This window comes from Diplotaxodon limnothrissa, linkage group LG7 (assembly GCF_057381915.1).
Source record: "Diplotaxodon limnothrissa isolate DT_005_m linkage group LG7, D_limnothrissa_male_GT1.1, whole genome shotgun sequence".
NCBI lineage: Eukaryota > Metazoa > Chordata > Actinopteri > Cichliformes > Cichlidae > Diplotaxodon > Diplotaxodon limnothrissa.
Window position 1 is genome coordinate 11953944 of NC_140602.1, and position 144179 is coordinate 12098122.

General features: G+C 38.8%; 1 protein-coding gene across 3 annotated transcripts; it reads left to right on the top strand.

Moving 5' to 3' along the window:
- The first annotated feature begins 5740 nt into the window (after window positions 1-5740).
- lysmd4 (LysM, putative peptidoglycan-binding, domain containing 4) lies at window positions 5741-88901 on the top strand. Of its 3 annotated transcripts, XM_085357394.1 has the most exons (4): window positions 5741-5906; window positions 14832-14960; window positions 86467-86741; window positions 86832-88901. In XM_085357394.1, exons 1-4 carry the CDS (start codon window positions 5897-5899, stop codon window positions 87312-87314), a joined length of 897 nt encoding a protein of 298 aa, XP_085213520.1. In that variant the 5' UTR covers window positions 5741-5896; the 3' UTR covers window positions 87315-88901. The 3 variants fall into 3 exon arrangements, with proteins under 3 accessions (XP_085213520.1, XP_085213522.1, XP_085213521.1); XM_085357396.1 differs by lacking the exons at window positions 5741-5906; window positions 14832-14960 and adding an exon at window positions 84951-85004; XM_085357395.1 differs by lacking the exons at window positions 5741-5906; window positions 14832-14960 and adding an exon at window positions 84978-85023.
- The last annotated feature ends 55278 nt before the right edge of the window (window positions 88902-144179 follow it).

The window sequence follows — 144179 nt, forward strand, 5'->3', positions numbered from 1 at the left end:
GCAATTGGGTAAACCCCTACACCAGATAACAGACAATATAAAACAAATGTTAAAATCTAGATATACAGTGCTTAACCAATTTTCTAAACCAACCAACTGCATTTTTTTTATAGTGCCAAATCCCAACAACATTTGTATCAAGATGCTTTGTATTTTAAAGTAAAGACCATGCAATAAGACAGAGAAAACAGAGAAAACCCCAACAATTATATGACCACCTATGAACAAGTGTTTTGGCGACAGTGGGAAGGAAAATTCCCTTTTAACAGGAAGAAACCTCTGGCAGAACCAGGCTCGGGGAGGGGTAGCCATCTATCATTACCAGTTGGAGTGAGGGGGAAACTCAAACAACACTAATGTTTTAGAAACTGTAAAAAACTTAAAAATGGCTGTTTTCACTGAACTGAATTCACATTGTTAGACCCTATTTCAAGTATAATGACTAAAATGTGCTTGACCATCGTTTTCTGTTTTTTTGTAAAACAGTAATTTTGAAAATTCACGCATAACAAAAATGTTAGCATTAAAAATATTTTTGCAGTTAAAGAACTTGCACATACTCGTGGATAAACTACCGTATTAGAGAAACATAAAAAATGATTTTCGTAGCTACCAATACTGTTAATTTAGGGCAACTGTTGCATAAACCTTACAATAGGTGCTAAGCACTGTATGTCCATCAGTGACATTTTGAATTGTTAGTTGGTTTTTCACTGTACAAAAGTGAACTGACTGTTTTAGAAAACCATCAAACCAAACTGCACTCATGCTCATTCATGCCCCTTATCTGTTACTCGAAAAGGGTTGTAAAAGTTAATGGTGCTGGGATTAAATAAATGTATTCCTCCTGTAGTATTAGCTCTATTTTCATGTCCCAGTGAATCGAATGGCCTATTGGACTGGAGTGCTTCTTTTTGCTTCTGTAGTTAAAGGTGTGTATCTTACATTGTTTCAAATTAGGAAAGATTTGAACCGCAGTAGGATCATGGTGGTTTCAAAGGTCTGTTATTGTAAAAAAAAAAAAAAAGAAGAAGAAGAAGAAAAGAAAAGAAAAGACAGACAAAGGCAGTGGACAATCTACATAATTACAGGGCAATAATATTCTGCTGACCCTACAACACCATGACCTCTCTAGGTTAAGTCAATGTGTTAACTGATGATCTACAAACACTCTGGAATTCTTCAGTTGATTTTGAACAGCTGTGCAGAGGGCACTGACCAAACACACAGAGGAATATGTGTTAATGAACAAACAAAAATTATTTTTCAACAAAAAAATGGCAGAAAAGCTTAATAAGCTTTAGTGTGTCTTACTTTTTTTTTTTTTTTTTTTATCTTTGACACATTACTTTGCTAAATAAACAGTACTGACTAAGCAAGACCCCACAAGCTCTAAGAAACATTATACACCATTTACTTTATCTGTAAAAGTATTTCTTTTTTCTTTTTCTTTTTTTGGACTAAAAAGATTGCATCAAGGGGGAGACAGAGGACCAAATGGGAACAGTATCTCTTTTCTTTGAGAATTACATGAAGAGTGAGCTAAATATGAGGGAGGAAAGCATGCATGAGTGGTAGGCAGTGCCGGAGTGTGGTTGTTCATGAGGGTATGAGCTCCTAGCCCCCAAGGGTGCAAACCCTGTCAGAGAGATCATAATAAACTGTCATCTGTACCGCCAGGGGCTAAAGTTCTATGCTGGTGCTGAGACCACAGGAAGACTGAAATGCTAAGTGATGCCACACTTTAGAGGGCTTCTGTACTGTGAACACACGAGCCTGAAGATAAGAGTGAATTTATTTCCAAAAAATATCAGCGCCCAGAGATCAGATACTAGAAAGCTGTACACAGAGATCAGTATACTGAATAGCAAATCCGTTCCTATTATTTTGGCTCTCCTATTTATACAGTTAGGCCCGTAATTTGTTGTAGTTTCTGTAGTTTTGCCTGTGTACACCACCACAGTCAACTTTGCATCAAACAATCAATATGTGGACGAACAGCAGACTTTCAGCCTTCATTCAGTGGGTTTTACCAACAAAAAAACAACTGCTTATGAATTACAGTGGTATAGATAGTCCCCCATTTTCAGAGGCTTAAAATTAATTGGACAATTAGCTGGCAACCAATTTCATGACCACGTAAGGCTTCTTCTGTTCTGATTTCATAATACATGGACATAAAATCTGAAGTTCATTTCAAAGTTTTCCATTTATATTTAACAGCTTATCATTGTCATTTTAAACATGACGACCAAAGAGGTGTAGATACAACTGAGGAATGTCATGATTAGACTGAAAAACCAAAATACAACTAGATAGCAAAAGCTTTATGAATATCAGCAGTCAGGCACATGTTTGGAAAGAATGAATCCATTGGCCAGCTCAGCAAAGTTAAAAGACCACAGGAAACAACTAAAGTGCATGATGACAGAATTCTTTCCATGGTTTAGAAAAACAACTTTGCAGCATCTAACCACGTCAACAAAACTCTCAAGGAGATGGGCACATCATTGCCAAAGTCTACACTCAAGTGTTTACAAGAAGACCCAAAACACTGGTTACATTCAAGAACAGGAAGCCCAAATTAGACTTTGCCAGAAACTTTGCCAAAAATATCCAAAAGAGCCAGCACAACTCTGTTAAAAAAAATCTTCGGACAGAAGAAATCAAGATTCACTTGTACCAGAATGATAGGAGGAGGAATGTATATGGAAAAGGAGAGAAACAGGTCATGATCATGAACACTGGAGGTAATGTTATGGCATGGGCCTCTATGGCTCCCAGTGGAACCAGGTCACTAGTGTTTATTGATGATGTGACTGCTGATTGAAGCATCAGAATGAATTCTGAAATGTGCAGGGCCTGCTCTCTGCTCAGATGTAGTTTATTATACACAATGTATTATGTATGAACGTTAATGTATCCAGGCAGTGACAACACAACCTTGTATTGAACAAAATGCATATTTATAGGATTAATCTATTACTAAATACATTTTAGGGGAACTGAAATTGCTGTCTGGGATATCTTGCGACGATTGGAATGATTTTTTGTATTGCTTGTTATATTGTTATAGCATACTTAAGTTTTTGTGGCAGAACCAAGAGGTTGGTGGAGTTATCCTGCACAACAGGAGAGTGTGTGGGTAGGTTTAGGCAAGAAAAGCACTTTCATTTCTTGTGCTTGAAGGCATCTTTGAGTGTCTAAGCAAAACAAACCCCTTTTTCTAACCTTATAAGAATGATGTGAGGGCTTTGAAACAATAACAAACCTTAATTAATGTTTGAGTTGCCAGCACACTTTCACTCGATAACAAAAAGTACAAATGTCACTTGCTGGCCTGGGGAGGGGTGGTGGGGGTGGTGGTGGTCAAGTATACATGCTCATAGCCATGTGAGGAATTCTTCACATCCGCCTCTCAATTTCATGGCAAATTTCCTCCAGGACTACATATGTTTGGGGAATGTAAAGTAAAGCAGCAGGGGGCAGTTCTCCTGGATTAAGTCAGCTCATCAGTTTATCATTCATCAGACAGCAGGAGTTTGAGTACAGAAAAAAAAAGCAGGAGGAAAAATCCCTAATTTTCTACAGCCATACCTTCCTTTGTACTTCAGGATTAACGACAGGGCTGAGAGAACCTGATGAGTTTAAAGCTTCAGAGGAGAGCAGGGTGAAAGAAAGCCAGATCAGAACAGAGATACCATTAGAGAATCTCATAAATCAAGAGTGCTTATGGCGGGGGAATACGCTCTTAAAGACCATCTGGACTTTCCAACCCTAACATTTATTTTGAGCTTCCTCCACTGAGAATATGCTTTTAAGGACAGAATTTTCTTCGGTATTACTGCACTACAAGTGGCTCACTTTCTGTTGTCTCTGCTTTGTCCATTTTATGTCTGTGATTAATAAAAGAGGGTCATGCTTTAGAATAAAAAAAAATGTAAAAAGAAGCAAAGGCCAAGACACCGACCGGCACTGGACCACCACCCCCACATCCACACCCTTCCACTCAAAATTGCACCATTAAAAACAATGTGTCACCCGTTTTCCATGATCATCATGTTCGAGTCAAGCTGACACCCAGGCATCTCAGAAAGATAACCATAATTCTCTCTAAGGCCTTCACAGGCCTCCCAACTTCCTGCAGACACCTCTTCCTTTCTGCGCTTCCTGGTGTTATCATAATCCAGGACCCAGAGTGGACCTTTGTGGCTCATGGCCACGTCTTCCGCTAGCACACGTGTGCGTCACATTATCTGTTGAGAGGCCAGACTCCGCTTCCTGTCAGGTTGTGGAAGGGTTGTGCAGTAATGTCGGGAACAGGAAAAGGAAGTGGACATGACTGGTATAAGATGAGAGAATGGAAGGAACAGAATAGCTTACAATATCTATCCCCGCCTGCTTTCGTAATTTATAAACAACTGTCATATTTAAGTATGAAAGAAAAACCTTTTTGGCAGTATCACAATTTTAAAAACAGAACATCAAGCTAGAAACTAACCGACTTGGTGTAAACAGTTCGAGCATAAAAAAATATAACAGAAAGGACAAACAAAAAAAAGTCAAAAAAGTACGTTGCTGAAGCACCTTAGCTCTATTTCTTTATTTCTCTTTTTTATTTTAAATTTATTGCAGAACATCATTCTTCCAAAAGATGGTGCGTCATTTCATGCTATGTTAGTGGTAGAGAGTGCTGTAGGAAAACTATGGCGCAAAATCCACCATAGGTTTTAAATTAGGTTGAGATCTGGTAATTGTGACCACCATAGCGGAATGTCATCATCACATCATTTAATGGTCCCCACGCAGCATGGATGTGAATATTTTCAACCTCACGTAAACTTTATAAGCCGATCCTTGATTTCATTCTCTTTAAGCAGAATTTGTAGGCCGTGGGCCAGATTTTAGGTGCTGGAAGCGTTCTAGTTGTTGTTTGTAGTCGCTTTGCTTCAAGGGCTTTTGATCAGTTGTGTTTGTCTGTCTCTCTAGAAATCAAAAGGGGAATGGGAATGTCATGTATCTGTAATAACAGGATTTTTGCTTTTAAATGTATCTGCATTTGTAAACAATGACTGGCGACAGCTGCAAAATCTTGGGCCAGATACCTCCTGGCCGCAGAAAAGTCAGCAGGCTCGCTGATGGGTTCAAAGACCACTTGCATCAGGACATAAATGTTTTGTCACAGGATAAAGGTGATCACTCAAAGTAATTTCAAATTGATTTACAGTGACCCTTCCCTCTAAAGAAACAATTGGAGCCAAACAATAAGTGAAAATGCACCCAACAGTGAACCAGAACCACCAGACCTCTCACAGTGGGGTCATGGGTTCAGGTTTTTTCTTTAATTTTCCACCAATCTGTAGCCAGTGCAAAAAAACTGAGAGGTTAAAAAAATGGCAGGAAAAAAAATACAGTGTATGTGCTTGCACATCTACATATTATTGCCCCCCACTTGGCTGTAGCGTGAGTGAAAGTCAAGCCATGAGCTTGGTCTGGCTTTGCACACTTAACTGGGCTTGGAGCTCTTATTTCAATGGATGCCTAAGTAGAGTTTGACTTTGAAGGCTTTGATCCGGAGGCAATGCTATGGCATTTGACTCCTAGCTAAAAAAAAGCAATGTGTCAGACCTCTGGGGTCACTGGGATCACTTATCGCGGCTGAAAATAACCAGTGGCAAGCCACGATTTGGGGAATCTAAAAGAGGGCTGACATTAGCAGGTGCCCTGAGGTGGAATAGAGACAGCTACAGAGCAGGTCACTGACCTTGGACCACAGAGAACTTCTTTTTCTTTTTCAATCTTTTTTTTTTTTTAAACCCGAGGGCCTGGTTTCACTTAGCAGAAAGCTTCTTCAGCTGAAACTGGTGAACAACAAATACTTCGCCAAGTATATAAAATGCTGCAAAGTGAGTATCAATAAATGGAGTTCTACAATGAGGTCAGATTTTCTAAAACCATTGTTGTTGTGTTGAAGTATTCTTATGAATGCCATCATCTGAGGTGCGTTTTTGAAACTTGTATAGGAAAATGAAACCAACATAACATATTCTTGTATGACGTTAAACAGCATCAATTATTAAGTAAGTTGCTATATTAAAGATGTAAACATCTATGATGTACCAATCATCACAATATGCAAATATTGGAATTCCTCACAGTGATCTTTGCTAATAAGAAGAATACAGTTTGTTTAAATTAAACACTTTCCAACCTTTGTTTCAGAAGTGTTTTCTGACCTTTGTACAGGAGACTAACATTTCTGTGAAACAACAGGATGGAGATTACCTACTAAAAACGGCTTATTTAGTTTTTGTTTGTTAACAGTTTGAGAATAGTTTAAAAAGCACACATAAAGGTGATTTTCCTATTCAAGAAACTTTTAGGAAGCATTCAAAAAGTTCCTGCCTAGACACTTTTAAACACTGGAGTCACTGATATGTTTTGAACATTGCAGAATAACAGAGGCAGCTTGTGTTTCACTGTACAGAATGGCAACACTGGTGGTCTTTGTGATATATTATGTCACGAGGATCATATAGCATCACTAACGTCATTTTAAACAACTCAACACCAGTAATGTGCTGTTCCTTGTGTGACACTAGCAGGTGCTCTTTATTTTTGGTCCTTTGTGCTTAGTCTTCTGAGTAACTACGTAAGCTTTTTTTGTCATGTATCATAGCTGACAAATATTTAGTTACTGGATATTTAAAAACTGAATCCATATTATAAGCTTATTCCTAAGAGATATGATGGACAATGGAATTGTCTACACAGCTTTACTGGAGTGAGTGATCAGAACACCAAAATCACCCACTGAGTTTGAGTTCTCAAATCGCTACGAGAGTTCTTGTAGCACAATGCATTAACCTATAGTGCCTATGTTCAGAGATACAGTTTAGGGTGTATTGATAAAGAAAAAAGGCCGTCTCCAAAACAATCCAGTCATGAGCAAGTTCTCTCCTCTTTAGGCCTATAGCTTTACCAAATTTTACCAATACAAGGTAAAAATATGTAATTAATTTTTTTTGAAAAGATAATTTGGTAACTTCATCTTTAAAGCTATATCATTTTAAAGGTTTATGTTTGTCCAATCACATTTTTACATGACAACTGTCACATTGCAACTTTTTTTTTTCACTGTAAATATTGGAAACATTGACGTTCTTTGTGATATACTGCAAATACAGTGAAAAGCCATTGAATTGGACAATTGTTTAACTACATAATTATTTAATTGCCAGTGGCTGCTGAAACACATGTCAACATGTCGTTAGAATATCTCAGTCTAATGAATACTACATAAAAATTCTTTACCAGCATCAAAAATTAAAGGTAAAATCTCACAGAAATGTCCTTTATGTTCGTGGTTTCAAGAGGATTATTGTAACACAGATTTTTGGTGCGCTGTAAAAACATGAAAATGGTTGGAGGAAGACATTTCGAAGCTAATATATGCTCCCACGAGGACTAACCCATTTCACTTTAATGACCCGATGACCTTTTCTCTTTAACCAAGCTTAGTGCTAAGAACAGCAAAATTGTCAGTACGCTGTTCAGTCGCACACTTGTGTTTTGCAAGGTGTAATGAACACTGCAGGCTCCTAGAGCGGTTTTAGACTCATCATCATCTTGCTAATCCTTAAACCACACACTACTCCTGAGTCAGCTGCTGTTTGCCCAAAAAACAATGGATCCCAATAATGGCACTGGTTCAATAATATTCGATTAAAAAAAATCCAAAAGTTGATCATTTACTGTCAAAGCAACAAATCTTTACATTTGAAAAGCTGCAATCACCAATGTCTTCTTTATTTTTTTTTAACTATTCCTTGATAGTAGCTTTTTGTCAGTTTGAAAAGCATCTACTGACAAGCTTTATGGCACTATCACTTTGATGAAATAAAATATGCCTTATAACCAAATTACAACTATGTGGCTATTTTTATGGTTATAAAGGCCCCAGTCAAAAATCACATGTCAAAACATGTATATGTTGACACACTGTGTATAAAAATATCAATTTGCATAAATTATGCATGTTTTTATTTATTTAAAATTTTACAAACTATTCTACTATAAAATAATTAAATAAATAGAAAATAATTTCATTAATTAGGGAGGCTACTCTTTTAAAACACTGCCTACCAAGACGTTAAAACAATTCCACAGAACAAAAGCTGTCTAAATCTTCTTTGTGTCTTCCATGAACACAAAGGCATATTTGGAAGAAGACAAAGCTGATGACAAAGCTTTTCAGTGTAAAAACATATTAAAGTCTTAAAATATGAAAGGGTGTAAAAGACATGAAGGCGAGTCTGAGGTGGCATGTGAAGGAACAGAGTGCAGAAAAGAGACGGGGGAAGGAGAGACAGATCAATACGAGTCAGGAAATAAGGTAGAAAAGGTTATTTACTTGACATTGATCGGTTGTAGCAGCAGCGGAGCTTGGCCTGTTTCTCTTTTGTTAACCTTTAAGCCCGAGTATACTCACAAATGACGGGGGAGTTAACTAACAGGTGTAATTTATGGATCGAAGGAGGTCACAGTACCTCTGTCACTGACTGGTGATTATATTTTTGCAGCGATGAAGAAATAAGTAAGATCAACAAGCGTGATGAGGATGAGTCCACTCTGAAGACCGATTTTTAGAAAAGGCATGGTGAGATATGAACTATTTAGGTCTGAATATGAAATAGACACAAGTCCCTATTTAAATAGAAGCTGAATTTACTGCACAGTGTGGTATTAGCGTAGTCTACAACAGCAGTTGCCAATCGAATGTACAGTAATAAAAATGTTTAAAGGTTTACCATGAAAAAAAGCAGTTCTTGTATATAATCCTAGTTCTTCTAAGGTAGTCCAGCATCGACACTGAGTTCACGACTGAAACTGTTTCTGATTGTATCGTATTGCTTTTACACAGTAGTATTAAGGCTTGATAGCACGAGTTATTGAATTTTTTTTTAAGTAATCAGTTTTGTAAAATAGTAACTGACCCCGAGTAATTTTTCTGTAGATCCACAGAGAAGTATGGATAGTGAAAAAAAGCATCGTCATTCTTAATGGCATTAGGTCTCAAGATTATCTGTGTTTTATCTTTCTGTATACTAAACAGGATATTTTGAGATTGCAATAATAGCATACTATAAAATAAGTTTGAAATATTATTTTTCTGAAACAGATGCAACGAGTCATGATTTGATATTACATATAGACTTTGACTGTATCAACAAAAGGAACAAGAAGCTTCAATAGTGATATGTGCAAATGATTACCGTAGGCTGCTTTTAGAAGCTGATCTATGCGTGGCACTTCTAAAGTAGGGGAGACCGGGGATAGTTGTAACGTGGGTCAGTTGTAACACTTCCAATTTCTCCAATCAGGGCTAAGTTTCAAATGATGTGACTCATCCTGTGCATGCCCAACTCAGTTCTGCTATCACATGTGAAAAATCAGCACATTTTGTCAAACACAGACAATTTAACACGAAAAAAAGTAATTTGTGTGCCAAAAAGTAAGTTTTTCTACTTTATTTCAATTTCTAATAGCATTATTTGCTTTGCAGTTAAACTCATCAAACTTAAATTGTGTTATTTGTATGTCTATGGGGATATATTCTGTGTAGGTCTTTAGTGCTAATGTTTTAGGCGTTGGCTGTAATGTTAGCTAGTTCATGGCTATAGGAGTCTGGGTCAGTTGTAACAATAATGCAGATGTTACAACTTACCACACTATTACTTTAACTTATATTAAACAAGTTGGGGCAACGACATCAGCAGAGAGAGGTTCACTGGTCGCATTTGTATATGCGGTTAATGCCATTGGCAACACAATTCCTCCACTGTTTGTGTTCCCACACATACATTATGCAGACCACTGTGTCAGAGATGGACCAGTAGGAAGTACTGGTAGTGGAAATAAATCAGGATGGGTGCAAGAAACAGATTTCCTCATCTTTCTGAAGCACTTTGCAAACCACACCAAGGTAAGCCATGATAAAAAGTAATGGAATTGCGATGCTGGTGAACAACTACATTTTTTCAGCTTCATTGTTATGTTCAAAATTGGTGCAAGAGTTGTAGGTTATAATGCCCACTGATCCAATGGGACCAAACTCAAGGAAGACCAACCAAAATTAATGAAATATTCAGTTGCAGAAAATTCCATAATTTGTCTTTTTTGGGGGGTTGGTATATGTTCAAAAGTTAGATTTCTGCATTCTGTCACACTCACACACAGCTACATAAATGGATGTAAGTGCATTCATGTGTTGAATAAACAAAGATTACATGTTAATGTTTTGTTAGTACCCTTATTTCATTGTGTTACATTTCACCCCGGGATATGTTACAACTAACCCAGACTATGGGGTTAATTGTAACATTTCACTCTTTGTGTTTGAGGCCATACCATGCAATGGGTAATTGTGCTGCAGAGAAAATAGCTGCACTATTTAATAGCAGAGACATGTAAATACTTTGCATTACATTTTGAATCCACTACCTTAAAAGAGCTCCAAGTTACAGACAGAAATGTCAAAAATGTTACAACTATCCCCGGTCTCCCCTACACTGTTCGATTTAGTCATTAAAAAAAAAAATTATATTTATATAAGCCTGAATTAAGACATTTGCTTATCTATTAATATTTGCGGAAACCGTACGTAGGCAGTAAGCAGGTTTTGTTAGCTTTTACTACAGAGAAGGGTCATATTGTACTCTTGCCGCACATCAACATTACCTGGCCTCAGCCCAATGTGCACTGCTAGACATCCATCATGTCTCTTTTTTAGTCCATGAAGATGGCACAGACCTGATGCACTGAATGAGGAACTATTTGTTCTTCCATATGCCAGTACTTGTAATCGTTTTCTCGGGATCCTGCCAAATTTTGCCCTTTGCCAACAAGGGCCACATGTTTCCACAAAGGAAAGTCTGGCAAGTGGCAAAGATGATTTTGTAATTTGGCTTCAGTAGAAAAAAATCATAATACCACCCATGTTAGTGCAAGCATATCATTGTCCGACTTTATTTTTTCTTCTTTTTACCATTCAGTACATAAAGTTACATATTCCTATACCATTACAACACCATATACCAACCACATTTACAATAAAAAGCATTGTTCCTGATTTCAGAGATGTTTTACTTTCTCTCTGTAAGTTGGCGTGTATTAGATGCCCATCCACCTTAAGGCATTTGTGTGAACAACCTCACTCATCCTTCTGTTTAGCCTCTTTAAGGCTCTGTAACTTAAAGAAGTGGGATTTTTGTCATTGGCCACATTAACTTACTGAAACTTAGCCAGCCCCACTGAGTTGGCAGGGCTGCTAAATAAACATGGATTGGTTGCTCAGGTTCACAACCTCTTCACGAGGCACAACCGTGTGCTCTAATGGAAACATTCAATGCCGTGCCAAACGCTGTCTTTTTTTCCCTCTTTGTTACACTCCTGAATTGCATTTAGTGAGACAAAAATGGCTGCATACACAAAACACATGGAGGGAAACACTTATGCTAAACAATGAATGCTTGAGTAAATGCCTGCCCGGACTTGTCACAAGGGTTATGAAACACTATCAGAAAGTAAAGTGTAACAAAAAATACATACATACATATTTTAATGTCTTTACACAGGTGTATGGGCGTAAGCACTTCTCAGAAATCAGTCCATTGTGTATTCCGGTGACTCATTTTTAGAGAGGAAGTAGACCCATGGGGTGAGCTGACCCTAAAAGAGCTGGGAAATTTGTTTTTTCGCTCCTGAACTTGGCTATATCTCACTTTCCAGAGGTGCCTGTCCCACTCACTCACTCTCAAGGACCAAGCCAATCTCCCTTTGTAAATAGAACTATGTTTTATAATTCCACCTCTCTCTCAGATGACCATATCAATAATGCAGAGGAACCACATCTGTCCAGAACCATGAGATTATTTCTCTGATTTGGGCTGACAGTTATGGTAATAGTTTGGCAAACAATCTACTCCAGCAACAATGACCACAGATTACAGCTGTTTTCAGATCAAAGAGACTGCAGAGCGGCCCATGATTGATTGCTCACCAAGAGACAGAGTCAGGCAGTTCAGCCCCCCACATCTCACTTTAGCCTCTCTAGTCTGATAATGGAAACATTCCTTTATTTTTAATCTTCCTGGATTCTGTTATAATTTGGATACCAGAGGGTCCACTTAATACTTTGCTTTCTAGGCTTAGCTGCATTTCTTTCAAATAAACAGTTTGTTTATGAGTAATTTAATTGTATTGGAAAGAAGTGCTATGTAAGAGACACAAGATATAATACTTTGACAACAAACTGAGACACAATGTGAGCGCCTTACTCCCACCAGGGGCATCAACACTATGCATTCGCTGCACAGTATACATAAGATCAGCTGTACTGTCTGGATTTATTTTTATTTGTGGGGTGTAGAAAATGTATATTATGCACCAAAAGTTACGTAATGGTTACTTTTGACTAAATGTTAAATACAGTATAAATGCTTTTGATTATGCTGTGTCAATGAACAAGGTTAAGCTTAGTGCTTAGCCTTCATAAAACTTAAAACGTCCTCACACATGCACAGCATAAACCTTTAATGTAAAACTGACACAGTCGCTTGGCGCTCGTCACTGTAAAGAATTTGTGTATAAACACCTTAGCTATTCAACAAAGCAGCTCATTATTTATTAATGACACAAAAGCTGTAACACCATTTGACTAATATGAATTTGCATATTTATTAAAACAGGAGACATTTGTGATTAATGGGATCCAGCCATGTCACATGTGGATTGGGGGAAAAAAAATTGTACCTCTTGTATCGCTACCCAAACTACCAAGACTAGTGTGAATTACTGCTTAAGCTGTGTTATACACTCTTGGGACCCCTTGTGAAGCTTTACACAAAACAGATAAATAATATATTGTTTAATGACAACAGGATCAACTTTAATAACGTGCACAAGTTGTAGGTTGAGGAACACACTTTACAATACAACATACAACATTACCTGAGATTACGTTAATTACAACTTGGTTGACTTATTGAACTGTAAAATCTTGGGGGGGGGGTGCTGGCTTGTCTCGGCCTGATTCAAATGTAACCTATAAAAAATGGGGAAAAATTAAAAAGAGAATAAAAAATTGTCTTGACGACAAGGACATTGTCAGATAAGTGGAGAAGGGCAGCCAGAGAGCTATTTAGAGTGACGGTAAATGGCCTTTTTACCATTCCAGCTACCCCTGCACCCCCTTCCCCCGTTTAGGGATGGCATTAGAGACTGCAGACTGACATACATTTTTTATAGCTTCATAAAGTCGTCCAATGACCAGGTCACCCTTCTCATAACTAGGGAGCAGAACGCTTGAAAAAAGCCATTCATCACCATGAAAGGGCCTGCTTGTCCAAGCGCCTTCAAACATGCACACAGTCTGGCAAGAGACGCTCAGCACAAATGCTAACGTACTTCTGCCACTAATGCCAGATGACCTTCTCACATCTATTAGCGAGCTGGCTGACACAGAGGGTAGAGACGAGCCCTTCTTGTCTCCTGCAAAGATTTCAATGACAAGGAACAGAAAATATCATGCATGATAATGGCCGTTGCCTCCAACAAAGCAATCTTTCCCATTTTTTTAAACAATACAAGGTGATGTCAGGTGAATATGAAATAATCCATGATTAATTATACACACAAGAAATCTTTGTCTCCAAGTTTATTGCCCTGTAAATTAGTCGTTATTGTAGAGGTGCAGTTAGAGGTAATATAACAGAATAACATGACATGCTTTTTTAGATGTCCCCTTTGATTTGGCAAGTCACAAGGACCTCCGGTGTCGAACTGGAACGCCCCTCACAGACAAACCATCAGACCACCAAACCCCATTAGTGTGCAATTAGTGACAGCTGGTGGGTTGTCAGCTTGGTAATGGCCTCAAAAGGAGTACCCATGGAATACAAAAACCACCAGTGATGCAATGGATTAAACCTTGGCAATAACAGTCAAAACAGAGAGCTAGTTATACAGAGACTCATGGCCATAGATCTCCAATTCCAAAAGTATAACATGCACAACACAATGTTGTCTAATACCACCAATCTGTATTATTGCTGTTTTTTAATGCATGACATTAGAGCAACAATGACTGAATGCCGGGCCCTGTGAAAATGTAAATATATTCAGCTAATCTCATTTTAACCAAAGGTGTTCTATTTTGGTACTCTAACAGTTCCTCCTCTTGCTGGCCTTTCAATTCAAAAGCAAGGGCTAAGCTATGAGGCACAAGAGGTGGATGGCCTGAGAGGGAGAGGGAGGCAGGGAGAGGGGGGGTGAAGTAGTTTAATAATTTATTTAAGAGGGAAAGAAAGCAGCCAAGGGGAACAAATAGTGTTTCTCCCAGAACCAAGCCCCTCTGACCCCAGCCCTGCGTACCTGAAGCCCAAGCCCCATCGCATTAGTGAAATTCTTATTTGATGGCATTTTAATATTCTGCCTTGATGACTTTTTAGCAACATTTACTTTCGGAGGTCTTGAGTGCTTCCCCCAGAGGAAATGAAACATGTCAAAACCCATTACGAAAAAATCAAAATTTAAATACCTCAGCCGTGTTAGCGGTAATACACACAATCCCCACCGCTCAGAGGCAAGGCTCACAAACACTCATCTGCTTGCCGGCTCGTAATGAGTCTGTTTGATGGGTAAGCGATTTGTGGGTCACCGAGCATACGTTACAGATCCAATTTAACCCTTGATTGCTTGTACTCTGGAGGACCTGGGAAAACGTGTTATTGAAATTTAATACCAGATCATTTCTTCTTCCTCCCATGCAGGGACAAAGGTATGCTTACATGACTCCTTCGATGGCCCGCGCAGATGTGGGAGGCGGTGGGAAAAGCAGCCAAGGAGGGAAGGGAGAGACAAGACAACAGAGAAAAACAAAGACAGTTTTATGCATGAAGGTAATCCTTGCTTCATCTGCAGGTCTTGCTAAACACCAATCCAATTAGCCCCTGAGGGCGCTACACTAAGCACCACCATGGTTGAATATGTGCTTTCTATTGTGTGATACATCAATTTTACAATAACAGTTAGAGCAGTTTGCCATTGGTTGTTAATGTTGACACAGAAAAAAGATGATTTATAGTAATTGTGCCAAAACAAGAGAAAAAAACACTGGTATGTTTTGGGGCAGAATTAAAATGATGAAAATAGTCACTATGGAGTTTCTCATGAAAGAAAATAGCTAGCTCCCCCCCCCACCAACATCACCCAAAAAACATGCATTATGGGAAACTTCTATTCAGCCCACGTGCTTGTGTGTGCACATGAGCATTATTTTACTAAGCTAAATGTTTGTATTTTTTTTTTTTAACATTTTCTATGCTTGGTATGCATCACTCAGTGAAATGAGCGCCATCCATTACAAAAGCTAGTTTTTTGCCAAGCAACATCATTTAGTTTGGTGATAAAGACAATTACAATTTTGCCACTTTGTAATTTGAGAGAAATACGGTGCATCCTTGAACAAGACGCTGACATGTACCATGATGACTTATTAGTCATTGAATAACAGTGTCCAACAACACTTTAAAATATAAATGAAAGGTTTTAAACTGAAACCAAAATATTTTGGTTATAGGGGGAAATTGGGAAACTATTTTTAACAGGAGTACTTGAGATTATTTAAAGTAGTATTAAAAAGTTATTTGTTATCAGTGTTGTTTAAATAAGAGTTACCATCATTTAAAAAAACTCTGATTACTGCTGTAACTCCGAATAGACTGGTATATAAGACTGGGGAGCTAATTGAGAGCTCAAGTGAGCAGTCAGCTGGCTGGCATGGCTCATTCACAGTATTTGTCATTAGACCCGACTGCAGGGAGAATAGAGTGCACAGCACCATTCGTGTGTAACCAAGATTTATGCTAATGTCTCCCTACATATGCTTATTCTACATATCTATATTAAACTTAATAGACTGTTACATTGCTTCTTAACCTCAGCTTCCATACATGATTACCTTTTCTGATTTCTTTGCAAAATGGCATATAAACATGGGGCAAGGATTTTATCAGCGTGTCAGTGAGTTTGTTTCCAGTGGCAGCCCATGGCTCTCATAATCGTTTTGATACTTCAGGGACTCTATCAGAAATGCCTGCCTAAGAGGCAACAGTTAACATGTCACTCTGTAATTTCCCAGAAAGCTTAGTGTATGCCGGCATTTTCACTCACAGTAGTTGCGGTGAAGGATCAGAGATTCTATAAATTTACACAACTACATTTCTTTTACAAATAAGAAAAAATATTACTAAAGTCTATACTCCATGCAGCACATCTTACAATAGATTCAGGAGAACCATGTGTAACAGAAATATAATTATTTTCATTTATTTCTGTTCACACTATATACGTAATATATACATGTACACGATCAATCAAACGTTTAGGGTCACCAGGGCTTTTGATAAGAAGTGGTGTACATCAAATGCATTGCAGTGAATGTAGTCATGACACTATGAAGGTTAGAAATAATGATTTTTCACATGAAACAGGAATGCAATGGTAGCAGCCACGGTTGCCATCACTGACATTATATACGTTAATTATATATGTTAGTTTCATCCCGTGCTTTCTGAATAGGGTTTCTCTTGGGGGTGACTATGCATTGGATGACCAGATGTCAACAAACTAACTGTGGGACAAAGAGTATGTTTGTGTGGGACAACATGGGACATGATGCTAATGCCAAGAGGGGTTTAGCATTTGAACGATCAGTGTATTTCTATTTGAATGTGACATTCCCAACGTCCTGGCTACAAACTAATATTATCACTGATCAGTGGTCAGGAAGTGGCAGTGGTAAACAAAAGCATTTAACAATAAAAAATAACAAAAAAAAGCATGATGAAGGTGCATGGTGCATGGGAAGGAAACAGCCATACATTAAACATCCCAACTAAATAAAACACTTCACATACCTCCACATATTGTTCTGCTACCTATGGGGAGATGCCAAAGGGTGTGGAGTCTAATGCAGCTAAATAGCCCAAAGAGCTGGAAAGCCTGAGTCTGGACAGTAAAATTGAGATTAAATCCGGTCCAGTTACAGCCTTACTCTGAAGGGTAATTCTAAGATCCCATTAGAGCTTGCCTCACCATAGAGCACTCCGACCCAGTCAAAACAATGCAGTTTCTTCAGCACTAGTCTCATGTAAAATAGCTAATAGCTAATGCTAATATTTCATATTAGTTTATACAGAGAACACCATATATTTTATTTTCATGGTTTCATGTATGCATTTATTTTTAAAGTTGAATTAAAAAGGAAATAGTGCGAGCTCAATTTGAATGAAGTACAGGAATGGTACCTGGCTCATAAACTTACATCCACTGAAAGCAGATCTTCTTGCACAGACTTCAACACACTTTGCTGCCATGTTTCTATAATAACCCACAAAGCACAAATCAAACACTGGCTAAGCATTTTGTGATAACCAGTATTGTTTTTGTTTTTTGTTTGTTTGTTCCACAGCCATTGTTGGGTTTCTTGGTAAGGGAGATTGGGGTTTGGGGTATTCTAATACCTCAGTGTTAGCAGAGGTGGCTTTAGGCTCTTTAGATGGTGAAGTGTCAGATTTAAGGGGTAAATTTTCAGGAGGGTGTGCGGCAGAACTAATGTGCTGGTGAGCTAACTTTCCAGAAAATGCAAAGAGGAGGATTTATCACATGCCCATTTGTCATTTTAGTGATTTGCCCAAAGCTAAGAAGAGCCACAATTTGGGTCTGCCATTGACAATACAAAACTATTAATATTTAGCATTGTTTAAATCGTCAAATTAGACAAGCAAAGCAGAATTTTTAACAAAATGTAGAGTTTAGAAAAAGGGCTATAGTTTGCAAGGCAGACCATTGCCATTTAAAACTTACACGGAGTGATTTGCTTAGAGGTCTGTTTTCATAAAAGCATAAGTTACTGTTTTCTCAGCTTTGAAATTTTTAAACTTCGACCAAATCAGAACAAATCTTTCATTTACATACTTTTACCACTTAGTCTTTTTTTGGAACATGCATTCACACACTTCCAAGTTTTGTGGACTTAATAAACATTTTTAAAGCAACAGATTTTCAAATTAAATAAAAAAAATTCACTTGCCTTTCATTTGAAAACTTGCAAAATTTTATATTTTACCAGTGTATTAATTGTTATATCACAATAAGTGATATCTTTACTTAAAGCTACAAAAAGAGCTTCAACACAGTATTGATGCTTTGTACAAGAAGCTGCAACAAGCCATGCAATGCAGGCCAGAGATCCACTTGCCCTGAACAGACTCCAGGCTCTCACTTTACACTCCATGCACTTTCGACTCCCTTTTTCTCCCAGACTACCCACTTTGCCAGGCTCTTGACTTACAAATTGCTGCTTTAGACTTGGTTTCATTGTAATGGCTTTCTAAAAGAAACATCTGAAAAAAGCTCACTCGGGCGCTTATGCCCCCCATGCAAAACAGCAAAGCTGGTCTTTGGCTAACAGTCAACACACTGTTTCCGCTTGTCCCTCAAAGTAATAACCTCAGCACTGTCAATAACCTCTCTATCCATTCTTTAACCTTCCCATCTTTTCAATCTACTTGGACGACTTCCAAGAACCACGAAAAAAGTTAAAATGCCCTGGACATAAGCCCTCAATGGCTCAGCGTAATTCCCTCTTTAAATGTAAGACAAAAATATCAGGGCTCTTTAGCATGCCAATGAGACTGCACATAGAGAAGTGTTCCCAGTGGACGGGTGACAGGAAGAAGGGCAAGTCCCTTCTTTGCAAAAGGAGTCTCTGTGTGAAGAAGATTATTGAAAAAAGGAACCATTTGAGGTGACACACATGCACACAATTACCTACATATTAGGCCAATATGCATATATTGACACTTTAAAGACACACTTTTATTTGATACCTAATTTTAGAGTTAATTCTGCTATAAAATGTCCAGAATATGATAATATGCTTTATCATATAATATATCTCAGCAACAAGAGTCAAGGTCTCCTCTTGTAAGTGTTTTAATCGGCAGCAGAACATTTACCCTTTGGACCATAATAACACCAAGCTTTCAAAAGTGCAATCTGATTGAAAGCCGTGCAAACCCCTTTTTAGGCTAACTAAAGCCTAAAATACCACTCCACTCAATAGCCTTGTACATTCCATCACACTCACCAGGGCTAAGAATTAAAAGAGTAATCCAATGAAATATTAATTAATTCATTGTGGCATTTTCACTTAAGTGCACCATTTTCATAATTGTTCCATAAATTATATTTTCCACTACATTTGCCTTGGATGGATAATTAATTTCTGGCTTTACCCTTTTCAGTTTGATTATGTTTATGGAAACTGCAGAATGAAAATGTTTGTGTGTCTTTTTACACACAAATTTAGCAGAGCTTTTATGCGTGCCAAAATGTGATACTTATTTGCTCAACTGTGTGTATGACAATTTCACACCTAAGTTACAGAGTCATGAGGGTCACAGCCAAACACAGTCTTACTGTACAGTCCCTGAGAGCTGAAGCTACATGATTCAAGATGAACTATAAAACTAAACAAAATGTTACAGGGCTTCCATGAAAAGATCAAAAACACCATGTGATTTAAATCTCACCAGTCTCCCCTTCAAGGTCATCTTCTGCTGCTATTTTTAGATTGACCTTAATGACCACTCGCACTCTTATCATGCCCTTAGTTTTGTGCCTTGAAAATTAATTGCTGATGGGAATCCTTTGACACTGTAACAATAAAGCATCACATCAAGAAATCCCAACATCTTCAACATTAGAAAGAAATCTGTATAAATATATAAGAATAAATTTGTATATACCATATTTTCCGCACTATAGGGCGCCCTTAAAATCTTTTAATTTTCTCAAACGACAGTGCGCCTTATAATCCGGTGGGCCTTATGTATGAATTCTGGTTGTGCTTACTGACCTCGAACCAATTTTATGTGGTACACGGCTCTCAGAAATCTGTCAAAAATGTTTTAGTACGACTTTGGTAAGCTATGAAGCTGCACCGCATTACGGCTATGAGTCAGGAGCCTCGCAGAGTGGTCTGGGTCCAAAACTCTGTCCGCTTCAGGTCCCAAAGTCAAACGAACACTGTGGCATCACAGAGAGTTAAAAACTGTCTAAATTCTTTCATGTTTCATAAAATGATGAGTGTTGCTGCTTTACCAGGTGTAACAATTAAGTTTAACATCCAGGCATCCATGAAAACTGAATTTATTACATTTAACAGAGTTAGAAGTTAGCAGGAAGTTAGCTCGCTAATTTCCACCTAAACATGATATACCATTTTCTGAATGAGCAATTTCTGAAAAAATTAAAACGTACAGCTCTGCTATTACTTTGAACACAAATGAAGACAGAAAACTAAACAGCAGTGACGTTTGTAGGGTTACTGAAGTTTGGCTTGCTGGTATATAATGATGTGCTACGTGATCGTAGCGACACATCTATGTTAGCATAACATAAACAGTGAAGCTGGAGGAAAAATGCTAATGCTTGTTTCGCTTAATGCGCCTTATGTATGAAAACAGACCCGTTCATCAACAGTGCGCCTTATAATTAGGTACGCCTTATGGTCTGAAAAATATGGTAAAGGCTTTGCTGATGTCAGAAGTCAGAGGAAAATTAACAGACTGCTTCAATTCGATAGAAAGACAAAAGGAAATCAAATAACCACTCGTTATAACCAAGATATGCAAAAGAGCATCTCTGAATGAACCTTGAGTCAGATGGACTACAGCAGCAGAAGTCCACACCGGATGCTGCTCCTGACATCTAAGAACAGGAATCTTCAATGTGGGTACAATGTGTAAAAGAAAATTTATGCAAATGTTCCTTGGTCTGATGATACTTGATTCCTGATATGATAGTCGGATATGACAATTGATGCAAACAAGATAAAAACTCATGATGGGGTAATGGCGGAGATATTTGGCAGGGTCTTTATTATCAGATGAACATTCATGTCAATATGGAACGAAATCTCTCAGGATTGTTTCCAGCACCTTATTAAACACACACATACTTTAGTGTTTTGGTGTCGCTATCACTGCACTCTTGAGCGTTGTTTCCAGCTGAAGTAGGCAATTGTTTTCAGCAACACAGTTGCGATACAACCTATTAAATTCCACGTGACTACCAACAAGAAGAAACATCAGAAACAAAGTAGCCTTGAACATTTATGTTAATGGTCTAATGAAATGTTAATTGCACTAGATTAATCCAAAAGAACTCTCAAGAAACAAGTGTTTGCTTGGTAACATAAGGTGTTTCCACACATGTGCTAAAGCTGTGATTTTTCTTTATAACTGTTTCCATTCTTAGTATTTAAGAATAGAAATATCCTTATCAGTCTGAATCAGACATTACACCTTCTTTAACCTGCCAGCTCTCTCCAATCGAGCCTATGTGACGTCCACTTGCGCTTGCGTGAGAATAGAGAGGACATTATTGAGCAAGTGGGTGTCCCCATTTCCTGCTCTCTGCATGCTCTAGACACAGCCCTTTATCTAAAACATAAAGTAGTGAGAAGAGAAAATGTGTCTGATGCATTTCAGTTTGCAAGCTGCATCCACAGACTTTAATAAGGCAAGATCCACACAAACATAACTGTGTGTTGGCACATCTGTTAGTCAAAGCAGCCGTAACTTTAAATCTCGGCAAAACTGAACTAGTGTGCTTAAAAATAAGAGTCGGTTGTTCAGTTACAGTTTTTTTCCTCACCATACAGTAAGCCTACTATCATACTTATTAATGCTGTTTAGCTGGGCATTTTAACATGGAAGTCTATGATGACTGACTTGCCTTTGGATTCAATCTCAAGTGGCCACTCAAGAAACCAGTAAAACAACACACATCTAACACAAGGATACAAATATACTATATATAGACTACCACTTACACACATGTACAATAATCACATCCTCTATTTTTTCCATGTATATCTTCCTGAAAACTCATCGGCTTCAGAATCTTTTTGAGGCCACATTATCATTTCACAAGGCAAGACAGAAGGCAACACATGCCCAGAATTGTCCTTTGGTCGTTCCGACTCAGAGTACGCATCAAAAAGCTGTGCTCTCCCATGAGCTTACTGCCATATGCCACTGGAAAATGTCACCAGTGAAAGTCATTATTATTCACCGGTATCAGAAGTGCATTTCCTGTGATTGTTTAGAAATACAGGGAACCAGATTTTATACTTTAGAGTTATGTGTTAAATACTAAAGCCATAAAAACCTGAACAAAACTTGAGAATAATATCATTTGGCTTTTGATTAAAAGGAAAACAAAGTTAGCATCAAGGAATTATATTTGCTACTTAATAATTAATGAGTAATTATAAAAAAGGCATATTGTGTGCATACGAATGTAGAATTCCTTAAGTAAAGATAGTTTGTTATATAATATGAGGGTTATATTTATATATGTTATATATGGTTTTAATGGGATTAACATGGTTTCTTGTTGTTGTTGTTGTAAATAAATTATTCCATCCATCCATTAAAAGTTGATAATTGTTACATACAGGATTTGGTAACACCTATTTTCTCTTTACTAGAATTAGGGAGTTGACTAAAAATGCTTGGCTAATTGAGTTTAAGATTCAAATGCTTCACATTGTTATTAGGGACTTGCTTAGCAGAGAGATAAAACAAAACAGGATGTCATCTCTCTGCATGTTTGTTTATATTCACAGAAATACAGTATCACTTGTATCAATCCTCTGAGCTAACTTATATTGGGGAATATAAAAAAGACTGCTGATAACAAATTAAAATCAGAATTTCATGGTGTCCCTCTGAAGGTATTTGCTATGTTCTAAAGTGTCCTTGAAACCTCCTACGTAAATGCTTGACTAACACAAAAATTTAAACAAAAGTGACTTCCACAGTCAATTATTTTATAGCTGATTGTGAATACCAGAACATGGGTGCTTTGTGGCCAGTCTTCTCAGATAGCACTGGAATGCTTTTACGTTTGATAAGAGGGCTAGTTTCCACAATGGCCCACTGTGGAGCAAGATTCAGGTGGGTGAGGGATAATAGTCTATTTTAATTACAAACTCAGCAAACCAGACACATGGGGAAAGCAGTGTAGCATAAATGTTTAAGAGAGCTTTGTAACACAACATGTTACACTGCTAACTTATATCAGACATGATATTTAAGACACGTTACCTTTGATGTCGTTTTTTATTTAATCCCCAATTTGGAAAGTACTGTTATTATACATTGCTCTATAAAAGGCTTAAAAGGGAATTGTGGGGTTTCCAGAGAAGACTGCCAGCTAGCAGCTAGGAATAATGGATCTTTTTAATGGTTAAAATTGGTGTTGTCCTTATTCATGCAAGGACAGAGAGACAGACAGAGAGGTAACACTGTTCTGCGTGTTAGATGAGGGAGCTGTGCTGTTATCTGCTGATCCCAGAACTTCCCTTGGAGCACCGGAGTGGGTCTGTATCACGTAGTGCACCCTGCACTGGGACTCTGCTGCCTGCTGACAGGAAAGCTCGATTAGCGAGCCACAAAGAGGCCAATATAGAGGAGCACTTCCTCAGCCAAAGGGGGTTTGTCCGGAGAACACGCTCCAACCTTCTTTCCTGACAGGGGACAGTGGCAAACACATACACAGACACACACTTTCTGGCCCACCTTGGGGGAATACATGAATGATTGGGATTTGGGTTTTCCGACACACGTGCATGCATGAATCCAGACACACACCGCGACACATTTATAAAAAGCCTCGCAAAAAGAATAGACGGAGCCTTACTGACAGGCAAAGTGACTGTAATCTTTGTTCCAGTATTAAAACACAACTACTAAATTGATTTGGAAAGAAACAACGTTTATGTTTTTAAAGATTGCTGGCAGTCATCCAGAGAGAGAGATGCGTATGTTTGGACTGGCCAAAGCCCTGCGCGTGCTGCCTTCACTCGGACAATGGGATGTAGATGTGGAAGTGGGCCCGGGCCAGATGAGGAAAACGAGATAGCAAGGGTGGGATGAGGGGTGGAGGTGAGCTGAGCGTAGACTGGTGGCCTGTTATGGGACCCTGTGGCGGAAGGGCATTGTTCAGCAGAGGAAAAACACAACAACAATAAAAAACAACTCTTCCTGAATCTTTTTATATGATTATGTAGAGAACAATTGAGTGGGTGGGATCCGCTACTTTGAGGATATTGAAAGAAGTCTCTCCTTTGAGACTTGGAATGATCCTTTCACACCTTACCCTGGAACACAAGCAGGAAAATAAAACAATGTGAGCTGCTGAGCAAGAAGCCTATTGATCAAGAACAGTGTCTCCATTGAGAGAGATTACAATGGCCTTTGACCTATGACACATTAAGCAATGAACCAAAGGTTAATGAGGGGAAAACTGAATAATGATCAATCTATATTTTTTCAAAGTTACAGCACAATATGAATTATGCTTAGCATAATGCAAAGTCAATGAGCATTGAATCAAATTCAATTTAAACTCGTGAAGGAGTATTAGAAGGTAAAGCATAGGAAAAAAAGAAAAACTTCAAATATGTCAAGCTTACATAACACACAGAAAGGCGTAGATCTATACCTCTACCAGATAAAGGCAAACCTTGAGTTGATGAGATTGTACTGTAGGGCAGCGGTCCCCAACCTTTTTTGCGCCACGGACCGGTTTATGCCCGACAATATTTTCACGGACCGGCCTTTAATGTGTCGCGGATAAATACAACAAAATAAAACTAGTACCGGTACCGAAAAAAAGAAGATTTATTCATAACACACGTGATAAGACCCAGGAAAACCGAGTTAACGATAAAAACGATAACAAAATAACGCTGAAAACCGATAAAAACCCTGAAAACCATACATTTCACACCTGAGCCTCAACTCTTGCGGCCCGGTACCAAACGACTCACGGACCGGTACCGGTCCGAGGCCCGGGGGTTGGGAACCGCTGCTGTAGGTTACTGTATGAGTGAAAATAAGATGGAAAGCCTAGTAAGCTGAGTGTGGTGCATGTGCACACGTGTGGTAGGGATGCACCGGTTTACCTATCAGCTAATAAGATGACATTCACCAGCGGCAGTGGCCAGTGTTTGTCTGTTGTGTAACATTAATTTTGTAATCCTCATGTGGCCCATTTTTATATATTTTTATGATTGAGTTTGTGCTTATTCAGTGATAGTGTGATGAATGGCTAAAAGACTAAAACAGTTTCCTTGGTACCCCTGAATAAATAACAATACCCCCACTGCCCATCACACACACAGAAAATAAATCAATATCTAAATCAACTGTCAGCCAAACCTTAATTATTACTGGTATCAGCCATGATTTCACAATAGGTATATTCCTAATGTGTATACGAAGATGTTATGAGGCCACGTGATGTGTAGTTCAGTGTTTGCCTTTTTAAGCTGCTTCTGCTTGGTTGTAGATTTCACTAACCCTAAGGTCATGCACCTGATATACCTTTGAATCCTGCTGGTTGCTGGAGTGTAGAATCCTCTTAGGGAAAAGATGTGTCCAGAGATAAGAGTCTGGTGTGATGTTACGCATCATGGCCCTCAAGGCCTAGACATCGCTTTTCTCTTCATCTGGTTTTCACATTTTTGCTGCTTGCCATCGATTCAGTACTAGCTCAATTCATCTGTAGTTCAAGCATGTATTGCATATTGTCTGCTGTTCAGTTAAGGATACAAATATTTATAAAGTACATTTCTTGTCAGCATAGGTCAAACTAAGCATACTCAACGTGTTTGTTACACATTCCTGATTTCTAAGGGCTTCCATAAGAATGGTTTCAAAGTGCAAAGTCAGGTGTGATCACAAGAGTGATCACAAGATACACTAATAAACATGGTGAGATGGTAAAAGTTGGATCTGTGTGATTTCACTGGGATGTGGTTGTTTCGTAAATTAACCTCTGAGCTGAGCCACATATGCCTCAACATAGTCATGCATTATTTTTACGTATTATTGGTTACTGAGGATCTGCAGTTATTACAGTATTATATGGATTACATATATGTACCATACATTGCAACATTACATTTGCAGAGTTGGATATTAAGCAAATAGAAGGTCACTAGAAGGTATATTATAGGATATTTTTTTAAACCATAATCAAACTTTATTGCTTTTCCACAATATGTACAACAGTAATAGAATGTAATACGGTCACTGACTAACTGTTCAATAATCAGTGCACATCATGCTAAGAAGACAACGACGGATTTAGTCATCTTAAGGCTAACGCTCAGCATTAGTTAAACCAAATGAACAGATTTTTAAATCCACATAAAAAACAACCATTTCAGTTCTGTGTAAACAACAGTGAAGTTTTAAATGAGATGGAAAGTGAAAAAATAGGACCCAAGTGTGCCAAAAATCCTTAAAACATCTAACAAAAAGAATCCTGAACCTCCTTCCGAAAGGTAAACATTTATTACTTCAGGGGTGCCTGATGGGCAGGGAGGCAGTCACTTCACCAGGCTGTAAATGTCATCTTCTCTTTGACACATTAGAGGCAAATGTGTCAAGGCTCCAGTGGCAATAGAGCTTTGACCTTCTTTTTCCTGGTCCAGAAATCTAGCTGGCCAAAAGCACAAGTAGAGCTTTCAAAGAGTACTAATAGAAGTAAGTCGTCATTGGGGAAATGGCCAAACTAGTTATGTAAATATAAATGGAGGAAAGAACACAGCCACAGACTATATAAATATAGACACTGGAAACACAGATTTTACATTTTAAGGTCATGAATAAAAACAGCAATAAAAACAACATAAAGTGAATTTTAACCAAAAAACAATGCAAAATAAAAATTTGTATAAACTACTAGGTTTATTTTTCTTTAAAGGTTTTATGTCCTTATTCTGCTACATCAGTTGCCATTAAGCACAAGTATTGAAACTAACTTAAGCAGCTCCAACTCTAAAAAGAAAAAAAAGAGTACAATAATCTCTGAGGTGTTTTTTTTCTTTCTTTCTTTTTTTTCTGGTCTAACATTAGGCTGCCTTCTGGAAGTTCTGACCCGGGCCAGACACCAAGGCTTCAAAATTGGCAACTGTCTCTCCACACCATTAATCAGGCACAAGGGCTGTCTCCCATCCAGATGGGGAGCCTCTCTACAACCAGAGAAAAATAAGCAGGCTAATTAATTCTTATTGTTATAGACGGAGGGAGATTAGATGGAGAGAAATTGAGACGGGGACAAGACGTGAGAGTGGTGAATAAGTCACCTTTAACAAAGGCCTGGACTCACAATATATTCTTCCTACGTGGTCACTGTTGTTTCAGCAAAATATATGTATGATTTGAAAATGCTGTGTGACTGAAAGGGGAAGACAGAGAGACATCATAGCTAGAGGTTAATGAATGATAACGAGCTTGGAGCACTGTGGGACGCAGTGTGGCAGTGATTAGACAGGCCCAGTAGGGCACAATCAAACTTTGAGTTCACTTTACAAGCCTGAATAAGATAACACAGAATAATTTCCACAGGCTGTTTTAAAATATAACTAGACTGAGCACCTAGCTACACACTAACACCTAAAGATAAATGTGGCAGACACCTTGAGTTCATATTTGTATTTCTCTTCCTTCTCCTAGATTTGTTGACGTGATCACTGAGTAAACATCTCTAAATATCAACACATGCAACATTCCAACAAGACATTTTATGAAATAAGTCAGGAAATTTAACTGTAGCTTTAAGGAAAGTAGTGCTTACGAAGAAAACACTCCGATCTAATCTAGAACATTTAAAATGAACTCAGCATACATTTACCACCTACATTTTGTGACTATGCTCCACCCTTGCTCAGTATAATGTTGGCTTCATGTACCTTGTGGTACTGACGCGCTTCTTTGTGAAGAAAACGTCCAAAAATAGAAGTTGATTTGAGTAAAGTGAACTTTCAACTTTGCAGCGTGGAAACAGTTCAGCAGTTTAAACTGAAGCATGCTGGACACCTCATTCATTATTGAAAACTGCATTTAGAAAGCCATATTTGGAATCTGCAGTGCTTGGGCAAAACTCAGTGCAGGCTGATGCTAGCATCAGCTAATGTGAACTAATGTTAGTGAAGCTACCCATAGCAAACTAAACGCCTGTGCTCATTCTAATTCATGTAAGACTGTACACCTATTGTGTGAGCTCTACACACATACTGTAGATACACAGGCCACTGAACGTTGCTTCATGCTACCTACATTTACTTATTTATTTAGTTCATTTGAATAGGGACAATATGTATGAACCATTTCCACATACCCAAGCATTTATAGCCAAAAGCTTTTTTGCAGATCGGAGAAGGGCCTTTAAAATACATCAAACTAAACAAAAGAGACACAAGAAGCAGTAGAAAAGACAACAAAAACGCAAGTGACTTGTAGCTTTCATGATGCCTGCTGTGTGGATCTCAGCCTTGAGATTCTGGAAGTAAATCCCATTCATTCTCTATAGATTTAGTAATTATCAGTCGTAATGTTGTAACCAATCAAAGCAGACTTACTACAACCTACGATACTGTAAAATTATGATATGGACTCATGTAGAAGCAACAAGTCTGTTTGATAATTACCTTCCCAAAATCTCAGAAAATAACTATTCTTCCTTCAGTCCTGCGCTGAAATATTAAAGCCTCTGATTGGTGGAGGTTGCTTAAACAAAATCTACAAAATAATATACAAAAAAAACGTTAATAAATATACAAAAACGTATACAAAATATACAAAAAGTATAGAAAACTATTAATACATAACATTATTATTAATTACATAAACACTATAATAGGTTAAAGGATTAAATTCAAGAAGGTGGGAATTCATTCACTATTGACTCTAAGATTTGCAATTTGTTATGGGCTTCACTTTTCTTTCTTTTCTTTTGTCTTTTTGATCCCGATCAAATCATTTCATGGTCATGATTCACATCATGGCAGCTTGGCTTGGTTCAAAACTTGAAACAGAATAATAAAACCCTAAACAGTCTCAAGATCAAAACATTGCAGTGACTTGTCAGTACCTTGATAATGTTTTGAAGGGTCATGTTTTACAGCAGAGAAATGATTTTTGAACACAGTAAAAAAGGGGCTGTTTAGCGAATCAATATACAGGCTTCAGGTCATGTGACACAAGACAGCAACGGCTGTGCTTGGAGATGTGTTTTCTATGAGCAAGTTTCAGTGAATTTTTTTTCTCAGAGTCATGTTTGAAAATGTTGCGCATTTAGTACTTTAATCTTAAAGTACTAAACTGGTCAAAATGTTTTTGTAAGTAATGAATATGGTTTAATGGCAAGTTTTTCTAAAGGGTGAGTTAATCCTCTGTGCAACAGCTGCTTTTAATGTGTGAAGTAAACACACAGCAATGCCATAAAACTGCTCCATAAACATGGAGTAAAGCAAACTGTCCACAGCTTTTATGAGAATTCACTAGTAATGAGCAATATCACCATGCTGGTTTGCAGGATAGAAGGAGCGACACCCTGATTATGATAAACTGTGCTAAAAATATTTTTATTAGTTAGTTAGCTCACTTCTAATGATAACACTAACATTGAAAAACTGAATTGCTTAAAAGTCCATGCGTTGCAGAACAAAAACCACCTGTAGGACATGGTTTTTTTTTCTACTATTACTAACAATATTATATACAAGATCACTCTCAGGAGTGTTATAATCACTATACCAAAAAAAATAATCTGCAATTTCTGAAGATGTTAACATCAGTAATATTATTAGCACTAAAATAATCATCATTGCAATAATAATTAAAAAAAACTCACAACAACATATAGTTATACAACATATAACTCTATGATCACAAATTCATTTAAAAATTCTAGTGACAAATTAATGTATAATATGCTGTAACTTACGAGCCAACTGGTTGGTTAATTTGCTCTGACCAAATCGTGACACAATCCAAGTTGTCAAGTTGTCTGGTTGACTACAGCCCTACACCAAGCCCAGTCCAGATGTTTCCAGAAAATATCTCAAGTAAATTAAATGTTCAACCCTGACTAACAGAGTTAAAATTCTTCACAAGCACTGCCGGCCAAACTTGAGTACTGAAACACATCGATATTGCAATTTCTGAGTGTTGAACGATCCTGTCATATTTCAGCATTATTTAGTGAAAATGTTGTGAATTATCTTTACTTTCATGACTATCCTGTCTGAGAATGTTCATTACAATAGCACTAAGCTGCCTAAGAGCTATTTTACACATGCATTATGGAGTCTGGGCCACAGACACTTGCACTCTTTCTTGTGCAGACATTGTCCCTCGTGAACCTGTGAACATGCTCCACAACCTCATGTGAGGCTGTGAAGGAATCTATTATTTTTTTCAATCCTGAGGGAAGGAGAAAGGTCTCTGGCATCATTATTTTTCTTCAAAATGTAACTGACTTTACTGCACACCCTAATTTGCTTGCCGTAATTATGGGTCATGATCCCCTTTTGTAATTTATAAAACCTTTTGTTCTTATCAATAATGAATGGGCTTTAGCAAATCATGGTGCTATAATATTTTGATATTATGAAAATGCTAATGCGTCAGGGACCTTAAGCCTTATCGGCCAGGTCCGATGCTCTATTAAACAGCCGGCAGAAGAAGTTGGACGCAAATTGCTTATGTTAATGCCCCAGTTGTACCCAGACAGCATGAGGAGTCTGCAATTAATTTCATCCAGGCGGTGGATGGACAGGCAAATTTATTTCCCTTCCGCAGGATGGTGGCTCCCCCTCCTTTTTCGCAGGTCTTCATGCATAGAATTGGAAAGGTTGTGAGAACAAGAGATAGAGGGTAAAAGGGAAAGTGAGAGGGGAGCAGTAACTTAGGAGCAATCTGTGACCTAATTGAACAGCAGCAAAAAGGGAGGGCAGTAACAGGGAGACAAGAGGCGAAATCTTCATTCATTCCACTGACAAGTGTTTTCACAACTTAAACCTGTTTTATTAATTGTGTTTGACATTTCCCTAATTACTTTCATTTACATCACATCAGCTCCTAGCACATTATTAAACTGCATATCAATTCAGCGCCATATTGGAGAACAGAGTGAGGTGTGGATAGTGACTATGTTATAAGCCCTTATTTTATTACAAATAGTCTGGTGCAATAACATCAAACACAACTGCAGTTTACCTTGCAGCACTGGGATATCTGGTCTGTAAATGTAAATAAAGTTTAAGCATGTTGGACACTTGAGTAGATCTCAAGTGTGTGTATATATATCTATATATATCTATACATCTATATATATGTATATAGATATAGATATCTATCTATTAGGGGTGTAACAATACTTGTATTGATATTGAACCGTTCGATACAGTACTTTCGATTCGGTACGCATATGTATCGAACAATACAAATTTTTTTATTTATTTTATCAACTTTTCTTCTGACGATGCTGTCTGTGTTGAGCGCTCAGTGAATCTGCATTCGACTACTCCGCCTAGGCTGCACTGTTGAGTGCAGATCCACTGAGTGCAGCGCAAGCTAGCAAGACAGAAGCTAAGCTCGTTGCAACATGGCAACTGCCTCAACGCTACCCGAAATTGAACCTCCCCCACCCTCATTCAGATCTGGCCTTTGGAATCTACCTTGGTTTTCATGTGAAGCATGACCCTGATGGTAAGCGCGTCACGGACAAAAGTAAGACAGTATGTAGGATGTGACCTCAATGCTCAATTGGTGGGAACTAGTGCGTTAGCGCAGTTAGCTTGTTAACGTGTTGACGCCGTCCAGCCCCACGCACAGGGCAGAGATTTGCCGCGTTATGGCGTTAATGTCATTTTAACGGGATTAACGCTGACAGCACTAGTGGGAACACAACGAATATGACAACACATTTACGCTGACATCATCCTAGTGCAAAGACAAGTAGGAGCAGACAAAAACAACAAGCACGCATGCTGCAAACTTTACCTGAGTCATTTAGACAGCAGTTACCACATGATTCTCCTTATGGGGACCTGATATGTTTAATATGCTGCTGAGAATATAGCCCAGAAGAAGCGTATAGTATAGCTTTTATTTTGGAAAGAGCCATTTCTCTGTAATAAACTCTCTTTTCCAAAGATGAGTGATTTCTCGATCAGATAGATTGATCTTTTTAAATTATTTTGTTGTTTCAGCAACATTAAATTTAAAACTGTACTTTTGAGTTAAAATATATATTTATAATTTTAATAAATGACAAATTAAAAAGGCATGAACATTCGAAAAAATATCGAACCAAACCGTGAATTTTGTGTATTGTTGTACCCCTTCTATCTATCTATCTATCTATCTATCTATCTATCTATCTATCTATCTATATATATATATATATCTATATATATATATATATATATATATATATATATATATATAGAGAGAGAGAGAGAGAGAGAGAGAGAGAGAGAGAGATAGATATATATTTATGCACGTGTCCTGGGCATTTCTATGATTTAAACAGTCAGCTTTCATGTCTTCTTCAGCACACAGACTATAAAAAAACACTTGATTAATTGACGCCATAGTTTCTAGTTGCATGGACCTACCTTCAAAATACCGTAGCATGACAAAACCACACATAGTGCATGTTATTTTTATCCTTCTTTGAGATTCGTAAAAGATATCTTCTCAGAGGAATATGCAGAAGCAGAGAACCAAGGCATTGTAACTCTGGCCTCACTGTTCATCTTGTTAGAAACCCTCATTGGGGCCCTCACAGTCAACTGGAAACCCCACACCTTCCCCTTCACTGTCCTTTCATTTGTAATCGCACACTCCCTGGACAATTCCCACAGCTGTGATGAGAGCATTTTTAAAAGAGAGCCTTTCACAACAGACAGATCGGAAGGACAGGACATCGGCATGAATCCAAACAAAAGGCAAAAAAAATAGAAAAAAAATTGCTGTGGCGTGTGGACAAATAAAGTGTGGCAAGAGAAAGAAATGTGGGGTTAAATTAACTAATGCCAGTTATTCAGTTATTTCTTCAATTACTTGTTCAATCTATACAATCTAAAAAATGAAAATAAGCATCCATCATAACTTCCATGTAGAATGTGAGTTGTTTTCTTCAACCAGAGTTCAAACCACAAATATTCCAGTTACAAAAATAATCAAAAATATAAAAAGCCAAATTAGCAGAGAAAAAATTCTCCAATTGAATGACATTTTACGTTTAATTCGATGCATTCTCTGAAACATCGTCTTAAATAAACTAAGGATTCCTGAATGCACCTCTAACCTCCAATCTGTCTGGAGTGTAGGCTTGTCAGCTAAATCCAAATAACAGTGATTCTTTCATTTTTAAATACATAATGGAAATAGATGAGGATGACTCATAAAAATTTATACCTCAATTCTGTGTTTTAATTTATAGCCCACCCTCCAGGCACATATTATTCAAACATTAATATAAAAAAGAACTGTACATCAAAAAGTGTCAGCTTTCACTTTTACCTCCATTCACAGTCATGCATATTATATGTAGACTAGGCTTGACTGTTGCCCATCTTATAACAATTATACACTGAGTAACTAGCAGATTGATGGATTGATAATGTCCATATCCTACATTCAATATACTAAATTTTTAATGACCATTTCAACACCCTTACCTTTCACTTATATGTTTAGATAATACACTTTATGCAAATTGTAGAATTCTATAAATTTTAGATTTGTCTCTATTCATCTTTCTCTGTGTCTGTGAGAGATGCTCATTGTGAAATGTGATTAAAATCTTGTTCAAACCATTCATTTTCTTGGTGTGTATGGTCTTTGCCCTATCCACACATATACAAAACAAAGCTTATGTAGAAGAGAAAATAAATGTTTAGCTAGCCATCCATCCATCCAAATAAGTTATGTCAGGTTCAGCATAATACTTCCTTAGCTCTGTAATCAGTATCAATACTATTGGGATTGACCTCTGCTCAGGGATTAATTAGAAAATACATGCAGGCTAATCATCCTGTATAATGTATTGATGTGTATCTTGTTTCATTAACAATCATCAACAATCCGTTCATGTGATGTGATTCTAACAAACTGTTTGCCTTAGCTACAGGGGCTAGGTAAACACAGGCAATTCTTTTTTTTCCTTTCCCTTTTTTTCCTCACCAGATTCAGTCCCTTATGTTTGGTAATCGGCATTGCTAAGTCAGAAGACATCAGCTTGACTCTATAAATTACCACCTGATCCTTTCTTCCTGGATAATTAGGTACCCATTAGTTCTAATCAAGTAGTTACTTAATTATTGCAGTAATTAGTCTAATGGTCTAGCAAATTGAAGCTTTATCACTTTCAGATACTTAATGTTCTTGGCAGAGTACATCACAAGTGTCAAGGCATGGGCTTTAGCAATCAAGCATTAGAAAACAAAGTTTACACCATGTCATAAATAATATTACTCGGTTCGTGTTTTGGTGCATTTTTCCAAATTCCTTTGTCTACAATTCTAAATTCTGGTACTAACATGTTGTGGAGAAATCTGAAACGTCAACCAAAACATCACCAATGGTCCGGAGAAACAGCTCTGCATTGTGTTGTGTCAGGTTATGGTAGTACACTTGCACTTACATGCTTAAACCTGCAAATGCTCCTGAAAAAAAGAAAAAAATTTTCACAGTTGTTTTCTTTCTGTATTCGTTCAATTTGTCTGGTTTGTTTCAACATTCTGCTACAGATGTCAAATGCATAGGGGGTGAGTGAAGGCATTGCCACAACACTAGAACTTCACAACCACAGACGAGAAGCGAATAGGTTGTCTTCAAACCGCAATAAATTGCGGCTGGTTTGTCTGTCATCACCTTCAAATTAGCTGCAGTTTATTGAGTCTGCCGGAGATGCAGGACGTTGGCGGGCAAAGAGCGTTGCCTGAAAGATGCCTCGGTCCGTCTAGCACAATTAGACGGAGCTCACTTTTGACCCAAACATCCTCAATCACCTTGACCAACAGACCTCAAATGCAAAACAAACTATTTACATGTACAAAAAAACTAATGACTGTATTTAAGAAAAGAAAGGTCTACATAATATTTGAATAGAGAAATGTGGATCATTCCATAATATGGACCAAATATTAGAGCCAAACCAAAATGGGCTCACAGCTAGCTTGTGGTGTAGGCAGTATATTTTACTTTTGTTTGTTTTCTTGTTTTTTGACCATGAAAGTTTTACTGATCACTGATATGCTGAAGTTTTGAACACAAGGCTCTTTCAATATTTTATTTAAATATTCAGAGACAATGCGGAGTAGTGGATGATAACCATATATCGAAATATGTATATATGTACTGAAATTATATACTTAAAATATCATAAGCATGATAAAATACTAACCATTTTTATCTGACTAGAAGGGCCCTACTTCACATTGCGGTTTAATGAGCAGATGTATAATCAAATATAAGCTGAAAGGATTCCCTCTTTCACCTTCAAATTAAGACTGCGTACTTGCAAACAATGCAGTCTTCTTTATGTGACCTATTTGTTGGAAAAAGCAAAATGCCCAACGAGATGCCTTCATAGAAAAAAAAGTTAAAGGCAAAACTCTGCAGTGCTTCTTGCCATATGACAGGAGTGTGTGAAAACTGACACACAAGAGTTTTCAAATTGGGGCCCGGGGAGCCGAAGCATAAAATAACTTCAATCTCAGCAGCTCTCCAAGGAACAGAGCAGAAGTGTGACCAACAACAACACAACAACAGTGAGGCAGGAAGGGGTGAAGGTAGGAGTTATTAGAGGATAAAACATGCCTCTCCATCTCACTCCCTCTCTCTTAGGAACCCCAAGGATGATCAATGGATTTAGTCAGAGGGATATTCAAGCAGAAAATTGCTGCCTTTTTGCTTTTCTTTGAAGTATTTCCAGAATACATACCGAACCCCCTGTCCACCAAGGTTGAAAATAACAGCACAAGTGCAGAGTCTACCAGTAATCCTGGAAAAGGGAGAAAAAGGTGGGGGAGGGTGCTAGTGCGGGCACCAAATGTTAAAGGACGCAGGGAGGGCCTAGATTGAAACTTTGCAGGTATAAAATTGAAAGCACCCAGCTGAATAGACATAGTCAAACTATGGCTATTTTTCAAAATGGAACCTCAGTGACCAACATAGAAATAAAAAAAAAAAAAATTGTTAAAAAAAAAAAAGGAAGACGATGAAGAATAGAAACAGTGCAAGTGCTGAGACCATGCAGATATGGTTGCGTGACTTATTACATATAGTTCAAACCTATTTACTTTAAAGATGCAGTTAACTGAACTGTAAAAACATTTGCTAAACTAAATCTTATCTTTGAAGAAGAAACTGTTAAGAGCCAAGCTGTAATTCTCCATTTTGTAAAGATTATTGATTTTTCAAATAATATAAAACAGATTTTTAGGGTTAATGGTGAAGCTTGACAGGCTTAACCCAAGTGGTGGATAGTGAGGTCCTTCCCAGCCCTCGGGGGCCCCAGTGGCACTGTGCAGATGACAGCAGAGGCATGTGGCACACTCGTGGCATTATGAATAGGACACAGCGATGGGGGACCAGATTCCTCAGCTCCCTGCTGTGTGGTGTGATGGCCTCATCTGTTTTCCCATCGCTACTCTAATACATCTGCAGCATATTCCCTCCTAATTAAGATTCCACAGTTCTATTTGTCATAGGATGGAAAGGATATCACATAGGGTAGTTTAGCCATAGTTTTGGATTAATCGCTGGGCAATTCACCACACGCAAGAATGCTTAGCGAGACTGAGGAAGGACTAAGTCTGCTTTTTTCCTTCATCTGTTACGTTTATAGATAAGCCTCCATGGGAATTGGATCTGGGAACTATCTGTCACAGCCTATTCTCCTTGTACATTAATAGTAAGTAATGCTTAATAGTGTGTAGCCATTATAGTCATTGCTTAAAGGAAAGGTTCTTCAAATTGAGCTCTAATTTGTTGTCCACACAGAGATGTGTAATTTTGTTATACCAGAGATCACTTGCTGTATTTCAGTAACCTTGCTAATGTACTTTATGTTGTGTATGAGTCTTCCAAAAATGACTGAATTGTTCAAGTGAAATATACCACAACAGTGTGGTCTGTTTGATCATTCTGATGGTGTCAAAAACACAGTGAAAAGCATAAATAAAGACAATTACTTCACTGTCAGTAGAATATTATATCAGCTTATCTCATAAACTTACACAGGAATATACATATGATGCAATGCCTTTGATGTCACCGTATTATCGCCTCATTTAAGTAAACAAACTGTCTCACAAAACTCTCAGAATGTAAGAATAAGACTTTCAGCATAAAGATACGGCACCTATTACAACAACAACATATTCAGGTAGGTCACCATAATATGATGCGTTTTAGGATAGTTTATAAATGATCAGCTTCATGTAAGATGTAAGAGACACATCATTTAATGGCAATTCTGAGGTTTAGCAATGGCACGCCAGAGTGTCCGATCTTCACAACTACAGAGATTCAATTAAGGTGATTTTCTGTGCCCGTACTGCTCAAAGCTAAGGCACATCTCTTCCTGTTATGTCAAATTCAACCTTGTGAAGCTTGACATAATGCATGTGACTTACACTTGAAAAAGATGCAACTTAGCTGGCAGAACAAGTGATTTGATTTTTGAAAATTATTCATTAAATTGCCGTTTCTTTGGTGATCTTTAGATCTTTATTGAATACTTTAATGAGACATTTTTATAGTTCTGTGATTTTCTGTGCTATGAAATCATTTCAAAAAGTATTTATTTTTCTCAACAGCAAAAGTCTAAATGAGTTTCATGAATAAAAATATATTGCAATAGTTGCACTATAATATTGCACTATGATGTACATAGGCCAAAATACTACAGGTAAATCCCGAAGAGTAAAAGAAAATATCCCTCATTTTCAACATGGTTCCTATCATGTCAACAGGGAGGGATTTCTTTTTATGGTTTAATTCAACAATAGCATTTGCGATTGGGGTTTTGGGCATCTCAAGGGCATTCCTGGTGAAATTACTGAGACTCTGCACCATTTATCACAGCCTGACATGTGTCATGTTCCAGATTCTGGTGCAGAGAGGTTACAGCTGAAGACAGCTCTCTCTTTGTTGAGCAGCCATCAAAGACAACATCTCGTATTTATTAAAAAAAAGAAGAAGTAGAAGAAGGAAAGCCTGCAAAAGCATAGAAACAACAAAACGTGTTGTCATACATTCTTCTCTATTTATCTGGACTTCTCATAATGTATCCAAGCTTAACCCCAGAGAAACATGAGTTCATTGACATGTTGTGCTTTTAGATCAAATACATGAGAACATGTTTTTGCATTGCATTGTTTAGATGTTTTAAACACAATATAAACTAAAGGCAGTGTGAATTGCCCATTCTGGTTTGGATGTCTTTTATAAAGCAGCTAAAGCGTTACAACAAAACACACTGTCAAAAGTCACATATACTGTATATTTTTTAGTCTGCTTTTTTTAAATGAATATAGCTTTAGACAAATCCCTGTGACTTCCAAGCCAAGGTCTTTCATTTTATTTATTTTGTTTACTTTTTTGGAGTGCAAAAACATCTAAATAGGACCAAAAGAATGAAAAATGTTTTTCAGCTTGCTAGCAGTAACTGAATGCATATAATAAACTGTAAGTTCTTTCAGTTGTAGCCTAAATTGAAGATCGCTTTAAAAAATGGAAAACATGTCAGTGTTTACACAATGCTCACAACAGAACGGTGGAGTCACCATGGTAATGTAAGGTGTTACCGTTTCCTTGGAGTATCTCATATCGGTGAGCTTCACAAGTCATACACACTTGAATACTGACAATCACGACAATAAATACAAACAGAGGAAAGATGATTCATTAATGGTGAAATTGTTTTCAAAGTCAAGCGTATTTATACGTGATGGGAGCGCTTAACTTTACAATTAAACTACATGATATTAAGGAGAAAGACAGAGAACATTTTCTGACATCATAAATTCAAAGACAGTTGAAGCATTTTTTTCCATGCAAGTGATTTGCAACTGTGTTTAAAAAATTTTTTGACTGGTCTTGGACATGTTAGCTACTTGTTAGGCAGTTACCCTATAGCAGAAGAGGAAAAATATGAAAGTTGGCTGGTTTGCTAATATTAAACAGAGGTACAATCTAATGTACTTTGATCTGGACAGCCTGCCTTTCTGATGGAGCTCAGAGACAAAAGCAAAGTCATGAAAAATGTAACATTTACTGATGAGCAGTTAGTAGACTGAGTAATGTGTAATGAGGAACAGATTACACTTCTCAAGTAGCTCTCTCAGCTGTTCGTAGCATATCTAGTGCCTGGCAACATTTGTTGGAAGAAATGCTTTGAGAAATATGGACAATTTAAAACTAGCGTCTCATCTTTCTTTAAGAAAATCTTTAGCGACGCCATCAGCGCCTCGCAAAATAGCTCTCTTTAAAAGCTATGTAAAATGTCATTGTTTAAAGAGTGCGTCAATAAATGCTGACATTGTTAAATGTAAAGTACCACACAAGGGGGAGGGGTGCTTTATAAAATTAATTAATTCTACTGCCATTATTTATGACTTAATATGATATACTGGTGTGCTTTATAATAACACTGAATGTGCATATTTCTGGTGGTGACAGTGGAGTAATTATGTAGAATGCCTTTTACCATGAATGTACAATATTAATTACAGGCACGGTTGTTTATCAATTGTGAAACACTGTTTAAAAGCTGTTTGGAAGATTGCCATGATGACCCAGGCTTGTCTCCTATCTTTTACTCGCAGCTGCTTATAATGTGACACACTACATCCTTTTTCAGACCACTGATATCCAGGTTAAGAGAGAGGGGAGGGATAAAAGGAGATTCCTCTGTGGTTTAAAAAAATGTCAAAAGAAATCAATCAAAGATTCAAAAGCATGATAAAGCTAGCAAAGACACAAGAGTAAAATATATTATACGACAAATGAAGGGCATGTGATCTAAACATTGCCTTGAAATACTGAAACGCTGTTTTCGTCAGTGTGTTTTTACTTTATCTCTTTGCCTCGCTTACCTCTTAAAACACACACAAACACACAGCCAGGTCAGGAACCAATTTGGACCATGTGCCGCTAATGTGCCATCACAGGTATGACTCGCCTAATCCTCTACATTATGTTGGATGAGAATCTGCACTCTGGTAGTCTAAAACACCAAAGGAGGATTTCATCCCAGGGCATTCTGTCTCAGAGTGCAATGTTATAATCATCTGACAAAACTGACCGCGCACTGTGCACGGAAACGAAGACTGGTAGAATTGTTTGTCTTTATATGTGCAGATGGTGTGAGTTTGAATTATGTGCATTATGGTTTGAAAGCAGCTTTGAAAATACAGATGGCAAATTTTTGTAGACTAATGCTGAGATTACAATAACAGTATTTTTCTTTTATGATTTATACTGACGTTAAACAAAGATATTGTTTATGTGTATTCTGCTTAGATGACCGGAATGATTGACATTGTCCAAAATGCATATGTGGGGAATAAATAAAATAATCAGAACACAGAGACCACATACAGTACTAACGACAGCTGAGACTTCTTCCTAAAATAGCTTTGCCTTTCAGAAAAACAGAAAAAGAATGAAAATTAAACCGACTCACCCCAAATGCTTGTGCGACATACAGCAACACAGGTGTTTTGAGGCCAAACAATAGGAATCCAAAAGCTCAGTCCTTAGCCAATTATGTCCCTTTGCAAAAACTTTGAAAAGCCCAAGGTTTCAGCATAGCAACTGGGGTACAATGGGAAACACTCATAAATGCTATAAATTAACATAATAGTTGCACTGCCGTAACAATACAAAAACAGAACAGCCCCAACTCTGATATTAGAAATGATGTTAAAGGGAAAGAGAAAGTTAGCTTTCTCTTACACAAAGACCGCTTAACACGTTTCACTTCAACAAATGCGTCTTTCAATGCCTGAAATATTTTAGCAAAGACGTAACCAGCAACCGTCCAAGCAGTCTCTAACTGAATGATATAAATTAAAGCCTGTCTAAGAACAGACACCATTGATTACGTTTTTAGAAACCAGTAGACTGAAACACATGGAGAGCTTTGGCTTTTTTTTCTTTTCTTTTCTTTTCTTTTTTTTTACCAGGAAGAGATGGTTTAATGCAAGACTAACCAAACATACAGGGCCAAGTATCACAGAAGATTTGTTGTTTAGATTTGACAATACTGTTTAAAATGTTTAAATCCCCTTTAAAGGCTGGATTACAACTTTGTTTCCTGTGACCACTGAGAAGTAAGTCTGCTTCATATGAAAGGTAAATACAGCATAAAAATTGTTTTTTACACTTTAACTAAATTGAAAAGCTGTTTTTTTACTTCACTGCTACTAATACAAAGTTACCACTTTTACCTGGTGTAGAGATTTTTTCCAGCCACATAGCAGGATCTCACTGTCAGCTTTACGCTGCAGATCAGTGCTTCTATAAAGCTTTCATTTATTACATGTCAGTACCGTATATATGTGTTGTGTTTCTGTGACAGATGCCATGCTTGCAGAACATTACACGTGCAGCTTTGAGAGGACAGGACAGACAACAGATTTCCACCATGCCATGTGTCTTCACTGCCCTCTACAGGATGAACCTAGTGATGTATGATGTGTCCTTGTGTGCTCTCTTCACCTTTTGTAGAATTCGCAAGTCTTTCCTCTAGTTCATACACAGAGGTTCTGGTACACAGTATAGATGTAATATGATTTTACAAAGCGGTTTAAAACGACACCTGTAGGGCGCAACTGCACAAATATCTAATTATTTACGTCCTCTTGCGACATCATGCGTAGATTTAAATGTGATTATTTTTATCCTGTCTTAGCGAGCAGGTCAGCTTGGGGTTAGGTACTGCACTCACCTGCTGAACTTCTCAAAGAGGACATAGTAAGATTATCTGCTGCTAAGGTCACTGACCTAGCCCAGAGCTTAAACAGCAGAGCAATTAACTCACGCGCAAATCCCAAATCAGCACAAACCTGCTTATCCTAAAGACTGGATCTGTCTGTGCGTTTGTCAGAATCTATTCCTAAATTTGCAAACAAGGAGATTATTTGAACTCTTGTTGTTGGTTCAATAAAGGCTGAATGCCAAAAAAGAGAAAATCACTGCTGGCCCTTCAGGCCCAGCTTCCTCTAATATTTAAACCACACCAGCATATTTAAAGGGACGTTAAAGGCAGAAAAAAAAGCTACTTACATATAAAAACATTACACCTAGAAGTTGTCATCAACACTATTCTAACTTTTATTAATGTGTTATCCAGAATCAAGACATAACTACCTATTGTGGAAGCAATGTTTCAGACATTTGCCCATTTTTACTTTTACTCCTATTTGTTTTTGGCACATTGTCTTTTGAGGCTAAGAGCATTTAAGTTTGAAGACACTGATTATTCCAGCTGACTAGCATACAAGTACAGATATGTGTAAAAAATATCCACGCTTCTGTTTGCTCTATCATATCACATAGTCTCACGATTCTCACAAGATACAAGTGTGCCTCTTTGAAGAAAACAGTTCTTAAAGTTACACGTTTGATTGTGAATGACCCGGTTTGGGGAGCGTGAAGAGGTGACTATGTGAAAATCACAGAAGTAAACAGTTATTAAAAGCATTTTGAGTTTTGACGCAGAGCCACAAAGCAGTCACTGATGTCGTGTTTGCGGTGAATTTTTTAAAGCCATACTGTCTCACGTGTCCTCGAATAACCTCCCCACAGCAATTTCCTGACTGTATGCACGTGCATGCTCTCACACTCTGTTGAGTCCACTATCCCTCTCTCACGTGTTCTCTTCCTCCTGTCTCCATCTCCTCTGCACTCTCTTCCACTTCTCTTTGTCTCCAGTCTTGGTGTAGGGCAACTGAGGTAAATGTGCCAAACTGCCCTATTTAGGTCACACTAACAGCACAGCACGGTTCACTTGGGATTCAACTCAGCTAACTTCGAGTGCATTCACGGCAGTGGGACACTTCAGGTCATGGCATTATCTGTGTGAATTCGTCAACAGATATAATGGGCCAGAACCTACTGTATTTACTATGCTGCCAAGCGCTTCATCATAATGATTCTGAGAAACGCTCACAAAATCAGGCGATCACGTTGCCGCTAAAAGCCATTACCGGGGTGCACTGTAAGGGCAAGGGGGTCAAAAGAGGTAAAAGTGATCTGGCTCTTTAAGAAGTGGCAGAGGGAATTACTGACATCGTACACAAGGACAGACAGAGCAGCTGCTGTCACTTTCAATGGCGTCATAGATTGCTTCAGAAGCACCATCACTGGACAGAGTAGCCCAAACAGCCTTATTGCCCCCACTCCCCCCCAAAAAAGGGGTGCCATCCATTGTCAGGGTTAGGCCGTTGTTTTATAAATCTTTGAAAACTGACCCACAGTGAGGCATATTTTTATGTGGTGACATCAACTCTGCTGTATAATGTAAAAGATGCTTTTTTTAAAAAGATTTTTTTAAGTAATATTTGCAATGAATATCTTGACATTCACTGTATTTGGGGAATTATTTAAAATAAGTCACATCATACATATATATATATATATATATATATATATATATATATACATTTTATATATATATATATATATATATATATATATGTATATGTATATATATATATATATATATATATACATATATACATATACATATATATATATATATATATATATATATATACATATATATATATATATATATACATATATACATATATACATATATATATATATATATATATATATATATATATGTATATATATATATATATATGTGTGTATATATATATATATATATATATATATATATATATATATATATGTGTATATATGTGTATATATATACATATATATATATATATATATATGTGTATATATATACATATATATATGTGTATATATATACATATATATATGTATATATATATACATATATATATATATATATATATATATATATATATATATATATATATATATATATATATATATATATAAAATGTATATAACTGGAGTGTGGGTGAGCATGGTGGCAACTGAGCTGTAGCACATCAGCCACAAATGTGATACCCCACTCTTTCAATATGGTATTTTCAATTTTTATTTTTTTTCCTTCCCGGAAAGCTTCTTAAAAATATTTCTTTCCGTGGTCTGACTGTCATATCTAACATTCATCACGAGAGTACATGATGGGAATTGTACTGTGTTCTCCTGCCACTCATTTGTTATCTGTCAAAATATACTTGCTTTCACATTAAGAGGGCAGCAGTGACAAGCTGGTAGAGTCTGTGTACGTGTGTGTGTGTGTGTGTGTGTGTGTGTGTGTGTGTGTGTGTTTGCGCAGGGGGGCTTCAACCGCCAAAGCAAAACAAGCTGCACTAATCTGACGTGATCTGTGACCTCCCCTCATCATCTCATTGGGTGTGAGGTCTTGGGTGTGGTTATTAAGGCCTTCTGCTTGCTCACTGATTATTATTCGCTGGGCAGCTGTGGATGAGGACACAGCTGTTTTTCGATTGATGCCATTTTTAATATTGCTCGTTCTGCAAAAAGTACATAGTTGATATATTTTTTTTCTTTTTTATAATCTAAATATAGCATTTGATAATGAAGATGAAAGGCTGAGTAGTTAGCTTTGTCAAAGGTAGTTTGGAGCTTAGCATAATGCAGTAGGAAAGAAAGGGTCAGCAGGAATGAAAGGTACAGATGTAAGTTGCTTAGTGGATGCTGGGGGGCGCAAACACTGCTCAAACCCTGAGAATAAGCAGGAGCACAGTGTCAAGACCTGTTAGAGGTTTAAAAGTGCTATCCACAGTTTACATCCATGTCCAGAGGTATGTACCCTTCCAGCAACCTCTGCCCTATCCACTTTAGCTGTCTCTGGTGTTAATTCCATGTCCTGGAGCTGAAACAACAGGATCACAGCCACCACACTAATACTCAATAGACATTGACCTACTTTGTGGGATTATACGGGTAAAAAAACTGATCCACTGCCCTAATGCCAGCAATGAAAATGATCTAATGGTCCTAACTGCTCTGTTTAATCTGAAGCATGCTCATGTTATTAATTTCTCATTATGGGAATGCAGTTCTCCTGATGGGATTAAATGCCCCGCTCTGGCTCTCTTTCATTCGTTGACCTCCCCGCAAAAACACAAAGGCTAAAAACCATCTGGTTGAACACTCACTGATGTCCCTTGTTTATTTGTTTATGTCTTTCATGTTGTTTGTTTGTGCATGTGGTGGTTTGTGGGGTGAGTTACTCATCCGGTTAAGACTTCCCAACAATTTGGAGGCACGAGAGCGGAAAGGCTAAATTGTGCTGAGAAGGAAAATAAAACTAAAAAGCTGAATACCCATGCTTTGTGCCTCACTAAATTCTTGTGTTTTTCCATATTAATATATATATATATATATATATATATATATATATATATATATATATATATATATATCTGTCGCCCCTCCACCTGGCAGCAACATAAAGAAATGAGTATAAAACGTTGTCTGAAGGTTGTATAAATGACCTACAAGTTGTTTCTTCCTGCACAAATTAATGCTCAAACGCAGAGTGCCCTTGGCTGCTTGTACATCCAATTTGAACAACCAAGATCTGTTTTTTTGGTCCATTACATCACCACCAGGGGGCACTTGATTCATCAAGCATGCAGTGCAGTGTTTGACAAATTGCCGTAGAGGTAACACGTGTATTCAGCAAGGGAATTAGGGAATAGGACTGGGTTTACAACCAGCCTCCCACCCTGACTTTTTCCTTTGTGTTTAATCTGCTATATCATGACAGCCGGCAGCTACACTGGAAGACTCACTTTAATGGTCCATGAGTTTGTGGTCAGGGTGGTAGAAGAAAGTAAGGTCATCTATACACAACACTGCACTGTAATTTACTTTGGAAGGGATTAGTGCACATTAGCAACAGATGAGCAATATGTACTGAATGCCTTTGTATGTATTTGTCCATATTTATCTGTAATCTTTATCAAAAAGGGGGGGAAATCTTTGATCAGCATTCACAGACAAGCTTGCAGTCTTTGCATATTCTCCAATCTATCACAGCAAATTTGGATATGAAAGGCAACAATTCAAATGGCTGAATAAGCATAAAATATGTCTAAACCCGAGTCTTTCGGTGTATCTAATAACACCAACATGACATGTCATACATCATATCACCCATTACCAGTTAGCCATATAAAAACAAGATGAAAACATGCAGGCTGTTGACAGATCAGAAGAGGTATTTGCATTGCCCTGTGGTATTTACTCTTCATTGACACAACCTGTAGTTGTAACAGTGTGTGCAGAATGTTTCAGGGGAAATCTGTCGCTTTTAAAAATTGTTTAATCACCCGGATGAATATCCGTTTAAATTCAGCCATAAAAAGCATTGCTTTAAATTAAAATTTAAGAATACGATTTGTCACTTTGTTGTAAGAGACTCCAAATGTGACAAAAAAGCACAGCTGTAACAGCTATATTTTAAGCATGTACCTTTAAGTTCAAAGAGTAAAACCCTGGGGGAGGTGGATGCTATAAATTATTTGCAAGGGAAAAGGCATGATGCATCTTTTAACATGTGCAGTCATTTCAGAGTGCAAAACCTACAAATGTCACGTCCTCTTAGTTCAAAAGTAATTGGTCAGGCTGCAACAACAAGGCACAAGGGGTAACGAAGCAGTTTGCCACTGTAACGGACTCAAATGACATACTGTGAAACATGTCGGTGAGCTAATAGACCCCATCGCACGAGGAGGGACCACAGTTTCATTCTGTCCTTTCAAATTAAGCTAAAGAGGTGCAACAGTTCTTTACAGTTCCATAAGCAACATTACTCCTCGGTAGCACCTCATTTTTAAGAGTTACCATGGCATGACATCTATTAGTAGGCACATTTACACTATAACTAAACTCTAATTCTATCACTAAGAGCTAAAAGTATAAGCCAAAAAATACTTGGATAATTTACAGTATAGTATTATTAAATAATACTAGAATATTATTGCATTATGCTAAAAAAAAAAAAGAGACAAAAAAGGATCTAAGGAGACAAGTTCTTGCATTTGAGCGCTATAGGTGAGCAAAAGAGTGGCTCAGAAGTGCACAGGCTATTAAGAGGGCAAACAGGGGGATGGTGTGCATTAGGGTTGGCTCACAGAGCAGTGACCAGCCCCCATGGTGCCTCACAGCTGCATGGAAGATGGTGACAGCAAGGGAAGCAGGTGATGTGCTCCAAGTGGCTCTCAACCACTTTGCAGCTTGCTGTGTGCTTCTCTATACCCAAGAGATATCAGATGTCAGACCCGATAAATATGGCTCAGATCACAATTCCAGTATAAAATTAGGTCCATATCAAATCCAGTAGTGGCTTTTCAGGCATAAGTACAAAATAGAAATCCAAATACAGAGAGTATTGTGACAACATTTTATGAAGTGCTTGTTCTACGAGTGAATAATCCATGCTATTATAATCTGCTCATTAATGTTTTATGTGTTCACAAAGCTAAACTGAACATATTAGTAAGGATGTGTTTAATGAGGACAGAGAGCTTAAAATAATGAAGAAGAAGTCAGTAATGGTTTATTGTACTTATTAAAGTGGACGACTTTTTCATATTTCAGAAAAACAAAAACATGCCCTTACATTTCAGTTCTTACTGAAAGAAAACTGAAGTCCTGAAAGTGTCGTCTTAGTTTCAGGAGAAGACACACTGGCAGCAAAGACTAGATATTTTTTGGTGAATGTGAGGACAGGATCACATGTGCACCACGTAGGGAAAACTGAACACAAACTGGATTTTCACTGGAGGTAAAAGACGTTTTTAATACAATCATAACTTCCCTCAGAATGAGAATTCATTTGGGATCCATCCACAGCACACAAGAAAATATGTGGACAACTTATAAAACAACTCTGATCTGATGGGACTACAAGTTAAAAAACAACAACAGATCTATTATGTGAATGTAAAGTTGACACTGCTTCATAGGAAAATAACTGTCACGCTCCCATCACTTGGTAAGTGGGTCACAGGACTGTACATGACCCAGACATGGGTCCCGGCCCTCGGGGTCATGGGCCAGTCAGGCATGAGGTGCCAACTGAGCGCTTCTGATTTGACTCCAAGTTAGGTGGCCTTAGCTGAGCCCCTGAGTTGAGCCCCTGGCTCATTCTACTGACACAAGACACAGTCTGTAAGGAACCGCAGGGCTCACACAGTCACAGTCACGTCTTCATCAGGACATTGCTATAGTATGCTTGGACTGACACCACCAACCCTCTGTTTCCTCCCCTGCATCCTTCCATACAAGGAAAAGCTGCTAGAAAAAAAACTTCTGTATTGAGTACTTTTATTTTGCCCCTAAAACATCCTTTGAGACAAGAAAAGTCAAAATAGGAATTCAATTTTAACTGCCCAGACCTCGCTGATTGAATCCACGGGCAAACATCAGTCTATTGCTGAGATCCCCTGCAGTGACAGGAAAGCTTTTGTTTTCCAGGAATGCTTGGTGGACAGATTATAAAGCTGTAACAAGGGAGAAGAAACTGATCCAAAATAAATTCCTGAATAAGGTCAAATGAAAAAAAGAAGAAGAAAGGCTTACAAATAAAACAAGACAAAGAATAAGCAGCCAAGAGTAGTTTTCTAAAGACATACATACAAAAACAGCAACAACTGCAGGTTAATGAAGCTCAGAAACACAGAGGCTGGACACGTCCCTCAACCAAGCTGCTTGCTCAGAAAGTTTGAGATATTAAACTACAGTACTAATTAATTCAACTGGCCTATGTAACCCTAAGACAATTCATACTCCAGACTGTAACATCTTTATTGATCTCGGGAATGCTTCAGTGGGTTCCCTGCGCTTATCTCACCATTAAAAGCATCTCTAGTGAGGAACCACAATTTAATTAGATGACAATCACTTATAACAATGCACAGCTAACAGCACAAAATTTGCACATTATTGCTGGCAGTGATAAATTTCAGTATCCCAGCAGGCACAACTCATATCCTACATTTAACCCCTTATTTACAAGCTGCTCCTGTTTTGCAACGTCAAAATAAAAGGATGGCACATGGAAACTTTGATAATAGCAACAATACTTTCTCTGTTTTTTGGGATATACATATTCATTTTTTTAGGTGCTATAAATAAAAACTTAATGACTTACTAGAAAAACTATTTTGGAAAGCTGAACTAAATCGACGCGCACACAACCAGGTTGTCTTTGTGAGCTTTGTGTCCCTTTGCAAAAGGGTCAAACAGTAGCAATGGCTGCAAATGGAAATTTCTCATTCAGTTACACAAACTGTGAAGTTCCTAACGATACCGAAGATTATCTGAAGCTGCAGTATGAGCAATGCATTAAAATGCCCACTGGAGGGCAGTATACAATTTAAGCACCATGAACATAAGATTATATAAGGAGGCAAATAAGGGGGAAAAAGACATTATAAGAGATTTTGCAAGACTGTGTAATCAGGCAAGTCACACTGGCTTTGTAAGAAATTACAGTTATTAGCCCCTTCATCAGATATCAACCCTCGCTGTGCTGAACTTTAAGAAAAGAACAAGAGGCACAGTTAAACTTAGAGAGAACATTGTTATTTCCAAGCTACTATTAACAATATTTACTGAATGTTTTTGGCAGAAAACAAACAGGAATGAGGATTAATTGACCTGCAAAGTGAAGACTTCATTCAAAAGGTCATCAAGACAACAATAAGATAACACTGTATTTTTGCCAAGGGGCACATATAGAGGCCAGGGGCTAATGGCAATGAAGCATTTGTCAGTCATCCCTGTATTTAATAATCCCTAGTTCTCCATTTTCTGCTGTTTGTTTATATTAACCTCTGGTTGAACCCTCTTTAGTGGCAGCCTCCTTTGCCAGAAAGTTCAGTGAACATTCAGCATGGAAGCGGAGAGCATGTCATCTCGAATCTATTAGCCCACAGGGGAGATTGCAGCATCCAACAGTATCTCTCTCTCTCTCTCTCTCTCTCTCTCTCTCTCTCTCTCTCTCTCCCTCCTTCTCTCCCTCATTCTCTCGTTTTCTCTCCCACTCTCCTTCTCTCACTCTTTCTCTCTCAAACAGACAAGTGCACACACACAGCGAGAGACTTGCAAACACACACAGTAGGTGAGCTTCTAACCCACACATTTTCCATGCTGATGGTGCATGTAACTGAGATTATTAAAGTGTCCTGGTTCTGACCTCGCCTTTTCACTCATGCCTAATAATCTCATCATACTATGCACTACATCACTCTAATACAGAGCTCGGCAGAGCAAACAAAGTCAAGTTTGGGGAAAAATAGAAAAAAGAAACTAATTTGAAATGATTTTGTTTATATTTCTTCTGTTAAAAATTATCTACATATAATGGTGGAAAGACAAGAAATGCCAGGTCACATCTATGAGGAAAATATAGTATAGACTGCACATGTCACCTGTAAAGGAATTGCTTGTGTTTTAGGTTGCTAGTCAATTAAATACGATCTTATATAAGACAGGCTAGGCTATATATGTAAATCATATTGCTTGCAAATCATTTAGAGAGTATATTCTGTTTAGCTGTGATGCCTGTGTTTGCACTTAGCCCTGTGTAACTACTCATAAAGTGATGCCTAAAATAAAAATATTCATCTCTGGGATTTAAGTGGGAGTTTTTCAGTTGCAACAAACATGATTCTAAGCCTCCATCAACTTTTACAAGTTATGCCATTTCTTTGATTTTCTTGCACCTGAAGATCTTGCCTGTAAAACTAACTGTGCATTTAAAGGAGCAGGGTTGAGGTAGTTGATTCCGATTCACTATTTACTTGGCAAGATAACTGGATGCACCATGGCCATTGGGGCTTTTAGAATAAATATAATTTAACAGCATTTAATATGTTTATGGCTGATGCCGGAGTATAAATATCACAATAAATATTTTAAAAAAGAGAGAAGTCTGTCACTGTAGCACAACTTAGTAGCTACATGTACACAACCATGGTAAAATCCAGTGTATGAAGTTTTAAATGTGTTTAATGTTCCAGAATTATATGATAGAGACTCCTCCAGTTTTCACTGTTTGCCTGGCCTGTGTGTTTTCAACGGAGATAAAGACAGGAACTTCAATAACGGTCATCCCCCTGTTCATGACGAACACTAGAGGTAAAAATAAAACACAGTATGCTCAAGACAAGTGTGCCAAATGTCCTCCAGGTGAGAACTGAAGGCAAGGCAATTTAGCTTCCATGTACTCAACAGCTTTATGTGCACGCGTTAATGCCTCAGCTGCAAAACCCGTTCGATGTTAAGGTCTAACTGTGCATTAGCGCGGCAGTTATGAGGCCATTTCCAGAACACAGTGATTTTAGCTATGTTATCTTTTATTATACTGGCAATGTGAAGGACTATGTTATTTTTGGAATATAGCTCAGGCTGCATAAATCTGAGCTGGCAGCATTCCACACTGATATACATTACATGAACATTGTTCCTATAATGCCATCATTTTCTTTTTTTTATTATTATTTCTGCATTGGAGACATTGTATTAAAAGCCTGGCACTACTAGCACGGTTTAGTCACATGGAAACTGTCAGAGTGTGACAGTCTTGCTTCTGGGCCAGTGCACATCTGATTTAGTCACCTCTTAGTTACCTCTGGAAATAATCTCTTATCCTCTGTCACTTTGGAGATAACAAGAAGTGCTGTAAAACACAGGGTACAGTGTAGTCTTACTCAAAACACAGTCAATTCACCTTAAAGAACACCTCTGTAGTTATAGCAATGCAATCTTTCTCCATCATTTACAGGAAACTTTAACAACACAGTGCCACAGCAAAGACTAGTACTCTGCATATATTTAGGCAGATTATGTGTTTATATTCTTATTCATCATAGAGTACCATCAGGAATTAATTTAGTCTGGCATAAATCTTCTCCACATTCACTGTCTGGGATTACACGAAGCAAAAGATAGGCAGGCAGGAGGGATCCTACATGTAGAGAACCTGGTAGTTTCTCCAAGATCTTTAGAAATGATAGTGATGTGAAAATATTACCTGATATCTAACATGTACGATACCTAAAACCCTGTATGAAGTAATAGGAAACATTTACCACAATAACAGCACACATCATGTATGTAGTAGTATATAAAAACATACAAATAACGCAACAATTAAGCCTTCTTTGGAATGCCTGGTGTTGCCAGTGGTCCGAGCCTCCATTGGGTTTGAGTATGTGGCCTGTTGAGGATTACAGGTGGATGATTAGTGAGATATGATGAATCTTAGGGCCAATCAGGGGTCAAACAGGTATGAATAATTAGTACCAAAACATGTTAAGAACTTCTACCATAGACTTTTAATGCACAGCTATTGTGTTTCGAACATTCATACCAGAATTTCCTGCATTCTTAAATTCCTTCTCATATGCTCGAATCTTAAATCTACCAGAAACATCTCACATGCCGGTTCTTACTTGGCCAGATCATTTCTGTAAATCTACACTTAGGGTTGGAGGTAAAACTCATTAAGCATGGGCTCATCCTTATGGGAGAAGTCGGTTTCTTCCTCATTAAATACATTTCAGTGGCCCATTTATCTTGCTGGCCCATTTTCTTCAAAAACACGCTGCTTAACCTGGAAACAGGAGATAACCTCCAGCAAATACCCTCAGCATCTCTGTGTTTGATCATATTTAAACAGCCAATTCTCACTCTTAACTTCCAGAGGCGTGTTCAGATTAGTATCCCAGCAACTGCTTACAGAGTCACACTCTGGGACACTGGAGATTTAATACAGTACCTTGCACAAGAATAGCATTAGGATTAATAATGGTGGAGGAGGCTACAGATATTTAGCATAAAATTAGGTCACATACACCCTCCCAGGCTAACAAAATAATTAGAAGTTCCTGTGTGTTTTCAGGTTAAATAAAAAATATTAAAATAATAATAATAATGATATAGAGAGAGGCATGAAAAAGCCTTCATAGGTTGGTTAAATGTCCCACTTTAACATTTCCTTGTAGTACAGTTGTGGAGGAGATGTTTCTTAAAAGCTGGTATTTTAAAATACTTTGAAATAAACAGAAAGTCATGGATTGGGACAAAAAGTAAAACAGTTCAATTTTGTCAAAATATGCCATTCTAAGTATTAAGTTGAGTGTCTTTAAATGTGACTTTTTAGTGCCACACTCACTGGTTCAAACCTTGTTAAGCATTTGTACAAAACTATGGGATTGTTCACGTCTGTTGTTACACCAGGAAATTAAGAATTCTCACTAACAGCTTTAGCTGTTGTTATAAGCAAGTTTAAGCAGGTCCTGTGTTATAAGCAGAGGTAGCAAAAGTACAGACATGCTTTACTTAAGTAGATGTACAGATATTTGTGCTATCAAATACTGCACTAAAAGCTGAAGTACTAATTTAACTTCTTTATCAAAGTAAAAGTAATAAAGTACAGGCTCTAAAATGCACTCAAAGAAAGTAAAACATAGCTTTTGTAAAACTCTGTTCAAACCTGTTCTAGTTAAAACACTCTAAAATATCTATAAATTCTCTTTTGCCTCTTTCATCCCTTTGTATGTGATACACCCTGTTCATATATACCACATCTTTGTTTTAGCAGAGTTTTACAAATGTCCTTTCTCACACAATCCTAGAGGTTAGGCAAATGTGTTAACCACAACACAATGGAACCACTACTAATACGAATAAGCTTAACATGTATTTTTGCAGCATGTTTGGTATGAATTTGTTGGAACAAGTAGAAATGGTGCACTGTTAGCATAGTTTTGGGTGTGTTTGTGTTCATCTAATGAGTGTAAGTTCAGAAGCTCCTTTTCTTTTAGCTCTGATTTCGGTCTCTACCAAATCCTGAGACAATTAAATAACACTTTTATAGCTTATTCAGTGAACCTGTGGGAGAGAAAATCAAATATAGAAAGACAAAGAAAAACCACATTGTGATACATTCTTAATGAAGATGTTCTAACATAATGAGGCACTTAAAGAATCCTGAATCTGTGGGAGTATTCCACTAAATATGTTTCACACCACACCATCACAACACCCCACCCAACCCCCACCCACCACCCCTCCCCCCACCTTTATAAATATCATTTGGGGGCATAAAATGACCAAACCTTTTGAACATTGTCATGTAAATAAAACATTACAGATGATTTTACATGTTGAATAATAAGATATAATTATAGCTCCTTCCCCATCCATTTAGGAACCTGGTTTTGTTAGCCAAAGATAGCTGCCCAATGACAACTTTGCTATGAGCACCTTAATGACAGCATGAAAGCCCTCTGTATTCAGATCTATTCAGTCAGGGAAAAGAGTGACTAACAGGCTGCACTGTTTTTACTACATGCGTCACTTCACCCCGAAGCATATTTTTACACTCCATGTCAGTTTTCTTCCAGCTAACAACCCTTTTTCTGACCCACTATGCTGATTTTATACTGGGCAGTCAGCCCAAAGACAACTTTGCTATGAGCACCTTAATGACAGCATGAAAGCCCTCTGTATTCAGATCTATTCAGTCAGGGAAAAGAGTGACTAACAGGCTGTACTGTTTTTACTACATGCGTCACTTCACCCCGAAGCATATTTTTACACTCCATGTCAGTTTTCTTCCAGCTAACAACCCTTTTTCTGACCCACTATGCTGATTTTATACTGGGCAGTCAGCCCAAAGAACTGCAGGACTGAAGCTGCTCTGTTGACATACCACTTACACCATGTGGCTGGTCATATTGATTTTGAAGCATTTGTACAACGAGCATGTCCAGACCAATTCAAAAGACTTATGATCTTTATACTGATTAAAAAGTTTATGCTTTTTATCATCAAGTAACAACAACAGTTTAATACAAAGACATACACAGACAGTGATCAAGGTTGACTATGGTAGTTAGGCTTTTAAAGAAATCACAGACGTGGTCAGCTCTCATTCGTGCGCAGATTTAATCATAAATCTTTCAGATGAGCTTTCTGTGTAACACGAGCAGATCATGTTACATGTTTTGATGCCAGTATTTCCCCTGTTCTTGTGTGAGGGGTTAAGAGAATGTAGTAAAGGTTTGTTTGCTTCCATATTGCTCCCTGTCGTCACCAATAAGTAGCTACAATGTGTCTTGAAAGTCAACTTATAAAAGTTTCATGGAACTCAGAGAGCTTAAGTGATCTTCTCCAGCTCTGCAGTAGCCTGCAGCGTGCAGGATGTCTGCTTATATTAATTTCATGGAGTTTAAGAGGTCACCAAACTCATTTGGAGATTCTTACTCATTTATGAACTCTGCAACCCTTCTGTTCTGCAGTGCTTTAAGCTACTGGTGTAGCGATGCTTAAAAATTATATGGAACGTTATATGGCAAGGTGGCAAAGAGGATAGCACATTTGGAGTTTCAAATACATAGAACATGGCTGAATGAAAATGCACTTTGTAATGACATTTACCTGTGTTTTAATGAAAGGTATGCGTGCAAGCTGGTGTTTTATCTGCCTTGTGCGTTGGGAATTGGCCAGCTGGGGGGGGATAAGGGCCTTGAGAAAATTGGTTTATCCAATATTCAGAAGATTTCCAATAAGACAATGAGCTACCCAGAAAGCAGCTTAGCTACAGAACAGTATAACTCGCAGTGAAACTGAGTAAAGGAGCTCACTCGATGGTCTTAACTCGCAGAGAAGGGATGCTGACAACAAAAGGGGGAAAAAATCGAGCATTCCTTTCAATTAAAAATAGAGTTAAGATACTAAAGAAGGACTATAAAAAGGAAGTAGTTAAGGCTTAGTTCAGAGGTTAATCTGATAGTACTCACTCACACTGACCTCAGAGCAGCCTGACTCTCAGAGTGGGGACAGCTTCACTGTCCACAGAAGCCCTTTGACAAAGCCAGTTTGTGGCAGTCTTTCGTCTGCAGGAGATCTCCCAGTGAGAGTGTTTAAAGCCAATGAGGCCTCACATCTGTGCAGGGACTGAGCTTGGTCAGGGGGATAGTGGGTGATTAATTGATGGTCACATCTCACTGACTGCTGCCCACACTGCTTTGATGAAGAGGGATTAGGTTGTGCACCATAGGCTTTGCTGATAATAGGAGAACGAAGAGGAAATGCTCATGTCACGCTCCATGGCAAGGATTTCAATCAAAGGACCACATCATTCACAGCACCAAGACTTTCTGAAACAAGAAAAACCCTCAGCTTCCTGTAGTCTTTTTTTTTTTAACAATCATGACTAATAATTGGCTGCATGATTTGGAGAGGGAAAGAAACCCCTCCACATTCGGTATGTACTATAGTTTTTGAAATATCTATAAAAAACTACACACCAAGCAGATCTTTCTACCCTGTGCAGGTTAACGAGCCCCAAATAAGCACAGTATATCCTTTTTTCATATTAAAATCAACAGTAAAACAGAATAATGCCACCAATGCTTCCTACATGGAAGCATGCTTGCTCATACAAAAGGATTATTTTCTACCAACAATCCTGAGCATGATATGATGAACATGGACATGATAGAAGGTGGGTGAAACTGATTGCCTTGAGGTTGTAAGGTTTAGGTACAGTTTCATCTATCTGAGCCTTTATTTAGCCCCCTATCCTGTCTCAGTACTCGCTGAACTGAGATCAGTCTGCAATTTTCCCTGGAGACAACACTAATGTCACATACCTACTTGGCACACCAATATTTCACATCCAAACCAAACCTATTAAGGATGACTACTTACCATAGACAAGATATGTCCTTCACAGCTGCAACCTTCACATTCAGTGTATTTTCAATCTTCGCACACGTACATGAACACAAGCACACCATGTGTTCACATACTAGTGCTGTGCATACATTTTATTTTCTTCTTTTTTAACATTTCGCATGCATTGTCCTCCCTGCAAACTCCATTATCATAACCTTGAAATGACCAGAGCAGAATGCTATGATAAAAAAGAAAACACAAATAACTTTTTTTGGCATTTCAGTATACAGATTTGATTAAAAAAAAAAAAAAAAACGTTATTCTTACTAAACAGCTGTCTTTATTGAAATAAGAAAATAAAACTGTAATGTATCACAACAAGGATAATCCTAAAGTATAAATAACAGTGTATGTTGTTTTTTACAAATTAATTACTATGTCATGTTCTTGCACTTCTTAGTTGTTGCTCCCTTCTCTGTGATGTCCAAAAATTGTTGACCATACAGTTAACTTCATTCATTTTTCTGTCATCCTATGTACCACCCTAACTAGCATTAGCCAAAACAATAGTGAGATAAACACAAGACTGTATTGTTATGTTAAACGGTTTTTGTACTGTATGTTGTATAACTAAGATTGGCATACTGAGTATCAGCACTAATGAGCAAAAGGAAGCACATGGGCTACACAAGTTACAGCTAGCTGCTTTCCCCAATGCTGCAAGAGAAAAAAAGAGAGGTAAGGTAGAGTTAAGTCTTAAGCTGAATACATGCTTGAGTATTTTAGCTTAACTCCAACTTAACTTCTTGAGCTTGGCCTATCTGCCATAACCACAGTCTTTCTCTAACCTTTCACTGGTAGTGTCCCGACCGAAGTATGTTTATTGATTTCAGTGCTCATGTTTTCTCTCTGAGCTTCTCTGTCACCCGACTGGCCGAGACTGCCTGCCGCCCACCATAAGTCTGGTTATATCCAACATTTCTTTATGTTAACAGGAAGTTTTGTTTTCCTTTTGTCTACAGTTTCTCACTGTAATGAACCATATGAAGTCTTTTGCCATGACTTGACATGATGTTTAAAAACAGTCGTTTAGAAAAATCTACAATAATTAACAGTTTGTGAAGGAGCAGTTGTAAAACTCTGAATCTATTTGATTTTTAACTTGCACTTCAATTATTGTGTTAATGTGTCTACACATATAGCAGACACGATGCAACACTGTTATTTACTTTGCGTCATGTTTCTGTCCGTTTTTTGCAAAAAGGTTTAATATTTATTCTTTTAGCTTCTGATTTTAATGATTATATAACTATAAATAAATATAAACAAATACTACGTCGTTTAGCTGTTAAATGCAACACCAGCTTGCAAGCTTGTTACTAACTTTTTCTGCCTGTAACTTGGTGTTGGGAAGTTGTGGACAGTATTGTGATTCTTTTCAGAACTAAAACACTGTTAATAGGATAAGCAAACACTGAACTGAAACACTGCAATAAAGCTCAGTTGAATTGGCTCATTAACAGTTTGTTTTTTTTAATGTAACGTGAGAAACAGTTGTTTCAGGCATTGTCAAAAAAAACTGGTTTATCGCAGAATTTTTGATGATTAGTTTTATCTCTACTGATGAGAAAAACTACTGAGGATTCTTTTGTATTATTTAGGATATTAGAGACTGTGGTACATCTGTTTCCTGTGGCAAAGGATAGTGCAGTTTGATTTATGCTCTCCCCGATTCTATTGAACTACACAAAGGAACGCTCCACCTTGACCGCTCTATTAAAGCAAGAAGCCAAAGTTATCAATCGAGGTGCTGAAAGGAAGGAACTCTTCCCAACAAGCCACATGCTTTCTCCGCCTAATGGATCACACAACGCTGCAGAGAGCAAAAGAGAGAGTGAGTGAGTGAGACAGAGAGAGCAAGATGTGGCTTCTACAGTATGTTTTTGACTGATTATGCATTTTTTTCATAACCTATTCATAGAAGATAGATTCATCATTCCAATTTGTCAAACTAGCAAAGATTTCAATTAATTATGTGCAGCGAAGGACTGGGTGTATTAGGCCTCTCTGTCAGCGCAAGTCTGAGTCCCCATTTACCGGACTCAAAATAAAGAGGTATCAGAGAGGTGCTTGGATCCACCAGTAATTAATTTGATGAATGCCTTAGCGGCACAAACAGTGGCAGCCGTGCATCTTTTCATCAGACACTAGCAGCAGTCTCTGCTCGGTGCTAATTTGCAGGGGGCAGAGACTGCTGCTTAGTGGATGTGCTTGTGGCTGGGTCTATTCTTCAACCCATGTGCTCACGGACTCCTGCTGTCCAGACAGTGTGTGGGGGCCTTATGTTTTCTGTCAACTTTGTCCTTGTGCCAAGCAACTTGCTCCACTTAATGCCCAGTTTTTTGACTCTGTGGCCTGAACCTGATAATGGGAGTCCTACTGGATTAATGGAAGGCGCAGTGCTGTTTTGCTGCCGATGCTCTTGTAGTTTTTCAGGCATAGCGCTCCAGCGATGACAACCATATACTGTGTGCGTGCCAGATATGAAATTGATAAGCACCGTGGCAAAAACTCCAATATGATCAACTACCAATAATCCATTATAGCACAATGCCTTATTACAATCTTTAGGGACATGGGTGCATCTACACAATGATAGATAAAGGATGGAACATGGTGGGAGGCCAATCTAAAATGATGGATCATATTATTGTTATTAGGTGAAAGCTTCAATGGTGGCTATTTGTGATGCATGCTGTCAATGTCGACGGGAACCTGAGCCAAACAAAGAAATAATTGGACCGGTGCCACATAATTCAAGTTCATATTTTCACAAGTGGGGGAACCTCATTATAAATCAGGTCACCCAATGATACAAGACCATAAATCAAAAAAAGACATAGCTCAAACAATTAGATAATTACTAGACCACCGTGTCACTGTTGCTAAGATGTTTTGCCACGGAGAGAGAGTGTCAGGAGTAATGAAGAGTACAGAGAACCTACAATCACAAAATATAACCAGTAACCAAGAAGAAATATACTAAGCTGATAAGCTTTATTGGTTGCATAACAACTGACAACTGCAGGAAAAGTTTTGCAGTAAAAAAAAAGTATTTAGGATCACAATTAAAATGCTAACTGTCATCTAACTGTTTTAACAGCCACTTTTTGTCAGAAACTACTTAATCTATCTTGTGAAGACACCTGTGAGTTGTATTGGGAAGGGTCTTTAAGTCTTTACTACAGTTTTGCATGGACTGTCAGTGACCCCTAGTGTTACTCAAATTTCCAGTTACACTGCTTGAACGGCAGTTACTCTAATTATATCTATGGCTTTTGATTACCCCTAGGCAGGGAAGTTGCATGAAATCCAGAGGCAGGGGTTCAATTGACCCCAATTGAAAGTGTCATTTCACAGGACTGCCAAGCAAGAGATGCTTGTGCAGCCCAGGATGTGGGGATATTATTTCAACGTTCTTCGCTCAGCTGCATTGTTTGATATTTCAACAGCTCTTCCACTATGTCCCCCTCTGCTTGGATGGGCGGGTGTAGAGCTGCCTGTGCAGTTGTTGTGTCAAACCAGAGTGCAAGGAAGCTCCAACAGCAGTCAAAAATTGAGGTCATAGTACAAGAGTGAACCAACTGGAACAGATTGTTGTGGAACCTCCAGGCTTTTGCAGACACGTGTTGAACCCAGCACAGCATGTCCTCGCTTTTACCTTACTATCCTTCTTCACAACTCCCCTGACAGCAGCTTATGGGCAGGGAGAATATATCCCAGCTTTTTGCTTTACTGCTGCTTTCGTTCATCACATGAGTAAATGATATGATGGACAGACGAGCATCTTAATAATATTTTTTACTATAGTCTAAGATATAGAAAAAGATAAAAAGATGTAGCACAGAACATCTTAACTATTACTACCAGCATTTATGTTAAAAGCTTGAACATTGGAATTCTTTATTAAATAATGATATGAAGATATCAGCAGTAAACTTAAAGGTGTTTGATGCTAGCGCTATAAGATGACGGCTTATTCAGTGTCAGCTTTCTAAACCCAGCACAACAAAATGTTAATGTCTCATTAGATTATTGTCTCTAACACACTTTAAATAGATGTTAAAGCCACTCTGCATAAGGCTCATCTGTTCTACTACAAATCCTATGGAGAAGAGGCAGCGTTTCAAGGCACAATTGATCCTTTAATAATGTCATGGCTGCTGTATGACCCTTGGCAGGAGGTATATTTGTTCTTGGAGGGCGTAGTAGAGAAGTGAAGAGCGTGTTAGTGTGAATGAGAGAGAGAAGCAGGTACAATATCTGTGTTTAAGAACAGTGAGCTCCAAAGTGTCATCTTGTGTTAACAGAGTGCAATTGGTAACTTTTCTGACATTCTGTCATTATTGTCACTTTACATGAAAGCTGGGACTGCAAAGAGGGAGCACTGACAGCAGATTGACCCCAGATGCTGTTCATTTGATTGATATCTCTACAGACAATGATCTTTTTCTGCACTGCAGTGGTGGTTACATAGGGAGGCGTTGGGAGGGGGCAAATACAGGAGAAATGTCACACTAGGGAAGTCAGTGAGGCGTAAAGCCCTGTCTGACGAGTGCAGGGTCAGTGGCTCCTCTCTGCCCCCTTTGTGCCCCGGGTAAAATGATCTAAGTGATTCTGGACCTCTGCCACCGATCCGCTGGAGTGCAGGAGTCAACCGCGTAGGCATGGCAGAGTGAAGACTAGCTGCGGATTTGCTGGTAAAACTGCATGTAGCGTGCTAACGCCTAGGGGACAAACTCATTCCATGTGGTGGTTTCATCATTATATATTTTTTCCCTAACTAAGACATATTATAATAAGACATATAAACCACTTGCATGCTTGTATCCATAAGTAAGAGCCAAAACATGCACATTAAGCACTTGCTAAATGCTACATTTGTTATAACAACTTGTGATGCAAAGGTTTTAATGAAGCTGCTCAACTTTGTACCATATACGGGAATCTTTCTCGTGCTCATAGTGTTTCTTTATTTATATCATGAGTTGAGCCTCCCAGATGATGAATAAAGGGGAGAGGTTAAGATTACATTGTTCTGGTAAATTAGTTGAGAGAATGGCTGCAAGGCAGGAGCCATATCAGTGGCTTAATCCTTAAAGACTGCTGCAGAGTACATACAATATGTCTGGCTAGCTCTCCTTGTAAGCTGTCTGTGTTTGATGATTGCAATCAACATTAATTAAATGTGCCAACATTGGCTTCACATTAACTAACTTGGGGAAGAGTTCACACTCAAATTCCAAAGGTATAATAACACACACATATTCTAGGGCTGTATCCATATGTGCTAAATATATAAAATTAAAACCAGTGAATTGCAGTTTGGTTGCAATTCCCATGATTATACATTTTTCATAGTTTATTGTATAATTATAGAAAATTATAGAAAATCAAAAATGTTTAGGGATATTAGCAGTAAGCAATCAACGTGTCTGCATGCAGATTAGTGTGTTAAAGAGTCAGATGGAGCAAGTTATGTGGCAAGCTCGTCACTGTGCAGGGTAATAAGGTCAATGCAAAAAATAACCCTGGGCCACATTTCCCAGCAAATGTGTAGAAACACACATGCACGCAAGTAAACACACAGACACACCACTCCAGTATCCCGGCCTTATGCTGCAGAATCCAAACCAATCGAGTCAATTGCCAGAAAACATGACATGACCTTTCAGATTCACTGAGCATCAACCATGAGTGGGACTGGCGTGCTTTCCGTTTCAGCGCACCCTCTGCCCCTCCCGCCCACACGATCACCCCCAGGGCCCTAAACCCTCCACAAATAATTACTCTCGGTGGAGTCTGTACTGCTCAAGACACAGCCAAAAAAACTTGACTCTGATCTTGACCCATACCTAGGGTACTCTCACTATTAAATCATCCCTCACAGGGGTTTTATTATTTGAACAATTCAGTCACCATAAATTGAATATGAGTAAGGTCAAGCTTATGTTTAGACATATTTGTTTAGTGATAAATGTCAGAGGCTACACACCATTCACAGAAAAAATATGTGCAGGATTCCCATTAAATGTCATATTTAAATTATACATAATCACGAGTTATAGAAACACGCAGCAAACACACACAGTACCAGTAGTACTACATGGTAGTGTAAAGTACCAAATAGTGCTAATAAGCAGGATAGGGATGTTACTTTCACCAACTGTATATGGAGCTGCTGACATCAACAACAGAGGCAATAAGCAATAGCATTAAGCACTGATTCCCTCCTAAATGCATATTTAAAGACTTTAAATGATTATGCATCACTGATGTAATATGACTACCACCTACTGGTTAAGAAACAGACTCTGCCAACCATCAGTGCTCTTAAACAAAACTTTGTATGTCACGATGTTACAACTGGACCTTGTGTGGATGTCTTTTTTCTATAACTATGTTATAAGAATACAAACTCTTCGTTGTCTGGTGGGCAAACATCGTAAAGCAGTCAATGCTTCTTGAGTATCTCACATTTGTCTTGGCATTTATGCACATGCATTTTATGTTATTATACAGGATGCATCAAAAAGAATCATCTGATTTCAAAAAGCTTTATTTTTTAAAGTAGGACCTTATAGTAAATTTTAAAATACATGGCTGAATATAAACTTTGACATTCAAAACTTACAACATTCAAACTTCCAGTGTTGACAAGTGCTCAATGTGTCCCCTTCTGGATGCACAGGATATGTCCATACGATAGACAAAGTTGTCCTTTTGCTAGCATGTCAGGAGTCACTGCAGCCACTGTAATTGTTTTGCTACCTGCTGGCAACCATGTGAACCTCGCCGATCCCCTTTTTAAACATTTTTTATTGGAATTAAAGCACTTTGACATTAGATGTTTTTTTTCAATGCACCTTGTTATTACATGGATTCATGCTGATTTAGCTACAATGAAATAATATTGACTGACATATCTGATCAATTTAATGGTCTATCTATCCATAGTTTTCAGTCACATGACCCAATCGCTGCCCAGGGCCCTGTGCTTCGTACGTCGCTTACTACATCCAAGATCAAATGAAACATCCAAGACCAAATCATCGCGCTAACTCTGAGCTCGCTATTCCGGTTCCCCGAACACACCTGTTGTTGACGATTAGTATAGCTGGATGAAGTAATGTGAGATCACTGGGTGGCCCAACAGGGGCTACGCATCGATAGTAGAAACATTGATCGGCAACCCTTTGATTGGTCGGCGAAAATGTCGAAGGAGCGCGCTCGGTATTTTTCGGCAGCAGAGCAAGAACTCTTGAGTGAGGGATTTCAGGAGTTTCAGAGTTTAATTAAAACGCAAGGGAACACTGCAAAGGCTGCAAAAGCAAGGAGAGAGGGCTGGCAGAAAGTTGCTGACAAATCAAACTCGTAAGTAATTCAATAATAACAATAATAATGGAGTGGATTTATATAGCGCTTTTCAAGGCACCCAAAGCGCTTTACAATGCCACTATTCATTCACTCTCACATTCACACACTGGTGGAGGCAGCTACGGTTGTAGCCACAGCTGCCCTGGGGCAGACTGACAGAAGCCAGGCTGCCATATTGCGCCATCGGCCCCTCTGGCCAACACCAGTAGGCGGTAGGGTAGATTTATCATATCACACCATATTATCCAATATTATATTACATTATATTATATTATAATATGTTATATTATATCCCCTTTCACATTAGAGCCACAACAGGACCCACTAGAACATGGGAACAAGTAAAAGTGAAATATAAGAATATTCTACAGAATGGTAATATTTATCACTTATATTGCTTGTCGTCTCTTGGAAAGAGACCCTGGAATACGCTGTTTGTTTGTTCATAACAGCAACCAAGAAAAGGGCAGAGCAAAAAAAAAGACAGGTGGTGGTCCTGCACCCCCTCGTCAACAAGTTGGTTAAGTGAATAATACCCTCACGGGAAAATCGATATCTCTCTATGAGCACACTGTCGCGCTGAGCTAAAGGATCCTGTCTGTCCCGCAATATACGCTGAATTCTGAGGACTCTCCTTATCAATCTTGCACCTTCCGCAATGGGTTGCTCGCGTAAACGGACAGGATATGACTGCGACAGACTTCCCAAATCCACCTTCGCTTTTATAGCCGTGGTCTCTCATCTTGATTACACGAAGTAATTTACAATTACTACTCTGAAATATGAATTACATCTGTAATAATCACATACATGTAATAGAATGTTAATAGTACATTTCCCTTTTTTAGGGAATGACCTGTATGTATCTGTGTGAAATCAATAAAAGGATCAAGTGCTGCATTATCTTTAGTTACATTGATGTTATTTATTTATGGTGAAACAGTGGTGGAATATCGCTGTTGCTTTCGTATGAATGACGCGGACATACCTGCGTGGCCGCGATCTAATCCTGTTTACATAAAGTAAACCTGCTCCCCAGCAGGTTTACGCTTACGGCTCTGTTGCTATGACAGCAAGTCCCGGATGGGCTTCGGGGAACCGAACGATCCAGGATCACGCGAAATCGTCAACAATCTCATCCAGCTAACTCACTTAGCGCGGTACGAAGAACAGGCCCCTGGTGTGCAAAACAGTGCTCCAAAATGAACGCAAACAGTGGAGAGTCATTAGTTCTGCAGGACAAAAGTGTTGTTGTTTTTTAACTTGTCTCAATCCAAGGCTACTTGGATCACCTGTCCATGCAGGAAAAACAAAGATATGGAGAGAAATCATAAATTTGGGGGACTTGTGATCCATATTCTGCCCCGGCAGCATCGATCATGGTGGAGAAGCAGGGATGGGTGTGATTTGGCCTCTAAGCCAGGGTTTGAAGAGGAGTGTTGACATATTGGTGCCATACCCTATGCTCTTCTGGCGGCTGTAAATAAACGCTGATTGGTGCATCTGATATCACAGCAGCTATCTGGCATTTTGGCTAAGTTATACTCGAAGATGTTCAAAGGGTGGCTGCAGGACAAAGGTCGACAGTACAGTTTTTGCCTTCCAGGTGGGCATGTCTGTAGCTCTGACGTTACATGAAAACTATGGAAAGACCCAATCAAAGCACTAAACATCCAGCTGAAGTTTCCAGATCACAAACAGTTGATTTTCTTGAGTTCAACATTGTTTCTAGTTTCAAACTGGTTTCATAAGACCAGTAATATGTCCTGCTATTATGGATCAATGTTCCTAAAGAGACACTTATGGTGAGACTTGGTAAGTTTTAAAAGAAAAGGTAGGTTTAGGTAAATATTAATGTTTCACACTGACTGCTCAAAATGAGTGTTACACTCCTAATACTGGAGAACCACTACACAGGGTGGGCCATTTATATGGATACACCGTAATAACATGGGAATGGTTGGTGATATTAAAGTCCTGTTTGTAGCACATTAGTATATGTGAGGGGGCAAACTCCTCAAGATGGGTGGTGACCATGGTGGCCATTTAGAAGTCGGCCATCTTGGATACAACTTTTGTTTTTTCAATAGGAAGAGGGCCATGTGCAGTGTTGGGGAGTAACGGAATACATGTACCACCGTTACGTATTTAAAATACAAAATATGAGTAACTGTATTCCGTTACAGGTACCGTTTAAAAAGGTGGTATTTAGAATACAGTTACTTTGTTGAAATAAATGGATTACACGGCGGTACTTTCCTGTTTCGTATTGTGGCGGGTCAGGACTGTTTCGGTTTTGTTTGACAGCTACGTTCTGTAGTTCCAGGCAGCAGCGTTGCGGTTGCCATGGTTACAGGGTGACGCTCTGGCTCTGCGTGTTTCCTGGGTGAGAGAGCACCTTTTTGTTGTTGTTGTTGTGCTAAGCTAATTGACTATGTGCACGTTAGCATATGCTACTTCCGGTGCGGAAACTCCTGTGGGGAGCTTTGTTTCCGGCGTCCTATTTGCGCCCTGTTTACAGTCCAAAACAAGTTAAGCAAATGAATGAATCAAGCGGCGATTTACATTTCTATAGATGTTTTGGGCATTTACCCAATATATCTGTAAATGATGTTCATTGACTTGTCGATATTTTTTCCCTGCACCTCAGAGCAAAAGAGAAAAGGGATTCAAATGTTATATTTCTCAGCTGTCCCTCTTTTATCGCGGGTGTTATGTTCTAAAAATAACCAGCGATAGGTGAAATCAAGTAGCCAATTTTATTTTTTGACGGTGCAAAATGTTTCGTGGACATCGTGGACATACAGTACTGCACTTCAGAGTCACACTGCTAGCGATCGATGCAGCGATTCTGTACTGTACAGAATGCTTCCAGCTTATATTTACAAGCTGGAAGCATGTAAATATAATAATAACCACTGCAGCCAAGAAGAGTGCCTGACAAGCCCAGTTGTAAGTAAGCTATTAAAACTCGACTGTACACTGTGTTCGTGTTTTCCTCCGAAACAAAAATTTCCGTTGGAGCAGCCTTTCAACGCCTCGCTCTGTCTCTCGCAAGCAGAGTTGACCCACACAACAAAGTAAAGCTATTTTTTGGCTACGAGCCCGACATGGAACCCATATTAGTCAGAGGTCCCTTTACTACGGTTCGGAGCCGCGGACCTTCAGTAACAGTAATAAATCACACAGCAATAGTACATTCAGATAGTTGTAAAATGCATGATAATATGTTAAGTAATCCAAAGTATTCAGAATACATTACTCTCATTGAGTAATGTAACGGAATACGTTACAGAATACATTTTAGGGCATGTATTCTGTATTCTGTAATGGAATACATTTTAAAAGTAACCTTCCCAACACTGGCCATGTGACACATCAAACTTATTGGTAATGTCACAAGAAAAACAATGGTGTGCTTGGTTTCAATGTAACTTTATTCTTTCATGAGTTATTTACAAGTTTCTCTTTGTTCACAGCCATTTACATGTCAAAGAGGTTAACACGTGAGGAGCGGATCAAAATTGTGTTGATATCTGGTGAACGCAGTAACTGGGTCATTGCAGCAGATTTCAATGCAAGACACCCTACGAGACCACCCATCTCCCATGCTACAGTTAGCAAACTGCTTGCTAAGTTTCGTGAAACTGGTTCGTGTTGGATTTGCCAAAATGTGGATGCAAGAAAACTGTCACTAATGAAGAAATATCACTGGCTGTCCTAGCTTCATTCAGCAAGAGCGCACAGCGTAGCACTCGCCCCATGTCACTGGCCAAATGACCATTTGTCATTTTTTATTCATTTAAACTTAAGCTACAAAAGCCTGTCACTTGCCACAGTCTTTAGCAGGTTTAGTTTACTAATTCACTCTGATTTTATTATGTTCCAGTTTACATTTATGAGCTTAAAAGTCAAGCAAGCCTGTAAACTCAAAGTTAGTTTTACCTTGTGTTTATGGACTGAGACGTCTAAGCAGGTCATACTGTCAAATTGTGCAGTGTCCGAAGTCTAGAAGACAAAGTCAAAATGTCAGGGGTCAAACCACCAGGCTGAATCACTGAGTGGACTAATTCCTGGTGTGTACACCATTCTGCATGGCAGAACCTGGTAAAGTCATGGATCACTGAGGATTGTAGCAAATGACAGTCAACAGTGAACTTACAACAGTGAAGATTACAAAGTGAGCTGTAACCAAGCGATTGTTGCTCACTAAAGTGTGAAACGTTTCTCTTCACAGCTTAACAAAGCAAAACTGACTGCCTGCACAGTATTGAAAATAAAGGCATTCTTTTTTGCTGATCAAAAAACTTATTATACCTTTCTTAATAAAAATCTAGCAACTTTGCAAATTCAGAAAAATGAAGACTGTAAATGGTAAAGTGTGCATACTACTAATATGGGAGGGTGTGTTGGAAATCAACAAATAAATGCTTTTTTATATCAAATTGTGCCTCAGCTCCACTTCATGTTTTCATTCTTGCTGCATATTTTTCCTTCCCAGCTTATTTATGGGAAAAGGTGCACATCTGTGACTTTCTGTGCATACCTATTGTTCAGACATCTTCCTAAAGGACTACCATTGAAAAGCATGGATTCCTCTCGCAGCTGCAGTGTGTCAGAAGAACTCTTTGTGTTAGATTGTGTATGTCAAGAAAGTTTTATAAATGAGTGAGAGTTCATTTACAAGTTGATTTACGGCATGTTTTTATGAACATCCATTCAAGGACACTCTGACAGAATTCAAGTTGCAGAACTGTAAAAAGGTTGATGTGACAATTCATTAACTAAAGATGGAGACATATCAAAACCTTGTTGATATGTACCTTGATAAATAAGTGAAATGAGTGCTGTTTCTCTTTCAGCATAGATAAAATACATAACGAGAGCACAGATAGCAACTATGTGAAAGTCAAATGTCTAATTTTTTTAGCCTTTGTCTTTTACTGTTCTATTATCCTCTTTCTAACTTACCTGTCATGGTCCTCGTGTCTCTACCATTCTTCTATCTCCACTTTGTTCTCTTCCTCTCTCTCTGTTTTTGTTCTTACTGCTCTGTGTGTGGGTGTGTTTATCTACCTTACAAGGGTGGGATCCTCCTAGGATCTCCGCCCTCTCTTGGGCGCATCTGCATCAATCAAGCACCAGTGAATCATTTGGCAATCAGCTGTTTCCGACTTAAGCTGGGACCTGACCTTTAGTCATTGCCTGAGTGTTGTCTAACCACGGATGCGTGCCAAGTGAGTCTTTGTTAGGAGATTGTGTTTTGGGGACCATCCTTCCATTAGATTTTGATAGACTGGTCTTTTGAACTCAGCGCTTCAAAAAGCCTTGGTATATAGCACTATCTGCACCAACATTGTAAACATACTCACTGAACTCTCATTCCTGAGTCCTTTGTTTGAGTCCTGTGTTTGAGTCCAGCCAGACAAACCATGACATAAATAGATTTAAAGACTGATACAATTCAAGGTCGAGAACATTTAACCCTTAGCATTCAGCTTATTCCACTGTCACATCTTCATCATCAAATTAATGTCAAACTACAACATATTTTTGCCTCTGAGAGGGTAAACCTTTGTGAAGCACACCAGGGAGGATCCAACAAGTCTCTTTTCATTTACCTCAAAATGGGGAAGGCAGAATGATACGGGGCCATAAGCCTTAATACAACAATCTTATTTCATGGAGGATACTGCCCTCTTGCCCCTTTTGTGCCTCTGAAGTTGATTTGAAGTCATGGTTTGTCCTTTTGATATGATGTTGGGTCAGACCAATTTGCCACCTGGTGGGGTAGGGGAACAAGGGAGGTACATTTTTTAATTGTCAGGTCACTTGGTGCAGGGACAGAAGATCCTTTGGGCACATTGTCTGTCTTTGTGTGAAGGACCAGCCATCTGAAATCCCCCACCTCATTATGAGAGAGGGGAAAGATTAATTGACCAGTTCACTGACTGGCAGCCTCAAGACAAGATCAACTTAGCAAGGGAACTCAGCAATTAACATTGGACTACAGCACCTTTTCTTATACCAAGAGTAATCCTTTTATCATTAGTCTTTATAGTTCTATGAGGAAGATCAAGGCTAAGTTGCCCTTTGTCAAAGGTACAAAAAAAGCTCTAGACTTTGACAGCATCACTTAATTTTAGTGATAGCACGGATACCTCGGCTGCTAAAAAGACTTTAAGTGAGGTTGCAATAAACATGCTTTTTTAGTTGATAAATTAACAAAATATTAACAAAAATAAATGATATTTATAAAATATTACATCATGATATGCCAATCCCATTACTAATATATTAACTGCATGTAACAACTTTATGGGACAATTCTCTTCAGGTTAACTTCTCCTGTTGAGCGTTGTGGCATTCTGACATAGATTAAGCTTAAAATATTTTTATATATTATTATAAATTAATATATCCAAATATTAAATGAATCGTTCCCTAACAAAAAGCTTTCCAAGAAGATCTTCAATTAAGTTAATTTGATTTTCACAAATATATTTTATATACTAGCAAACCCAAAAGGAGACAATGACTATCCATCAGTTTTGAGGATGAATAGGTCCAGACAACAGAGGTGTCAGTGATGTGTTGCCAACACCTGCTGGTTCCCATGACGTTTGCATCACTAATAACAATACTGATTTTGACAGAAAACATAAAATGCATACCTGTATACATGCAATCTCTAACACACAAACACACTCTCTCTCTCTCTCTTTGCTTTTCGTGTGAACGCGAATGCTTCAGGGGGGAACAGAGTGCTGAAAAGATGTCATCATCACTCTCTTCAGGAGGCCATTATAGAAAGGAAGCTAATATACTGTGCAGATATTCCGGCATCTTTTTTACCAAGGGCTGCATATCCCTTGTGGGTGATCGGTAACATTGGTTGACATTTCCCTGGCTCCAATTAACCTTCAATTTGACTCTCAGTTTTGCCTGTCCTCTTTTATTGTCTTCTTGAAAAAGTGGAAAAGGGATGGCAGGGTTGGAAACAAAAATACCTTTTCCTGATGTTGACCATTTCCTTTTTTGCTCTAATTGTTTTCTTTCCCCGTGGATGCCCACAAAAAATAGAACAAGGATGTGTTTCATCAGTAGGTCATGGCATTATCCACAAAAGGTTAATACAGTGCTGCTCTGTATTGTATTGTATAAAATACCTTCAAATGGAAGACAAGTGAAAGTATGTTTTGTTTGTAATACAGGCAGATACTTAAAACACTGTGTAGTAATATTATATTCATTGTGATTTTCTTTCCCTGAAAATCAATTTGTGTTTATTTTTAGTCAGGTATTGTTTTAATATATCAGTAAGAATTTGTCTTTATCTTAAGCTATATTAGTTGTGGTACTGCAGTCAGTGATTGTTTGGCTTGCAGAGATTACAAAAATGCAATTTGTACTACAGCATCCCTCCAACGTGTTGCTTCTTTTGCTTTTTACCGTGGTTCATCTAGCGGTCACTGACTGCCAGCGTTGCACATGTAAAAACAATCTGACAATTTACAAGTCACTTCATCTTCTACATTTGTTCTCAGTGCATGGAATTCCAGAGCATCCCCTCTTGTACTATAACAAACAAAACATAACTGTGAATCAAACCAATTTTTCTGACAACTGCTCATTAGCTAACTTGGCATTTGGTTCATTAGGTTAATATAAGACAGAAGTCACTACATTTGGAAAAATGCACTCACTGAACAAATTGTATACACCTTGCTAGTACTGTGCTGGATCTTCTTTTGCTTTCAGAACTGCCTTAATTCTTTATAGCATAGATTCAATAAGGTATGTTTAAGTTTGAGGTGATTTGACCTTTTTGCATTATGCAGCTAGAAGAAAGCCATCTAAAGATGGGTACACCGGGGTCATAAAGGATGGACATGGTCAGCAAAAATACCAGGCTGTGGCATTTAAACAATGCTCAACTGATACCAGAGTTAGCAAAAGTACAGACATTCTGTACTTAAGTAGAAATACAAATACTACTATTAAAAAATACTTTATTAAAAGTTGAAGTACTGATTCAACTTCTTTTCTCAATAAAAAGTAAAAAAGTACAGGCTCTGAAATGTACTCAAGTAAAAAGTAGCTCTTTGGAGGATACTTCTATTTTTTTGCAATGCTAACTGAACCATGTACTTTATTAACATAATGATAAAATAATATTAGTATAGGTGACTTTGCCTTTAAACAGGAAAATGAGTACAGTCGGGGCTTAAAGTGGACTCAGCAGGTGGGGGAACCCTAAAATTAGTTGTAATGGCTCAGTGTGGCAAAAAGAATCATAACAATACAATAGGGCGACTGTGGCTCAAGGGGTTGGGAAGCGCATCTGTAACCGGAAGGTCACCGGTTCGATCCCCGGGCTCTCTGTCCTGGTCGTTGTGTCCCTGGGCAAGACACTTTACCCTACGTGCCTACTGGTGTTGGCCAGAGGAGCCAATGGCGCGATATGGCAGCCTCGCTTCTGTCAGTCTGCCCCAGGGCAGCTGTGGCTACAACTGTAGCTTGCCTCCAGTAGTGTGTGAGAGTGAATGAATAGTGGTATTGTAAAGCGCTTTGGGTGCCTTGAAAAGCGCTATATAAATCCAATCCATTATTATTAATAATATTTACTGAGAGCTGTAGTAGATTTTCTTAGTGTACAGGGTGTGATCAGCTGACCTGCTGCTCTTTGTGGATGTAGACAACTGAATTCAACCAGATGTCAGCAGATGTTTCATGAGTTGTACTGCCTGATTTCCATCCTCTACACTGACAGTACACTGTTTGTGCTGTCTTTTTTCTAGATGGTATAAAGTTGATATAAGGGTGGAATTCAGTGAATTAATCTAAGCATCATCAGCCAAAATTCATATGAATCTGTGTTGCACTTGATGTAACCTTACTCTGACCATGAAACCATAGCCACCGCCCACCAGTCACACACTGTTCAGTACTTTAAATCCATCACAATAGAGCAAACTAACCTGTTTATCCTGCACTAACCTGCAGAGGATGTTCATGCATTTCATGCAGGATTTTCATTACTACCTCAGTTTGATTTGTAGCATGTTTCACAATATGAAAAAACATAATGTCACATGTACAGACCCAATATCTAACTTAAAAACATGAGGACTTGATCTAAGCTTTAACTAAACAGTCTTTACCTTTAAATCTAACCTCTCTTCTTGCTCTCCTGTCCTGTCCTGTCCTGGCTTTCTTATCTTTCTCCATCTCTGAGTGAAGTTAGCTCTTTCTTTTCTCTCCTTTTGAAATACAGCAGCTGGACCTTTGGCTAGCAACACAGTGCAAGAAACTGAACACAAACAGCTTGTGTGTTTGCTGATGTTTGTTTGGGGGTTTTTTGTTTGTTTTTTTCGCCTGTCCCGTTTGGTCCTTTTGCCATCAGAATTATTGTCTGAAGACCAAGAAAGATGCTGATGTTTGTTAAGCTAATAGAAACGCTGCATTTGAAATGACCTGACACTTAAAAAAAAAAAGTCACTCCCTTTATGCTCCCCACTCCGCTTTTGTAGCACTAGCTAGGTGCTGAAGTACCCGCAACTTACGGACACCCGCAGTGGTTCCAGTGTTCTAGCAAAAACAACCCTTTTAACCCCTGACTTTGGCACGCATCATCTCTTTATAAGCGACATCTTCTGGTGATCAATACACGAACAGGACTGCCATTCACGCGTTTCTGTTTAAGCTCAAATCGGCTTGGTGTTTGAAGGCTGGCGGTGACGAAATAATAACTCCACCCAAATGCGTTAGGGCAAAAGTAACAAGCCTGTTTTGAAAATGTGAGGAGTAGAAAGTACAGATGCTTGTTTTAAAAAAGAAGGGAGTAAAAGTAAAAAGCAGTCAGAAAAATAACTACTCACATAAAGTACAGATACCTGAAAATTCTACTTAAGTACAGAAACAACTGATTTTAAGGAGCTCAAAGTGTGTGGAGAAAATATTCCCCACACCATCAGCAGACTGAACCGTTGGCACCAGTCAGGATGCATTCATGTTTGCACCAAATTCTGTACCATTCAAATGCTGTAACAGAAATCAAGACTCATCAGACCAGGAAATCTTTTTCCAATCTTCTATTGCCTGATTTTAGTGAGCCTGTGTGAATTGTAGCCTCAGTTTCTTTTGTTCTTAGCTGACATGAGTGGCATCTGGTGTTGTCTGCTGCTGCTGTAGCCCATCTGCCAGTGACTTTTTGAGTTCTCATGCCTTCCTATCAGCTTAAAGCTGATATAAACCCTAGAGATGGCTGTGCAAGAAAATCCCAGTAGATCATCAGTTTCTGAAATACTTCGACCAGTTGGTATGCCACCGAGAACCATGTCACATTCAAAGTCCCTTAAATCACCTTTCTACTTTCAGATGCTTGGCTTCAGTAAGTCATCTTGACTGTGTCTACATACCTTCACTTTACCCTCTCTGGTAAATCAAGTTATTTTGCATATTTGTTTACAACAGTTGCATGTTTCAGTAGAAAACTTATATTTGCACCAGAATGCTAATAATCGCATTGCAGGAGGAAGCCATAACTTAAAATGCAATGTTAATATCTTGTCCCGCACCTTTTAATGAATTGCACACTTGTCCATTCCCATTTAAAGCATTTAATTACACTGTGTGTCATTTATAGTTTGCTGTCACTAGTGATCTATAGATTACAGTAAATAAGACTATGCATACACATTCATTCAAGTTATAGTGTTAATGTGATACTGGTGTATAACACCAGCTGTTCACTATTCTTTAGAAATCTACTACTTTCCAAAAACATTTTGGCTGAAAAGACCGCGCATTAACACAAGGTTACCAAAGCTTGTGACCTTGTTAAACTGAAGTACAAGCTAGAAACACAGATGGCATCATGATCCAGTACAATGCCCCAAATGTCCTAGCCCTGGTACGCAACTAGGGCGAGGTTATACAGAGCCTCAAATCTCATAGGACTGGAGTGTTAGCTCAACGTCAATCACAGTAATGATATCTGACACAGTGGTGAGGGTGGTGACAGGGCAAGGTTATGTGTCACTGTACGCTCATGGCCTGCATGAAGACCAGGACTGCCAGAGCTATGTCTCATGTGAGGGGTCACCCTTAGGGTCCAGAATCCAAATTAATATACCCCACACACAGTTCCACTGCACCTCTGAGCAAACCGCTCCCCAGTCCCCTGGATGAAGGCCTTTGTTGACTTGAATAGTACCCAGAGAGCACATCAGCACTGACATTATATTATAATATGCAAGGATGCTTGTTCTGTCTTTCTCATTATGCAGATGGTATTAATATTTATTTACTTATTATGAATGACCCCCATCCTGGTTTTTAGAGAATAATCAAATGTATATACACACAGTACTACCAAAATCATTTTTTAAGTTAATTCACCAGTATTCACAATCTCTTTAATTCAAATTCAAATTTTAATGCTAAAATATAATTATTTCTGTTATCTATGTGAATGATTTTGTTCTTCTTAAATTGAACACATACCAAATGCCCCAACTCTGGTACACTGTGGGTTATACAAACATTTAATCAGTTACTGGTAAATAACGGGTTAATTTAACAATAAATTGCAAAGCTGATTAGTGAATATTAAGAGTTTAATAGTAATATTAAACATATTCAGATTAAAAATATATTAAAATGCAGAAAATACATCAAAGCTTCCATGTAAGAACCTTAAAAAAGGTAATTTTCACTTGATAGTTGAGTTACATACTCCAAAGATAATTGCAAAGGCTTTAACAACAGCACCCAAGGACTGTGCAAAAACTTTGATGTGGTGCCGTAGGGCGCTACATTGGAAAATAAAAAGCTCTGTAAAGCTCTTTCCATGCCTTCAATATGATACATTATACTCGATATGGTTTTATGAAAAAAGAAATTCAAGGTCATTGTTTACTTTGGGTTCTAACAGTCAATGTCAAATGCTTAGCCAACCTAGGTATTTATGTCTACCAAGACCTAGTATATTCTTGTAAAGTTTGAAGAAATTTTAAAGTTTTAAATGATTTCCACATTTGGTGTGACCTTGACCTGATTTTCATCAAAATTAAATCAGCTCGAGCTGTTATTGGTATCGACCATCAGGCAAAAATTTTAAATTATATCTTAAAAACTGTAGACACTAGACCCAATAACAAACAGACAGATAAAACCTGATTATATACTCCCTCTCTCCGGTTGAAGAATAATTACTAAATACTACTAAGCTGAATCAAAAAATTATTTGAACCCATCATGAAATAAACCTTACTCAGTCCACAGTCTTAGTAGTCCCCATATACAAATAACCCAGCATTATTGTGTTCTCTCAAAGCATAGATAACATCAATTTTCATAACAGCTGTACCTCCCTTGACAACTCAACATTTAGTCGTTCCAGGACTCTGAGAACTTATGTGCAGCCTCTCCTAACTATTACAGCACACCACCACTCTTGCAGTAGCATGAGATCTAAGCACGCAGCGATGATGTTTTGGTTTGAATGTTCCTCTACTGGTGATGGATTGTTGAATTACGCCCCTCAGTGTTGTGAATCACGTTCACCTGGGCAGCTGACGTTTAATCAATAAACATCTGAACTGCTGCCATGACCCCGAGTCATAACGATTCAGTTTGGTTTCTCCACGCCGACTACTGCAGAACCCCCACGGATTCCTAAGACAAAGCTGCAGTTACCTGTGGTTCATCTCAACATCCATCCAGCAGATGAAGCCAAAACTCTCACGCTCTATTTTTTGCAAGACAAATAATCAAGTGTCTTTCACAGTATACAGCAATCAGGTATAATCGGGCCTGTGTCAACACTTCAATAAAAATGAACAGAACTACTGTTGCCCTTGTTGATTGCAAACTAAATGTGCGCATACACTGAACTAGTTTTATTTTACCCGAACAACTTTCTGATCGTTTCTATAAAGATAATTTGGGTGTAAGTGAACAAAAGTTTAGGAACAATGTTACCAAAAAAAGAAAAGAAAGAAAAAGTTGGCAGATGTGGGTCAAAGAAAAGTGAATGAAACCAGTGTTGGGCATATAAATACTGCAACATCATATGTGATCATATCTTTGTTTTTGTGTGGTTTTGTGAGTAAAGGTTCAAACCTTTGGCTTTAGAAGTATATGTGAAGGTATCACAAATTAATCACACAATAAAAATTGAAACTTTGAACACAGGATAGTGAAACATACAGATGTGGCGTACATGAATCTTTCACCTCAATGAATATTTAATCCTCATTCTGAATCATTTAAGGCAAACCCCTTCTGGTATTCTGTGGGCAACGTGGTTTTATCTCTGTCCCTCTCCCACCTCTCTTTCACTTGTTTTGCATTTCTTCTCTCTCTCTATCTCTCCCTATCTCTCTGTCATCTGGACAAGCTGTTCAGTGGCCCTGAAATACTGCAAATCATGCCGCTCTGTTGATCACCATTCAGTGTTACACCTTGAGTCTGAATGCAATGTAAATGATATGATGATTCCCTCTAAGGCAACGTTAACTTTTTCTTTCAGCTTCTTTAAGTGAAAGGTGACTTTATGAGACAATGAAGTCAACAGTAAGCTTCACTTCAATAATGCAGAGGTTGTGCTGGCTGAACATACAACAAAAACAAGTTAATCAGAGAACATGATATCAATTACTGCAGAATGATTTTCTTTAATTAAGAGACAGGTTTATATTGTCACTACAAAATCAGACTGGCATTTGAGGTTACTTTGGTGTCTTGTTAAAGGAGTCAGCTGGAGGTCATTTGTGGTTTCGGGCTGAATGAGTATGCACAAGTGGAAAGCAACACTACAATAGCAATAGCAGGTCTGCTATTGTGGTATGGCAGAACATGGGTCATGTCTTCATCTGTAAGAAGTATTTAAAACTGATAATTCACCCGTGTGGCTTGGGAAGAATTAAGAGTTTGGACAGCCACCCAATAGCCATAGTTACCGGTAAGCTATATACAGTAGTTAGTTAGCGACGCAGTGCTACTTTACTCACTTAACTGTGCACTCTGTAGCACTTGTCAAATATCAAATGCTTCTTTAATGTCAATGAACAACTTGCAGTGTAACTTAAAATTGATTACTGTAGTTTGATTTCCAATGTGAAGGACACACGTTATGGCAGATATGCCTGACACGTTCCAGTGACCTGAAAGTACCACTGCACTGAAAATTGTTTATCTAAATGTACCGTATTTTTTGGATTATAAGGAGCACTGTCGATTTTAAGTGCACCTTATAGTGCAGAAAATATGGTAAAGCAAGTGGGAAGTTTGTTAAAAATTACTTCAAAAGTCACAATTTTGTTACTAGATGTCTGGGAAAGGAGCTGACACTGACACATCTCTGTGCAATAGACACACCCAATTGACTGAACAGATGTGTTACTGAATGCTACTCTGAAGGGATTCATATGAAAGCATACAATAAAAACAAAGTAGAGACTAGCTATTCCAAAGAACACTCAAATAAGCACTACACTTTGCTGCAGAGGTCAGTTTAGAAATTACAGATTGCTTCTATTCGCGGACAATCAATCACAGTTAAGTGTGCTTATTTTCTCAGATATGTGACTCTTAGTCACATATCCGATCATTTTTTGCTACCTGAATTCAACTTCCTGTCCAAGTTAATGCATGCATTTTAAACACAGTCTGTTGCTGGGTCAACTGTAAAATGTGTCAGTGGATGAGTAGTTAAAGATTTCTTTGTTTTACTACAGCACCAAATCTTTGTCATATACACTTAGGTCCACTAATATTTGGACATAGAGAGCTTTTTTCTAACTTTGATTCTGTAAATCACCACAATTAATTTTAAATGAAAAGCCTCAGATGCCATTGAAGTGCAGACTTTCAGCTTTAATTCAGTGGACTGAACAAAAAGATTGGATAAAAATTGGGTAATCTTGAACTCATGGACATCACCAGATGCTGGGTTTCCTCCTTTTTAATGCTCTGCCAGGCCTTTACTGCAGCGGCTTTTAGTTGCTGTTTGTTTGTGAGCCTTTCTGTCTTAAGTTTAGTCTTCAAAAAGTGAAATGCATGCTCAGTTGGGTTAAGATCAGGTGACTGACCATTCAAGAATATTGCACTTCTTTCTTTCTTTAAGAAACAACTGGGTTACTTTGACAGTATGTTTGGGTCATTGTCCATCTGTATTATGAACCATTATGAAACAATGTAATTAACTCTAAACACCTCAGAATTAATTCAGCTGCTTCTGTCCTGTATCACATCATCAATAAACACTTGTGTCTCAGTGCCACTGGCAGCTATGCACACCCAAGCCATCACATGATGTAGGAGGCTTTGGATCATGTACTGTTTCACATCTTCTCCATACTTTTTTCTTGTGATCATTCTGGTAGAGGTTGGTTGTGGTTTAATCTGTCCAAAGAATGTTTTTCCAGAACTGATTTTTTTAGATGTTATTCTTTAGAAAACTCTAATCAAACCCTTCTATTTCTAAGGCTTATAAGTAGCTTGCACCTTGCAGTGAACCCTCGTATCTACTTCCATGCAGTTGTCTCTTTATGGTAGACTTGGATATCGATATGCCTTCCTGCTGGAGAGTGTTGTTAACTTGGTTGGCTGTTGTGAAGGGGTTTCACTTCACCATGGAAATGATTCTGGGATCATCCACCACTGTTGTCTTTTGGGACGTCCGGGTCTTTTTTTGTGTTGGTGAGTTCACCAGTGCTTTCTTTCTTTCTCAGGATGTACAAAACTGTATATTTTGCCACTAATGTAGCAATTTCTCAGATGTTTTTTTTTCTGATTTCGCAACTTAAAGACGGTTTCTTTCACTTGCAAGTGAAAGCTTACTGTGATCAAGTGAGAGCTCCTTTGATCACATGTTATAGGCTATATATATGTTATAGGTTATACGTGCACCTGTTTAACTGTTCATTAATGCAAAATCTAATCAGACAATCACATGAAGGGTTGATTGAAGTGACATTGAATGTGAAATGGTTGTTTGTACCAGGGAGGCTGAAAACATGAACGCATGGATCCATCCACCATTGCATGAATGATTCAGGTTGCTGGTTGTAGTGTAATGTTGTGGGGGATATTCTCTTGGCACAATTTGGGACCTTCATTAGTATCATTTGAATTTCATTTAAATGCTACAGCCTACTTGAGTATTGTTGCTTACCATGTTCATCCCTCTATGACCACAGTGTACCCATCTTCTGATGGCTGCTTCCAGTAGGATAATACACGGTGTCACAAAGTTCAAATCTTCTCAAACTGATTTCTTGAACATAAGAATGACTTCATTGTTCTCAAATGACCTCCACAGTCACCAGATCTCAATCCTGCAAAGCACCTTTGGGATGTGGTGGAATGGGAGAAATGAGAGATTCACATCATGGGTGTGTGGCAAATCTGCAACAACTCTATAATGTAACAGAGTCAACAAAAATCTAGCGAAAATAAAAATATCACAAATAATATCAGCTGACTCCATATGGACCTAAAATGGCAAATAAAAGACAGGGATAATAAATACAAATCTATTTGTCTGGGAAATCTTCAAATGGTAAATGGCCTGTATTTATATAGCGCTTTACTAGTCCCTAAGGACCCCAAAGCGCTTTACATATCCAGTCATCCACCCATTCACGCACACATTCACACACTGGTGATGGCAAGCTACATTGTAGCCACAGCTGCCCTGGGGCGCACTGACAGAGGCGAGGCTGCCGGACACTGGCGCCACCGGGCCCTCTGACCACCACCAGTAGGCAATGGGTGAAGTGTCTTGCCCAAGGACACAACGACAGAGACTGTCCAAGCCGGGGCTCAAACCGGCAACCTTCCGATTACAAGGCGAACTCCCAACTCTTGAGCCACGATCGCCCCTCTTCAAGTAGTGCATGTTTTTAATGTGTTGTTTTTATATTGCTTAAGCTAACTCTTTTTGGCTAAAGTCCCCCGTGTGTTAAATTAATACCTTTTAAGTTATGTTTCAGTCTTTCAACATGGAGAATGAGTTTGATCATCATTCAAGTTTGCTACTTAAGTGACATTATAGGGCTTTGGACAAGAACTGTGAAAACTGGTGCCAATGGTCAGTTAATAGTTAGCTTAGCATGTATCTTCTATGTACCAGCAGCTCTTGAGCTGACCCATGCCAATGTGCTGTAACCTACAAAGTGTTTGTCTGATTCACAAGACTAATGAGAGTAAACCAGATAATGGCATTTCAGGTCTCAAATATATTTCATACAAACAGTACAGTTTTGGACTTATGCTTAGTGCCGTTTCGTTTCACTATCTTTGTGTTAGCATGCTGATTGTAGCGGGCTGTTTCTGTCCTGGATGTAGTTTTCACTTCAATCACACTCTTGTCCTTTTGTGCAATAAACATAAAAGTAATTTCCTGATTTCCACTCCTTAAAGACAATTTCACCATTTTTCTCCTCCTGCGCACAAACTGAAATCAGTTGATTGTAAAACAAGTGTGCAGAAAGAAAAAAGCATGTTTGGGGTTGTTGTTAATAACACATTACATTACTGCACTACTGAAAAATGTAATGTGATTACAGTAAGATGCTGGGTTTTTGTTTGTTTGTTTGTTTGTTTGTTTTGTTTTGTTTTTTACCAAATAGTGATTAAAGCATATTGTGTGACAAAAGCAGGCTTCCATAATAATGTTAATTATTATTTTCTATGTCTGACAAATAGTTATATTAACCACAGATGCACCAGAATGAGCTGTATTATTTTGAAATTGATTTCAGCTGGATATAGCTAGATTAAATACATTTTTAAAGACATTTTATTAATCAGTTATTTCCATGTTTTTACTCAGTCTATGTCTTTGAGAAGACGGGAGGAGCTTCTCAGCTATGAGAAGTTGAGACATCAGAAGACATCAGTGACTAACTAATAACAGGAAAGGATTCAAATAATGCCAGAAAACACTTGGTATCGCCTAACAGACGAACTTAAATGGCAAGTTCTGAAAGACCAATAGCCCCATCTAGTGGTAAAATGAGATACCACCACTACGGTGAGTGTTTTTTTTTTTTTTTTATAAACTCCGGTCCTTTGCCTTAGGACAGAGGGACTAATATTAAGGTTATGACAGACTCTCAGCTCAAGACTGTGTGCTGCTTGATACTGTGCTCACCATCCCATTTTTTTCACCAGCAAAATTACAGCAGGCAAATAACTTGAGTCTCAGCGACTTGGATGAGCTGTAATGATTATTTTCCACCAACAGATGTCAGAATCATAGAAAATGATCATTTTAACCCTAGAACACTATCGCTGGGTGATTTACACCCGAGAAAATAGATTTACATGATTTCTCTCTCCTGCAGCTGTTTGCGTGTCGAGGAGCCTGTGCCTTCACCAGGGAAGTCTCAAATGTCCCAGGAATGGGTGGACCAAAGACCAGCTTTCCAGAGTCATTATTTTGTTTTAGGAGTTTTATTTTTCATTTTGTTAGACATGGCACAGTTGAAAGTAAAAGAAGACCACTCTAATTTGTCATGTGTTGTCATATTTTCATATATTTGATTACTTTTCATTGGTTATATTATATCGGGTAAAAATCACCCGGCATTAGTGATCGTGTTACTATTTATAGCGATAGTGTTCTAGGGTTAAGCAGAAAATACTAAAGGGCTGTCTTTTTTTATATACATTATACCTCATTTTATGTTTATGAACAGTTTCTTGTCTTGCATCTTGCTTTCTTGCATTTTGTAATTAATACTTTTGGTCATTAATTCTGCTATCTTAATATTCAGCAGCAGTCCCCTAACTGTAAAACAGATTCTTCAGCTTTTAAGTTCATGTTGATTTTGTTTACACCCCAAAATAGGTATAGAAACACAACAAATACAATATTTGTGAGTTGTTTTATGGACTGAAGCAACATTATAAGTAAAAACACTTCACAGCATGTCTCTTTACTAATGAATCCACCTTGACATTTGCCATTTGTACTAGTTTGCATTCACTCCGATGTTATTGTTGCACAGGTACAGATTTAGGGCCAAAAATAGTACAGCAATTGGAATCAGAATTTATACAGTGCAGTGAAAAAATATTTAATCCCCTTCCTGATTTTTTAAATTACTTTGCATATTTGTCATACTTAAATATTACATATCATCAAACAAATTCAAAGCCATTTCTAAGGCATTGTGACTCTAGTGTACGATTATTCACAAATGGAGACTTGCCACTCCTGGGAAGGAGTGGCCAGCATACCAAAATTACTCAAAGAACACATCAATGACTCATCCAGGAGGTCACAAAAGAACCCGGAAACCAAACCAAAAAGAATGCAGAGCTTCATGTTACATTTGCCAAACAACATCTTCATGATCCCCAAGACGCTTGTGAAAATATTCTCCAGACTGATGAGAAAAAAGTGAAACTTTTTGGAAGTTTGAGTGCTGTTATATCTCGAATAAAACTAAGACAGTGTTTCATTAAGGAACATCATACAGTCAAACATGGTGGTGGTAGTGTGATGGTCTGGGGCTGCTCTGCTGCTTTGGGACCTTGACAACTTGTGTAATTGATGAACTATGAATTCTGCTTTATGCCAAAAAGTCTTGGAGAAAGACCAACCATCACTTTGTGTTCTGAATCTCAAATTCAGGTTATGCAGCAGGACAACACCTCAGCAAGTTCACATCTGAATGGCTCAAAAAAAGACAAAATGAAGGTTTTGGGGTGATCTGCCCAGACTTAAATCTGATTGAGATGCTCTGGTTTATGCTAGAAAACCCTCCAGTGTGGTTGAATTAAAATAATTCTACAAAGAAGAGTGGGGCAAAAGTGATGTGAAAAACATGTTAATGTTTATCACAAACATTTGATTGTACTTGTTGCTGCTAAGGGTGGCACAACTGGTTATTGGGTTTCATAACACTCATGATACACTCATGAAAATTCCTTTATCTTCAACTCTGCTACCTACACCTTCAGCATTTTTAGTGCCACTGTCTCTAGACCATACGTCATAACAGGTTCACTACTATCTTTCACTCTTGCACTCAGCTCCACCCACTCAACTTCGTTTGCACTCTGTTCTTTGTCTCTCTTGTGCACTGTCCATTGCTTTGCATAGTTGAACTCAGGTATTTAAACCACTACCCTGATAAGATTAAAGCAACAAAACTACAAACAAAAACTACAACTGTGAAAATACATTATAGTTGACTCCTATTCAGAAGCTGTTTGTGTTATTACCAGAAGACTTTCTATAGAGTATATTCCTCCAGTACTTAAACAGCTTCACTGGCTTTCTGTAGAATATTGGATTAATGTTAAGATTCTGCTTCTTAGTATCTCTATAATCTCATTCCTGTATATCACTCTAATCTGCTGCATATCCTCCTCACCACTCGTCATACTCTGAGATCCTCCTCTGTTTGCGTGACCACTACGAACTTTAGAGTAACAAGCAAAAAGACTGAAAATTAAATAAAATTTAATTGAACTGACAACAAATTTTAAAACCCAATTAAAAAAAACTTTAATAACTCTTTATAAAACTTTGGTCTATCATCTTTAACCGATTGTAACCGATGTGTTTAGCCTGAAACATCGCGGGTGGCGCTATTGCATGCTCGTATAATACCAACACGTTTTAGAGTGCAACGAAGAAGAAAAGCCAACCAGACTGGTCTGGGAATTAGTGACCCATGCATTTTGGATAAGGTGATTGGAAAGAAACAAGGTACTCTGGGCGTTTGAAGTCAGTAAAAGTGTTTTCCTTTGGTCTTTATTCTCCAACGAATGACCCTGTTGTACTTATAATAGAAGTAAACCGAGTCGCTTGCTTGGTTTTTGTCGCGATGACGATAGTTTGTGAACCGAAGTCGAACTCCTTAAGCTAACCTGCTAGCATTAGCTCCTTTTAGCTCAAGTTACTGCTGCATTCAAGTGCGCACAGTAAGCTCCGTTCTTAGGAAACATGTTCTGTTAGTACTGTATATGGTAAGAGTTTTTGCCCTGGTGGGGGTTACAATTTCCATCACAAAGTGTATTTAAATTGCCCAAGTTATGATGTCGAAAAGTTGGTAGATTAAATAAATGTTGCGTTTAATGTAATAGAATTTCTCCTAATCTAAAATAAAGACACTGAAAAGGAAAACAAACTTAACATTTTCAGCTTGTAAATGAAAACAAAAGAGCATGCCATAGTTTTAGTGTTTCTCGGGAACTGGATCATCAAGCATCTACCCAGTGATAATTCTATCTTTTTATAAGCTTTTTGGTGCAGCACTCCACAGTCTCAGTTTCTCATATGACCCACTGGGAAGATTGCCCACCTCTCTTATGCCATAATAACTAGAGCCTGGTGGATGGGTTTTGCTTGTTAAGTAATGAGGTATCATTTATGCTTCAGGTTCAGGAGTATACTGTATTTATTGAGGCTGCTGTCTTTTTAAGAACAGGCAGGCTGCAGTGCTTTGTGTCTTGTTTTATTTAGTAGAAACAAGCCCCCACTTACCCCAAATAACCAGTGGTGATTGTCAGCCACTCTGCCTTTTTATTAGCACTATTCACATTCAGTACGTCTGTTAATTTTTAAAACCTCATGATGCAACTGTAGCCCATGGACTTGCTAAGTCACTCTCGGCTGGCTTAAGATTTCAATGTGGAGATTAAGCTCAGCATCAGTACATATTCACACACAACTGAATACTGTAGACTAACCTTGTGTTGTGGGTGGATCATCTCAGATACTGTCTTGGCTGAAGCTTGGTTCAATTTCGTTGACTTCTTCCTGCTGTATGATTGCCTTGTAGATAGCAAAACTGTATATATATTTTTTGTTTGTTTGTTCATTTTTTAGAACACCTCCAGTCAGAACATGGTTAATCATCTTTAAATAGAAACTAGCCAACCTTGTTAATTCTCTTTTGATTACCATCCAATGTTATTGTAAAACATGGTAGAAAAGCACATTGATCATTTTAGTGGAGTGAAGATTTTGGGCCGTTTATAACACTAACATAACCCAACTGTGTCTACATTGCACCTTTAATTATGAATGACAAAACATAAATTTGTACAGAACTTACTTAAACATAGAACATATGTTCCATGTAACTTTATCTACTGTGCAAGTATGACTGTGCATGTGTAAATATTTGCTATGTGCTTACATTTACAGGTTGGTGTTTAATTATGTGGCGGGGGGAGAATGGTCCGCGGGCTTTCCAGGCCCCGGTGGATGTTCACGCCAGTGCAGATGGCCAGGTCTATATGTTCAGGAGGAAAACAAATGAATGTGCTGCATCTTCAGACGATGAGGAACTCGGTGTCATGGAGTTGAGACCACGGGATTTCCAGGACCAGGAGGACAGACTGAAAAATGTCCCGCTGCTGGTGCGGGAAGTGTTAGCCGATGATAATCTCAGCAAGCTTGCACTGCAATATGGCTGCAAGGTAAAAGCTTTTTCATAGCTGCAGACATTTTTGTTAAATTATTTTTCTTCATGTGCTTATATTGATGTACGTTTGTCACTTTTTCAACAGGTAGCCGATATAAAACGGGTGAACAACCTAATGCAGGAACAAGATCTATTTGCACTGAAATTCATCAAAATACCAGTTCAGCAACACAGCTTCTTAACTGAAACTTTCTCAAATCCGAGTGATCCTCAAGAAGAAATGCCCAATGCTTCTCAAACACCAGTGGAGCCTCAGAACAAAGCCAGAGCCCAGCCTCATATACAAGAGGCCACAGATTTTCTCATGGAGGTGGATAATGATATAAACAAACTAATTCAAACCACAACTGATCGAGATGAGGAATTTCTGGATAACTCGCAAAAACAACAGCATTTTGGGTTGAAAGGACAGCGTCGGACCAGTTATGGTGCTGACTGGGGAATCAACTGGTGGAACGCTGTAGTTGCCATGCTCCTGATAGGCATCGTCCTTCCATTATTTTACATAATTTATAAAACAAAAGGTGCTCTACAGCCAAAAAACACATCAGTTATGCCTCAAGGATAAGCCTCAGTACAGTAAGGCATAAGGATCTTCACGAATCAGGATCGGAAGGCTTTGATCTTTGGAAAACCTGAAACGTAATTAATACTATTCTCTTCTTGGGCTTGGTAGTAGCCCACGATCACAATGATGCAAAATCTTTCAAGATTTTAACTCAGTGGAGCCTCTACCTTCAAGTGAAATGTCTGAATACTGTTCTAATTATTGTCACATTTTAGGACACCAACAATTTGTAAATTTTTTGTAAAATACACTTTCATGGAAAATCACTTTTACTGAAAAACAGTCAGCTGATGTCCCAGATCCTCAGGTGCTTCACTTAATTTGGAGCATTATTGCATGTGCATTGTGAAAATAATCACTCTACAGCCTGAACATCAATAGCAACCACACAGAGTATTTCTCTGGGAGAAAAATGTTTATCACAGTCTGCCTTTACACCACTGTATGAATGGATGAATGGTTTCAGCTCTGACATGTGAAATTAATGCTCAAGTGCCTTGAACTTGTATTTTTTTCCTAATGTCCTGCTATGGGGCGACTTCTCTAGTCATGAAAGAAAATCATAATGGTAAAAAGATTATGAGAAAATTACTGCTCACATGATTTATTACCTCAGCGTATGGACACTTTTCCCAAGAGTTTATGGTCTATCACTAATTGCAAGTGTAAAACAATAATGAAAAAAGTATGATTTAGTTAACAGGTAGTGTCCTTGTTTAGTTTTTTTGAGAGAGACATTCTTGTGGCGTTCCATATGTGAGCTGCCAACAGGGAACGTGACTCTGCAACAACACTCAACATGGTCGAAGAGATTTTCTCTCGTCTCTTACTTTTACTTTACACCTCTTCTTTACTTTTGTAAGTGATCTGCTGAGCCTGAGCTCAGCATTATCTGAGTAGCTTCATCCAAATATGCTTTGGATTATCAGTTTGGCCATTCTCATATTGGTGTTCTAATGTGCCAAATCGGTGTTTTGGATAGTAGCCTGCAAACCAACGGATGACGACATGGTAATAATGTAGAGTCCAAGACTGTCAGCGTCAAGATTTTATCATATTAGTATCATATCAGAGTATAACATTTATTTTAAACAAGGGTAAGCTATGTTATTACACATTGGGTTTAGCATCATGTGTGTTTGTTCTCGTCTAACTTTGTATCTGTGAATGTACCTCATGACTTTTTAGTACACAGTGCCAAATATGTGAATTTGTTTACAGTAATAATGGAGTGCAATATAGCTTATGTTGGTACTTCTTGTGAACTCTTGTGAACTTTAAAGATAATTAATTTTTAAACGTTCATTATTTTTAAAGAGTGCCTGAGTTCTCTGCCTGATTAAGTGCCTTAATGTCAAGTTTTTATTGTCTTTGCAGACGTCCACCAGGGAAGGCTGATGAATTTGCATGGCTTATGCACATTTTAGTGGCTGGATATTTTAATTTAATGAACTCAACAAACATGTTGAATATATTTGTTGGTGCATTTGTTTTAATTCAATGGAAAACTGACAGTGGTGCAAGACTCTGTATTTTGCATGTTCCAGTGTTTGAATACAAAGTTTTAAGTGTGATTGTCTATAAAGTATGCTCTTATGTGGTGGTGGTTTTTAATTCTTTTAATGCACTTGTCTTTGTATAATAAGATATACACACACACACACAGCTGTACATAGAGACAGAAAACAAAATGATAACAGACCTTTCCCATAAAAATGTGTTTTGATGTATTTAAATTAAAAATGTATTTTTTTTTTTTTTTTTTGCAGTACCACTGCATATCAAAAGATGGCAGCATTGGCAAGAATCAGAATACTTGATTAATCCCAGAGGATATTATGTGATCACAGCCAGTGACTGTACAGTCATTGGTCACAGCTGGTCTAAGTTTAAAAAAATATAACAAAATATCTCTAATATAAATTTAAGGTGCTGCTCTTATCACCTCAAGGATCTATGAAAGATCGGTCAGCTGTTTGGTATGTTTTTAAATTTTGAAATTGTGTATATAATGGATTTTCAGCTTTTGGCAAATGTCTTTATCACAAACCAGGTTGGCAGGATAAATACCTCACATTGGCTACATACAGTACATTATAGTGAAGCTGAGCCTGCTAAGAGTTTGTTCAGTGTGGACTCGGTTACTCTTTGTATCCACTAGAAATGTGACACTTGGTCTGTGAACAACTGCTGCTGTGTGACTTTAATGGGCATCAAAGTCAAAGCGATTTATTTATAAATCAACAAAGATTGCAAAAATAGATCAAACTGGCAAGCAGAAATTAAATTTAACTGAGCTCTATAACACAGCCAGCTGAATTTCAAAGCTCCAGAGTGTTATGTTTTCTCACTGCATACAGAAATAACAGCATGCAGTTAGATCAGCATAGCTAAAATATATGAGAAATGTGATGCTTGCCCCATGGATGCTCATTGGAGCTGGGAGAATTTGCATCCAAGTGCTGTAGCAATTTAAAAGCTTAATAATCTACAGGGTTTTGTTTAAATGTAAGATTATATCTGTTAAAGTAACTGGATACGCATGTTTAAATACTCTACTGTTAATGGTAACCCTGAAGCCTACATGCGATGGGAAGAATCGTCGTGATTTCCAAAGCTCAATAACAGAAGTTGGGGTTGAGCTGTGTTGCTGCTGAGGCTGCCTTTTATTATTCCCTGACCTGAGACCCCCCCACCCCCATCTCATAACGACAGCTCATGAACCCTGCTCTGATCTAGCTCCAGGCCACAGAGCTCTGGCATCCTGCCACCTCCAGGCTCAGTCTTATCCTACTGCTGATACATCTTTTTGGTATCACTAGTTTATTAAGTAGTTTTTTGTTGTTTTTTGCTTGGATATTTAAGGGGAAAAAAATAGAAAAACATACCAGGAGAAAACGTTAAAGCGAGTGGACTTCAGGTTTGTGAAGACCTTCTACCTTCCTCACAAACCTAAAGTCTAGTTGCCTTCTTTTTTTCAAGCACTTAAGTTTACCATAACCTGGATTATTGAGAACCTACACAGACATACCAGGAGTAAAGCAAAGACTTTGTGCATGGGTGTGCTGTGGAGGTGGTGTCCCAGAAAAGCTGGTTTGGAATCAAGCAGCAGGGCTTTCTTAGAGGTGGGGGTTGAAATGGAGGGTTCCCCCCCCCTCCTGAACAAAGCACAATCATCCAAACATTCAGAGAGGAGGGTAAATAGAGTGAGAAGATTCATGGCCAACCCGAAGCTCTGCAGCTTTAAGAAGTTTGCACACTTGAGCAGCTGGCAGCGGGCCACTTGGCCAACATAAACAGTCCTAATCCTTTTTCCAAGGAGCTTTCAGCACTCATCTCTCTGGCACATCGGGCACGGACTCACTCTCTCTCCGACATTCCTGTCTGTTTGGAGTTATGCGGAGACGTCACCAGGAGGCACTGTGGCACTAACAGTACATACTGTTGGGTTTATACTGTTGATCATTATTCACTGCTAAGGTATGTGCCTTCCTTTGATTTTCCCATGAAGCGAAGCAGGTCTCAGTTTTCACTCTTTCTTAGCAGTAACGGAGGCCTGGTTTCAAAATGTAATGTGACTTGAAATGCAACAGAAGTAGGGGGGCATGTTCACAGCATTGGCGTTGTCAGAAGTTAAATTGGTGACTTTTACATGGTCACCTTTTCTTTTAACGCCAAACTTTTTTTTTAAAAATGAGTTTCAGCTTTATTTGTGAGACTACATGTTTCTTGCCGTGATTTCTAGGATCATCTTACGAAATACTCAAAGGTAGAAACTGAAAACCTGAAATCCACAGCGCAAATGTAAGAATAGTAGAGTAAATGAATATCTTTAAAAAGCACACACGCACATAGTGATTCTTATTTTAAACAAAATTCAGTCGAGATATTTTGTGCGCCCGTGTGGGGCTACAGTCTGTTTCTACAGGGCAGGGAGATCCCGGGTTTTGATTTCCTACGCTCCCAGGGGGATTTGGCAGACACAGGGTAATTTGTAGTGAAATTTCCAGCGCAGTTTGTTTTGCAGGTGGCTGAGAATGAAGGCAGGGCGTGGTGGGGAATGAGAGAAGCAATTTGCTGTCTGTGGCATGTGAATGTGTGTTTTGTTACACAGCAGTAGCCTAGGTTTTAGTTGTAGCCGGTATGTGCTATGGTTAGGCCTGGATTGATGGAAGGGAGGCAGTACTCACAAGTCACAGAGAAACCATGAAAAGTGAGTAAACACTGTACACGAAGTAGATTATTGCATATGCATATATTTAACACTTTATTTGACATCTTTTTAAATTAATCAAGACATCTTTTGACAAGACAATCCATTCAACTGAAAGAGACTACTTTTCACCCCTTTGTGTACCCACATGAAAAGGCACTATCAGTTTGACACAGGAGTCAAAAAGCACTGCGAAAGAGGTCACATGACAAAGCAACAGGAGTATGGATTTGAAAGGTCCTGCCAGAAGACGTTTCAGCCTCGCAGACTTTGGAGTGGATTCAATAAAAAAGTCGCCACTTTGAATCTCTAGCCAGAATTTCAGAGTTTAAATCTGCTCCAGATGTTCTAGCACCACTTGAAGAACACACAAGGTGTCAGAGAATAAGCTCAGAATGAAATGTGTTTTAACCCGCATATCTTTTGTCTTACATCAAGACTATCATAACTAATTCACCAAGAAAAAAAAAGAGAGACAAAATGTGCTTTTCCAAGAATACAGCTTTTTTTAAAAAACAATGGAAATGCATAGTATATTTCGTGCATGCTGTATGTTATCCCTGGACTGACAACACAGCTGGATGGAGAATGTGATGTTCTGTCAGTTATGTTCTTGCAGGCGTGGCTGTTTTTCTTTCTCTGTTGCAGTGGAGGAACCAATTGTGCAGCACCTGTTTTAAATTCCACCCAGTGCTTGAAAGGTCTTCGCTTGACAGATTGTTGTAGTCAGACTACACAGATGGATTATATGAAGAGGGCAAAGTTACATAGTCTTTCATTAAAGTTGTCTGTTGAGTCTTTGTGACACCTAGAATAGTCTCGAAGCTCCAGTGCTGTATCTGGTGTCCGCACTTTGATTGTTCACACTAGTGAGCTTTCCCTACTCCACTTTTCACATGTTGTCAGCGCCTGAGGTATACATACTGCACAATACCATAGCAGTATCAATATACTGTACTACTGTTTACTATTGCTTAAAGCAATTCTTTGTTTGCATGTCATATAATGCACCTCAGTGTTTACAGGGGGCTCCACCTCGCATTCTTTATGTTTAAAAATCTTGAATTCAACAACACACTTGTTATATTATTTTTAGAAATGCTGTTACCTAATTTGGAATGCCCATACAGATCTATTGGGATTCAATGCAACAGCAAAAAACATGGCTTTAATGTTAAAGAAAAACACAGTATCAAGTAAGCCAATATCAAAAGAAAAGAAAAATATAGTGTGTACCTGTGGTTAGCATGCAATGCAAAAAATTAACAAGATATTGAAATCCAAAATGCTCCCAGCGCATTAATGGGTGTGTGAGGCTTTCCACTAACATATGTGTGCTGTTCTGTTACCATTGGGTTCAGAACTAAAGTACTGTATCTACACGATTCTTTAAGTTTTAAAAAGCAACCAGTGATACACAAAATTTAAATTAATTTAACTTCAATTAAAGTAAGTAAGTAAAAAATAAAGAAATAAATAAAATCTGGTAACATATTAGCTTCTGCTAGTTTCTGGATATTGTGAAAAAGAACTGATTTCTTAGTAAATTCTTAGTAATTGTATTTTGCTTCACAGGTACACTAAGTCCTTGGGCAGGTTGGTAGTATTTATAGATTCCATATACCTCTATGTACAAAGGCCTGTCATAAAGACAGCTTTAAATGTCTATCTTCTGGTTTTTGCCTTTTTCTAAATTGCACATTCTGCTTGTTTCCGCTCGTCCTTTGTATTTTGTTTTGGGTTTTTTTTTTTTGCTATATATTATCTATTGTTGCAATGCTCAAAATAGAACTACACTAACCTATATAAAATAGCATGAACACATAATAGGAATTAGAAACCTACAAAAAACATACATTCTCTCAATTTTTTTTTTATTGTCTAAATAAATGTATTGAGTAACGCGTCCCAGGAAGCATCATACCACCTGTAGTAGTGAGATGATACAAATACCTCAAACAGTACTTTTAGACATCCTCCTGAGAATCCTGTGCTCTAAGGAGTTTTCTCCCTTGTTGAGCTGTGGGGGAGCTGCAGAGCCATGACGACTCGACCTCTAAATTATTTTTCATCCACTTCCTCATCATCGCACTCTTTTGCTACTCTTGTGGTAAGTTATTAATTTACCTGTGGAGCTTATTTTTCACATTTAATCCATTTTATCATTCAATTGGTAGAAATTTAATGTTTCTTGTTATGGAAAGATGTTTTGTTTTACTGATAATCATTATAGTTCATGGTCATTGCGGTTTGAGAATTTGATTTTTACAGACCAACAGATGTTTTTGCAAATATCTTTGAACTATTTTTTAAAATCCTTTTTTATTTGGTGTCACTGGGGTCATCTACATCATCAGATCAAATGTTCACTTCTTTGTGTCCTTGTTATCTGCAAAGGACAAAGGAACATGCTGGCAGGTAGAAAGAATCCACTGAGACAGGCATGGATGAAGGGAGGATAATTGGTTGGGCACGCTGTTCTAAATCACTGTATCCAAGTCAAGCGAACACCTGCTAGGCCTAAAGAAGCACAACAAGGCAATAAACAGGAGGTTCAAAATGAGCTCTGATAGCACATTACACCTGATAAAATTTAACTCTTATCTGCAACCCCCCTCTGAACCCATGTCCTCTAATTACAGCCTCAGCTCCAGAAGCTTTTAGTAAATACAGGGGAAACAGAGTTTGGTAGAAGCTGTGAAACCAGAAATTAGGTGGGCGCCTTCATACACACCTTCAGTGACACTAGTAAACAATGCGCAGAGATATCCACTTTTTTCTTACAGCTTTATTTTAAACCATCTTTGAAACTCTGTTCTAAAAAGGTTTTGCAAACACACACAAAAAAATAATAATTTGAATAAAGACACAAAGCACAACACGCACTGACAGCAAAAATAAAAACACTGCAGGGCAAAGCAGGTTGGAATGACATGTGAAGCAAACACAAGGACACACAGGTTTGGAACATTTTGGGTTCTGCTCCTCAGACACTATATCACTGCATCCATGCAATTAGAGTTTTCCTTTTCTTCAAAATAGTCTACTGTGGCAAAATCGATGCATTTGAGGCAAAAGCAAACAGAAGGAATGAGGTTAGATCTTCATTCTTTGTGGGTCAGGCCTTAAAACACATCTCATGTGATGTTGTCTTTAACAACACAGTGTGCTAAGGATTCCCTGGAGTGCATTTAGTTTGGCACGTTTGGTAAATGCATTGTGTTGATGGGGAACTACAACAGGGAAAGTCTGTATTTTGAATGAAGATATGGAAAGATTTTCATTTTATGTGGATGGAGAATATATTTCCATCTTTTATTCCATTCTGCCTTCTGCATACCAAATGAAACACCTAAGACTCACTGGCTTTCAATCTACTGACTAAAGAGACAATTACACTGTTCTTTTTTTTATGCCTTTAAGACATTTTCAAGGCCTTAATGCAAAATCCAGCCTCTTGATCTTAGCTGCAGAGATGTGTGTAAAACAGCTGTGTCAGACCAGGTGCAGTTAGTTCATTTTTCCAGTCACAATTTGTGCACAATTTATACCACAATTCCTGGCGGATAATTCGCAGCTCCTCTCTGCCAGATGAATACTGTTAAAAGTGCATGGTTTTTAAACTGGAACAGGAATGCCCCCGCACACTGGTAGGGGATTCCTGTTGTTAGTAGTCTTTGTGGTTTTATTCCATTCAAGGACTTTGGGGATTTTTGTGAAATAAAAGGGAGGATAATGCAAGTATGTAGACTGTAGTGAGTGTTAATGATATGAAAATCCTCCTCTGTCCTTCTCATTCAAGTCACATCACACCGAGTGTATTGTTAACAACAACTGGAACAATCTCGTGGACATATTGTGAAAACACACAATAACAATAATTATGCCAGGAGACAAAAAGCACCCCAGCTGTGAGCCCAATACAGCAATTTATGTGGAAGATGACATGGGTAATGAAAACCACTTGCTTCTGGACTCCATAAATTCTCTCAGGACTCGGAGATTCCAGGGCTCAAAAGTCTGCTCATCCCTCTGAAGTGCTTGAAAAACACATTGCACGTCACGCTGACAGATGCCGAATTTCCTGCCTTTCACATGTGTTCCCATGCAGATGTTCCTGGAGGTGTCTTTCAAAGGAAAAGTTATTTGCTTGCGAAAACCGTGCTCACATGTGCTGTTTCTCACATGTCCACGCAAAGGTTGGTGTTTGCAAGTCATTTCTATCATTTCCTCATAGAATAATGCCCAAGATAAGTGCTAACAAATGTACCTATTTAATATAAATATTGATAACAGTTATGTGCTAATTATTCTATTATTTGTTACAACAGCGTTTGACATTACACTTCTAGGCTACATCTTATCCTTGACTGTCAAGCAGAGCATTTCTGAATGTTAAGGTCAAACGAAGCTAAAGAAAGGAAGACAGTGCAATTGAACAACAGTGAGGATGGGCACAGGGAACAAGCATCTATCTTTCATCACAGAACTCACAAAGCTGCCATACAAGCGGGAATACTTGTCAGACCTTTCCCTTTGGCAGGCAGTCCCCGATCCAAGGCCAGATAGAGACGGAGACGGACCCTTTATAACTCGAGACTGAATTGTAACCTTGAATATAATTTGCCATTGGGGAGACAGACAAAAGCTGGCTGTGGAAGGACCTTTTCAGTTCAAAACAAGGCTGATGACTGCAAGCAACCTTGATCGGCTATTTATATTTTGACGTTTTATAGATACAAATATGCAGGCTTGGAAAATTAAAACTGATCCATGTGTTTGTGTGCACAGTCAGCTTGATTACTCATTAGTTCTACAGACACAAGCAGATCTTTCAACAGATTACAGGCGGCGCATAAATTCAGGGTTATGGCTGCAATTTTTTTATGTTCTACTGCATGAGAGATGGAAAATTAAGACTTGTGTAATAACAGGAAAAAACTCCAGCAAGGGATGTGCAGTCCAATTGCTAATCTAATTATAGCTGATCACATCTAAACAAAGACTTTCTTGTAGGCAGATCTCCTTCAAGTAAAGTGCTATCAATAGAAACGTACTTACCTGCACTGATCAAGGTATTAGCTGCTCTCATACTTGAAATGGAGAAAAATGCAGCAGGATTGTTCATTGTGCTTTAGCTAACAGCTCAGTTAGAAATAGACATGAACACAGTAGTATGCTGGCAGTGTAAGTAAAAGTAAGTTCAACGTACAAAGAAGATTATTAATTTTTTAATGTACTTTTTAAGCCATAAGGTGGTAAAATCCTGCACCAGACACTACAACCCACCAAAAGGAAACGGAGAGTACTTTGCCAACAACAAAGGCAATATGTTTCGTAAACTGTTTACTTGGGGTACTATAATGTTGAGTCAGAGGCTGTTTGATGTCAGGATTTATCCTTTGAGGACCACAAACATTTCACTGACAACCATTCAATTTTTTTTAATTTAATTTTGGATTTTTTTTCTTTTTTTTTTTTTTGCTGACCAGCTGGTTGCAATTACCCTGGGGATAAGCCGACAGCATTGCTAAAAATACGTCCCATCCCCTTTAAAGAAAAATCTTTAGGCCAAATAATTGCCAGTCTCAAAGCTGGAAACTCTAATCAGTGAGCCAGGAGAATTGGAATGAATTATCTGACTAAGCTACAAAAATATTCATAAGAAGGTCACTTATGTTCAGCTTGTGAAAGGTTTCTGGATCAAGTTGTTGTAGGATTTTAAAGTCCTTTTTTTGTAATCAATGCTGCAAAAGCACCATATCTCATAAAGCACTTTCCTCAATTTTCCTCAGTCCCAATGAAGCCTATCACAGAGATACTTGTGCATCAGCAAATGCCCTTGAAGCAGAGCTAATCAGCTCTTTTCAACTGTAGGCATAGATGCTCTTGCTTTAGTAGTATGAAGATAGCAATCAGGATTAGTGGAATATGCCCCTTGAGAAATGTAAGCACTCTCTTCTGCCTGCATCTCTCAGCTCTGTGATAAATCCCAGGCCTGCACTTGTGTACAGAAAAAGATCACAGAGCTGCAGCGAGCCTCAGACTTGCTGTGGTTTGTCTTAATACTGGAGATGCTGCTAAATATTCAAGTAGATTCAAGCATGCACACACTTTTGGGGGCAAATTAAAGTTAATAAAAAGCAGATGCACAAAGTTGCAAAAACATTTTACATATTTCTTTACACTTTCCACATGATTTTAGAGTTCTGGAAAATCAAAAAAGCCAATAATGAACAGAAATAGCCTTTGTTTGGGGAGCAAAACTTATACTGCGCTCATAAATAGGATATGATTGCTCGAAAGAAACATTGCTGCTGAGTTTTTCATTTATTAAATTTAACATGCTGCCACATTGAGTGTCACAAGGGGAGTGCACTTTATATATGCCATCCTTCCATCCACTTATTCGATTCAGGGCCACAGGGGGATGGAGCCCATCAGCTGTCATAGAGCAAGAGGCGGGATACACCCAGGACAGGTCTTCAATCTATCACAGGGCCAACACAGAGCAGCAGACAGCCAATCACGGTCACATTCACACCTGTGGGTGATTTTGAAACACCAATTAACCTCACTTCATGCGTTTCTATGGACTGTGGGAGGAAGCTTGAGTAACTGAAGAAAACTCACACAAGCAACATACAAACTCCAGACTCCCAGCTGGCCAGTAGATTTGAACCCACCATTGCTAGGTGCAAACCACTGTGCTTTTCCTGTAGATGTATATATATATATATATATATAGTTAGTTAGTTATATATGTTATATGACAGTGAAGTGAAGGCAGATTTCTCTACATCTAACCCCAAGACACTAACCCCATGTTTGCCTACTGGTGGTGGTCAGAGGGCCCGGTGGCGCCAGTGTCCGGCAGCCTCGCATCTGTCAGTTCGCCCCAGGGCAGCTGTGGCTACAGTGTAGCTTGCCATCGCCAATGTGTGAATGTGTGTGTGAATGGGTGAATGACTGAATGTAGTGTAAAGCGCTTTGGGGTCCTTAGGGACTAGAAAAGCGCTATACAAATGCAGGCCATTTACATCTGATATCTCTAAAGCCTCACAACTTACATGACAGCAGTCTGGATGTTTTAATCAATACTGCTCAGAGGAAAAGCTGATATACATACAAACATGCATATGAATCCATCAATATAGGAGTCAAGATTTTATTTTATTTAGGGCTAACAGATGGGGAAAACTGACTCTTTAATATGAAACTGATCAGCTATGAACTGAGGAAGTTATTCGACACACTCTATAGTCGTCGCTCTGATGCTTTAGACCAGGGGTGGGCAATTCCAGGCCTCGAGGGCCGGTGTCCTGCAGGTTTTAAATCTCACCTTGGGTCAACACACCTGAATCAAATGATTCGTTCGTTACCAGGCCTCTGGAGAACTCCAGGACATGTTGAGGAGCTAATTTAGCCATTTAAATCAGCTGTGTTGGATCAAGGACACATCTAAAACCTGCAGGGACACCGGCCCTCGAGGCCTGGAGTTGCCCACCCCTGCTTTAGACACACACACACACACACACACACACACACACACACACACACACACACACACACACACACACTCTCTCTCTGGACTTGATATGATTTTCCCTGAGCTGATATGTTTTCCTGACCTGATTTGTGCTCCCATGGATACAGCTGCAGAAGGAAGAGTGGGGGAATGGAAAACATGATTCCTTTCTATGCCTGCATGTACGCTGTACACAGGCTGTTTGTGTGTCAGAGCGTTCACACTGAAGCCTCCCAGCACACTGTAACCTCATGTAAAGTTCAGGCTTTTGGTCCAAGCTTGAAAAATAAAGTCAGATCAGTGATGAGGTGTGCTTCCAACTTTAAGCTTCATGTAGTGTGACAATCACTGTGTAAATCATGTATATGTGTGCTGTTCTGTCACTCAGTTAGTCAGACTAGTAAACTCTAAGTGCTGTAATAGCAGACCATGTGTCAGTTCCAGTAATCAGCTGAGAGTGTTTCACTGGACATTTTTTTTGTGGAGTGGGGATAATGTTGTGGTGAACCATGGCTTAACTTCTGTTTCATTTTAGTTCTATTGAGCTGCTGTTTGCTTTCTGTGGTCAATTTGTGGAAACAAAGTGGATGCTTTGTGTTGTTTGTTTGTATGTCTTCATTATTATTCTTATTATTTAAATGCGCGGGCTGCTTTGCTCTAAAGACAGCAACATTGTTCCCTGAACCACTGGATGCACGCACAAATACTCGTGGCGGCAGACGCACAAAGACCAACTGCTTACTTTCTTTGTTGACACGCTTTTGAACATGTTTGAGTGTGTTCACATTAAGGTCATTTTTTCTTTTAAGTGGGTGGCAAAGTCAGTGAGTTTTAACAGATTTAACTGTTGACAGACCTGCTCTGCTCGTAGACATGCAATGGCATTCCCCTTTAGCCATTTCCCTGGTTCACAGTTCGAGCATGGCTGCATGAAGTGCACTCAGTAGTTGGCATTTTGGCGAAGTGTACGGGGAGGGACTACCAAAACATTTTCAACCAGTAGATCAAAGGATGTGTCATTTTAACAAGCTTTTTGGCTATTGACATTTATAAGAGTTTATGCATGTAAAATTTTTTATTCACTTTGAAAACATTTTGCATATGAGATTAGACGAGTAGCCCTGGCTTTTGTAACAACAGTAGTAAAATGTTGCCATCATCATTTCCAGTAAGAAACTGGTCTTCCGTTATCAATACCCCTGTTAAAACACATAGTTTGATGCATGTAACTGTACAAATAAAAATACCAATTAAGACACAAAATAATTTAGAAGATCAGTTATTTAGTTATTTCGTCATTTATGTATCTCTCCTGTCACAACCACAAAAAGAGATTTCTGTCTCCAGCTGGAATCGAACTTTTCAGCTTTTCTATACCATCGTAATTCAGTGTGCTCATCAAATCTGAAAGACTGACACAGAAACCTGCCAAACTGTCATCAGTCAGACTCTTTGTGTCTGCATACGCACAGATAACAAATAAAGTACAAAAGCGAAAATGATCTCAGCGATGCGGATGGGTCGTTTCAGGAGCTCCAAGCATTTCAAAGCGAATTTGTCTTCAATTTTCAGAATCAAAATAAATCCCTACCTTTATCCAGGCTTGGAGAATAAACACACCTTTCTGTTCACAACTTATTTGAGCAGTGGACAGAGGAGGTGCTGAGCTGCCAAAATGCTCCCGGGCTCTCTTCATTGTCACCATCTGGTTCTGCTTGACACGTGAGAGGTTTTCCAAGGTGTTCTCTAAGCCTCATCAGGTGCAATCATTGAAGCTCCTCTCAGCACGGCAATGAGTGAGTGACAACAGCTTCCCAGAGATAAGAGCAGAGTGAGAGAAAGAACTCCGGATAGCAGTGATCCCTCACTGTGTGTGTGTGTGTGTGTGTGTGTGTGTGTGTGTGTGTGTGTGTGTGTGTGTGTGTGTGTGTGTGTGTGTGTGTGGGTCGGTGTGCCCTGTATCTGTCTGTGCAGGTGATGAGTGAGAATCAAGCCCAAGGGGGATCACGTCACCGTAGAGATAGCCACCATTGCCTAGCAACCTCAGCCTTCAGGCCGACTGGAGGAAGTGCAAAGAGAAAGCTGATCCAATATGCTCCTTTTCAAGCAGACAAATGCCTAAATTTGAAGGGAAAAACACATTCTGTCTTTGTTTTGTGTCTTTGAAGGACAAAGCTGTGAAAATCCTATATTTTTGCTAGTGTCAACAAAGTCCCATTGAGAGACCAGAAGAAGCAACATTGTCTGTGGAAAACAGGCATGAGTGAGCAATACAACCAGACCGATAAGTTCTTTCATTGTGTAGAAATGCGTTTCTATTGTATAGACAAAAATAAAAATAAAAACAATTAGGAGACTAATTCATTGTTGCTTTTTTTTTTAAAAGCAGGAATTATCACAATAGTTTTATCATTGCTGTGATTTACAGTCTAACATGCAATCCATTTAAAAATGTAGAATCTCTGTAAAACCTTCAATAAAAAAGTCATTACTGAGCTGTTCCCAAAGCTGTACATTGTGAGCGTATAAATGTGTATCCAAAGGCCTCTGCCTAATGTGAGATGTCCTCTATAAATCCATTCTATTACGAGGTGTCACTTCATCTCCCCCCGGCCTACAGCGTCCAGAGTCTGAGCTCATTTCAGTCGTGTTAGTAGACAAATTATTGTCTTCCTGCTAGACACCTCCCTGACAAGGCGCGTCAATACTGCAGGTGCAGTTGTGCCTGAAATTGCTTTGTTTAAACTTGTCAAGTTGGAATGGAGATTTTCAAAAAGGATTTGTCCCAATTTGCACGGCTAAAGCTCGCTGCAAACCTACAGAGGGATAAACTCCACACTGCTGTTGTTTTTTAAAGAGAGACCATTTTTAGAATTTGAATTTTGATGCTTGCTTTTTAAAAAGGGGGCTGCCAGTACCAAAGACTTTGTTCCCTCTCATTATAATACGTTTTTGGTTTTCTAAATATTGATGTGTACTTCTTTTCCCCTCTCCCCCTTGTGTTACACTTATTAAACAGAGAAGCTCAGACATGGAATGTCAAAATATGTAAAAAATAATAAATCATATTAAAGTTTGAGGAGATTCAGAAGGTTTTTTTCATGTAAAATGGACAGTTTCCTCCATAACTGGGTGCATTCGCATAGTATCTCTGCTCTGTAGTTTTTATTCCTTCTTCTTTTTCTTCTTTTTCTTCAGTAATGTCATTGTAACACACTGAAAAAACTGACATTTCTATTTAGCTAATTGCATGGCAGCAACTTATTGCATTTAGGCATATGTTCATGGTCAAGGCGACCTTCTGAACTGCACATTGAGCATCAGAATAGGAAACAAAGGTGATTTAAGTGACTTTGAATGCGGCATGATTGTTGGTGCTAGATGAACTGCTGATCTAGAGAGAGTTTTCTGCCCGACCAGTGTCTAGGTTGTTTTCAAGGGATGGTCCATAAAGGATAAAATGTCCAGTGACGGGTATTTCTCTTGGCAACAACGCCTTGTTGATGCCAGAAATCAGAGGAGAATGCCGAGACTGCTCAGAAACTCAAATGATTGCTCATTAAAACGAAGGTGCGCAACATCCACATCTAACCTTACAGTATGTGGGCTATGGCAGCAGAAGACCACACTGGGTGGCTCTCCTGTCAGCTGAGAACAGGAAATTGATACTACAATTAGAACAGACAATGGATTCAGCAACATTCAGATGGTAGGGTCAGAATTTTGCATAAACAACATGAAAGCATGGATCCATCCTGCCTTGGATCAACAGATCAGGCTGCTGGTGGGGAAATGATGTGGGGAATATTTTATTGGAACACTTTGGGCTCCTTAGTACCAACTGAACATTGTTTAAACACTACAACCTAGCTGATGGTAGGGTTCATTGCACTCCACAGTCACTAGATCTGAATCCAATAGAGCACCTCTGAGATGCTGTCAAACAGGAAATTCTCATTATGGATGTTCAACTGTGTGACGCTGTGATGTCAACATGGACCAGAATCTCTGAGGAATGTTTTCAGCACCTTCTTGAAGGCAAATCTTCCAACCTGGCACTAGCAAAGTGTAACTAAGAAAGTGTATAATGAGCATATAGCACGCATCTATTGTTGTACCTTTTCTGTCGTGACACTTTGATTTTCCTTCAATAAAAGACACGCTGACATCTCACCGAAAACACCGCCGAGGCTTCTGTTAAGCTAAAAGTTCCTTTACCATTCACACATCAACGGACATTTCATCTGCATTCATCCATTTCTTTCTTTTCACTTGACGTTCCAGCAGCTTTCAGCTGCTTACTCTGACTGACACTTCAAGACCTTTTCTCACGTCTCAGGTATTCTCCTATGAGCAACAAGGAAAATGTCTAAGTCACACAACTTCCAGCCTCGCTCCAGCGCTTCCGGTTCAGTCGACACTTTAACTAACAATCACCTCTTATTTTATGTACTCAAACCGCCTCAGTCTCTTCAACATGTCTGACATCTGAGCTGCTTTGAGTGCCTCAACTTCAGCTGAATTTTCAGCACTTTTAATTTGATTGATACTTCAGCTGCACTCAGACATTATACTTAAACTGACAGTTTAACTTAAGTCACTGCGTTCACCCGCTCCACATCCATGCATTTTAGCGAAATGTGACTTTATGTTGCATGTAGTACACACTGTGTACATTCTCTAAGAAAAAGCTCTAAAATCTTATGCCTTTTGATATGAAGATGCCTCAAACTTTAGTAAGAGTAATACATTTTACTTGCAGTCAAATCTAAATTGTGCATACTGGAAAAATGCAACGTGACACTGTCATTTTCACAGGTGTCAGGATCAGTTTAAGTTCAAATAATGTAAACTGTGAGCGCTTTAGAACCCCAATGCATAGATTATACTGGCTTGAACTGTCTGTTCCCCCAATTTGTTCACAGGACAAAGGGCCGTGATGCACATTCCTGAGAGCAGCAGTGGAGAAACATTCCATCCACTGTTTGTAATTGTTCACAGCTGTATGGAGAGCCTGCTTCCTATTTGTCACATTCACGGGTCAACCGTTACCATATTTTTCATAATCACTTGCAAAATAGAAGTAAAGCTCTAAAGGAAGAAAGTGTTTGTGTACACTTACTTCAGTAGGTGAAGTGGTGCAGCTGTAAGCCTTCCTAGCCCTCTGCTACTTGGTCACTGTATGTGCCGTGCTATTGTGAAGACGCGCCCACCATTTATCTATTGAAGCGGACGAGTGTAAATAATGCCCTGTCAAGTGTTTCTGTAGGATTTTGACATTAGAATGAGGTTGTTGTTGTAATGAAGGCGTCTCTTCTTGTTGGGTTTGAAGCATCAGAGCCTGGGATACAGTTTTTGATGATCCAGTTTCTTTATCATTGTCTCTTATTTTAAATCGAGAAGTAATTTAGATTTGCAGGATTTAGAAGTGTACCAGTGTTTATATTTGTAAAGACCAGAGAAAAGTTAGAGAATTTTTTTCCCCAGTCATAGCATTCTCTCGTTTTGAGCCACTCTAGAGGCACAATATTTAAAAAAAAAAAAAAAAAAAGTGTTATGATTATGTGTGCATGCTCATGTGCGGCTTTGTGTACATGGCTGTCTGTTTGTGCAGGTGGCACAAGAATGCAGCGGTGTGCACAATATGTGCTTGAGCTGAGAGTGAATGGAGTGGCTCGGCACTTGAAAACAGCTCTGCATAACAGTCAGCGTTATTGTTTATAATCGCACTCTGTAACAAAGTGTGGATCATGTAGATCGCAGGGAGACAGCTTACATCTCATGCTGCAGTAGTTCTTTGCAGATCATTTGAAACCAGCCTCATGAAAAAAAAAAAAAAGGATAAAGGGCAAAGGGCAAAGCAAACACTTTCTGTTTTTGTTTAACACACGGATTACCAAATGATATTTTTAATGCCCATTGTTTCAAAAAACCAACAACAAACACGACATATTCATGCTAAGGAACTGACATCAGCCAGAGCACAAAACCTCAGTCATCTTCTCCGACTAAATCACTTTGCCCAAGCCACGAAATTATAGCTTCTAAGCTTGTGGGCAAGAGAATGTGACTGAAGGTTTTTCTTGTGGACCGGGGTTATGTTTTCAGGAACCACAGACCTAAAAAGACCAGGACCTGGTGCCAGTAGAGGGCGTTGTAGCTCCTACTGTAAGGCCACTAGAAACAAAATCTAGGTCCTGGTGCATGCAAATGCTGTTTGCTGTGACCAGCTTAAATATTAGAAACTAGTCATGTCTCATCTACGGGCACTGTGGCATTGCATTTGGATTTAATATTTGCTGTAATACCTCATCTGTCATGCGTTTTCATTATCAGCGATGAGTGAGACAGTGGTTCCAACAGGCAAGAACCCAAAAGCCAAACAATGTGATGGTCTTGTTGCAAAACTCGATGGTGTTTTCTTGTTTTGACTATGTATTAAACATGTGCGTCTGTCCTTGTATTGAAGCCCATCTCCTCCGTATGGGGCCAGAGGATCAAACAGTTTGACATTCTTGACTGCCTCTTTGTTTTTTTGTGGGTTTTTTTATCTGCAAAAGTGTAGTTATGCTACTTTAATGACATGTGGTGCATTAATGTGTGTCCGTGTGCATGCGTATGCATGTGTTTGCTCGTGCAGAGCTGTATGGTAATGTGGTTTTTTGGGTTGCAATGCGCCCCCCCCCTCCTCTCTGCTGCTCTGAAACAAAACAGCTGCCTAGGCTGCTTCGCCTCCAGCTGCTTCCAAATTGTCCTGCCATTAAGCTATTATATGTTTACAACCACAGCACTGAGTAGGCCCGCTAGGTGCTAGAAGTCCCGATGATCTTCCTCTGTTGTAATGGATCATTATCCTGGTTCCTTTTTTACACAGCTTTCACCATGCTGCAATTAGCTGTTACACAATTAGGCACACCACCTTAACTGTGCTGTAAAGGTGTCAGGCAAGGCTCTGTACTGTACTGATGGCCCGAATATGTCACTTTGGCACAGATGCACAAGAAACCAGAATAATCCATTATATATGTAAGAGTTTTATAGTTGACGCCGTGCTAAATTTTCAACTTGTGCCAACATGCAAAGGAGTTATGCACCAGTCCATCTGAATTATTTCCCCTGATACTGTGGATCTATTATTTGATGCAAACAAGATTCTTGCTCTCTAGCATAAGGTTGAACTCTCATTTATTCTTCATGTCAGGCTTCTAGAGTTGTGGGAGAGTGCCTATTCAGAGGCGAGAAGCATGAACACATTGATCTTATTTGGACAGGCTTTTGTCTGGGACATATCCAAACCCAAACAGCCAGAGGAAGGACCACAACAGGGTGTAAGTAATTCTCTTGCAATCCAGATGCACTCTGCATAGGTTACACACAGAGTGAAGCCACTTGTATCACTCAGTGTTTTTGCTTTATCTAGCATGTAATGACTTATTAAACTGATGCACTGTCCCGTCGCTTTCTGTCCTGTTTTGTGCCGTTTTAAAGAGTAGTTATTATTACTCTTATTTGAACTCACTCGGCTTCAAACTGAGCTGTACGTTGTGTGCCAAAGAGGTGTTTCTTTGTCAAGACATGCAGCCCACAGTACATCTGGTTTATGTTATGACAACACTGCTTTAAGAAGCTGCTTGTATACAACTGTTTCTCATTACAAAATGATTCTGTATGGTCCACATATTTAAGACATATCTATAAAACAAAAACTCGAGTCTCTTTACTGAACTGACTTTATCAAAAATAATAAATAAATAACACAGGCAGAGGGCTGCATCTCTTTTCTATATTTCAGTTTGTCGTGATTTTCTTGCACCTATTAGGATCCATTACCTGTTATGTCTATCACATGTGCTTTTTTTATCCTGGCTTTACATGTATTAATGCAGACAGTGTTTTGATAAGAGAAGATATCTTAAAATGGCAAAAATAGTTCATACATATTCATTTTAATTCTAAATAGGCGTCACTATCCCAGGTGTCAAAGGGTGACAGGCAGGACCCTGGACAGGTCACCAGCCTGTCGCAGCAACAATAGCTCAGTTGAAACCTGTGAATTTTCTATTAGCTAGGTTGGAAGATATTTTCATTTTGATTTAAACATCAGCTAAAAAATATACACATAGCAGAAGAACAAAAAGAAAGAAAAACTTATCGCAGAAAGGATCTGTTCCACTTGAAACCCAGTCCTCTGTGATTTCAGTATTTATGTTCACTGCCACCTTTTAATGGTATCAGGGGATCTGCTCCTACCATATTTAATTATCAGCAAGTGTTAATTGACAGATAAACTGCTTCATTGGACACTAAAAGCAGGAGAAAGGTTGGTATTTCGTTGCATAGCCTTAAAAAACAAGTGCATATTTAATTTGGGGAATTTCCCTGATTCCTGTGGTAAAATATTCTAAAATTAATAAGAATTCAGAAATAAATGACATAAACATGGATAGTTTAAAATGTAAAAACAGGAAATTGTCCTACATGCGTTTGTATACTTCTGGGGATTTTAAAGCCACATGCTCCTGCCTTTATCTTCCATCTGTTTAGCTTAAGCATGGAGAAAATACCAATTTGAATCACAAAGCCAAGTTCATGCTCAACTGGTTGCACAGGGATAACATCAGATTTGCAGCGTTTCAGCTTTATGGTTTATTGGCTGATTTAGTTTTGACTGGGCTCCTATCTCTGCCTGCATCAAATAAGCTCTTGCCTGGATTAAAGAGAGTCTGTTCTACCTCAAGAAAGTCAAGTAATGCTTTGAAAATTATTCAAAGTTAAAATAATGAGCACATTTATTTTATATGCTATTTGTTTTTAGAGCATCAGAGATGCTATAGCCATTCATGTGCTGTTTCATTCAAAAGGCATTTAAAATTTGGCTTGCAAAGACAGAAACTGCAGTTTTCACAACTTATATCTGCAGTCAGACTGGACAGTTTCTTGAGGGAGTTTTTGATACTACCACTCCTTCATATGTTTTCTAATCGGGTTAGGTCTGCTGGGAATATCACTTCATGACTAACACCAAACTATCTGGTTCCATGTATGTGCAGGTGGACAACAGTGTAAAGAAAACAAGTTATTCACTGGATTTAGACACTGGAATAAACAGAGGGTTTCAGCTCATATATAGCAGGAAATCACTTGACAGTGCAGATCTCCGGGATGGAAGAGGCTCTTAATGCATGAATCTGGTAATAGAGCATGCTCGCCGAATATATCCATATTCATCACACATAATGAATGCAAGGTTTAGTAGGACATTTTTATTCATTAACATGTACTCAGCTAACAGTGATGAAGTGCTGCAACAATAATAAGCACGTATTCATTCAGTGTCTTTGAGACGTCTTGTTTCTTACTGAGTTGAAATCTTGTTTTTTTTGGGGGGGGGGGGGGGGGGGGGTTATTATATTGTATAGTTATGATATTTTATATAGACACTGTTTTTTAAGGAATTCAGGTATCTAAAATTATATCAGACCTTACGTTGTTAAGGGTTTTTTTGTTTTGTTTTTTAAAACATTCCTGGTGGTAAGTGTAATAAAGGTTAGCTCGTCAGTACTGGATCAGGCACGGTTTTAAAAATCCCTTATTTTTGTTATTATTTATTCATGTTTTCCCAAGTGTCTTACCAGAAGAGGATCAACATGCTCAGGGCAAATCGCATTTAGTACTCAGCAGCGGATTTCAGTTGGTTATTGACAAGACTCGATCGCAACAAATGACATGATTCATGACTGTCAAATCAATAACACTCTATCTCCCTCTCACTCTCTGTATTTTTCATTCTTCATATGCATCTGACTACATTCAACATGCATCTGGTACAAGATCTCAGTTGTAGACTTCAATCACGATTTATTAATTTATTTATTTGGTACCTTGGATCAAGGATATTCTAGCCCATAAGATCAGTTTGGGAATGCTGAAAAAAAGTTTGATTTCAAACAATTGTTCCTATTTCCAAGATACATTCAGCTTTATACTGGTTATAATAAAAACTGGCATCATACACAGTTTAAACTTTTTTCTTTTAAATACTATATTTGTTTGAGATGGTTGACTTGGGAAGCGATTACACAAGCGATGGCAAGCTAGTTTGGTTAGCAAGATGAATCGGTAATTCAATTAAATTTTATTTATGTAGCGCCAAATCACAACAGCAGCCGCCTCAAGGTGCTTTATATTTGTACAGTAGATACAGAGAAAAACCCAACAATCATATGACCCCCTATGAGCAAGCACTTTGGTGACAGGGGGAAGGAAAAACTCCCTTTTAACAGGAAGAAACATCCGGCAGAACCAGGCTCAGGAAGGGGCGGGGCCATCTGCAGCCACCAGTTGGGGTGAGAGAACGAAGACAGGATAAAGACATGCTGTGGAAGAGAGACAGAGATTAATAACAGATATGATTCAATGCAGAGAGGTCTATTAATACATAGTGAGTGAGAAAGGTGACTGGAAAGGAAAAACTCAATGCATCATGGGAATCCCCGGCAGCCTATGTCTATTGCAGCATAACTAAGGGAGGATTCAGGGTCACCTGGTCCAGTCCTATCTATATGCTTTAGCAAAAAGAAAAGTTTTAAGCCTAATCTTAAAAGTAGAGATAGTGTCTGTCCATCCAGGTCTTTATGTCTTTAAGACGTTCCTGCAGTTTAATTAATTGGTGTGTGTTATCTGGCTTCATGGACAGAGCTGGGTGTCATCAGCATAGCAGTGAAAATGAATTAATTCAATGTGATATTAAACAGGGTGTTAATTTACTTGCAAAACATAAACTTAAAACAGTGTACATGCTGAAGAAAATGAACAGGCAGTTCTATTTTCTATTTTAAACAGCTGAATACTGAAAAAACACCACTGGGTTTTAGAACTGAACAAGCATTTTGGATGAGAGGTGAAATGTATTCACAAACCTAAAGAAACCCAGTTGCCTGGGTAACATAAAACATGGATGTAGTCTTCAGGCCACCAGATAGCGATAGCTGTAGTTTTAAAGAGTCTTCCAATAGCAGCCTGTAATCACTAATGTCGCAGTAGCTATGTCCATCCTTTATACAATGGTGTTGACTCTTTTCTTTGAGCCAGCCTCAAGTGGCCACTTGTGGAACTGAAGTTTCCAGTTCATTTAGTACTAGTTTCAACTTGGTTGAAAACATTACTTTAATTCGATGGTTCCACTGGTGGATGGTTAATGTTAGATTTTCTGTTTATTTAATTTTGCCTCTGTGACTGAAAATGAAAACTACATCAAAGTAGCTCTCAGAATGGAGACTACTATTTTTCACTTTGTCGAGGAATTTGTGCAATCACATGCTATCTTTTATAGTCCAGTACATGTCTCTTAATCTTCCCCCATGTATCTGTTTGTGTTTGTTGATAATGGGTCTCTAATGATGTGTGTGTGTTTCTGTGAGCCTGGCTGTCACTGTGTGTATGATTATGCTTGTTTGTTTTTTGTTTTTTTTGTTTTTTTTGTTTTTTTTTTGACATCAGAAACAGCAGTATGCGACATTACGTGATGGCAGAGCTTCAGTTCATCCTTTGTCATTTTTTTTTTTTTTTTTTTTTTTTTTTTAATAAATAGGACAGGGGGAATGAATGAGAGAAAGAGGGGGAGAGAAAGAAAGAAAACCAAAGGGGAGAAGAGACGGTGAGAAGGGGGGGGAAGAGAGAGAAAAAAAAAAAAAAAGAACTCCTGGGTCACCTGTATGGAGAAAAAAAAAAAAAAAAAAAAAAAAAAAAAAAACAAACAGAGGAGACAGCAAACAACAAAGAGCAACATAGTAATAGAGAAAACAAAGCACCATCACAATAAACTAGCTAGCCATAGATATCAATATTTACTAAATAATAAACGATATTGTGCAGCACGCAAGATAGACAGCGCACAGTGTGCTTTGAGGTAGCAGCCAAGAAAGCTTTAGTCCGCGTCTGTGAATACCCATGTGTGCATACCTGTGTGGATCAGCATGCTTGCATTCCAAAGGTTTCTCCATGTAATGATCTGCTAGGGAGTGTGGGGGGGCCACAGCCCCGTCCTCCAGGGTGTGAAGCGGGTATGGAGGAGATCAAAACTCCAGATATCCAGAGGCCCCCAGAACACAAGAGACCATGGAAGACCAACAGAGGGGCAGCCGCGCCACTGTTCCAGTAAGAGCTGAGGAGAGTCCCAGATGAGGGCTCGCCCAGCAGCCGCGGAGCAGAAGTCAGGGGGAGTTGCAGTGACGCGCCCGTGAGCTCCGCCGGCCCCCAGCTGCGCCTGAGTGACCGAGCCCCAGGCCGAGAGGCCGGGGGCACCCCACCTCCAAAGGGGGCCCGAGCGAGCCCCAGGCCCCGACAAGCGGCCGCCAAGGAGTGAGCCGGTGTGTACCCGGACGCCCACCCCCAGACACAAAGAACCACCAACACACCGACACCTGAGGGAGTCCGCCACCGGCAGGGGAAGTGGTGGTGGGTGGAGATAGGCCTCCAAACCTTGGAGGGCCTGAGGTGTCCCCAGAGAGGTGGCGTCTGATACCCAACCTGACATATAGACACAGACATACAGGCACACACAGACACAAACATCCATTCCCACCCTCATGCTCTCATATGCACTCACTCCACACTCAACCAACGTGGAGACAGACATAAAGAGACGCTGTACACACAATCACACTCCCCAAGCGTACTCTACAAACCGGGTCTAGGTACCCTTGCCCCTGGAGGGGGGAATTGCACCCAGACCCAGGTGGTGTTACCCTTTTCCCTGCGGTGGGGAGAGGCAGACCACCCCGACTCCGCAGCAGCAGGGAGGCCCCACACCCCAGACCGCAGTCGGACGGCCAACTCCTCCTACTAGCCCTCCCGCTCCAGCAGGCCGCAGAGAATGGGGGTGGGAGAAGACTCCAAACCTCCCTCCACCCGCTCATTGTAGTGTTGATGCATATGTGTTCTAAGGTGCAATTAAAACCCAGGAGGGCATGGAGCTACCTGCCATGGAGCAGCAGGTAAGCGCATAGTCCCTCCTGCTAGCCCTCAATGACTAAGTGTATTTAAAATTGAGAGGTGGGCAACGACGTCAGGGGTGAGGTATACACCCTGATGGTAAATTGGACTCCGTGATTGTGCCCACCCCCAAGATCCTATATGTATGTGTAATGAGAGTGTGAATAATGTGAATGTCTAAGTTGTGGGATAAAATTGAGGCAGAGGCAGCCAGAAGGGGACGGGGGGGGGGGGGTAGCCTCCTCTGCACCCTGGTGACATACCCCCACTCCAAGGCCCTGCATGTGTGGGTGGTTGTGGAGGAGCGGGAAGAGGGAGGCAGCTGGAGATGGGGAGGGAAGGAAGGGAGGGGCAGGTAACCCCTCCCTGGGGCCAGCTCCCCCGCTGACCCCAGTAGGCACTCCCACCCTCCGCGACCCGCCAGGGAAGGGGGGCCCAGGCCCATCAGACCGGGGCCCAGTGCAGTAGCGCCCTCCGGCTCCACAGAGCCCTGGACAGTCCACCCAACCCCACCACAGAGAAAACTGCACCCACCCCACCATCCACACATCTTCCAGACTACATAAGACGGTAAACGCCCAGGCTGAGATCTTCCTCCACCTCTCCTGTATCTCCCCCTCCCGCAGAGAGTTCCTGAAGAGAAGAAAGCTCCTGCAAGATGTGACCATCCCCCCCACCAGATGAAGAGCCCCCCAGGCGGCTCGACGCACCGGCGGCACCCTGCTCCAGGGCCGGGCCCCCATGCACCCACCCGCCCACAACCCCGGCAACACACCAACCAGGACCCAAGCCCCCGAGGCCCGGCCCGGGCCCCAGCCCAGAGACGGAGCGCCCCCAGAACCCCACGCCCATCCCGGACCCACCCAGGGGCAGCCAGGTTGCCAGGTCAGTAACCCACGTCCGTCAGCACAGACCCTCCCCTAGCCCCGCTGCACGCAGCCGCGAGGAAACAGTCACCTGAGAGCCAACAGAGCCCCCAACCGGACGTGACCGCTACCCCGGGTTGAGCCCCCCAAGGAAGATGCCTCCGGGGAACCCCCCGACGCCCTAAGCCTGTCCCTACCCCCTCACCAATCACAACAGTGAAGGCGGGACCAAACTATGACCCCCCACCCCTACTAGGTGATGGAGCTGATAAAAGGGGCCCAGAGCAATTGATCTAATGTGGTGGCAGAGGCTGTGTCAAGACTAATGTAATCTAATAGATAATTTCTATATTGGTTAGAATTAAGATTATTTTTATTTTTCCAGTTCATGAGGACTGTTTTCTTGGCTATGCATAGGGCAGTGAAGATCATATGGGCTATATTCTTTTCTGAAGTGACATTATCTAAGCTGCCCAGTAAACACACTAAGGGGGAAGTTGGAATGTTACATTTCAGACACTTTGATAAGTCTTCACATATCTCGCGCCAAAACTTTTGCACTGGTGGACAGAACCAAAGAGCGTGGATGTAATTGTCTGGTGTATTGCCTTGACAGTGTGAGCAGTTGTTGGAAGATGTAAAGCCCATCTTGAACATCCGATGACCTGTATAGTGCACTCTATGTAGTATTTTGTATTGTATTAATTGCAGACTGGGATTTTTAATTAATTTGAAAGTTTTTAAGCAAATCTGAGACCAGAAGTTTTGGTCTAGGTTGACTGATAAATCTGCTTCCCACTTTGCAGTAGGAAGGGATATTGATTCATCTAATTTAGAAAGTGTTCTGTATATTTTAGATAATAATTTGGGGGATTTAAGAGTAAAAAAATGTGCCGCACTTAGTGGTGTTTGTAATTCAACTTGACTGAGGTTAAATTTCTTTTTTACTATGGATTTAATTTGTTGATATTCTAAAAACCTTGTCTTGTTGATCCCATATTGTTCAACTAGTCTGTCAAATGGAATAAATTCTGTTCCCTCTAATATATGTTCTAAGTATTTAATTCCTTTACAACTCCATTCTGGGAAATTAATCATATTATTGTTTTGTAATATGTCAGGGTTATTCCAGATAGGTGTACGTTTGCATGGGATTAATGAAGACTCCGTTATTTTTAGAAACTCCCACCATGCTGTTAGAGAAAAGCTGATGTTGATACTTTTAAAGCATTCATGTCTTTTGATGTTTGAGCTAATAAATGGTAGGTCTGAAATCTCTAGATCCTTGCATAGTGCCTGTTCAACATCTAGCCAGGGCTCAACTAAGAAGGTATGTTTTAACCATTCTGAGATGAACTGAAGCCTGTTGGCTAAGAAGTATTGGTGAAAATTAGGCAGATCTAATCCTCCTCTATCCTTGGTTCTTTGTAGCGTTTTTAAGCTAATACGCGGGGGTTTATCTTTCCAAAGGAATTTGGAAATATATGAATCCAGAGATCTGAACCAATCTTGTGATGGTTTGTTAGGGATCATCAAAAATAAGTAATTTATTTTTGGCAAGATCATCATTTTTATAGTGGCGACCCTTCCCATGAGTGATATGGGTAAAGATTTCCATCTAGTCAGATCGCCTTCTACTTTCTTTAGAAGTGGGATGTGGTTTAGTTTAGTTAAGTCTGAAAGCTTAGGAGAGACATTAATACCTAAATATTTAATATTTCCGGATTGCAGTGGGGCAGAGGAAGAATTATGGAAGGAGCAGTTAATGGGGAGAACTGTAGATTTTGGCCAATTAATTGAATAATCTGAAACTCTTGAAAACCAGTTTATTAAAGTAATTACCTCAGAGAGGTTGGTTTGTGTGTTTTGCAGAAAAAGCAACACATCATCTGCATAGAGACTGATTTTATGTTCTATGTTCTTACATGTTATGCCCTTAATTGTTGTAGCCTGTCTAAATGCTGCTGCTAGAGGTTCGATAAAAATTGCAAAAAGTGAAGGGGAGAGTGGGCATCCCTGTCTGGTGCCCCTCAGGAGACAGAAGCTGGAGGGTGTCTGGTCATTTGTTCTGATACGAGCCGTTGGGGAATTGTATAATATTCTTATCCAGTTTATGAAAGAGTTTCCAAAACCAAATTTGTGTAAAGTTGCGAATAAAAATTTCCAATTAACTCTGTCAAATGCTTTTTCTGCATCTAGAGATAATATTATGGTTTCGATGTTTTTATCGTATGAGTAGTCTATTAAATTAAGTAATCTACGAGTGTTTGTTGAGGAGTACCGACCTTTTATGAAACCAGTTTGGTCAGGATGAATTAAGAGGGGGGTCATTTTCTCTAATCTCTTTGAGAGAGCTTTGCAGATTATTTTAAGGTCTACATTTAAAAGAGAAATTGTGCTTGTTTGTAAATTATATGCACTCCTGAGGTCAGGATAGATTCAGCCTGCTTATTTCTGTCAGCCGATGGTTAGTTTGGGGACGACATTAATCTGGAGCTGTCAGAGCTTTTCTGTTGAGCTTAAAATGTATGTAACCTTCTTACCAAGGAGACTTTGCTCTTTTTGATATGATGGTTCACTCAGTTTATTTGAGAAAAAAAACACGAGTCTGCACAGATTATATATTTCTAGGAAAATTATGTATTTTGCTCGTGTGCTTAATAAAATGAATGTCCTGACAAATATTGCTGAAGGACAATCAGGAAGCATGAAGCTCCAATTCAGTCAGCCATTTCCAACAATCTCACCCACACCCCATCTGAATGCTCACTTGAGGTTTGATATAAAAGTGAGTCCATGCCCGTGGTTTCCCGTGTTGAAAGATGCAACTGTTGCAAAAATAAATAAATTTACAGCCTGGTGCCTTTCGTTGTCATTTGGTTGAACTCAAAGGTGCTCTTAGGGCTCAGCTGCTTGACTTCTAAGTTTAGTTTTCCCATTTTTTAGCATTTAATGTCATACTGAATTACTGATCCACCTCGGGTCATTCAGTATGACTGTGGGCCTTCAGCTCGACCACCTCTGATTTTCCTGAAAACTTTCTAGTCCAAAGTTTGCTGTGAAATTTTAGCTTCATATATCAAATACTCTTCTAGATACAGTTCTTTGAAAAATGTTCCATCGACCCACTTCCAGCAAGTTTTATTAAACTTTGAAATCTGAGGCAATGTTCAAACATGAATATCTCAAAAAGCATTAAAGATAAAAGCCTGAAATATTTTACTGGCCTTTCTTAAAATAAAAGGACCTGGAGTTTGGGAAAGATACACCAAAAAAGTTCTGGCTAGCTTTAGTTGAACCACTATACTAAACAAAAATACTAGTAGATATTAGTCTAATCCAAATGCAATAAAATATAGATGGCACTATGATCCTAATCTGTGCTTGCCTGTGGCACTCATGTGGCTAACCCACCCTAACACAAGGGTTAGGGTGGGTTAGCCTGCCAGCATGAGCATTGAATAAAAATATCATTTTCTTCATGTATGTGATTGAGCATTCTGCATGTTTTGTTTTGCAGTGTTGTGAAATACAGAAGCTATCACAAGCCGTGCTAGTGTGTGCTCAAGAAAGAGACTTCACAGGACTTTTTCAATTTATTCATTTACGTTAATTTTATTTTAACTTTTTCCATTCTAACAAGCCCACACAGAGAAATTGTTTCGGGGTATATTTGCACCAAACTGACCCGGATTCAATTTTATGGTGAAAAAGATCAGTGAAAATTTCAGGCTTTAATATTTAGTTATTCATACTCACGTTCAAACAAGTGTACAGAAAAAACAAGCTGGAGGTGGGTGGACGGGCAATTTTTTTTTTTTTAAAGAAAAGTGTCTTTAAAAGTATTTCATATATGAAACTAAAATTTACAGCAATCATTGTGTGTATCAAAATTTGAAACCATAACATTTTCAAGAATATCACAGGTGGCCAAGCAGAAACATTTCATGATTTGAGATGGAACGACTACCTTAAAAACCAAGCTCACACACTTACCTAGTGTGTGAGCCTTAGCTCTTGTCTGTATATGTCAAACTTCGAGGTTGTGGCAAGGACTACTATGTCAGAAATGATACTTTCCAAATAAATTTTTTAAGTCATGGTGGATGTATCCATTTTTCATAAAAAGTCAGATGTATTCATTACAACCAGAGCTAATAGTAAAGTGTCAAAGCCAGAGAGTTTATCCAACATGATGCAGCTGTTAGGCTGTTAGTTTGTGTGGAAGATACCAACTTGTCTGCATACATTTACAGTTTTTTTTAAATTGGTTTGGTACTATTTTCATAACTAACCCCCCTCACCAAAATTCATCCTCAGTCCCGTCTGCCACAACCTCAGTTTGAGATGCATGCAGCTCCCACGGGGGCTGAAAGATGCATCTGCAGAACAATATTTGTGTTTATGGCAGCAGCAGCAGAGGAGATTTTGTTGATCAAACTGTTTTATGAACTGAGATCTCAAGGGGAAAAAAGACAGAGAGAAGAGGAGGAGGAGTTGTGCGGATACAGGTCTGCGATGCTCTAAATGTTTCCTTTTAAAACTACACTGCTAATGATAAAATATTCTTTTCGTACTGTAATAATGTTTTCAACTGTCTCATCATAAAAGGCTTAAACAGTCCTTTCCGCTCTCCTTGGAGGTCACGAATATATTTTATTCATTCCTGTGTGACAAACCCTCCACCCACGGATCACAGCTAATAGTCGAGGAGAATATTAAGTCGTTAGAGCCGTCAAAGGGCATGGGGATATATTCCATTTTTGCAAAACCCAGTGAATCAAGATAAGTAAAAAGGAAGACATCGCCCAAAAACAGAGTAGACTATTGTGTGTTGCAGCATCAGCAGCATCTCACAGGACTTGAAGAGATTAGAACAGAGGCCAGGAGACTGACAGAGAGAGCAGGGCACGTTTCCAAGGAAACAGGCTATACTAAGGAGAGGGACTTTCTGATGGTGGCAATGTCAATATTCAGACGACTTTGTTCCAGCAGATGTCCACCTGATTATTCAGTGCAGTGCAAAATCGTACAGCTCTTCACAGATTGGGGGGGGGGGATTGTTGAAAGAAAATTAAAATGGAAAAGTGTTAAATAGCTGTTTTTTTCTGTTCTCTTATTCACAAGGAAGTCACCACATTTTAAATGAGTTTATTTGTGAAGCTAAGATTGAAAAGAGACCTTGTAAGGAAGAAATATGACACTCTTAAAATCCAGGAGAGAAATGTATTTGAGAATTCTGGTGTCCAGCCCTCTCCTCAAACAGCCAATCACCTTGTTTATAATAGCCAACTTGGATAAAACTATTAGCTAATAGTGCTGGCCAGTGGTAACAAATATGGCTGTTACTGTAGTAGAAATGTTCAGAAGTGTACCTACAGTATAGATTATCTTGCTTCTCTGTAACATGAATTAGCATGGTATTCATACAGTGCTGATTGTGTTGGCTCTCTGAAGCTGAAATTTTGTGAAATAGTTTATACACAGCACAGTCGAGCTTAGTGACAGTGGGTCTTGCTGCTTTTTTATCCACATGTGACTCTCCAGAAGGGGCAGAAGGGCAAGGAGGGCCATGGATGAAGTCCTATCACCATATATAAATATAAATGACTTCTGATGAACATAAAAGTCTTCTTCAGCTCAAGGTGGTCTTGAATAACTCATATGTGTACATTAAATTTGGGGGCAATTCTGCCAACTCTTTTTTTATTCTTTAATTAGACTGGACCGGTGATTTGATAGCTGTAATTTTTATGTCCTTATCAGTGTTGGGGTATCAAAAAAAGCAATGCATCACTTACAAATAAAAAAATAAATAAAACTGACAGCAATGATTACTTAATTAATCCCCAGAAAAAGAAATTTGTACCACATTTGCACTGGTGCACTGACATGTAATTAGGCTTCGTGTGGCTTGCCCTTTACCATCGTGCTCTTGCCCTTTTGTGCAATAAAAATGAAAGTAATGACCATATCTCACTCCTAAAAATCTGTAGATTATTTCCTCCTCCCTGCACACAAACTGCAATCGGCAGATTGCAGCACAGATGTGCAGGGAAAAAGAGACACATTTGATGCGTTTGTTTGTCTTTCTATCCATCCCTTGTGCAGATCACTGAAAAGGTGTTTATAACGCAACTAGCAACATAAATTTAGCTGCAATGTAACGTTTGCGTTGTAATACATCACACCAAACGCTGCTCTCTATCATTGTTCACCTTACAGTTAGAGCTCTCTCGTTGGATTACCTGCCTAGAAGTGTTGGCCAAGTACTTTCTTCTAGAAAGTATTATAATTATACCCTCACATCTTAAATATTAAATATGAAGTGGCAGATCAGTGATAGTGATCAGCTATAACTGATATGATTTGCATAAAAGGCCCAGTCAAAGCTACGAATTCACAGTTTTATGCTTGTGTATTTGTATGGAATAAACAAAAAACATGTTAAATAATGTGCTGCTTGGTGGATTTTGTTAGGCTATGACCCAGATTAGCATGACCCAGTTGGTTTACCAGCTATGCTAGTCCAACTGCTGCCTGTATCTTTATGCTGTTCAAATATAGAAGAGGGCTCAATCCAGACTTTTGGAAAGAAAATAAGTAATATCCATTCCTCAAAAGCTTTCGTTATATTGAGACAGCTGTGTGTAAATTCATTTAACCAATAAAGATAGATAATTATTTACAAGAAGTAACATGATGGCTTGAAACTGCAAAAGTTGCGCGTTATGTGTGGGTTGTAACGCTGTCAGCAGACCAAGTACTGCTGTCTGCAGCTCAGATGTGGCAGACAGTGAAGGTTTGACATCTGTGTGGTATTTATGACTCCTTTCAGACTAGACTGTCTACGCTGACTCGCACTGTGCATTATTTAAAACTCTGACAGAGGCTGTTTTCAAGTTTGTCCAATTTTTTTTCTCTTTCTTTTTTTTCCCCCCCACTCTAACTTTCCCACTTGGGTTCAGCTGGGTGCCAAAATGCGGCTGTGTGCTGGAATATGTACGTATGTTTGGGAAAGCAAAGGGGCTCTCTGTGTGTGGCAGAGGCCTTGGATTGCAATGTGAATTAATGGCTCACTGGAGTGTGGTTGACGCCCTTTAGTATCACCCACAAACTACAGCACAGCTCTAGATGGGATCCCGCGTTGCAATAGATCACCCACCAAGCTGTGCAGAGATGGCAGAAGCACTTATCACCTCCACCCTGCCTTTGGACTGTCTAATGCAATCTTCTCCCCGAGAGTGCTTAAGTTACTACTTATAAGTGCTTGATTGGACTGAAAATGATCATATATCTCACAGTTAACCCGAACTGAAAATGAAAAAGACCAAAAAAAGTACCAGACACTTATCATGACTGTGCCTCTTTTTGCACAAAAAATATTCTGGGAACTTGCTATCTTTCTTTGTCACAGGCTGTACTTCACTTGCCTTTTCTTCCACAGAAAAATCATGTCTTTTATGTGAAGCCTGTCATTGTACCAGGGGAATGAAGACAGGCAATAAAATGCTCTTTCTTTCTCTTTCCCTCCCTTTCTGCAATGCGTAATGTGTGTGTGTTTTAACCGAACGCCCCCTTTGCCTCCTGCGTGTGATTAATATTTTCTATTGCTCTCAGGCTTGCAGCGAGATTACATCCACACTTTGCCTTAAGCACAAATGTGGTTTTCCATTGTGAAGTTGGTCAAGTAGCACGTCTCATCTCTTAAAGCAGCGTGCGTTGCTGCTTGTATCCCCGAGTAGCAAGTGAGAAATCAATCATGTTTTCATTACTGTAATTCCAGGTTTAGTCCACTTAAGAAACTGTAATTGGCAGTGAAACTGACTATGCTTAGGTATTGATTTTCTGCTTTGTATTGTTGGCTGTGGTATTTTCAAACCTGCTGACTCCAAATCAATGTTTTCTGTGCTTCCATAGCAGTGTAGGCAGAGGCTTGCCCAAATGCTATGACCATCCAACTACTTTAACTGGTTTCAGGCAGAAATAGCTCAGCTTTACTTATATTTAACCTGTTAAAATTCTCATACCAGTGTATTTAAAGCAATCTGCACAACATAACAAAACAAATTGTTCAGTACTGCACTGACAACATGACTGTGTATATTTTAGTTATGCAGTACATGTCTTTCTGCATAACACATTCACAAAACTTGGGAAACACATTTTTTGAACAAGTCAAATGTAAATTTACTGACTTTGGCATTCAACACATTTCAGGCTCTTCGTCTTAATATCGCAATAACATTGTGATTCAGCTTTAAGCCAAAGGTTCACTTAAATATAAAACTTGTGCTATGAATAAAAGCAGCCAAAGAAAGAGTCAACACAGGCTGGTAGAGTCTTCTTGCTAATCTACTTTATGCATTTGTCACAGGAGGTCCCTTCTAAACAGAATGCAGTGTTTGTAACATTTTCCGTAACCTGATTAAAACATGCTAGTTGTGAGATTTGATACACTTGTTTCGTTACTCTCCTCCACACTGTCCTTATCTTCTGTGTAGGTTGGACCCAGGAAGTGCCAAATGAGACCATCAAGCATCTGTTTAAGTTAATTTAACAAACTGACTATATAGACAGAAGTTGCCATTGCTGTTGAGAGTCACATGGAGATAAAAAGGGCACAATGGCTGCCAGAGGCCCCACTAAATTGGGGTGTGGCCCATTGTGGAACTGTTTACTCATTTGTTAGATTTAGGCCTCAGTCACACAGGACAGTCCCCTGGCAACCTCCTGTTGTTAGGGGAAAAATGTGTATTCCTGAGGTGAAATCACTCGGAAAGTAGATGCTGCACCTAAAGGCTTATGGTTATGGTCACAAGGAGATTACTGCGGTTGCAGTTTGTATGGAAGATACCAACTTGTCTGCATACATTTAAAGTTTTTTTTTAATTGGTTTGGTACTATTTTCATAACTAAAGTGTGCATTTTCAAATCTCTCAGTACAAAACTCACATTTGATCACATTTGTAACACCACTAGTCATTCTTTCAAATCTGATGTCATGATTTCATTGTATTTGTACATATTTTCATTCCACTTAATCATTGTTGCAGAGCAGAACACATGATCATTGGGATATATTTTGAGAACATTTGCTTTAATCACCCAAACAAAACAGTAAGAGCTTTTTTCCCAACTTAGTACTTTTACCAATCATTTCATTCAGGAGCAAATAATACAAGGTAAGCGTTTCAAATTGTCCTTGGTGATGAATGAGTGTAACTGACCTGTGAAACTTTACACAGCAAATATTACACTTATGTTCAGACATAAAAAAAATTACACACAAACTTCATTAGAGATGATGGTGCGTTGTCTTCTGCCTACATTTCTCTGAAGACCACCTCTCTGTCGAGGAGCACCACCACCTCTTCGATGAAGGTTTCCTCTCCCTACGAGTCTATCCTGCTCCATATTTGAACAGTGCAAAGTCTCAAACACAGTTCTACTTATATGGTAACTAATTGTGATCATCAGGGGGAAACAATTAGCAATTAGTATTTCTAGATTGAAAGCTCTTGCAGCAATGTGTAACTTACAAATGACCAGACAACAATCAGTCAAGTTGAAAATCCAAGGACATAATGAATGATTCATTGATTAAACATTAAGATCAGTTGAATTAAATGATAAAATAATGTATTAAACTGAATAATAAGAGATGCAAATCAAAAATTTTATAGAGATAACATTATGAAAGGCAGTAACTGTGAACGAAACATTTATTTAGATGAAACACTTATTTTGTGTAGTGAAAAGGATATTTTGTCATTATGTGTATTGTACTAACACAATTGGAAATATGCTGAAATGTTTGAAAAAGGTGCACTTTTGATGATCTGTTGTGATATAAGTACTAAGAGTTTTGAAAATGTACCAATTGCTTGTGAAAACTGCGCCAAACCAATAAAAAAAAAACTGTAGTCTCTCAGCTGTAGTGAAACTTGCACTGAAAAAGTGCTTTGAAAAACAGAATCAGTGAAAATTTGCCACTTATCGGGGCCTAGAGCCTGGGGCTCGCTTGGGCCCCTTCGGAGGTGGGGTGCCCCCGGCCTCTCGGCCTGGGGCTCGGTCCCTCAGGCACAGCTGGGGGCCGGCGGAGCTCATGGGCGCGTCACTGCAACTCCCCCTGGCTTCTGCTCCGCGGCTGCTGAGTGAGCCCTCATCTGGGACTCTCCTCAGCTCTTACTGGAACAGTGGCGCGGCTGCCCCTCTGTTGGTCTTCCATGGTCTCTTGTGTTCTGGGGGCCTCTGGATGTCTGGAGTTTTGATCTCCTCCATACCCGCTTCACACCCCGGAGGACGGGGCTGTGGCCCCCCCACACTCCCTAGCAGATCGTTACATGGAGAAACCTTTGGAATACAAGCGCGCTGATCCACACAGGTATGCACACGGGTGTTCACTGCTCGTAGACCCAAATTACACCTTTCTTGGCTGCTACTTCGAAGCACATCTGTCCTGCGTGCTGCACAACAACATTGAATATTTAGTATTTACTGCTGTTTACACTTAGCTAGATTAATGCGATGGTGTTGTGTTTAGTATGTTGCTTTGTTTTTTTTGCTTGTTTTCTATTCTTCTCTCAACAGGTGATCCAGGAGATTTTTATTTTTTTTCTCCCCCCCTTTCTCACTGTCCCTCTCCCCTTCTGTTTTTCCTTTCCTTCCTCTTTCTTTCTCCCTTTCCTATCCCTCACTCATGTCTGTCCCGTCTGTAACATCTGAAAATAAAATATAATAAATAATAAAAACAAAGATCGACCAAATGGACCAACAGGAAAAAAAAATAAAAAAATTGACTTCAAAGTAAAAGTTTTTGCCTTACTCCAGAAACCAATACGTTTCAAAAGGTGCTGCTTTTACTTTGAAGTCAAACATTCTCCATCTGTGGTTTGCATCTGGCAGACAAGATGGTGTCAGTAGCTTTAGGTACAGGATAGATAGATAGATAGATAGATAGATAGATAGATAGATAGATAGATAGATAGATAGATAGATAGATAGATAGATAGATAGAAAATTAAAAGCCTGCATAAGAAATGTCCATATTAAACATGAATATATGTACACGATGTGTCCCTAAAGCTCTCTGTTTAATTTAAATTGAAAATGTCTTTGCTGACATATTAAATGTTATGAGCTTTTATGATATGGACAGAGGTTGGATAGCAGATTGTATAATTGTATAATGCTCACAAATCAATCTGAGAGTTATTTTGAGCGATTTGAGTGATTTTCTTTCCCCCTCTGCAGCACCACTAAAGCAGATATTTAGGTTCCCCCACCTGCCAAATCTCGCTTTAACCTCTGGCAACATGCACAATGCTAATCTCCTCTCTTCACTGGGTTCAACATTTGGAGCTCAAAGTAGTAAGATACAGACATGTCACTTCAGTTACCCAGGTAGCACATAAGGTTAAAAACTATACCTGCACCAATGTTAACGTTTCATTTTCAGAGGATACCCTTTGATTCCACGTCATGTAAATTTCATAATCAAAGGGTGAACGCGAGCATTACTGTGAACCATGTGCTGAGACACTGCACCACAATTCACCAACTGTGCATGAATCGCTTTGGGCCGAATCCAAGCAGATTTGAAAACAAAACATTTTTAGATTTGCTTGACAATAATGAGTACAGCAGAGTGTGATTTGGTGACATATCAAGACAATTTTTTACGTGTGAAAGGATAGTTTACAGCTACTCTATACTCATTCGGAAGATGGTAAAGCTTATTTCTTTTCTCTTATTAAAGTATCAGGGATTTTTGGAGCATCTTTGAACAAAATCATACAGCAAACATTTCCCATTAAGCTGCAATAGCGACCTTGAAACAAGGTGGAGCTTTGTATCCCAATCTCTGAACAAATTGTTTCTCCAATTTCTCTGCAATTCCTACACTCCATCACTGTCATAAGCTCATTATTGATCAGAGACTGATGCTTCTCATGTTCACAGTTGGTTGTCTCTTGCCATAGTCTCATCACTCTTATGTGACCTTTGCGCCGCCTCAGAAGTGTAAAATAAAACAAGTATGAGTTCCAATAACGCAGAGTGAGCTCGGAGGGTTAGATATCTTCACGGCCATTTATGGGTGTTTGTGGCAAGGCATCAATTCAAAGAAAGAAAAAGCGAAATGCATCCTCAATGATCGCATAGTTCCAATTAAATACGGTTTACAGGAAAAAGTAAATGGTACGCAGCTACATCTGGAAACTAAGCAAACAAAGACATTTAAAATGACTTCAAAAAGAGCAAAACATCTACAAAGACTTACAAAGTTACCACACGTAGCGATGTAAAGCAGCCATAAAGTGACAAGGTGACCACAAATACACGCAAAATGATCACAAAGAGGCACAGTTCAACCGAGAAGAGACGCAAAATGGCCATAAAGTGACGTATGATGTCATCATTCAACTATTTCAAAGTTAGAGCTGTGGCAGTAATAGTAACCAGCTTCCCCTCAGTAAGATTGATATACTGTAGAACAAAACTCTCTAAAAACACAGCCTAAAGCGCTTCACTATACAAACAGTTGCAGGAAATTACTCCAAATTGTGCCCAGAAATGCATGTGAGAAAAAAAAGAAAACGAAAAACGCCCCATCCAAGAGTCTCAAATAATCCTGCAAATGTCTGAGGAGTTCTGTGTAGCATGGGAGGAACATCCATCTCATTTAAATAAGTCAACGCCTTCAGAGTATTTAGATTTTCGGGCTCAGTAGACGCGGGGTGCCTCCACAAGAGGCGCCCCCTGGCATGTTAGTTTTCTGCTGATTGACTCAGCGGGCTCTCATTATCAAGAGGAGAATGAGCTGTAAATGTTTTCTCTTCTTCTCCTGTTTATTTTCAGGTTACATTGTGGTTGGGGAATGTCACTCGAATGTCAGTTTTGTTTTTCTCTCAAACTGAGACGAGAAGCGAAGACATTATTTATATATAATGACATGTTTTATTTAGTATTCCCAAAGCCTTCTGGCCAGTGCAGTCCATGAATCACTTACAGACTCTATATCCACAGTCCATACCACCCTATCTATTTCTTTACAAATGCACCACCTCACAGAGGATGGGGAGTAAAGAGAAGCCTGGTAATAGCCGTCTTTGGGCTACGATCTGAGAGAGAGAGAGACACTATAACGTTCAGTAATGTCAGAAGCTGACTGTGAATGGCAGACGACCTAAAGAGGTTTGAAGTTAAAGAAAAGCTATAAATGGTTTCACACATCAAAGAGCTCTGAGAAATATTTTCTCATCTTGTCTCCTGGAGGAATCAATACAAGCTTAGCTCTCTCCACTAACAGGCAGAGCCGAGCACAGGTGGCATTTTAAGAGCACAGATGCTCTCTCTGCTGAGGATTATCTGCTAATCCAGCTTCACATATGCATACGGCTGCATGTGTCTGCTGTGAATGAAAACACAAGAAGCTCTCTGTTTCAAAATTTTATGTCTAATTATTTCAAGAAGCTAATTGAAGAACTGTTGATTTATTTATTGAATAAAAGCAACAAAGAATTAATTCAATTCAATTTTATTTATATAGCACCAAATCACAGCAACAGTTGCCTCAAGGTGCTTTATATTGTAAGGTAGACCCTACAATAATACATACAGAGAATAAAAACAACAATCACATGACCACCTGTGAACAAGCACTTTGGCAACAGTGGGAAGGAAAAACTCCCTTTTAACAGGAAGAAACCTCCAGCAGAACCAGGCTCAGGGAGGGGCGGCCATCTACCGCGACCGGCTGGGGTGAAAGAACGGAGACAGAATAAAAGACATGCTGTGGAAGAGAGATGGAGATTAATAACAAGTGTGATTCAATGCAGAGAGGTTTAACAAAGTGAGTGAGAAAGGTGACTGGAAAGGAAAAACTCAATGCATCATGGGAATCCCCTAGCAGCCTACTCCTATTGCAGCATAACTAAGGGAGGGTTCAGGGTCACCTGATCCAGCCCTAACTCTATGCTTTAGCAAAAAGGAAAGTTTTAAGCCTAATCTTAAAAGTAGAGATAGTGAGTGTGTGTCTCATGAATACAAATTATGATTTGTTCTTGTAATTCATTTATCTGTTTGAGCTAATCTTACTCTACAGTTTTTCTTTAACATTTTCATAATCTATATGACTTTCTGTATAAAATCCATCATTGTGGAGGAATTTCAGGCTTGCAGTGTTTCTTCGGTTCATTGAGGTGTGCAGTCATTCCCATATGCACAGGCTGAGGTTTAGAGTCTGACTGGGTCATTCAGTCATTTTGAGGCTTGCCAAGCTTTAGTTGTTGGACGTTGCCTCACATCTAACTCTAGAATACTTGGAGTTAATGGTCAACTCAGTGACTACAAGGTGCCCAGGTCTTGTGGCCTCGACTACCATGTTTGACAGTTTGTATGACGTATTTCTGCTGACATAACAACACAACCTATACCTGTACAGTCTTTTTCGAATTGTATATGCTAACTGAAGCCTGTAGATTCTCCAAAGTTTTGCAGTTTCTCTGAGCATTGCATGGTCTGACTTTGGGGTGAATTTGGTGGGACGTCAACTCCTGGGAAGAATGGCAACTGTCTTAATAGGTTTCCACTTGTGAATAATCTCTCTCACTGTAGAATGATAGATTTTAAATTATTTGGAAAAAGTCTCATAAACCTTGCCAGATTTCTGGGTATCAAATTCTTCCTTGGCATTGTGTAAACACGCACCTCAGTGCTCCAGAACAGCAAACTACCAACATAGAGGCACTCACACTTGCTGATTCTTAGCTAATCAAGTGCATTTGGTTAGCAGCACCTAGCTGCTACTTAGCCTCCTAATTCCTGTGGATGCAGGAGGATGTACTCAGGTTTCAACAGTACTGCATAGAATTAAAAAGGTCCTTTTTTTAACATGACTGTAGTTTGAAACCTTAAAATGTGTTAAAATGACACATTGAAGTGTCCTCAAATGTGACATACTGGGATTTAAAACTTAGTTTTTGTGTTCGCTAATGGCACAGAAATTGGATTTTCAGTGAATTAAGATATGTAAAACTCCAATGACTTGGACTTTTGTTGCTGTTTTGAATTGTTTTTAAATGGCACCAGGTTCAACAACTAAGGCGAGGCGATATCACAGGCAGGTGAATGAGGCCATCATCTCCCAGTGCAGTTGCATGGAGGTGGTTACAGCTGATAACGTCCACTCAATGGGCTGATAACATGTCAAATGGGTGAATTAGTTTTACACACTAAGGAACCAATGTGGAACGTAAACATTACAATAAATCAAATATTTCTCTGCACTGATGCACAGGACATAAATTCTGCAGCTGATCTATAATATACACATTACCCATATCAGCATTCTGCTCCACCAGGTTTCAACTAATCTCGACTACATTTCTCTGACACTCTTGTCATGTAGAGTGTTACAAAGTTCAGATATTTCAGATCTGCGTTATCTTAAAGCACTGTCAGAAACAGCTAACGCATGTGTTCAAAGGATTAAATCTTTGCCAAACCAATGAAGAACCAACAGAAAGTAGAGAATTTCAACCCCTTGCAGTGCCGTTTGAGCTTCCAGCAGTTTACATTAATTAACATGCCGTGCAGCCAGGCTTGCTTCTTGAATGACAATGTTTTCCTAATTTGCTTCAGAGGCTCTTATCAAAAGTGATAGACCTGGCAAGATCAAAGTGCAGCCTAGTGGTTTTCCCTCTGGCAGTTTCTGACTAGGGAAGGGAGCTTTTAAAGGACTTGTGACAAGCACATTGCCTTTGAAGCGGATTAGTATTGTTACCATCTCATGTTGCACAATGATGTTCACAGCATACTGTCCCCAGAACTCAGTGGTTTAAACTGTCTGGCCAACTGAACCCCACACAAATTTCCCAGTTGTGGAATATTTGTTCTCACAATTTCAAAGCGGCCCCTTGAGCCCTATACTGCAGCACTATAATCATAATGAACAGGACTACTATATGCTCTAAAAAGGTACTCCTGATAAAACGTATTAAGCTCCTTTTTCATGTCCCTATGGAAAGATTGATTGCACTGAGAGCCTTTTAATATAAATATATTATCTCCCAGAAGTGATATGAAATCTCACCCCAAAAAAATGCTGCGCTAACACTTTATCGGTGGAAATATGATCTGAGGCGATCTAGGACTGCAGCACATTTTAAATTCTGCAGCTTCAGTACATCTTAATATCAATATTTAGGCTTCACGAAGAAAGGAAATAGGGTTCCTCCTTTCACCTTAAATATTGTCATCTCTTCATTTTGTTGCCGCTGAGTACCGAAATGCACTTTGTTCTCGCTGTTAAACATCTAATGATGAAAATCAGTGTTCTCAGCAGTCACTGAATGTCTTGATTAATGATTAGTGACTGCAGTGTTTGGTGTCATTTGTTCCAAAGAAATGTATTACGCAATCACACTATGCTTTATATTGTTTGTTTGTTGTTGTGCTTGTTTTGTGGAGGGGGGTGTATGTTGTATTACATAGATTGGGGGGGGGGGGGGGGGGTGTATATATATATATAGAGGAAAAACTAAGATGTCTTCTTGAAAAAAGAAAGCCAACTCAACAGTAAAGCGGTGTGAGCTGTGGAGATATAAACTTAACGTTTATTTTTATAGCAAGAAAGATCAGGAATAAGGTAAAGTGCAACCTACTCTTGGGTCAGAATCAACAAGGTTATCTAAAGCTACTATAATAACAGCAACTGTTAGCTAGTACCTACAGTGACAGCATGCTAACACAAAGCTAGCGATGAGCCCAGAGTGTCATAGAATCACTGTGGCCAGTGATTTTACAATCATATCATGTTTGGAATGATTTTTCACCAAGTTTGCTTGTGCCAGAGTTTGGTTATGTATGATTGTATGTATGATTTATCTTTTTAACTGGTAATCATGTGATACCAATCAGACGTGAGGAATGCATAAGTAATTTAACAAGTAGTATAATTAGTTATTTTCACCTGGGAGTAAATTAGTTATGTAATAAAAAAGGGCGACCGTGGCTCAGGGGGTTGGGAATCGCATCTCTAACCGGAAGGTTGCCGGTTCGATCCCTGGGCTCTCTGTCCTGGTCGTTGTGTCCTTGGGCAAGACACTTTACCCTACTTGCCTACTGGTGTTGGCCAGAGGGGCCGATGGCGCGATATGGCAGCCTCGCTTCTGTCAGTCTGCCCCAGGGCAGCTGTGGCTACAACTGTAGCTTGCCTCCACCAGTGTATGAATGTGAGAGTGAATGAATAGTGGTATTGTAAAGCGCTTTGGGTGCCTTGAAAAGCGCTATATAAATCCAATCCATTATTATTATAATATAGTGATGTGTAATATATATATATATTTTTTTTTTTCTTTTCTTTTATGGGAGCAATGACCCTGATGATGGAGCCAAAGCTTTTTATAGATTTTAGTACAGATATGCAGGGTGTTTTTTTTTTCTGTTTCCAGTCTTCATGCCACATGCAGTCCTAGAAACTGGTTGCCAACACCCTGACCCATTGGTTAACATTTGAGGACAATTGCCAGGTGAAACTGATCACAAACAAGGTGCTGCACCAAAAACCATCTTGCCAGTCAGCCATAGTTTGCAATGAAGACACCAATTTGCCTGCAAACCCTTCCCAACTGCTTGCTGTGCAATGAAACTGAAAAGTATGACACAACCTGAAAAAGGAAGCTCATTCAAAGTTAAATTTGTGCTTTTGTGAACATGTCATTTTCAACTGTCAGTCATAACTTTTAATTTGAAGACAAACCATGTTTATTTCTTGTTTATGCGACTTTTTCAAATTTCACTGCTGCTCAACATATTAATAGAGTATTTGCAAACCACTGTAAGTTATCAGCAGCCTGCGTGATCTGTTTGTAACCAAAGGAACTGCAACTGAGGTTTTTTGTGCAGCCTCCTCCTTGTGACCACAATCACCTCTAGCAACCACTCACCAGTGGTTGCCAACTAGTCTCTAGGCTTGTGTGACTGAAGCCTACTTTCAAGTTTTATTGTCATGTACAGATAAACAGTGTAGCCAATTTTACCCATAATCAAGTTCTTTTGGCTCGTGCACCTAACTTTACATGAGCATATAGAAAGTGTGCAGTTATATTAAGAAGAAAATAACAGAATAGCTGTAATCATAACAATAAAAGAGAAAAAAGAGAGAAGAAAAGTATTAAATATTTAGAGAATTTAAGACAAGTTGGTATTTACAGTTTGTGCGAGAGTATTTAGCCTATGCTACATTAACCATTACCTGATTGTAGACTACAGAAAGATTCTGTCAGTTATTAGAATGTCAGTCTGAAAAATATATTTCCTACCTATAAAAACTAAAAGTTCACACTGAATCTGAATCCAGAGCTGGCAAAGAAACCTCATGAGATTCGTACTGTTCTGAAGAAGGCACCATGTGATGGACTGAGCAGCGAAGGAACTTAGGCAACTTTTTATTTAACCAAAAAACATAATTGGTTACATTATGCAAAAAGAATCAAAATCTTGGGCCCATAAAAGAGGTCAAAATAACAGAACTCGAAGTTGACAAATCATACTGATAACTCAAACAAACTGACCTAACTTAACGAGACAAAGGGGAAACTTAAATAGTGGCTGGTCAGCCCACAAAAACGGGTAAAACACACAAAAATCCCGTAAATCATAATCCCGTAAATTAAACCTTATATTTAAAGAAAGACAAATGTGAATGCAGTGTGTGTGTCAGCCTCTACACCGATATTACCACTGTGTGGCTGTAAGTGCAGCCATCACACACCAAAATGAGATTTTTGAAGCCTTATAATGACATTTTTGCATTACATAGAGATGCCATATAATTTGATCAGTTACTCCTGTATGTACTTCCCTTTCAATTCAGCTGTTCATTCATTGTATTTACTTTGTGCTTGTCCACTATTATTGCATTGCATTTAAGTCAGCACAAGTACAGTTTCATTCGAGCTTAAATTGATGATCAAACAGTTGCTATATGTCTCACCTCTTTTTGTAGGTTGATTGAGTAAAGCAGTGTCTTAGATTAACAAGGACAGGTTGAGTTACAGCTTGAGTTTGGGGGCAATTCAATAGGAAGTGAATCAATCTGAGGATTAATTGTTGTACCACATCCTGAGGACCAGACACTCGATACAGCCAGAGGGACACTGCTATAATGGAACTGAAATACAGACAGCACACAGCTACAGGAGCTTAACCCTTCACGGCTCCAATAACATGTTTTATGTCTCAATAACAACAGTAATAATGATGTGCAGGGGATGGAAATTAATAGGTTTTTTCTCATGATTTTGGTTTTGTTTATTATTTTAAGACTAAAAGCTGAAAAATATTCATAGTGTGATAATTTCCTGACGTATCGTCACGCAAGAATTGTCTCTTAAAGTGCAGCTGCATTCTTTTCTAGTGTTGCCACCACATGGTATTTGTTGTTGAAAGACTTACACTATTATTAGATATTTAATGAGTTGGAGGTTGCTGAGCAATAGTTTGCCTCAGGTTGTTTTATGGGAAACATTGTCATTCTCTGTCACTCACACGATGCAGCTGAGTAGCTCGCCCTGAGCAATGATCCGAGCACCGATACAATATTTTTCTGTAGATATAATATTCAGTTTTCCTGGATTTTAAATTAATATAAAAATACTTGTTCAAAGACAAAATGCTGACCTACAGATTAAACGGTTTTAGACAAGGCCGTTGAGATATTGTGGTAAATTAATTTTTCCGAATCACTTAATCTGACCTACATATGTGGCTGCAAATATTATATTCTTTCTTCCTTTTTAAGACTGACTTCTTGTCAGCCCACATATGTGCACAGCATATTAACATCTTGCAATTTTTTTAATATCCTAACTGAGATTCATTACAGGAAATTGAATCCTCTCGGACGTTATTCTTCCAGAGAGACGGAGCAATGATCTGAGGCAGGTGTACACTGCCATTTGTCAGGTGTCTCTGCTAGCGCTTCTATGTTTTGACTTATCACATGTGGGTTGGCTGGAGAGAAGATAGGCTCTTAAACAAATGGCTGCTGTCACACAAAGGGAGGCAGTCTTTAATGAGACTGTCTTCACAATTGGCATGGTCCATGTCAAGCTTTAGAGAAAAACAAATCCGCCCTCTGAAAACCTGCCCTGTATCTAAGGTGTAGTACATTACTCATTACTGTTGTGCTGAATGTGTTACAATGAGACTGTCCTCCCCAAGAAAATGACGCTATAGGTCATTTGTGAAGGTTCTTATTATGACTTATAGATACATTTCTAACTGGCCTTTAAGGATCTGTGAATAAATATGTGTAAAAGGTGTGCGGTTGTTATCTCTTTCTACATGGGCCCAAACTCGGCGCCCTGGCAACAAACAAAACAGAGTTGTGTAATTTTGTAAATGCGTGTATTTTAAACCAGAAGAAACAGCTTGAACCCAACAAAACTGCAAGTGAAACACAAAGTAAATAACAAAACAAAAGTAAAACTTGATCCCAGAAATAATTGGAACTCCAGAGTCCTGCTTCAAAGCCGGGTGTTTTATTGCTCCCACTATGCCTACAATTGTGTGGGTTTTCTTTAAAATGCTTCATTTATATGAGGTGGTGGGGACAAATGATGTATTTTTGGCTTGTCCTTTGAGCTGGACATTATTCACCCCTGAAACAAGATGCAACTGTGTGACTCACGCAAAAACCTCAGGAGGGCAGGTGCTTGGAGCAGAAGTTGACTATTTCTTCATTGTGTTTGACATGTTCTGTGAGCACATGTTAAATTAGAATGTCAATACTCTTTTGGGAAAATGTCTAATCAGGAGTTACACCTTGGTTATACTCACCATTGTAGCCCTCCCGAATAGCAGCGTGCACGAAAGGTCTCGGGCATACGAGTAGGTCGGTCTAGACCACCATTTTAACCATATACTAAGATATACTAACCAATTCAGTTACCATAAACAAAGCTTTAATGCAGATTTAAGCTTATTTTTTAATGCCTGGCTTAGCACAGAAGCTAGTAGGTGCTGTTAATCAGTTGGAGGGAAATTTTGCTTTCAAACTGCTCCAAAACTCCAATCCAAACTCTGCAAATTAAAAAAAAAAGTTGGTGTGTATATAAGCTGTTCTGTAGTTCAGAGAAAGAACATAAATCTCTTAAGTTTTCTGCAACACTATTTAGTTTCCCAGTGCAGACTTCAAAGCGGTTTCATGTGATTCTTAGGTGAGAAGAATTTGTTTTGTTAGCAAGACTGTCAATCAGAAGGCCACAGTTCTTGTCCTTGTTCTTTTTTTGACTTTATTCTCACACACTTAAATCCCCTAAAGAACCCAGTTACATTTAGAAAAAGGTTGCGCGTTTGTAAAATATGCCTAAATAATAAACCTGCATGACCTAAAAGGGTACAAGTGCACTAAAATGGGGGGTTCTAACTAGAGCTGGGCGATAGAACGATAACGATATGTATCGCGATATAACTTTTACTCGATAGAGAAATTAAGCTATCGCGATAGACCTCGCCGCTCTTGTCCTCTTAAAATAAAAAAAAATAAAAAATAAAAAATAAAAAAAGGTCAGCCAATCCAAACTAAGTAGCGCAGAGCCGAACCAATCACAGCCACAGCGTCACGTCGCGTGACTTGTTACGTACAGCACAAGTGCCAAGCCGCACGTGTGTTTGTTTGGGAAGCAGCCAGCGGGTAATGGAGGAAATGAGTGTGCCGACTAGAAAAATCAACCGAGCGTGACCGAAGAGAAAACAGATGATGGTTCCAATGCCGGAGAGATTGTCGAACGGAAGAGCCATAGAAGTTCCGTAGTGTGAAGGTATTTCGGCTATTTCAAGTCTGACAAAAAACAGAGTAGCGTAACTGTAAATTGTGCCGAAAGCAAGTCTGGAAATACAATAAACTGGTGCATGCGTCACACTGTGCGCCACGTTATTGTTTCGGTGAAATGAATTTCTACAATACTGTTACTGTTAATTCTACTCTCTGCAGTGTTTAAATGCTTACATATACACACAGTTACTGTCCGTCCACACATACGACTCTGTTCTGCTTCTATGCCGCAGCTTTGTTTACTTTTTCCCACCGAGGCTTCTAGACTTCTGATTGGCCAACATTTCTGCACGGTTAGGAATCTAGCGCCACCTGCTGCTTTGGCATGTTCATAGCAGCGTTTTCCTTCATTTCTGCCTTTATGTGTGGACGGGATTATTTTTAAAACGAAAACGGAAAATCTCCGTTTTCAAAAATACCCGTGTACGTGTGGACGTAGCCTCAGTCTCTGACTGGAAGCGCTAATTCGTCATTCGGCTTTTGTCAGACTAAAGTAACTGTTAAAACTGTTTGAAAAGCTAAGCTATACAACAAGGAGAGATTGAGAATTTCCTTTTAGTTCTCAGTTTATTTGATATTGACAAAAGTTAGTCAGTTTTGTCTGTTCTTCTGTAAAACAAACTAAGATTTATTTTTAGAATTAATATTTTGTTTCTAAGTGGAATTGACAATTTAGTCTGTTTTGTTTGTTCTATTTTGAAACTTAAACGCTTTAGCGGCTGCCTTTTGTGTAGTTTGCAATATTTGCCTTTATTTATCTGAAAAAGTCTCATGTTCCTTAAGTACATCTACCCTGTTGAACTTATTATGGGAAATAAATATTTAAATAAAAACAAGCTGCTGATTATTTCACATTTTACTTGTGAGCAACGGCACATTTAAATCTTACAAATATAGTTATTTGGCTTATATCGTGATAGATATCGTTATCGCCTGAAATGAAAAAAACATATCGTGATATGAAAAAATCTCATATCGCCCAGCTCTAGTTCTAACTAAGCAACCACATGGTGTGTTGGGTCATCTGGGGACCACTCACGCTGTGACCGATGCATCATTAAAACCTAAACCATGAAGAACACTATGCTCCTTCATTTTTAAATTTCCCAGAATACAAGTAAATATAACATTTAAAGGTGAATTTAAAGAACAGTACCCACAACAGGTTATTTTATTTGCCCATGGATAATAACTACATTGAGCGTTTCAACACTTGTAGGTTAAACTGTTTCCCTCCATGCTTTAATCTCATACCTTTATTCTTTTGTTTTTATGACATCCATTCATTATCCACCCATAACAAAGCATTTTCAGTACTGCTAAGTAATACAGTCTTATCTCGAAGCCTTTCAGATTAAGATAAATGGGTCAATTTGAAAAGCAATTAGCTAACCTAAAGCCAGTGTGTTTCTTAAAAACCTGCTTTTTATCACAGTGTGTGCCACACCTGGAACTCGTACCTCTTCCCATTGTTCTCTGTAGAGCGAGTCTCTTTGGAGAGAGTAGATATGATTGATTTGCAATAGAGCTTCTTCTGCGATCCTGACATTGCTAAAATATCATTCAGTATAATAGCTTAACGCAACAAAGAGGGAAGGCAATACAAGATAGTCAGCCGTTAAAAATCTTGATTACTTTATCACGCATAGGTTAGAGAATCAATTAGACTCTGAGTCAGTGAGTCAACTAAAGCCCATAAGAAGATTTTAAGCCATCATGCTGGTATAATATGTTTCACAGAGAGTGCATTGTCTCTTTGAGACTGGAGACAGATTTATTGCAAAGGCGTATCAAAGCAGGCATCCCCTCGGAGATAAATACCTCCATCTAGACAGAGATAAGGACCGAAGCTGATGATCCCGCCTTGCATTTCAGATGGCATGTTTTCTACCTCTGAACAGACTCTGAATATCCCCAGTGGTTACCCAGAGCTGAGGATCCTTTTCTGCGTCTCTGCTTTTAAAAACGTGACTTGATATAGAATTTAACTGTGTGGACACAGTTCAGATTTAGTATAAACTTAATACGTGTTGTCTTTGTTTACAAGAAGTGTGAATAGTTGACACTGATGCACAGATGGAGATGGAGAACAAAAAATGAAGAAAACAGGGCAGGATGTTTTGTTCACAGAATATTAAGGTATTAAACAAATAATTTCAATTGTGACACTACAGGAATAGCATAAGTATACTAAATAAATATACTACAAGTATGACTGTGTGAGCAAATTCAAGTGGAAATATTAAAAAAATTTTCAACCATCAGCTAGAGCTTTTAAGATCAGTAAGACTGAGTTTAGTTCAGATGCTATAGCAGCAAACACATTATTAGAAAGAGTTATGGCAGTCAAACAGTGTAAATCCATGCAGGAAATCTGAAAATCCAAAGACAGAGGTTGTCCTGCCCCCTCACCAAAGAGCCAATCGTCTGCTTTATAAGAGCCTAACTGGGGAAACACTTACAGGTACAAGCCAATTGTGTTTCTGTGTCACTCTTTAAGTTCATAAGCTATGTAGTGGCAGACATATCTCATTGTTATCACATTGAAGGATTAGAAAAAATTCAGAATAAGTTCAAACTTGTGCACGCAGTTCATGTTATTTAAAGACCTTGGAGAAATATGCTTGACAATCATTTGGCTCTGGAAAAAGAACAGTTCAAAGAAATCATTAAAAGCCTGAAGTGATGCAGACTGCAAGCCAAGTAGCTTGCATGGCTCCTGGCTGCACCCTTTCATTGTGCCTTCATGCTACAGATGCTAATAAAGTTGCATTTGTGGCACTTGTACACTATTTTTAAAGCATCTCAACTAATGTTAGCAAACACACATACTGCATGTGTGTAATTTTGCACTGTGTTTGTCTGCTAGCTAAAGGTGCAGTTGCTGTATTTTCCTGGGGGGGAAAATAGGTCAGCCTGTCACATATGTTCTTTCTCAGCAATGGAGATAGATTTAAAAAGCCATCAAAAGGGGAAAATGAAAGATTATTTACAAATGTAAAGACTGATCAGCAAGTGACAGTAAACTAATTAACTGGCAATTGAAGTTCTTAATGTATGTTCTATTATTAATGTGGTTTTTAATTATAGTGGATTTATTACAGATCAATGTTTTTCACAACAAATTATATAATAATAATATCATGTAAATAATTCATATATCATTTAATTGGATTAATTTAATTAATAGCTGTAGAGTTTGCAGTGACTATGTTGTATTGGGCAACTGTGCTCTTTGCTAGTTTGGTGCTTACAAAAGATAGAAAGGATTTTGAATTGTAATTTATTGGATAATTTTGCAAAAGCAAAGACTGTTCCAGAAGTATTACTCTCAGGAGAAAAAGCGGGCAAGCATTTACATATCATTTAATCAGATATTCTGTAACATAAACAAGTTGATTCAGTTATTACTTTTAAAAAAATGGTACCTGACAAGGTGCATTTCATTATAACTGCTGATTTAGGTAAGTAAAATAGTAGTAGTAGTAAGTAAAATTTATATAGTACCTTTCTAAATAAATATAATAAACAAGTGCTTCAAAACAAACTGCTCAAAAATATAAATATAAAAAGTTACCCAAGGGCGAATTTTAAAATCCGTTTTAAAAAAAAGACCAGTCAGTGTGATGTAGCATAACTTAAGCAGCAAGGAAGGTGATAAGTAAATAGCATTAGCAGATGATTGAAGTTCTTTTAAGCATACTTTATTGCTGGCATCTCCCTTTTACCATAAAACAATCCATCCGGCATGCAAAAATCCCACTGGCTTTATACAAGACTTTGCCCACACCTGACCTCGTTAGTCCCTACCATTGAAACAAAATAGGTCAAACCAAATAATACAATTCTAAACAAAGAACAGGAATAAAGTCATGCAAGAAACTGACAAATTCATTTACTCAACTAAATGGTTTGTAAAGTAAAACACTGCATACAATATAACTCAAAAGGCTACTTTAAAGAAAACAAACAATACTATACAAAATGAAAAACCCTCCATTTGGTTACACCCAGTGATGCAATCATTGACCTCATGACCCTATATAAACAGGAAGTAGTGGGCGGCCCTTCCCATACACCTGTCTCCCATATAGAACCTGAATACACAACATGGACACAATGGTAAGTATAACCAAAGCAACATAAAGAAACATAATTTACCAGACATGTGCCTGTAAACAGAAGAAAATTCAGATGATCTGATGGTTAGTAGTATTTGCTTTAAAACACATGCATGGATGTAAAGAATGTAACTACTGCTACCACAAACAAAACCCAGGATATTGTGTGTTAAGAGAAGTTACACCAGCAATTTCTAAATTAAAGCATTATGGCTGACTGTAAGATAACAGAACACAAAATAACAATATATGCAAGTGACAAATGGCAAATGAATTCTGTCCTAGCCACTTTGTCACAGTCAGGCTCAGACGGAGAGAGTTCCAAACTCTGGAGATCACTGTTGCAAAAGACTTTATTAGTTCTGAACCTGGTGTGCTGTACAGCTAGCTGACCCTTATCACATGACCTCTGGGACCGTCTCCAGCTGGTCCCCGAGGTCATGTGATCAGGGATGTAGAAGTTCACTGGTGTATGAAGATGCGTCTCTATGCAGGGTTCTAAAATCCAAAACCAGAGTATTAAAGTAAACTCTGAAGTTAATGGGGAGCTGGTGAAATTAGTGTTCAGAATGCCTCACATCAGCATTCTGAACAACATGCAGACGCTCCAAGGCAGCTTTATTAACAAAAATGAACACTGAATTAGAGTAATGCAAACATGATGAAATAAAAGCATGAATAACAAAATCCAGTTCAGAACGTGACACGTGTGTTCTCAACGTGGCAAAAATTTAAGTCATAAAAATAAGAATGAACCAGAGGTGAACAAGAACATCCAGAGTGAAGTTCTGGATAGAAATATTAAGCAGAAATGGCAAGGAGACCTTGAGTTTCCATTGCCTCAGGCATAAATCTCACAGAAACAAGAACAAGGACTTCTGTTTTCTCTCCATTAAAGTTTTAATAGAGTCCAAGCACCTATGCAAGATCTATAACAAAAAAAACATCTTGGAGCTTAAAAGAGATATATAACTAAATGTCATCTACAAAGCTGTGATAAGAAATGACCTTAAAAGTGCTGAAGAAGAGCAAATATAACAAAAAAAGGACTTTGGTAAGAATCATCATCTGATTTTGTTCTTTAGCGGCACAAATTCCAACTTTAGCTTTATACTAAATGTGAGCCATGATTTATCATGTAACATCTGCTTACGTTATATATTTATATTCATTTGCATTCATAGTGCTGAATATAGTTAGCTAATTCCTCCTCAAAACCTAAACCTCAGAGCCGAGTCATTTCTAAGTGAGTCATTTTCCCATGCTGCACTTCTACACCAGTTCCCCCATGTGCCAAAACAAACAAAAAAATAATAATAATAAGACACATATCTGATTTACAGTAAATATTAAACTGTAAAGCTATAAATGATAATGATTTGTTCAATCTGCTCTGTTTGTACCATGATGTCACACTCTTTTTTTCTGGAAGAAAAAAAATGTCATCAGTGTTTTGTTCATTTAATGCTTTATTAAATAGACTAGTTTTCTGCGATAACAAACAATCTTCCATCTTATAGTTAATACTATCCAACCTCCTTTCCAGATCAGGATTCTGGATGTTGTGACTCAGCTCCGCACAAACAGGAAGAAAAGGATTTCAAACAGTCATCCCGTGAATACATCAGAGATTTCGCTCCTGCTGCCGTATAGAATAATAAGCCAGTGTTTTGTTTCGCATCATTAGACTCTCCCAGTAGGAAGAAGTGTGTTAACAAGTCATTTACATTTTAAAGTGCTTTATGAAGAGTAAACTGAGAAGTGCTAGTCTGCAAAGGACATCAGCAGAATAATAAAGCCTCTGTTTCATTAAGGTTTCCTGGGAAAGTCGGAGAGGAAAAGTCACGGTTTCGTAAGCTGTATACATTTTTCTTTAATATTAATTACACTTTGATTCACTAAATCTATTTTCCTCCCATTTTTTCCTGCCAGTCTATTACAACAGAACATAGAACTGTAGGGCTGTATGTTCCCAGGCAGAAAGGTTATGTCTGTTTCAAAGTAGCAGGAAAACAATTTGTTCTCCATTACCGTGTTTTGGATTTTGTCTTGTATATGCAGTAAATTTCAAATGGCAGGAGCCATAAATTCTCAGATATACCATATATCTGGTTGTTTTTTCCTCTTGAATGACCGCTGAGCTCTGCCTGCTTGCTGGAGCAGAGCAGCATGTAATAGTCACCTCTATGTTCTGACTGTGGCACAATCTCTTAAAAGTGAAGCACGTTTCGGAGTGTACTTCAGGCAACTTAAAAAAAAAAAATCAGCCTTGTTGTTTATGCAGGCACGGAAAATAGTGTTGATGAAAAACACTGCTGATGCTTAAGTTCATATATTCACACCCACAGAAGGATAATTTTATCGCACGCTGACATCCATTTGATGCTTCACTGGATGTAATTGGAAAGACAGGTCGTCCAATCTCTGAAGGCACCGAGCACATTTACACTTCATCATAGCGTTCATGCTTCCCCAGAAATGATAACGTAATCTCACTGAGGTGAGCGTGACAGGGTTCCTGTTCCTACATTTTAATAACATCATGTCAATCCCTTCTCAAGCCCCACTTGCAAACTTTATACCATTTTAGATATTTATTTAAACATATACATGCAAAATGAGCCTCCATGTCATACAAACATGCTGTGCATTTATTAATAGGCAAATCGAATGCAATCATGCTCAGTTTCAGCTGCAGGGTCGGATTGTTTTAACTATTATTACTTTGCAAACATATAAACGTCTCTGCTGTCGATGCCGATATTTAATCTTTTAATTGTTTTATAAAGTCAAACTTACTCGGCAGCCGATACCTGTTCATAGGTTGAGCTCATTATCCTGGAGAAGCACGGCAACACAACTCTCCAAGGCTCTGCCCTGTGGTATTAATTGGGTCACAGCTAAGCCGACAAGCTACCCTGAAAGTGAGTTAGTTCATTTTCAGGTTTAATGATGTGAGGTTAGATGATTGACGGTTCGCACTTTGCTCTCTGATTGGCTGAATGTAAAGAGCGACTAATTAGTGTGTAATTAATTCAAATCCCTTCCACTTGTTGATTAATTTCTAGAGTTCAGTTACTAATACTCATTCAGACTGATCATCCGCCACCAGGCTTCATAGACAGTCACTGATCGCCATGGTGATGGCCCTACATTTGTCCGCCTCAGTGTGAGCACAGTTAGCCTCGGTGTATTTAAAATATACCGAATGTCATATGTCTGACAGTTGCACTCTAGCGAGAAAAAAAAAATCTAGCAGGACAATCATATTATGGATGTGTGGAAGTATGCACACAAAGCCCATGAAGTATTCATGTAATCGGTTTCCTTCTGTTGAATGCTTCACCAGAGATTCAATATCAGCCTCATCGCCTTCTCTGGTCCCCATCAATAGAGTGAAATTAATACCACTTAAAGTATCTTTAGGGCAATAATTTTTTTCAGAGGCAATGAGATTACATGTATCCCTATTGACTTGGTATTATACAGCATGTAAGTGATCTACTTAAAAAGGATTAAGACATGTTGTGTGGCTACCAGGACTCTGAAGGAGCATGCATCAGTGTGTCCACTAAGTTTTAGCGTCTGAACCACTGAATCATCTGATTACCTGAGATTTGAGCCTTGCACCATAGCACCGAACAGCCAATGATATGACTCTAATTTCCTTTCAAAACTCTGCAGAATTGTTTCATTACAAATCCTTCCATCATATCTCTTCTCAAGTGGATCAGCAATCAGTCTGGGGAAGATTGGAAGCTAAATCCAGTTTGCATGTAATGCACCTCTGCTGTTGGTGAATGTCAATTTTACTGTTAGGAATAAAACAACACAAAGACGGAAATACCTGTGCTTGAGGCTGTGCGGCAGCACTGATAGAAATCACCTTTTCATGGCAAACAGTGCACCAACGCTGCCTGACGGACTTGTCTCTGTTGAATAATATTATTCTGTATCCAAGGGAATCACATCTACATTGAATAAATCTGTATGATTTACATTAATGCCTCCATCCAGCACCCTCGATCTAACAAGGTGGGCAGTGTGGGTTTTGTGCCTTGATTGGGGGATGTGCATGTGGTGAGTCAGACTCTTTCATCCCGGAGCCCAGTTTTTCAGCAGTCTCACAAATCTTATTAATGTTTACCTTTTTATGTATTGAAAACACAGTCATTCACTAGAAGTCTTTCTCTTTCGCTGGAGCGATTGTATCTCCTGGAAGGCTTGAGAACGATTCTGTCCCCATCCAGATGGACAGATGGATGGCCTTTCACTAATCTTGAACCTGTTACTGCATAAGAAATACTGGAAATGCGATGAAACTCTTTCGCCTCTAATGAGACACACATTATGCACAAACACCTTTAATCAGTACATTAAAAGGAACTCTGGGGAGCAAAGGAAACAAGCTGTATACACAACACTGACATGCTTGAAGCTGATATGATATGGTATTTACACAAATGTTATCAAAAAACACTGAAACGCAGGGAACTGTCCAGCCAGAAAAGACAGGGTACACAGACCAGCAGGAAGGTGAAGGGGAGGTCTGTAAATACACGGAGAACTAAATGAGTTGAATACAATGCTGATGAGGGCGGTGCAGAGAATGATAAAGGGGGGAAAGGACAAAGACAGGAAGTAAAACAACCAAAGATGCACAAGTAGGTGTTTAAAGAAAGAAAAAAACATGAATGATACAAAGAGACACAAAGTGGTTGAAATGGCATGCTTCTTAATATATTAACAGGGGAACTAGTGCACACAGGTGCTGGTTTTGGACACTATTTGGATGAAATGCTGGTACAACAGTGTGCGCTGGATAGTTGCTGGCATGTAAACCATGTTTGTTCACCCCATTCAAAGCAGACAGATAGTGCATATACACCAATAGTGCATAACATCGTGACCACTGGTAGCTGAAGTGAATAACACCTGTTAGTGAGTGGGGTATTTTAGGGAGGAAGTGAACACTTTGACCCAAGAGTTGATGTATTGGAAGCATGAAAAATGATAAATTGTAAGGATGTGTGCGAGTTTGACAAGGGCTGGGCTTGACGGCTTGCTCTATTCCAAAACTGCAGCTCTTGTAACTGTGCCGCTTGCCGGGGGGAAACCTGGCATCAGGTTGGACTATGGCAAGAATGGAATGGATGACTTAAGCAAACCAAGGCTAACCTGGTTTGCCCAAGGCATGGATGGAGGCAATGTGATGCTTTGGGCAATGTTCTGCTGGGAAATCTCAGCATCCATCCAATTCATGTGGATGTTACTTTGACATGTACCAGCAACTTTGTAGC

What these genes read in the sequence shown, in the direction of transcription:
- lysmd4 (XM_085357394.1), top strand. An exon ending in AGACAGTTTTATGCATGAAG is followed by an intron (nt 14,961 to 86,466) that starts GTAATCCTTGCT and finishes TTACATTTACAG; the next exon opens with GTTGGTGTTTAATTATGTGG. An exon ending in CACTGCAATATGGCTGCAAG is followed by an intron (nt 86,742 to 86,831) that starts GTAAAAGCTTTT and finishes CTTTTTCAACAG; the next exon opens with GTAGCCGATATAAAACGGGT.